This window comes from Semicossyphus pulcher, unplaced genomic scaffold (assembly GCF_022749685.1).
Source record: "Semicossyphus pulcher isolate SPU_LCO1_2020_fin unplaced genomic scaffold, fSemPul1.0.p SCAF_17, whole genome shotgun sequence".
Classification (NCBI taxonomy): domain Eukaryota; kingdom Metazoa; phylum Chordata; class Actinopteri; order Labriformes; family Labridae; genus Semicossyphus; species Semicossyphus pulcher.
In genome coordinates, this window is record NW_027211681.1 from 17146866 (window position 1) to 17283909 (window position 137044).

At 41.9% G+C, this 137044-nt stretch overlaps 2 protein-coding genes across 2 annotated transcripts; one reads left to right on the plus strand and one right to left on the minus strand.

The window, feature by feature from the left end:
* Positions 1 to 244: 244 nt before the first annotated feature.
* LOC138594881 (ankyrin repeat, bromo and BTB domain-containing protein DDB_G0293800) lies at positions 245 to 22526 on the minus strand. Its single transcript, XM_069666154.1, has 10 exons — positions 22370 to 22526; positions 20812 to 21015; positions 20548 to 20667; positions 19704 to 19748; positions 19530 to 19609; positions 18986 to 19082; positions 18820 to 18906; positions 13375 to 13605; positions 12095 to 12192; positions 245 to 1638 (listed from the first exon to the last, which is right to left on the minus strand). The coding sequence occupies exons 1-9, from the start codon at positions 22401 to 22403 to the stop codon at positions 12140 to 12142; spliced, it is 951 nt and encodes a 316-aa protein (XP_069522255.1). The 5' UTR covers positions 22404 to 22526; the 3' UTR covers positions 245 to 1638; positions 12095 to 12139.
* A 42175-nt stretch (positions 22527 to 64701) lies between these two features.
* On the plus strand, positions 64702 to 97478 carry hhip (hedgehog interacting protein). Its single transcript, XM_069665824.1, has 13 exons — positions 64702 to 64971; positions 68628 to 68820; positions 73866 to 74010; positions 75414 to 75615; positions 81856 to 82007; positions 83311 to 83484; positions 83606 to 83749; positions 83996 to 84114; positions 85330 to 85453; positions 86195 to 86340; positions 87573 to 87654; positions 94578 to 94726; positions 94970 to 97478. Exons 1-13 carry the CDS (start codon positions 64702 to 64704, stop codon positions 95164 to 95166), a joined length of 2097 nt encoding a protein of 698 aa, XP_069521925.1. The 3' UTR covers positions 95167 to 97478.
* The last annotated feature ends 39566 nt before the right edge of the window (positions 97479 to 137044 follow it).

Consider the following 137044-nt stretch of genomic DNA (forward strand, 5'->3'; position numbering starts at 1 on the left):
TTGCAGCACTTTTATTTCATTCGCAGCACGTTTCCGCCATTGCATTTGTTCTGGACTTGCATGTGATTTTAAATTGTCATTGTTTCTGAATTTGCAGCTTCTTTCTTATAAAGGAAACCGCTTGGGCCGCTGCAGCGCGACTGCCGTTTTCGGCCACCGTACAAAGACCTTGTTGACACTCTTATCATTAACATTGTTGGGTATTTATTTAGGTCTGAGGCACAAAATGATCAGGAATCAGATGTGTGGGACAAAGTTAGAATCCTTTTCTTTAATACATTCAACATTAACATCGTCATCATCAAAGAAATGTCACAGCTTAACAGAAACTTTAATACTGTTCACTGGGAATGGCAACGAAAGCAAAATGCAGCATCAAAAAACATAACATGCAAACTAAACAGATACAAGAACACTGATCAATCAGTTTGACAATCCTATAACATCTTATTTATATATTATTCTTATTCTTTTCATACTTTACAAATGTGTGCCAAAATAACTGACAAAAACCTTTTCTTAAAGAGTTTGTAAAGAGCTGTTCAGGAAACCAGGTCGTAAGCATACGAGGATATCTTAAGTTGGTGAAATTGGCAATGAATATATAATGCCAATGCTTGTAATTATATTTACACTGCATTTATTTATTTACATTATATATTAAGATAATTATATCTTAAAAATCTTTGGTACCTTTGTGTTCGCTACAAATTAAATAAGTGGTAATCAATATGTAGTATTTGTCAACAATCGTAATTTCTCCTATGAAGACATAACGGACATTATACAACTGTTCCGACCAAGTAATCTGATTGGATAAGAGTCATTCCATAAGTGCTGATATAGAGTACAACATCACTGGGACTTTTCACTCAGTGTATCACCCCGCCTCAGCTGGGTGTTTTGAATACTGTAAATTAACATTTCAGCAGACCGTGTATGTCTACATTGATCAAGCTGGTACCTCTGAATCACAGCAGACTCTTATTTCACTGGCTGATGATACATTAAAACAAACAGATAAATGTACATGATAAAAGACATCCGATCTGTGGTAACCTGTAGACACAGAGCGCAGGAGAATGTTTGGGTTGCTTGGCAACAAAAGTCCAGTTTCAGTTAAGTTGTGGAACTGAACTAGTTGAGTTGGTGGAGCAAATAATCTGTTGTTGATTATTACTGTTTACTACTATTTGCTGCTTGTGCAACTGTTGTTTAAAAGCAATATCACACTCAAGGTCGTGTTGTTCTACTGAATATCAGCACGGCTGTGATTCGGTCGCAGGTAATCACAAATATTACAAATGTATTTTACTATATTGTCATCTACTTTTGCGTGGACACAGGCAGAGGGATAGTTGTCGACAAATACATGAATAAACACCAATCATACAAATAATTTAATAATAAAATGTTGACAAGGTTCATATAAATGCTTAATAAGGAGGGATTAAATAGAGTGTTTAGTCCGTACCAGTAATGTTACAATTTAGTCATTAGATCCATTAAAATGTTGCTGTAGAGCAAAAAGATTAAGATATCAGTGAAATACCTAAAAAGCTGAGCTCAGCTGACGTTTACCAGTTTGAAGTGTACTTTCCGGCTGCGGTCACTTGGGTTTACGAGCGTGTCTTCATTCTGAAAGAGAGAGAAAAAAAAGGGACACAGAACAATGAAAACAATGTTTCCCGTCCCACAGTCACGTGTCCTGCAATCACCTGCTTTTTCCACACGTAACTTCTGCTTTGGCCAAGTTTATGTGGCCTTTGCCATGACCCTTTGACCTCTGTGCAGAAACATCTGTTTGAGGGAAAGGATAACTGACATAATCCTGCTCCACATCTATTGATGTGATTTATGCTTAACCATTAAACGGCTGGAAAGAACAGCGTTGTCCCTGAGGGGGATGTGACAGCCGGAGAAAGAGGGTTGCCTTTGGATTTTTGCAAATATTTGTCTAAATACATAATCAACTACTCCTTTAATTACCTTTTTACTCTTTGCAGCCATCATTTGAAGACAACTGCCAAACTTCAAACAAGTTTAGGTGACAGTCATTCAAACCCAATCAGATATTTTGTAGTGGTGGTAAGAGGTACTTGTTCGCACAAACCACACAAGCTCCAGTTTGTTAAGAGTTCAGAGTTAATCTGAACTGCATCCAATATAAAGGAGTTTGGTTTTAGATCAGTAACGTGAGTGCCAATGCTCAGGTTGCGGGTAAGTCTTCACATTGATTTAAGTCCACACAGCTCTGCCGAGTTGAGCCACAGGGACAGATAGGGATCTGTGGAGACCAGTAAGCCACTATAGTGAAACCTGGCTGCTGAAAGATTGGGCATTCCAGGGGGGATTTAGTAGTGAGCAAGAAAATGCCCAACTGAATCCCAAGCAAGGATGTTCATCCTTTTCAGTCACCCACAAACAGAAAACACACAAATACCATTCGGGTAAAACAATGACACTTTGTGGAGACTATATCTGAGGTTAAGTAGGTTCTTTTGTTCTTTCTTCTACTTTGTTTGGCATCTGAAACAAAAGAACGAGTTTCTAACAGCCATTTGTGGAAAAACACAAATGTAAGTTAGAGAGCAAAACCATAATTTTACTTGTGACACTCGTGATGGTGCAACAGGACACAAACACTAAACACAACTTGTATGTATCCTGTGAAGTGATGAATGTTTTTATTGGGGCTATTCACACAACAAGGGGCGTGCACGAAAACAGAAGTGGGAACAACTGGAGCGATAAAATGCATCAGGCCTGATGGATTGATCACTGCGAGGTTAAGTATTTCTGAACTACAATGCAGAACTAAGTTGTTAACTGAGGATGCAAATTTATGGCTCAGCTATAGAATTATATTTCAAAATCATAGAAATTGTGAAGTAATGCAGAATTCTTTTCAAAGAATAGTTGCCAATGAGACGCCGGTTTAGCTCAGCAAGTAAAGCGGCACTTCCCTCAACGCATGCTGCCCAGTGTCTAACTTCAATCAGCAGCCTATTGCATGTCATCCCAACTCTCTCTTACCACATTTACCACTCTATCCACTGTCCAATAAAAGTCAAAGACCACAAAAAAAGTCTTCATAAAAAAAAAAAGAAAAAGGAAAAAAAGTTAGGCAACAAGTGTAGACAGTAGACGGCTTAGAAATGTAGTTTAAAAAAGCAGCAATATATCCATTTTGTGTCTGTTGCTTTCATTTCAGAACTGTTAAATAAATTCAGTTTCAGGTTTAAACTAGTTATAACTTTGGTCAGTTTTAAACTTAGGTTAGGGTCAAGGCCCAGTCACAACAGTGTTTGAAATTACACTTTGCTGGGAAAATCAACTGATTAAAGCTGTCAGTGGATTCCTGGAGGACACCAAGGAAAATGTGTATTTATTTTTAACATTAAGTTCATCTGCTCTGCTGCACCACTGACCTTTGACATATCGACATGATTGACCATTGAGTGAACGGTTCAACATGGAGGATGTTATCATAGCCTTTAAGCTCTATCACACAATTTACTTTAATCTAAACCACCCTTGGACTGATGGATACTTTTAAACAACTGTGTGAACTTATGTAACGTTTGCATGCTTGCTAGCTCAGAGCATTTTTACCCTCCTCAGTAATTCTTTACAGAACACAATTTGTAAAGAGGAAATAGAAAGAAGCTAGAAGAGCTGATGTAAATGGCTTGTGTTAGCATGTTTCTGGCTGCCTAGCATGTTAGCAGCTAGCTTGCCAGCTACAGCAGTTTACCATTTAGCCCTGTGAGTGTTCTGTGCCAACTGCTACCTTGTACTTATTAATGTCAGGCGGTGTAGTGGACAGTTTGACATGCAGATTTCATAAGCTCTCCGCTGTTTCCACTTGAATATTTCAACATCAAATATGTTCACACATCAGCTCCCGTCACATGAAAGGAAACTAAAGGTTTAACATTTTCAGGAACTTTCATTCAGCATCATCGGAGATTCCTGAGCTCATTTCAAACTGTGTGTGAACGATGAGAGACAAAGATGTAATAAAGCCACGGTGTGACTCTGACAGCCTGACACCGCCTGAGGAATGTGGAGCTGATGCCGGAGGCGATACCGGCAGGTGAACGAACATCCGTCTGTCAGCAGGCCTCCTGATCACAGCCGCTCTGCCAACTGCACAAAGCCAGGGCAGGAATGTTTGAACCGGGCAGGAGAGGACAACAGGAGGCCCGAAAACTCTGGACCTCATGGGGTTCGCAGTCTGGCGGAGTCATTGACAGAGCAGGCTGTGATCTGGACACTTGGACATTTAAGTTGTATCTTCCTGCTGTGCAGATGTTTTATAGAGCAAACAGACCTTTGTAGCTAAGCTAGCGGCGTGGCTGCAGGGATATCACTGGTGGTCCGTCGTTCCAGTGGTTGTACCACCACTTTAGTTTAAAATTAAATATCTTGACAACTACAGGATGGATTGCCATAAGATTTGGCACAGATAGTCAAAGTCCCTGGAGGGTAAATTCTACTGACTTTGGTGGTTCTTCAGCAAAACCAGCAGTCAAAGTTATCACTTATTCTGCGAAAAGGCTTTACATATATGGTTGTTATGAGATGAATCCAACCTTTAATTCATGCAATACTTCGGTTTGTGACAATATAACGACAAACTAATGGCATTATTCTCAACTGTACTTAGTTTTATGTGCTAACTAGTAATTGTTAGCATGCTAACATGCTTTTTAACATACAGCATGTTAATATTCTTGTTATGAGCATGCTAGCTTTAAGCATTTAGCACTAAGTGTTGATGTGCCACCCGTTTACATTTTATTTATTAACTCTTTTGTTTGTATTTTTTTGTTTAAAATTTTAAAAGATCGTTTTGGCTGTTGTGCCTTTATTTGATAGGACAGTGGAGTTGGAAATGTGGGTGGAGAGAGTGTGAACGACATGCAGCAAAGGGCCGAGTGTCAGATTTAAGCCCAGGCCAGCTGAATCGAGGACTGAGCTTCTGTACATACGGCGTGCAATTTAACCACTGGGCTAAACCGGCAGCTTGTTGTTTGCATAACATTAATCTCAATATAATCAATTCTTACAAGGCTTGTACCAATGATAGAGAGTAAGAGTATGACATTAGTTCAACGTAAGCTGAACAGATGTTTTCTCTTTTCAGAAGCTGAGTTGCAAAAAAGAACAAAGCAATAGTAACAGGCTCAGGAAATGCAACACAATCAAAATGTCAAGGGTGTGATTGTTCACAACTTACTCACTTTAAATACGCATCACATGACTTGAGAACTAACTCTATTTATGTATTCTCCACAAATTAGTCTTCACCGCTCTCCCGCTCCTCTGTTGAGCGCCGAGCAGCGTGGTGCAAAGAAGTGAAACATGCACGACTAAATTAAGCTCTCTAAATGTTTTGCGGGCCACCTGCCACAGAATGAACTGAACTACAAAGGAAGAATCTAGAAAATGTGACACTCTTGTTGTAAAGTGTCTATGGTGTAAATAGTGAAGGTCAAGGCCCTGCATATTTTGACGTCTCTTAAAATAAGAGGATGTAGGTCGGAGAATCAGGGAATCAAAGAGCTAGAATGAAGAAGAAGAAAGAACTCGACCTAAATGTGAAATGAATGCCAACTAATAAAGATTTTTTTCATCGTTTCCTTCATGTTTCTCACAAATATTGTTTTCATTTTTTCAGGTTCTGTCATGTGCAGTCTTTGTTGAAATGTATCCTGGTTCGGGCTTCACATCACAGCAGCCGCTGCTCATTCAATTCTGCAGAGACTTGCTCCGTGACAGGCAAAGAATGCGCGCAGGTTGACTCTGACATTGAGGCCACATTATTCTCCTGCAGTCACTGTGTACCCTTTAATTAGGATTGTCTGACCCATGACCCCTGGAAAGGACTTCGACCCAGAAGCCTCTGAGTGTTCATGCATTCAGACACAAAGGTTGAGTTCTGGATTGGTTTGAGTTTAAAGACAAGTTAACCTCATTCATCAAACACACCATGTCCTCATTAGGGCCTCAGTTTCAAAACAAACTCACTCAAACTGTTAGGGAAACAATAAGTACATCTCCTCGCTCTATTAGGTTCGGTGCACAGTTTCTAATATGTTGACAGAGTGTGAAGAAGAATGACATCCTCACAAGTCAAAGGTCAAACACCGCTGACAGATTTATTTAGTCCAATAACAGTTCCCTGTATGCCTGGAATGACAATTAAACATTTTTACGTAAACTTCGGAGCTTTCACAAGAGAAAGTTCAACATGACCTTTGCCACAGGATGCACAAGTTGCACAACCAACGAACTGCCACAGACTTCCAGTGGTTCAACTATAAATACAACCTTTTTTTAAAAGCCCCTTAAAACTTGCAAATATTTAGGCAATTAGCCACTGCATTACCATAGTTATGATTAAGTAAGCATCAATGAAAGTAAAAGGTCAGAAATAACAATAGGCCAAGACAATTTGCTGAACTACTTCCTGTAAAACTGCAACTTTTGCCGGCTGCCTGTCTTTATGCTAAGCTCAATCCTGGAACCCATCGTCTAATGACGATATATGCTTCTGGGAATGATGGCCAACTTTTCTGTATTTCCGGTGAAGCCAGCGGTTAGCGGTGAACGACTTCCAGCCAAGACTTCTGTTTCTGTGCGCTGCATAGTTAACAGTCCAATTAGCATCTAAAGAAGTGACCGTGTGTTTGGATCAAATGCGAGCGAAATTCGTCCCTCTAGATATGTCTGGAAAACATGTCTGGTGAGTCTCAGTTTCACTGTAAATAGTAAGTTACACAGAGGCGGCACTCTGGCTTACTTCAGCGGTATGAACCAGAAAAAGAAAGACGTGAGACGAAAGACGTCATGATGGAGATTTGATAAAAGGAAAGATTAAGCTTTGTCAGGTCTGTCCTCAAGAGGAGAAGAAAACTACTTTTAAAATGCTCGTTTGTTGAACGGAGGTTGGATCGATCATTTCTGATGCATTCGAGGAAGTCGGGAAATCTGAATGCTGATCAGCTTTCGTGACACAGCGTCAAGCAGGTTGGGGTCTCTCAAATGGGAATTTTTTTATAGGACAGCTGAAGATAGACAGGAAATGTTAGGAGGAGATAGTGGGTGACGACATGCACCAAATGATCGGCAGACCGGGAGTCGAATCCGCGATCAGTGCGACGAGGACTGTAGCCTCTGTATATGGAGCATATGCTCTACCAACTGAGCTAAACCAGCACCCCAAGTGGAACATTTTGGATCTAGAGTAGATTGCTTGCATTCAGACATCTGTTTATAAAGATTAATAAATCATTGTCAGAGGACTTTTCCTGCATTTGGTCAGTATTACTCAGACTACAAACATACTACGAACGGAAACCAGAACAATTCTCAAACCAGTCCAGTCCATCGTGTACAGATTTGTCTTTATGTAGAATCTGTAAATAGAGATTATGCTAAGCTAAGCTAAGTGGCTGCTGACTTTAGATACATATTTTCCATACAGATATGAGAGTGGTATTGATTGTCTAATCTAAATCTAAGCAAAATGTGCATAATAATATTTCCCAACATGTTGATACTTTATTATGAGTTTCGACTTCAGCTATGACAGAAAATGTTTTAGCAGAAGATAGCACATGGAAATTTTAATCTGAAAATGTACATTTTTCTTGTTTTGAAGCCTGTAATAATTTGTTTAAACTTACAGTTCACATTTAAGATGGACAGCCTCTTTTAATGTTGACCTCTTTCATAGAACATGCATGATGAACTTCCTACAACTCCGTTCATACCAAGGAATCCTTAACAAGAGCTCTGCTGTTAGTGTTACTAAAATATACTTATGCTTGTTAGATTGATTGACTAAGGTGGACATTTGGATAGAATGAAAAAGCCTTTAACCGACCTGAACACAGATTTCCCCTTGTTACTATATTTAGACATTCAAGTGAATCATAACTAAAGCACCTAGTTACAAAAAGCCTGAAAAATGAGTCCAGCCTGATAGATCAGCTTCCAAAGCTTTGTAGGCTGACAGTGATAAATATAACCAAGTGCATCTTTTTATGAATGAATGCTGGTGTGTGTTTGCCAGGACGAAGGTGCGTCTGAGTATCGTCTCTGTTTATCCCAAAACACAGACAAGAATGAACTAAACATGTACATGCTGATGCTTTTATTTCTTATTTACTTCTTACTTTGAACATTCCTTTTGGATAAAACGTAGAAGGTCTTATTTTCTCTTTAAACTTACTTATGGGACCTATTCCTTTCCCTTCAATGACACTATCTCTTTACTTTAGACTGCAAGTACATGTCTTGCACACCTACATATCTTCGCTGTGTTTGTACTCTACCTTATATGTAAGAAAAGGATTTGGAAACAGTTCTATAAATCCAACGCAGCAGCAGTGTCCCCCTCAATGCTGGAGCCTGCTGTTAAATAATGACAGAATACAAAGGCCACAAAACTTCACATGTATAAAGTTATGACACAGTCGTCAGCCTCAAAGCTGTATGAACAGCACAAACCCCAGTCGCAGCCCTTTAATGACACAAGCCTAAAAGCCGTCTTCAAGACTTAGCAATTGCAAGTTTTCGATGTGTTAGCCAAAACTTGATGTTTTGTGGTAGGAAGTGAGAAGAGGAAGGGGCAGAACCCGCCTCCACCAGCTGTTTTTCTCTCCGTAGTGTGAGGGGAGTGTCAGTCAGTCTGCGTTTTCCGACAGTCCCTCCCTCCTGTAAAGCCGCCCAGGTGTAATGGGCGCCCCGCTGATCTGAACCACATCAAACCACGCGAGCAGGAAGCTTCCCGTCACTGTTATTACTGGGATAAAAATCCTGCATGACGCATTGTGTTTACACCTGTCGTAGCGGCCCACCAAATAATGACTTTTGCTGTTAGTGTGAAGCAGAAAAGGAGACAAATAGCTATAAAAGAAGTCATATTTTAGTTATTTTATCCTGAACATTAATTATAAGCTCTTAATTATGAACATGGAGCCTCCAGAAAGAAGAACAAATACGATCTCCAGCGTCAGATCCTTGACCCTCCTCATCTCCATGACCTGTCTCTGAACCAGCCGAGCACCCACCCGCCAAAAACCAGCCTCTGCTAATAAAACAAGCTACGTCTCGCTAACCACTGGCCTTGTTTGTCTCACACAGTTACCTCTCAGTCTGTCACTCTCTTTCTCTCTCCTCCTCCTCGCTGTGAAATACTCATCCCAGGCAGCACAGACAGTTTCCTCCAACATCAGCCATCAAACATGAAAGCCCGGCTCTGACTGGAAAATAACACAGTGACGTCCCGGGTCTAATTATGCTGGTTTAGTTTACGACTTGTCAGCTCATATCCATTATCCTCCACAGCAGAATGGCGAGTGGCCTTTCAACTGCAGTTTCCAGCTTGCTCATCACCTCACAGACCAGGTGGGAAAGAGTGAAGAGTTCACTTTTTCCTCTTTTCAAATTGTGAGCTAAAACATTTCTCGCATTCTAGAGTTGTAATTCTCTACTCCGATAACATTACAACAATATACTATGGAGGGTTGTTGGCTCATCTGTTTGTCATCTGTAAATCTTTGAACACGGAGGATTCACGTTTTCTTCCAGTGTTTTTGTGCAAGGAACAAGACACTGTATCAATAGCAAGTTTGACAGCTCACTGGCCGCTTTTGCACGGCTATTATGTTACATGCTCTCAGGTAAAAGTGTTATTAGAGACCACAAAGGTCAGCAAGTATTTGCTTTGCATACACTTGGATTGTGTTTGTGTCTTTTTGTCTTCATACAGTCTGTATAACTGTAAATCTTTTTGGTTGAATCTTTCCAAATCTTAGTTTAATAGCAACATTTTTTTTAAGGTGCTGGTTTAGTTCAGAGGGTAGAGCAGGCGCACCTTCCTTGATGCAGCGGCCTCAGGTTCAACTCCTGCCCTCGGCCCTTTGCTGCATGTCATCCCCCACCCTCTTCTCCTCATATTTCCTGTCTCTTCTCAGCTGTCCTATAAAATAAAGGCAAAAAAAAAAATCTGGTTTTGACCACATCTCTTCCCACTGCACAATTCTCAAAGTGGGCAGAGGGCTGAGAGGGGGCAGAGGGCGGGGCAGGTGTGTCCTGCAGCTCAGTGACGTCCCCTCACCTGGCCAGAGAAAAATGGAGAGCGACATAGAGGCACATATGCCACAGAGGGCTCTTCTGAGGTGGAGGACGTCTCCCCTCCAGAGTCCCCTAAGAGCACTTTAGTGTGGTGGAGGACCGTGGTGGTCCCGAGCACTATCAGTTCGAGCCGTTGGCTCCAGCCCCACTAATGCCTGAAGCCGGAACTTTCGGAGCCGAGGCAATGCAAGTGCATTCGCCAACTGCGTGTGCAGCCTGTTAAAGTTATTTCTGATTCTAAAGAGAGAATGAGGACAGTCCCTGAGTGGTAACGTAATGTTAGCTAGAAGGCTAATGTACAATGTGCTAGCAAAAATAGTGTAAACTCGAGTGAGTGGTGTGTCTCAATGAGGATATATTTGTGTTCATGTAACAAGGACATATGTTGTTGTTGTAACAAGAACATATGTTGTTGTTGCTCTCTTTGCCTGTCTCTATCCTGTCATATTTCCCTTCAGGGCTTCCGTACAATTGTAGGAGTAACTTGAGGCAAGCTTGTCTCCTAAAAATAATGTTCATGTAGTGTTGTTTTCCCTAACTGTGTTGTTTTGAGAAATGTTGGTGGATGACGTTTGCAGTATATGCAAAGGAGGCGGTCACGGTTGTACAAACTGTGTTGACTTCCTGCTGTGTGTGGTTAAGTTTAGACAACAAAAACACTTGTGTCATGGTTACAGAAAGGTTGTGGTTTTGGTCAAACGTTAACAAGGAAACGCACGACCTTTACTTTAAGTCTTCAGTTAATAGTGCTGATTATAGAAGTGTACAGACAAGAGGTCTGCATCAGCATTATAAAAAGAGAAGACATCTAGGGGCGATTCAATGCAGAGCTATAAATTGTAAGTTATTAGATAGTAGACCTTTTTCACAGAGGATATTTGATAACACGGTGGTAAAAGGAAAACATGTAGACATAAAACTAGAACTGAGTGCATCGGCTGAAACAGAGATACTTCTGAAGCTGGTGTTTTTGTGAGATGATCCGTGAACGTTTTAACCACAGAGCATCTGACGGTCAGCTCCTCAGATGTGAGCTTATCAACAGCTGTTAAGAGCAGTGTGAATTCCTCGGGCCTCAGGAGTGTTTCTGAGCAGATAGGAAGAGAGAGAGAGGCAGTGCAGGTGCAGATCAGGACCTTTACATCCTGGAGCACATGATGATTAGACTGAGAGGGCCCGTGTCAGTGCTCGTGTGAAGAGAATCTCATCCATCAGCGGGAGAGATGGGGCGGGAGCAAGAAGGAGGAAGGAGGAATGAAGGGCTTAAGTTAGCAGAAGTAGAGCGGCTTTAGTAGGAAAGTTGTGGTTTTACATAAATTAAGTAATGGCAACTGATGATTCAGCGTATACGATCATTTTTGACCTCTTTTTCATGATTGTTTGAAACCAAATCTGAACTTAACGTCCACTTATCAGCTTTTGTCTCTTGGTCTTCATCAGTGGATTGAATTTGGTCTCGGTCTGACCTTAAGTCGTAGTTATTTGTTTTAGAAATAGCTCGTGTGTGGACCTTGAAAAAATGCTATATTGCAGGCAGACGACGAAATATTTTTATATTAAAGAGAATAAACCAGAAAAGCATTCAAAACAGTCTGAAAGAATGACGACTGTATGTTGTTATACTGACGTTTTCACCCAGCACAGAGGCTCAGTCTTGGAAGCAGATACTAATGTGTATTTATAAACTACTGGATGACAGACTGTCAATCTCATTTACAAATTTGGGGACAAGCACATTTTATAATTTTAGACTTAACGGTTATGACTCCTCCTATTTTTAAAATCATAATTCAGGACAGGAAGCTGTAACGCAGCACTCCCAGCGGTCGCACCAGTTATGTTGACACGCAGTTCAGGGCGGGGGCTTTCCCTTTTACCAACACCTGAGCTGGCTGAGCAGCGAAGCAGCTGCAGCAACAGCGTCTGTTCTCTGCGCTCTTACCGAGTTCCTGAAGATCATCACAGAGGCAGAGAGCGGGAACACGTCTCACACCGGGCAATCAAGAGGGATGTCCCAGAAGATTTTGCTCGGCATCAAATCTGTTTAGAAATTAAAGAGAGGGAGACGTTTTTCTTTTAGTGTGAGTTACACAAATGGGACAATTCATCGTTAGAATAAAAGTTAATCATTTTATTTAAAGTGTTTATATGTAATATACATTTTCTATGATGTGTCTCTGCAGAAAAAAAAACGAATTACTGTTGACTGATATATTTTCATACGACTTTTTAAACTCTTAAACACTGAAATCAGTACCATCCATCCATCCTCTATAACACTTATCCTGTTCAGGGTCGCAGGGGGGCTGGACCCTACCCCACCTGACATTGGGCGAGAGGTACACCTGGACTGATCGGCTGTCAATCACAGGGCTGAACCTTTCACACTCACACCCACACCTACGGGCAATCTTCACCAATGAATGTAACAAGCATGTCTTTGGACTGTGGGAGGAAGAACCCGTAGGGAACCCACGCATGCACAAGGAGAACATGCAAACTCCACACAAGAAGGCCCACTACGTCAGAACAGGGATTCAAATTAGGGACCTTCTAGCTCTGAGGCGACAGCGCTAACCACTGCATCTTTATATCTCTTCTTTTTTTCCGAATAAAATGACTTATTTATCTCTCTAATTGTTCCTGCTGTGAGGTGACCCCATCCCATACTTGTACGACTCCAAAGTAAGAGATGTAGGGAAGATACAGTCCTCTTTCCTGTCAATAATGCATGATAAAGTTTATCTAGAGCCAGTGTGACACCTAAGCAGTCACACTTAGCCAAGTGGTAATCTTTACAAATAATCTTTTCTGTGTTACGATCTCTCTACTGCCAACTCTGCTAGCAGGGAGTTTTACACATAAAGGACTGATTTTAAAGACACCCACTTGATTTGAATCCTCGTGTTAGCTTCAGCTGATCTTTCAACTTATTTTTCGCATATTTATTTATCTATATTTTTCAGAATCAGAATACTTTATTAATCCCCGGGGCAAATTTCAAGTGCACCACGGAGGATAAACACAATATACATGGAAAATTACACAGTGAATGACTGCATAGTTCTCTTTTCGTCACCAATTAGCGGAAAATGTGTTGAAATGAAACATGTTGCATTAACTGAGACCTGAGATAAAACACTGACTCACTATCCTGCCAAAGTGAACTCTACGTGACTGTGAGGTTACCGTCATCGGCAGTGGACCACTTGAGATACCAACCTGTCTTCTGACTGAGGTCAGCGTTGTTGCTGTTGTTCTCGTTCGTCTCCTTCAGCGATTCCACCGAGGTCTTGTTGGAGTCGACGCCTTCGTCATCAGTTTTCTCGTCCACGCTCGGCTCCACAGGTGCGGGAGGGCTCGGCTCGGCGGCGTCCTCTTTGGGTTTGTCCTCAGAGGTGTCTGGAGGTGGTGCGGGAAATGCAGACTCAGCGGCAGATTTATCAGCCTCAGCTGTGAAGGGAAAAAAGCAAACTAAGTGATTTTTAGTGGATTTTAAGAACAATAAAACTGTTCTTCTTCTAAATCCAGTACTTGAATATTAAGTGACAAAAACACCAACACAGGTTGAGTCATTGGAATGAAGTGGAAAAAGACAACATTTATGTCATGCCATATAAATAGGAAGTAAAGTGTTGCAATAAATTCAATATGAAATGTTACTGAGACATTTCTTCATCATTTTAACTTCTATGACATAGCAGATTTCTGTTTGCAGCACCCACATAATAACAGTATTTCCACTCATATAGCCTGAAGTGGTTTTGCCCTCTCTAACAGTCAGGGGGGGATTTCTCTCAGGGCATTTCAGGGGGCCACCATGTTGGTAATGAGGCGGCTGATTACTGACCAGCTCCTAATGAGCCACAGCCATGCAGCTGTTGGAGGCTGTGGGAAAGTAGGGCGGCCCCATCATTATCTGACCCGGGGTTAGGTGGAGGGAAAGCGGAGATGAAGGGGAGAGGACGGTGACCGTTGTTTTGCACATTATTCTGCCATGAGTAAGAGGGCTCCTCAGGCATTATCCCAGTCCTCAGAGAATCATCGTGTCTGTCAGGTTTATGGTGGATGACTACACTCTTTATCACAGGTGGACTCTTGACCTGACCCTCAGTATACTGACAGTGGATATGCAGAATACAGTTGGTATTTGTTCTTGTTTGTCATCATTTCTTTTCCTTCCAGCTGTTAGATGATCGATAGAAGTCTGTTGTATGTGGTAGATAACAGAGCTAGGTGTCAGTTTACTAAGCTTAAAGGGCCAGTTTGTCGATTTTCAACCTCAGTCCTATCATACTATTATGGCGAGCTAATGCCATTATGGTAGGAAAAAAATGCAATTTGGCTCTGTGCCTTTGGAGGACGCTATCCGCTTCTCCAATGGGCCCTGGAAAACCTCCGCCAGACTACGTAAAATGTGTCATCTAGTGGAGGCCAGGGAGCTCGCTAAAGTATCACGATCCACCGGTATATTCTCATCGTATTTCAGATTCTGTACTGCTCTACCTGAAGCGATCAATGTCCTTGACTGAAAAACGGAAGTATTTCACTCCAGCGTCTCTCGCTGGGCCGTTCCTTTCAGAGGGAGGGGCGCAATGCATGCTGGGTGATGTAGGAATGTAGAATGGGCGAAACCACGAGCTGTTTGTACAACTTTCTCCAATTTCAAATATTATTGCTTCTATCGATTACAGAGAACACCAGCTTTGACTGACAGTGACTTTTTCCAGGGGCAAATTGAGACTCTAGAAGCACGCTAGAAATTAGCGTATGCCTCTCTAAAGCTTATAAAATCCACCTCTTAAGAACACTTATTAATGCTTTGGGAGCAAAGGCTAGGTGCTGTGACTATCTAGAGTCTTGTTTTCATCATGAATAGCAACCCCACATATTAACCAACAAATTGATTACCTTGAAATGTGGCACAAATATCAATAATGGCTGGAAGATGTATGCTTATAGTTTTGATGTTCCCCTGACTTTTTTATTCGGCACCATCATCCTGTTCAAATTTCTATTTGTCCACTACTTTAAATGTGACCTCGTACCTGCAAAACTAATGACATTTCCATCAGCCTTGCCTGTTGTTGGTGTTTGCTAACAGGCTTATCCAAGATGGTTAACAAGGCTAACTTTGCACTTAACGTCAGGGTCTTAGCGCTGTCATTCTGAGCATGTTAGCATGCTGATATTAGCATTTAGATCAAAGCGCTACAGATCAAGGTATCAGTATGTTTCAAATGCAAAACTTGTTACATGGTTGAAGAGCATGCGATATCGCCTACTACCACACCTTTCAGACATAGAAATAGGAGACTTTGTCTGAAACTGCCATCCAACAATCACTCCATCATCACACAGTGATTGGCCAAGTAATTAATGCTCTACTGATGGCTGCCGTATTAGAAGATTTACCCCTTCTCTTCTTGCCCCTCTCAGTGACAGCAGGTTAGCAGCCCTGTCTTTGACTGTGTTTTGTGGAACAGCTTTAATTTGCCATAGAAAGCGGTCAGATGTTATGTTGGACAAAACATTTGTTTTAAGCACTCTTTGACATTAAGACAAATAAGAAAAAAAAGTGAGCTGTAGAGTTATTCATAGGTAGGTTACTTCTATTTACAGTCTTAATGCTAAGCTAGGCTAATTACCTGTGCACTAAAGCTTGATACAGACCAAGCACAACCAAAGACCTCCGACACAAGCGATTACACAGATTTTTTTCAAATTAGAGCACTTTCCTGGGCTGTGTGGGCGTGTACAGAGTTTAATCGACATCTCCCTCTCTCTCCTGTTTTCTTTTCTACACCAGTTGGTGTGACAGTGCAGATGTTAACCTGCCCCTTAGGGTGGTATCAAATCCTCACATCTAACCCTCGAGAACAAGGGTTCAAGAATATTTTCCGCTGCTTAAAAAGGGAAAGAAAGAAGAAGTTATCGTGCTTAACCAACAGGAAATGACAAATCAGACTGCTGTTGAAATATTTCTACCTGCAATGAAGCGATTAATCCTGGTTGTGCTTGCTCATGGTGGATTCATGTTGGGTATCTGTAAGTCGTACAACACAGAGTACGGTCTAGACCTGCTCTTTTTGTAAAGTCACTTTAGATAACTGTGGTTATAATTTGGCGTTAAATAAAAGTTGACTAATAAGACTAATTTTCTCGTTACGTTAAATTGGTTGCCCAGTGTTGCTACTTCAGTCATCATTTTGTACTTTTGTTTCCAGTAACATGTCTTTTCACGCTTATCTCATTCTGTGGTTTAAAGATGCTTTTCATCACTGAAGGAAACACACCATGAAGATTCAAGCAGCTTCTACGTCACATGCTTAAATAACTTCTCAAAAATACATCACACTATAGTCAAACTAAAACTACACCTACACAAAGAAAACTTTCACCAAAGGAGGAGGGGTGTGTCAGTCAGTGTTTCCATGAGTCCAGAAATGCAGAAGATTAGCTTTAGCGTGAATTGTTGCAAAAGAGATTTTGGAATTAGTAAAATGATGATTTGTCTTTGATTTTAAATGCATGTGGTACAGGTTGTAGGGTTGGTGACTCACTAATTAATCACCTTATGTACGCAGATGATTTGGTCATTTTCAGCCCGTATAGTGCTGGTCTCCAACAGCTTCTGAGAAAATGCACACAGTATGGTGCTGATTTTGATATAAAATACAACGCTAAAAAGAGTAAGATCATGATTGTCAGAAGTAGAGAAGACAGAAAGTCAACCTTCCCTGACTTTTATCTGTCTGGCACTGCACTCCGTGTGTGCAGTGAGATTACATGTTTGGGCCATATTATCGCAAATGACCTGTCTGATGACAAGGATATCTATAGGCAGCGTCGAAAGCTGTATGCTCAAGCGAACATGCTGTGTCGTAAGTTTAGCATGTGCTCTGTATCTGTGAAGATCTCACTCTTTAGAGCGTATTGTACATCTCTGTATACTGCCTACTTGTGGTGTCGTTATCAACAAAGCAGCATTTAAAAACTCACAGTGGCTTATAATGACGGCATGAGGCTGCTGCTGAGAGCTTCAAGAAGCTCCAGTGCAAGCCATATGTTTGTCAGTGTCAGGGTACCTACCTGCTCTGCTGTTTTACGTAACCTGATGTATAGATTTATGTGTAGGGCATCTGAGTCAGAAAACGACTTAATCGCTGTTCTGGCTAACCCTGTACGCAGTTCTGTCAGATTTTCTTCCAGACTGTGGAACCATTGGCGAACTTGTCTGTATGTTAGACATTGAACATTGTGGAAGGCTTTGTATTTTATTTTTTTTCTCTTTTTGTGTGTGTGTCTGTTTTTTGTGTGTTGTGATATGGATCCCCCTGGGTCTGAAATAAAGAAATAAATAATAAATAAATATAATTTGACGTGCTTTCTTCAGGATTCACTCCACTAATTGATACATTCGAGATAAAAGAAGTCAGTTTAAGCATGTGAACAAACGCTTATCATCCGTCCTCCTCGTGTCAAGGTGATTAAACGCAGCTGTATAAAACCCCACTGTTTGATCAGGACTCGGGCAGCTCACCTGCTCTGATTGCTTAAAAGTTCCCACCTTTCCCATAAGAGGAAGAGAACCATTTGAGAGATTTTCAAAGCGGACATCAGCACTGTCCATTTAGACAAAGTGTGGCCCTGAGCCGAAAGGCAAGTCCAGGCATGAGCTGCTGCTTTTACCTTTCTCATTCAGCCTGGGAAGACTTCTTAGAGTAAGACAGGAAGACTTCATTCATTCTCAGACAAATGAAAATGTCAAACCATAAGAATGTAATAGAAAAGGAACGATCAATGAGCATTTTTATCATTTACATACTATGGAAACCAAATGGTTGGTTAAACATTTAGCATAAAATCTTTGAGGAAGTCCTTTAGAATTAACATTTTTTTCCCAATGTCTCAACTTTCCTGAAAAGTTTGACTAATTTTTTAAAACTCCCTGTATATAATGACAAAGGGTTTGGTGTTTTTTGTGTGTGTGTGTGGCAAAGTAACAACATGCTCCACAAGGACTGTGAGGCGTCGGCTGCAGTTAAGCCGAATAACCATGTCATTGTTAACTTGACTTCCATTTCCATCAAGTGGTGGACGTGAGTACTGCAGGCCACGTATCCACATCATCTCCTCTCAAAGTAAGGAGGTGTTGTGTGTCATCTGTGCGCAAACTTTACATCACAGGCATTACAAAGTTTTCTGTGGAACTTCTTAACTAGTCTGACCTCATTTGCACAAGTTATATTTCAGGCCCTGCGTGAGTCAGACTGCTTCCTTCCTTCCTATAAAAGTCACACCAACGGATACAACCAAGTGATAGCCATGTTGTGGTTTTGTATTTGACAACTTTAACTTGGAAAAATGAAAAGTGTTTCTGTTATATTCACGCCTGTAGAGGAGCAAAACTCACTTCCTTTTTCCGGTTTTAATACTCAAGCATTCACACTATCTCACAGCATCTCAGTTTTAAGGTAGAGTGTCAAGAGCTTTCACAAACTGTACTTCCTTTATTCAGCTTAACTGATCTTAAAAAAGAGGAAGGAAAACAGCACCATTAGCCCACAGAACATTTTTAAATTCACAACTCAGTCCCGTCATTCAGTTTCATTGACACACAAAAAACCCCACTTAAACGCTGATCAGTCCCACGTTTGTTCTTACCTTTCTGCTCCTTCTCTGCTTCAGGTTTTGCGTCCGGCTCCTGGGGCTGTTGTGTGGTAGTTTCTGTACTTTCAAAGGTCTGCAGGCCTGAAAAGGAAACATGGATGATCTTCTCATCTTCACTCCAACACTGTTGTTATAATCACTGTGGCGGTGTTGGACTGACCGTTCTGAGGTACGGCATCAATGGGCAACTCAGGGTCCACAGTGCTGAGAGGGATGTTGGCATCATCCTGCCTGGATGTGAGGTCAACAGAGTAGCGCTGTGGGATGAGGGGGAATTAGAACACAAATAGAAACATGCTACACTGGAAACAAGGAGGAAATGGCTCACCTGGCTCTGTCAAAAGGTGCAAAAATTTAGTCTACCAACACCTTTGAAGCTCAATAGTTACATCCTTTTGTTTAATCCATTAGAAAGGAAAGTGAAAAAATATAGTTGTGGTTTTGGCAGTATGGTCCAGTTAGCAAATAGTCCAGAATACACCCTTAAAAATATAACTTGTCATTCAGTTTATGTCTGGATTAAACAACTATGGCTCAATAAACTTTGGGCTTGCTGTTTCCCTCCGTCTCCACCCTTTTTGCTAAGCTAAGCTAACTGGCTAGCTGTAGCTTCATATTTCGAGAACAATCTAAAAGATGTTAAAAAAAAAAAGTCAAACTATACACACTGATTAGTTGTGAGAGTAAAAGGCTACTCCACTTACCCTTCCTTTCTTTCGCGCCAAAAAGCAACCAAGACCCAACAGAAGAGCTACGATGATGATCACTATGAGGATGATGATGCCTGAAGGAGGTAATACAGAACATTTTTTACTACACTACTATAGTTTACACATGAAAAACACATTGTAGTTTCATATTCTTCAAATGTAACTCACCGATATTGTCACCCCCAGCCTGCAGTGGGGTATTGGTTGGTTTGCCTGAAAGAAATACAACAGAAGTTTTCAAGCTAGCTCAACCTGCTAATGTCCCGTTTTGTTTTTAAACCGTCAGAAGTGAATGCCGCTTCAAGGATACAATTCATTATCAATTACTGGATTAAAGGTGCATTATAACATTTTTTTGGGCCACTTATGGGCAATAACACAACAAGCTGGAAACACAACACTGATCACACTACTAAACGAATAGATGGCTAGCGTGTTAGCAAACAATGACCCAGTCTATTTACACTTTTAGCAATGTCTGATGAATGAAACACCTTTTTTAAATGTTTTTTATTACTTTGGTCTCTTGTTGCTCCTTGAGGAAATACTTGTCTCCTTAGCTCCTGTGTGAACCCTATGTTTACTAGCTAGTCGCTAATTTAGTCTGTAAGCTCCTTGATATTATGTAGTGTACAGTGGGAGCATAAACGCTTTGTTTTTAATGTAAAAAGAGTGTGAGCTGTGAGACTAAATTTATATTAAGTCATATATATATGAATTAATATGACTTCAAAAATAAGTGAAAATCCAAAGAAAAAGAGACAAATTGGACGCTCAGATGAAGGCAAACAGTCTAAAAAGGAAAGCGACCATCGGCGAGGAAAATCAAGAGTTACAAGTGTAACAAAGGGAGCCAACCTGAGATTGGAACTTTAACTTTTACTGTAATTGTATATTAATTATAGAGTTTATCTCCACAGTATCAAAGGGTGGTGTGATAAAACAGTTACAACCTGAAGACAAACACTCATACGTAGAATTTGGTGTATCAGAATCAGCAGACTATACTCACCTTTGTCATTGGAGTTGCCTTTTGCTTTGGTGACGGCTGTTTTGGGCCGATCAGGATAACCAGGATTGGGTGTGGGCATTGCAGGCGTTGATGCTTTCCCATCTTCAGACTTTCCATCACCTGAATCAGGGACATGCAAACAATGATACAGACAGGAACAATCATAAAAAGAAGAGAGAGACGTAATAAGGTACGGAGTTTAAGGGTGGGAAATTTTCGGGGAAGAGTTAGTGCTTAAATCAATAAATAGATAAAAGTTCCAACCCTGATTCGTTGTCGCTGAAGGTGCCATGGTGTTGTTGCTGGTGGTGATGTTCATGGTACTGGTGGACATATTGCCGGTGCTGGTCATACTTGTGGCAGTGCTGGCTTTTGTTTCAGGATTGCTATTATTGCCTCCATTTAAAGTTGTGCTAATTGTACTCTTTGTTGATGTTTCTTGTGCAGTGACAAAAGCCACAACCAAACCTGTAGGAAAGAATAGAGATGTAGAAAATTATATTACTGATGAACACATAGATGATATCATTCCGGGTGTTTATCAGGCTCAGATTCAACTAACTTTACGTGTTACTTGTTCTGTTTTGTGAAATTTTTCTGTCTGTGTATAAAAAGTAGGGCTGTCAATGAATATTCCAAATTGGAATATGTAACTGAATGTAATAAAAAACAACAAAAAACATCTCCATGTGGTGTTCTTCATGTGCTGCAAGACATATCAGAGACAACATCAGCAGTCATCTCCATGGCTGGGCCTGTCGGCTTTTAAACTGCAGTGTACCGAGGACAGGCTGAACAACACGTTTTCAGATTGGCAGGTTTGAGACGTCACAAACCTAAGGAGCCAATCCTGTCAATGGACGGGGAGACGCTATGCATATCATTATGTGTAACCTATGGCAACCACTTCGGCGACGCGCGAGCCAGCTGTAACCGCCATCATAGTGTTAGCAAACTCACTACTGACTACTAACGTTAACGTTACTACTGCTAATTACAACATTTCAAGCTAGCTAAGTTTCAACAAGTTGCCTCTAAACGATGGCAGAGACGTGTTTTGCTGGAGGGGGCGGTTGGAAATTTGCACAGTGGGCGGGGCTTGCAGTTTTTTTTTGTGCAATTTTTAATGAGGGAGGAGGAGATGCCTTTGGAGGATTTTTACAAGGTGATTAAACATATTTTGCAGAAAAAATACATCAGACACAATTTATTATTTCAAGCAGAGCAATTTATATGTCTTAAAACATGACTGGAGCTGGGTTTTAATTTATTACGCAAGGTGTAGGAAGCCTATGTTGATCTTTTAAAAGGTTTCTGTTTAAATAAATACATCATCAAAAAATTAAATAAGTTTGTCTCTCGTGTTGGTGTATCCTCTTACGCAAAAATAGACATTCGAACAGTTAGGAACAACAGAAGAAATAATCAAACATAATTTTTGGCCAATTTATCACAGCACCAATAAAAAGAATTAAAAAAAGGAGGAGGTGGAGTCATTTCTTTGCCAATTTTAATCAACCACGAACTTTATCGCCAAACTACACAACTGACAACAGCTCTTAAACTGTAAACCATAAAGGGAACCAGCTACGTAATACTGTGTGACAAGGTGTGGCCCTGTTTGCCTAAGCATGCTTTCCTCATACACTTTGAATTCAGGAATTTGATTGATATTTGATTAAATTCATCCATGATATTGCATTTTATAGCATTTAGAGTTAATTTACCTGGCAGACCTTTTGAGGTAGAAAAAAAGACTTTTATTTAGACAATAAAAACAGTTGCCTTTTAATAACAGACATAAACATTTAAAGAGGCTTACCCAGCATGAAGAAGGAAGGACCGATCAACGCCATTGTGTGTGTGTGTTTGATGGCAGCAGCAGGTGGGAAAAGTCCGTAAATACAGTTTGTGTGATCAAAGCTGTCGGGCCTCAAGGTGATGCGTTCATATGCTGCTTTACCGCCTGAATGCTTCAGACGGTTGCATGCCTCTAAAGGAACCAAAAAAAGAGGATCAACGCCTCTGACCACAGCAGGATGCATCAAAGAACAGTGTTGCTCAAACGGGGAGAGTAAGAGGAAATCGACTGCTGGTAAGTTGCCTCAGATTCTCCTTTCGCTACAGAACACAGAGGTAATATGAAGTAATGTGCACACTGTTACTTACCAAAGTCTTCTATTATGGTGCGCTTTAAATGTAAAGTTAATTTATTTTAACAATGTTGCATATATTGCTCATATTAAGCATTTACATTAGTATTAAAGGGATTTATTTGTCCATTTATGTTGTCAATCTACTTCCTATGAAGTCATAATTTTAAATTATATAGTCTTTTTGCTAAAGGACTGTTGCAAAATAGGTTTTCTAATGTTGTCACTTCTGTTTTCTGGACACTAGATGTCGCTGTGGATAAGGGGAAAGACGCCAGATTTGGATAAGACACTTGAAAGTAACACCAACTTAAAGTTTACCTAAATACTGTGTTTGTCCTGATATGTATCCTGAATGTAAAGAGTTACAAAACTTCACAAAACAAATGAATCCTTTATTTAATTGTGTTCGGTTTTTTTTAATTTTACGGATGAAAAACAATCACGTTAAGCAGAAGATGACATTATGGGATGTTTTGTGGTGTGGTGGCCGACGTAAAAAGCTATGTTGAAAGCAATTAAAGATGCAACTTGCACTTTCTTAGCCAATCAGAAGAGAATTAGTTTGGCAACTTTGATAGCTGATTATTAATTTGATCTAACTTTCACTTTTTTGAACTGTTTGCGACTGTTAATAAAACAAGACTTTGTAACTTATTTGGCATTTTATCATGCGATAACCAGCAGCTAAATCCAGAAAAGTAGCTGAAATGCTGCTTTTTGAATTGTTAATAAAGGTGTGTGTGGTTGTACAAGTGTGTAAGCATTACATGTCTTAGTGTGGGTGGAGTTGCTGTAAGGACGTATATGTGCTCAGCCTTGTAGCTTCATTTATTACTGTTTATTTCCCCATGCCAGCGGTAATCAGCAGCAGGATTAGTGTTAACTGCCACCCAGTCTCTGGCAGGCTCCACGTGGGCCACTGCAGGCCCCCTCCTGCAGACCGGCCGGACTGGGTCTCTATCCCGGGGACCCGCTCGCAGTGACGAGGGAACTTGGGAGTCCGTTGATGTTGCAGAAAGACCCCCGCCTGGCTTCCTCTCTGGGCCACCTATTGCCACATCACAGAGACCCAGGCAGCAGCACCAGGCCTGGCCCGGTGGATGAGCTAATCACAGAGAGGAGAGGAGAGGAGAGGAGAGGAGAGTGTGTTTCTGTGTGTGTGTTTGAGGGAGACACAGAGAGGGGAGAGAGCCGGACCACCCACCCGGAGGATTCAGAGGCACAGGATTCACAGCCCATTCTGTTGACCTGCCACACCGCCCCGGCTCTGGGCAAGGCCCTCCCCAATTGTTCCGCCTGCTAACACGAGGAGGGGGGTGAGACGAGGGGGGATGGGGGGGGTGTACGAGCAGTAAACAGTGGGCCGAGCTTCTCTCCTTCAGCGCACAAAGGGGCTGAATTGTGTCGGGGACTGGAGCACTTTTTAGAGTGGCCCTGCCATGGGGCCTGAATGAAACATCTGTGGAGGCTGAGCCCGAGGGAGAAAATGCTATTTTGCTGTTCAACCACACTGACAACCTGTTTTCTCTTTCTTTACCCCCCCCTCAACCCCACACACCACCACCTCCTCCACCACCTCCCCTCACTGTTATTCCTCCCTTGGCCTTGTAAAACTATTCATACTGTATACTCACATTTGCCAAGCAAGTAACAGAGAGGCAACAGTAAAAGAGAGGGAGAGAGAGATGACTTGAGAGTTTGAATGAGGATACAGAAAAATGGAAACTGGATTTTTACATATTTTTTTGAAAACACTACAATTAAATGGATATAAAACAATAGTTTGTACACTGTTTATTAATAATAATGACACCCACGAGTCAGTTTCTACTTTCTAGACTTAGTTTTATCCTATGTAAAATGTTGAGTCCCAAAGAGCTACATACAAAAATGTAATTAAGGCCTAGCCTCCTTCGTTTCCAAGAAAAATCCCGTCCACACAAGCACGGTTATAAAAAAAATCCCCGTCCAAACGAAAAACACAACAGAAATACTTGTCATGAGAATGCCACACCAACAGGTGGCGATATAACCCGGTCATGGAAAGAAGAAGAATCGCAGCCGTTCAAAAGTCTGAAAAAATCTATCCCGACGTCTCTGTTCCACAAAGTAGTAGACGAGTAACTGTACATATATATGTAAACATGTAAAATATCCTGTTAAGCATCACTGTTTTTGTCACGTCCGTCATTTTGCAAGGAATGTTGCCTCATTTGTGACAGCTCTCAAAGGAGATAATGGTGGGAGCCAAAAAAGCAGTTTACCCCGGCTACACGTCTCCGCGGAAACAGAGTTTCTAAAAGTCTTTACCCTGGCCGGAAAATCTGTTTTCAGTGACCTAAAACGGCGTTTGTGTGTGGACGAACGGCCAAAACACAAAAAGCTACGTTTTGTAAAATACCCTTGTACGTGTGGACATGGCCTAAGTGTCAAGGTAAAGTATTGCATAAAGGCACTGAAAAGCATGAAAGTAAGCTGGAAAATATGATAAAGGCTGTGGTTTATAACATCTTGGGCGGTATGTTTCTAGTTTTGTCCATTATTTCTGTTCGTCATGAAAACCTTAAACTCATTAAGTGACCATGACAGCCACCCTAAAATAACACCTGACGGAGCAAATAAAACAAATGGACTGCACTTACATAGCGCTTTTCTAGTCTTTCAACCACTCTCAGCGGTAATTGCGGGAGCACACTTCCCAGATATCCAGACAGTGTTGGCTCCGGTTGTAACTCTTGATTTTCCTCGCTGAGGGTCACTTTCCTTTTTAAACCTGAGCGTCCAATTTGTTTCTTTTTCTCTGGATTTACACTTATTTTTGAAGTTGTATCTGTAGTCAGCGATCTTTTCTTTGATTGTTCAGCCATAGTAGATTACTGTTTACTGGCAACACTTGCAGAGACCGGAAAAGCAGCCGCTTAGCTCCGCCTACCCTCTGTGGCAGACCAGCCACTGGGTGATGGAAAACGCGTCACTAACTGGGAACCGCTTGGGATTTTCTTTCGCGAAAGTTGCACCAGACAGCCAGTCTGTAATACCGCAAATGCAAAGGCTTTCATCCATAGGCTCAATCACCATTGTTTTACCTCATGGTAACCTCTGTGGCTAAGTAGTAGAGTCGGTCGTCTCTCAATCGGAAGGTTGATGGTTCGATCCCTGACTGCTACAGTCCACATGTCAAGGTGGCCTTGGGCAAGACACTGAACCCCAAGTACAGTCAATTGTCCATTTACTAACACAAGTATCTGAATTGGGTGCACACAAGTATGGCAGGTATGCAAGGTCAAAGTTGTACCAGGAAGTCGGTCTTCAAAATAAATGGATGTTTGCAACAAACAGTTTGGATACAGTTAATACAATAACATGCGTATGGATCATCCTCCATTGAGAATAAGTTCTTCCTTCCACCAACATCACCTCCAACACCCCCCAGGAAAGAAGGAACCCCCACACTTTTAACTCCTCTTTTCCCCCACAGCCTTGCACCACCACATGCAGCTCAAAGAGAGAGACCACTGAAACATCTCAGTTTAATTGAAGGGGAAACAAAGATCCCTGCTTACTTCCTGGTCACCCATTTTCTTTAATCAATTTCCTCCCTTTGGTCCTATATCATCTGTAATTACTTTCCCTTCCCCGCCCCTCCTGGAGCAAAGGTCCACATACACACATATAAGGACACACACGCACTTATTGCTAACCCCCTGCTGCAAGTAGGCAATACCTTCGGCATCAATACTCGTTGCCCCCCTTTGGCTCCTCAAGGCTGAACAATGGAGAAGGCCCACTGGCTCCAGAACCCCACCAAGCAACCCCTGACCCTGCCCACACACACACACACACACACACACACACACACACACACACACACAGGTTCATGTGGTATGTACTCTTATATTCATGCCGTAGACATTGTCACACACACAGCTCACACGAGTCTGCAGTGAATTGGGGGGAAGGAGAAGAGAAGGGGAGGCAAAGGCGAAGGGGTAAGGGGGGGAGTAAGGCCACTTTAAATACCAGCTCAGCTTGTAATCACTGGAGTTTGAACTCAGAAGACTTCTTATGCTAAGAGGTCAAGAAGCCAGAACACTCATTCGCTCCTTTCTTTCTCCCCCGCTGCCCTCTGTCACTCACTCCTCTCAATGGGTCTCCTCTGATCCATAAGCTGGTTACATACAGTGAAACCAACGCCGATACCCCAAGGAAAAACTTCCACTGAAACAATGAGTGCGTTGTCTTCCCGGCATTTTCAATAAGAGCGCATTAGTGAGACAAATCATCGTGGCACAAGCTCCACTTCCTCCTGCGTTCACGTAACAAAAAGTGGATATTCTGCCAAATTTTCAGGAAGGTTTATTTGCAAATTGTTCTCAAGGAAATTCGTAAAATTTAACCTTCCTGCCGAAGGGAATCTGAGGACAATGCGTCTAATGTTTACGCCGCTGCTTACCTCAGGACGTTTGTGTACATCTGGTATAGGCGGGATAAAAAATGCTCATCAAATTATACACCTTTATTGGACTTCACATTACCCAAATATGACCACCCAGGGAATGCAGCCCGTACCACCCAAGCACTATTGAGTGGATTTATCACTCAGCTGACGCCAGGCAAAACATCAGAAACTCCTGTATGAATCGGAATTAGGCATCGGAAAAGGAGAGGAAAGGTGTTTCCTGCAGGGAACACATGTAATGTTAAATTGAGGGAGGAGATGGTAAAATTAGCTTCCCAGTTAGGCAACAGTGCAGCATGATACAAATAAGTAAACAGCGGTGTCAGCCAGAGGATACAGAGACTGCTGCAAGGAATGATAATTTTACAACTACTTAGTCTTTTGATTAGTCATTGAGTTAATCTGGCAATCCAAAGCAACAGAACCATGAGTTTCATGCCGAGACTGTAGGAAAAAAAGTGGATTTGCCTGTAGCGTTTATAAGCCTCCAGGTTCAGCATTTTGGCCGTCACCATCTTGGTTTTTAGCAGCCAGAAGAGACCACATTTGGAAATAAGGATCGATCTGCTACGCCTCTATCCTGGTTCTGATGTCTCTGTAATAGCAAGGTGTCAAAGGTAAAGATGCCCTAAAGCACACCCTGCTATCATCTCACTAGCCTAGTTCAAGGCGGGATTTTTACGCCTCTGTTACCTTTTTCCTAAGTAAAACGCACAGAGGCGGAACGGTGGGGTGATTCGCCCCTGAGCCGGCATCGGAGGTAGTAACAGAGGCCAAACAGCGTCAGTGTAAACGGCGGAGCCGGCAGGGCCGAACAGTGCTGTGTGTGTGAATGGCACGCACTGTTTGTTTACACCTCGAGCACGTTTTGTTTTTGCAACGCCAGAACACTAAACACACACTTGGGCTGCTTTACGCTGGCGTTGCTCGGTTCAATGTAAAATGGCAAAGGTGTGGGGCGCTGGTTTGGCTTAGTCGGTTGGTTGGATGTACAGAGGCTACAGTCCTCGTCGCACTGATCGCAGGTTCGACTGCCGGTCTGCTGATCATTTGGTGCATGTCATCCCCCGCTCTCTCCTCCCAACATTTCCTGTCTATCTTCAGCTGTCCTAAAGGCAAAAAGCCCCCCCAAAAAACAAACAAAAAAAACAATTAAAATAAAATAAAATTGGCAAAGGTGGCGTGACGGTGGACCTTCGTTATAGCGCAGCAGCAGAACCGCAATGTAAAAAGGGCTGATGACTCTAAATGGGAGCATCATTTACAAGTTAAACATCATGCTGTATTGTGGAAGATGAAATTAAGACAATAAGCTCATGAGGAAAATGTTTAGCGAGCTAATAAATCAGCTGAGAAGTAGAGACACTCTCTCATCTGCTTTCATACAGTCAGACTCTTTTTTGGTGCCCCCTGCTGGCCATTAGACAGAAAGCAGGTTCTGTCACCAAGAGGTCACTGAAAGCAAGTCTTTGACAGGTGCCAAAATTGTCCATGAGAACACACTGTACATATTATACATAAGGAGCCTGCATTGTTTTACAGAAAGCTAAAGTTTGTCCCACTGCAGTCCTAACGTTTTTATAATATTTTATAGACCAAACCATGAATCAATTTATCATAACAAAAATGTACATTCATCAATAATGAAAATAATCCTTCCTTGTTACCCTAAAGAAGTCGATGAGGAGAAAAAACAGTGACTAAAGTCTCTTTTCCGTCAGTGTAACCAACCAGCTGTATTTTAATTCAAGCACGTTGGCAAGACTCCAGCTCTTTCAGCATCCCATCATCTGTGCTGTGCCACCTAGGCAGCAGATAGAACCAACTGGTATCTATCTTCACACACACACTCACACACACACACACTTGACAGAGCATTGATGTGGGTCTTCTTGTGTGGGATTAAAGAAAGAAGACAGCAGAAAGGAAAAAGGAAGGACAAGACGGATTTTGGCCCCTGAAGATTTTGGAGTATTTTCAAAAAGTCTAATGTGCAAATGATAACGCTTCATCCAAACCGTGTGTGTGGTCAGGTGTTGACGCACACTCAAGCATGCTCACACACACGCAGTCGCGCCCACACACATACAGACAGACACACACATCGACTCAGTGATTGGAGGCTTTGGTCTTCATCAGGTCAATCAGTGGAACCGTGAGACCTGCAGGCTGTACGGCTGGATGTCCTTCCTCTTCCAGACTTCAATGTGGCCTGTTCCAGTAAGTCCTGAGCAAATACAGACCATCAGCAAGCAAGTGTGTGTGTGTGTGTGTGTGTGTGTGTGTCTGCGAGAAAAAGAGCAGTAGTAGAAGGAGCTGAGACGAGCTCTGTGTGGGGTCGAAATGAAAATTAGAGGCCTCAATGTCATTTACTGAAACATACATTAAGGACCAGGTCATTAGCCCAGCCATCAGCTCTGAGGCCATATTCACATTGTTTTAATTTCACCACTTCTTGGTTAATGAGAAACTGAAAGAAACAATTTAAAGCAAAAATTTGAAGGGATATCAGACAATTTTACAAAGTAAAACAACACATTTGATAGCTAATTGACAGCTAATGTTAGCTTTAAACCACTCCCTAGGCCGGGTGTTTAGCTAGCTAACATTACGTTAGCTAGGAATTTGTGCCTTCCTTACTTTATTGTTTAAAGAGGGGGTATGATGCTGTTTTACATTTTAAGACATATATATAATGTTACAATGTTGGATGTCCAGACTAAACGTGGGTGTTTCAAATCTGTAGTTAAAAGTATGTTGGAGTAATCCCCAGGCTTCTCGGCTCAGTTTGCAGGCTGCTGTGAACCCCAGGTTTCACACAGTTTTTTCTACACGCTGCACTTTGTGACGTCACAAAGTGCAGCCTCAGCAGGCTTCGGAGAGCTGGCCAATCAGGAGAAAGTGGGCTTGTAGGGGCAGGGTTTCTTAGAGGGACAGAGCTGACTGAGTCGTTTCAGGCAGAGGCTGTATGAGGGCCTGCTCAGAGCACCAGTGTGAGAAAAACTTTTTACTGTAAATGATGCTAAGCTACTCCACAGGTATCACAGAGTGACATATGAAGCTTCAAATTAGCATAATACCCCCCCTTTAACACTACCAAGCACTAATATTAGCTTCCGGTCACTTTATAGCTTACAGTAAAATAAGCTAGTCAGTGGCTAAATGCAAATGTTTGCTTAAGATAAGATAATACTTTATTGATCCCCATGACCATTGCTAGCAGGATATCAAGTAAGGTGCTCAAAGTTGAAATATGGCCCAATTTCCCTTTATGATTTTCACTGCTCAAAGTCTTTTCAGCTGCTGATAAATCAAGAGGTGGTAAAATGATACACCCGCCAGATTCCTTGGCTGAGTTTAAATGCGGAACAAAGCAACGTTATAACAACATTTGACCTTCCATCCCTGAGCGGAAATCATTAGAAACATTATAGAGAGAACCAACATTAATCCACCAGGAGCAAGCAACAGTAGCAAGAAAACAACTTCCTTTCAACAGGCAGAAACCACGACTCATTGGTGACCAGCCATCTGCTGCAACAGGATAGGCAGTGAGAGTAGTCAGTGACATCACGTATAGGAAGTGTGGCACGCTTGATGAGTAGTATGGACTATACTTTGTGAGTTCATTTAGGAGTAAAATACGTGTGTTGTTGCAATCACATTGGGGGCCCACCTGCGGCTCTGCGTGAGCATACGTGCTCGTGTGTATCATGTGTATCTGCTTGCTTCCTACTCACAAGGCAAAGCCCACCGCAGGCGAAGCCCACCACAGAAGGTGCACAGATGTGCCGCAGGCTACAAGCAGAGGTAGGTCTTACATTCAGAAGTGATAGTTCTCATCTGGCATATAGCAGAAATAGTGAAATCTGACATCATCTCCATTGTAACACACAACCAGAGAAGGAGGACAGATTGGAATATTCATGATCTTTCTTCTTTTAATGAGGTTATGTATGCGCACTGATAAGTAAAGTGTGTAATCACGAGGTTCCACTTCACTGGTGGTTAGTGTGACAGCTGGTGATTGATTTTGTTTGTGTTGGATATTTATGGAAAATACATGTTTAGCCTGAATTCAGAACAGTATGAAGAGTACCAGCTCCTTCCTCAACATAAAGGTTAACACATTTTTTCCTCCACACGTAAATATCAAGAGCTTTGTGTCTGCGCCACATGCTAACAAGAATAACCATTCAAGTACAGTTACTGTATTTATGGGTTCACATCATAAGACTGTATAAAAAGATGGACGACATGACAGCTCCCTAAAAGTGAAGCCAAAACATCTCTATCGCCCCCTGCTGACTGGCTGCTGTATAGATCATAAAGCCTGCCTCCTCCATGTTAACAGATGGGACATGAGTCAAACTATAAAATCAAAATACACGGCAAATAAATGTTTCTCAGACATGGTTTCTGCCATTATAGTTAGTTCTTATCATGCTGATTTACGTCCAAGTGTTCATTTTTCTGACAAGTTTAGTTTTAATTAGTTTTTTGATGCTGTAAAAAGGATGATTGACAGCTCTGTTGACAAATACGACTCCTGCAGCCGATCTGTTCCAGATAAGCAGAGTAGAGGAGGAACGGCGAGAGGAGACATAACTAAAACAATCACTACAGTCGTCATATCTGTGAACGTCTGCTTCAGACCAACACAAGACGCTGTTCTGCTGTTAAATACGCCGACGTGCAGGATCCCTGCTGTTTTTTTCCCCCCTGGTAAGTTAAGTGTGTGTTTTGGTTGAAGTGGCTATGCCGGCTGATCTCTGAGCAGCTCTGGCTCCAAATGACATCACCGGCGCAAGATGGCAGCGCCTGTCACTGGGGGCTATTCTGGCATGAAGTCTACAGCCATGCAAGCAACTCTGCGAGCCTCAACTTAGGCAAACTGGATCTTTGAGCTAACGTTGGCATGCTTGGAATGTTTACCATGTGATCTATCATAGTTAAGAGTGCTAGCAAGCTAACGTTTGTTGATTAGCACTAAACACAAAGTGAAGTTGAGTCCGATATTTGGTCATTTACCAAAGTGTTGGACAAGTATAACAATTTTTCCTGGGTGCATGAATGCCTGGCAGTTAATTCAAGAGTTCTTTCATAAATGTCAGATGATCATCAAAGTCTTTGTGTTCTAACAGATTTTTTGGGAATATTTTTCTTGAAAGTACATCTTTGGGAGAAGATTTTTCCATGTTAGGGATAATCTCACAAATCTCATAACCTGATACCTGGACAAATAAAGCAAAACTAACTTCATTGGCAACATTACTGTTATTTTATTCCACCAGCTAACACCTCTGAGCAAATTCAAACCAAATGGTTTTCAGTCGTTATGATGCAGAAAACGATATCCCTGCCAAATGCCAAAGTCGGAATCTGCCCTTTTTCCCCAGGAAAACCACAAATGTTACAGATTAAAGCTATACACACCGAGCCTGCCAATACCAACTAGCTTCATCTGCCGTTTAAAGCCTTCTAATCCATCATTAACAGGAAGTCAGGACTGCCGCTGCCACAAGCTTTTCTCTGCGTGCGTGCGACCACGAAATCTGCTCCGACTTGCTGCCACCAGGTTCGATACTTGCACTGGAACACATGCATACGCATATACTGGAAATTGTCTCATTTCCTGTCAACAGCATGCCCCTTTCTCCACCTCGTAAAACTTGTTTATCTCATTTTAACTCACTACAATAAAAATCATTTTTATAGAAAGTCTCTGTTTGTTTATTCATGGCAACAAGTGCCACGCCGAGGGCAGGATGTCGGTCTTACTGTAAATCACGGACCCAGTTTTCCTAGTGCAATGACACACGGCACAACCAGTAATGACCATGGGGAGGGTCGTGTTGGAAACGAGGGTGAAGTGGGAGCAGAGCAGGGGTGTCCAGCAATGCGTCACCGATCCCCCGAGCGCTTTCATCTCCTCTGATAAGTGCCATACCTAATCAGGTTAAAGCAGCGCATGCCACGGAAGGAGAGGAAATTCCGGCCAAAACGGTAACGTATCTGTTCCGCTCTCATGCGTCGCATTCCTCCAGCTAATTAGGAGTAAATATCTGACCCCGGAGAGAAAATGTCCACATTAGTCCAACCAGTCAGCCGGTGTGGTCCATCTGCACTCTCTCTTTCGCCCCCCCTTTTCCTCTCCCCTCTCACCCTAATTTGGCACACAGATGACAAAAAACATAGGGGAGTTCTCAGTAGGTTTCTTTCTTTCTTCTGCGGCTCCCCTCCTTTTTCTTCTCCGGCATTAGGCCCCATCATTACTGACAGGCTATCAGTTGTTCTCATACCAGATTATCTACTGCCAATGACCTCCGGGTCACGGCACCGTGCTCTCTGCCACTTTCTCTCTTTGCTTTGCTTTTGTCTCGCCACAGATACACTTCAATGAGTTCTGAGGCTTTGCTGACTCCAAATCAAAGATACCATTGATGGTTGTAACAAGTTGAGTTTTTTGGTTAGAGCAGAAGCTTGGCAGTGCAGTTCTGTGCTCCTGAAATCACTTCTTAGTTAAGTGAGAAAATAAGTTTATCACTGACGAGAAAAACGCTTTTAGTTTTTCATCTCTGAAATTTTAAGGTTTTTCTGGGGGGGTGCTTTTTGTCTTTATTATACAGGACAGCTGAAGAGGGACAGGAAATGTGGGGAGGAGAGAGTGGGGGATGACATGCAAATGATCGGTGGACCGGGAGTTGAGCCTGCCATCAGTGCGTCGAGGACTGTAGCCTCTAAACATGAGGCGCCTGCTCTACCAACTGAGCTAAACCAGCGCCCCATCATCTCTGAAATGTATCTCTGCTGTTAAAATGAGGTCAAGATCTGAAGTTGTGAGCAGGAACTAAATAGTGTTGTATTAAGGTATATCTGTTCCCTTAGTCCGATGTGATAACTCACACGTAAAATGTGGGCTTGGTCGATTGAGAAACAATACCAAGGTCCTGTTGTGGCCTCAATCGTTGCAGTACATTAATTTAAAAGACACGCTCCATCGCGGGGAGTCATGCATTTGTTGTGCAAATAGCATTCAAGAATTTATCTGTAAGTCAGTGAATTTAGACTTGGTGTTGGAGTGGTCTACAGAGTTTTCCCTATGATGCTAATCTAAGAGGTAGCCGTGACCCAACGCTAGTATTCCAGGTCAAATGAACATATGAACTTGTTTAATTGATTGGCTCAACACAGGCAAAAACTTCAGATAATACTTCTCATTGAGTTTCTTGGCTGCCGTTGGCATGTGGTGTGAAACAAAGTGCGCCAAACACCAGCGTTTTCAGTTGACTTAGCCTTTCATGCTTTAGATAAAAATAGGAAACGAGCAAGGATGAAATCCAGTGAAGCCTGAAGTTCATTCATATCTGACAAAAAACAGATATTTCTTGTCAGATTTTTTGTACTTCCTTGATTTGATTTTAATCTGCAGGAAAAGAAAAAACATGTTGCAACACATATTCCTGGCGTCCATTCTCAAAGGAACTATAACTTATCCAAAAATGATTTTCATGTCATTGTCAGCTTCATGTCACTATCAATTTCTGCAAGAGTTTCCACACCACCGTCCGACAGTTAAATCAAAACAGTCCTTGGTAATTTGGCTGCTTCCATGCGCAGTCCAGTGTATTTATAACTGCGCAAACAGACCTACTTTATGTCTCATCAGCTGACGTACGCAGCATGCCACACACATAGCAGCAGGAAGCAGCCCAGTGTAATACACTTGAAGCTGTTTACTTTACATACAGAGAGAGGAAGGTGCTCGAGAGGCACATCATGGTGCTGACCCATGATCCTGACCTGTGTGCAAGTGGATGTCAAGCCGCAGTCCACATGTTCCAAACTGGACTGCGTTCAAGAGCAACATCAGAGGTGGTTTGGCAAGAAACGTCAAGATTGTGACTGCACTACATATTCTCACCACCTCTTTTATGTCATGCTGCATTTGCATGTCATAAAGCATACAGTTGAGCTCTATAGCACTGAAAAATATTGTGTGGAACATAAGACGAAAGCCATTTAAGAGTGACAAATGTTTCCCAGGCCAGTGACAGATCTCTACACACACAGAAGCTGTCATGATCCGTGATGTAGATACGGCGTAAAGCACCAAAAAAGGCTGCATCAACTTCAGTGTGTTAAACAAGGCATTACTCAAGAAGGAGGGGAGGACTGAGCGGTTATGATATTACTGGGTTATGTAGCTGCAGCGGCATGAACACTGGAGCGTAGTAACCCACATAAAGTGCTCTTAAAACACCACTTTAGATTATAAAGCATCTGAAGACCACATTTGTGTGTAACAGCTAGCATTTACACCCGGGTGGCTCACAGCGTTGTTTTTTTCTGCTCATATTTACTCTGGGGAAGGTAATTAGCGAGCTGATCAGAAACCATATTTATTCCCCTGTGGTCAACCACAGCGCTCTTTCCACTTTAAAGTGTTTGCTGAGCAAAAACAACAACATCTAAATGCTTCCAGATATTAAGAAAGGAACTATTTTCAGCCTGCTTGAGTTTTTTTTATAATCTACTCCTTCTTTTAAATGACTGGAAATTATGGCTGACTGAAACAAAGTAATTCATATGTACACATGTGTTACAGTATATTTATGGACTACAATATGGACAGATACCATCTCTGTGGTGTTCCACTCTGTTCATTTTCTGTGCTCCTCTTAATTACAACCAATTATGGCCATAGCTGGTCATTAAGTGAAACATTACTCAGTGTAGCAAGACTTGTTGGGAAGTAATTATTCACATCTCCACTTAATGAAAAATAACATAGTTTATTAAAACACATGTCGATCTGAAGTTCCAACAGCCCTCTTCCAGTGAATTTCTACACTCCTTCAATAACTTCAACAACAAGAGTTTCTCGATTATGTATGCAGCAGTTGTGGTTTAGCTGAGATTGCGTTTCTGGTCACCTGACAAATGTAAGTATTTGTACGTTTTCAATACTCTCTCTCTTTTTGCTCCCTTTTTGGTCTCTACCAACTCCTGAGGCATATCTTTCTCTTTAGCTGCTTAATACTTCGTTATGTTAAAGTCTGCTGTTTGGTGCTGGGCACAGTCAGTTTTTAGAGCCTTAAGGCCTGTGTCCACTGATGGCGTTTTTTGAGCTGGCAGCGCCCATCTCAATTACAGAGCACTTCTAACCAACGCTTATTGTTGCTAGGTTACAAAAGTTGTCTGGCGGAACTTCCGCTTTCTCTGGTCGGGAACGTTAAGTCTGTTTAAAATTGCTCTGTATGCTTAATAATTGCTTTTATTTAAGGAAATTTTACAAATAAAACGTCAAAACAATGGAAAGGAATCGTGTCCTGACATTAGCAGCAGCTCTAGAGATGGAAATTGTACCCTTGAAAAAACGAATGGATTCACGTCTCCTCCGCCATTGCTGTTGACAAAGTTGATATCAGAAAACCCACCAATTCTTGATTTTGATTGGTTAGTGAGTGATAGGTGACATTGATGAGCGCGGCGGGGTTCAAAAAGTTGAACTAATTTCAACTAAGGGTGCTGTGAGCGCAGCGACAAAAAACAGGTGACGCTGAGGGCGTTTTTGCGATTAGCACACTGAGCGCTAAAAACGCTGAACTGCATTGGTTTTTGAAGGAAAATAGACGCTGCCAAAAAACGCTGTTAGTGTATACAGGCCCTTATTCGTCAGATTAAACCAGAACAGTAAACTTGTGGAGCAGACAGCTAAAGAATGAGCAGATACTTGCCTCCAAACTGCTTAAAGCTGAGGTGGGCAGCGAAATGGACATTTTTACTATGAAATTATTGTTTAAAGATTTTTATACAACAGTCAAATGGAGTTTGGGTTTACGTTTGTAAGGTATATTAATGTAAAATTGTCCTCTTAATGTTAAAAAGTGTTCCTTTATCAACTTAAAATGCACTCATGTCAAACTATAAGCAACAATTTCCCAATATATGGTAAAAATCAAAGCTTAATCCACATACTGAAGCCCAACATATATAAACATGCATACACACGGGTCAGCGCTCTGTGGTTTGAGCCTTGTTGTAGTCAGACAGCATGATGAAGTGTGTAGAGACTAGAAGAAAAAAGGAAAGTGCTTCCTGGGCAGTGATGTGTGACAGGAGATATCAGAGAACTGGCGCAGGGTCAACCGTCACTGACAGCCACCACACCTCTTGACATCCGCCCGAGACCCTGGGAGTTGCGCCAAGCAGACACGGGTCAATGGAGGCTGGAGATGTGAGGTTTTATCACCTACGTGTATGCGTGGTGTGTGATTGTAATTTTCTTTTTTTATGTGTCTCCCTGCTTGTATCCACACTATCTGATTCCTCGAGGAGCGAGCGCCGGCCACCCAGGTGGTCCTGTGCCGCGAGGAGAGGAGTGGGTGCGCTCATGCAGCGAGCAGGTAACCTAAACCTTCACACCCCCTGCCTGCAGCTGCCTGATCTCCTCGCCCAGGAACCAGGGCTTCTTTTACATGCTCTCCTATTTGTTCCCCACCCTGCAGGACATTAGCACTACAATGACCTTCACAGAGAAACTCGAGTCCATAAAAACATAATGGAGTAGGATGAATGAGGGAGGGTAGCTGGGCGAAAAAAGGATGCAAAATTATCAGGTTTAAGTTGTAAAATACTTGAAAAAGGGGTCTTCATAGTAGATAGTTTGACATTACAGGGGGGTTCTATTCAGCAGTGACTGTGGTTTGGGATGTGGGCTATGGGGATAGAGGAGGGGACAGCCATTGCATGTAATAATGGCCTGTCATTTTTCATCAACATTCCCCGCAATGCATGACCCAGACTGGAGCCAGAACACACACTTAGGGAGCTGACACACTGCACAGAAATACATCACTTGGGTCAGAGGGTCGACCAACGTCATGATTACTGGGACCAAGAGAGCCTGCATAAATGTGTGTGTGTGTAGTGGGGGGTATAGGCCTCAATATCATGGCTGGGAGTCCAAGACAGGGACTTCCTCTGTAGTTTGTCTGAAAAAGAAAGCAGAGCGAGGACGTAGGGCTCTCTCATTCATCTCCATTTCTTCATGTTCCACTTTTATTCGGAACCATCAGGATGTATTTCTAAGAGAAAGTCAAGCACACAAACCCTTGAGCTGAGGGCCCTCGGGGAGAGGATGGCTGCGCCGCAAAGACCCCCACACCCAAAACCCACTCATAGCCCCCTTCTCAAATTAGATCCCAGGTCTAATCAGAGACAGCTTGGCGTTGTGGGTGGAAACTAGCCACAAACCTCATCTTCAAACGTCTGTTGGTTGCAGTGAGAGGCCCCCCTGTTCTGTTGACTGGGCAGGATGGAGCACTGTACGAGGCGCTCTCAATTCTCTTGACCACACAATGGAAAATGGGAGAGAGACCACACAACAATGACTGATTTCCAACACAGCCGATGACCTAAACCCAGTGTCAAAGTGAGAACCTACTGGAATAATACCCTCGAAAAGAACAATATGAAACCTTATCCAATGTTACCTCCTTCTTTCTTTTGGACGGCAGGTTGGGATGTCAAACCCTATGGTCGGGGAAAACTTTGACAGAGGGAGAATGGATGGATGGATGGATGGATGGATGGATGGATAGCAAAGCATTGTTAGCTAGGAAATGGTTGAATGCTAACGTTCATTGTTGTGATTTAGCTGCCGGTCCCTTTTGAGTAATAAAGCAGTGTATTATAAAACATAATAACAGTATTTGAGCTTCCCACCCGGAGTGTGATGTCAGAGGAAAAAGGCTGTCTAGTAATATTGGTGAATATTATTATGTGCCAAAATAATGCGGAAACAAAACTTGCATACTGCACCCTGACATACCCATTAAAAACTGCAAAAATAGAAGCTGCTATTTATTCTGGGAAGATTCAGCATTTGTTGAGGACAGCATTAAATTAGACAGCAATCAGCCAACGATGACCCCTCCTAACCCACTGGGATAAAAAGCAGTAAAAGAAAGCAATAGTGGATTTCTGGCAGCCTCTTCTTTGGCAAGCCCTTGTGATTATCACTTTGTGTGGAAGCATTCATTTTGCCTTCAATTGTAAGACAGAAAAGAGTCAGTTCCCCTTATTACACTGGTAATGATAGATTGCTCTGGCTGAGCGCACATGTCCGGCCAGCCGGCCTGCTGCTTTGCTACTTACACCGCTGATGCCAGAGCAAATGGGTCCTTATTTAAGTCTTGTCAAGGGTAAAATTGGGGCCGCAGCTAGTCATTACAAAGTGGCACATAAAGTCTAATTTGGGTCATGCTGTGGTGGCTTAAAAGCAGTGTGAGTATGGTTTTAACTACTCCCTATGTGTCTTTTTGCAAATGAAACAAATGTGCTCATTTCCATCAGTGACAAATGGAAAGTTGTAGGAGCAAGCACTTTCCCGAAAGGATGTTTTTCTATTCTCCAACCAATAAACATTAAGAAACAGAGAACTCCCACCAGTCAGAGGATTCCTGGTGGATGTGGCTATTTTCTTGACAAATGAATTCTGTGAGCCAAAGCGTAATGTAGGCATGACACAAAAATTTAACCCAGTATTCTAAAAATCTGTTTTCAATCATCTAAAACACACTCGATATTTGGACATGGGATCAACTGTTACCATCCAAATTGTTTTTCATTAGTAAAGACCCCATGTGTAGCCAGTCTTTCCATCTCCAGAGTGAAGTTATTAATGTTGAATGCTCATTACAGCTGTTCAAAAACTGGGTAGCAACCAAATGACCAATTGTCTATAAAAACACGTCGATGTACTTTGGCCTCATTTGCTAAAGTCAAGTAAAAAGGAGCAAAATAACATTTGTCATAACTCATAGGACACCGAGGACCTGCTGAGAGAGGCCTTCAAACCCAAACACTGTGCGTATGAATGTTTGTGTGTATGTATGACACAAACCAAAACAGGCAGCTGTTCACACCAGGCCAGCGGAGAGAGGAGCAGGTCCAGCAACTGAGGCCCTCCCCGAAGTGCTCGTTTCATCTGTTGAGGAGGTCCAGAGATCAGAGGGACAGAGAGGGGTAGGCACGGAGGGGAAAGTCTCTTATGAGGCCGCTGTCAGGGGCCAAAAATAGCGGAAAAAGCCTCTCTCTCTCTGTGACTCATATGGAGTGTGGTAATTAGCAAGAGACGGTTCGCCACCACCGTGGCTGGAACCACACAGTGTTCGGTGGTGACAAGGCCCAAAACAAACGCTCCTTAAAAAAGGGGACAGGGTGGCAGAGGAGGGGAGGTAGAGCTGGAGGGCAGGAGCGTGAGGATAAGTCACACTTGGAACCGACTGGTATTACCAAATCCTTCCAAGGAGCAGTAGGAAGCGAGGAGGTGGGAGGAGGAAACCAGGGCGACAAGAGGTGAGACAGAGCAGAAGTAGAGACGAACACAAGCTGTTTCATTGCGTGGATCCCTCCCTGGATTATCCAGTTGAAGTCTGCCAACTCCCAGGGTCTCGGGCGGTTGAAATCTCTACTTTTCTCCCAACCTTTGCTACATTTACTCTCGATGGCAAGCACTATTGGAGGTCTGTTCAACAGCCTACCAGAAGCTACACCAGGAGAAATCCCCAGTAGACTATAATGTGCTCAACAGGCCCCTGGACATGAAATTACACTGCATGCACATCAATTAATTCATCTCCATTTTCTAAGCAAACAATACGCTCCATTCACATATCATCACAGACCCTGCTGAGCAAATAAATGCCTTCATCATCAGTGTATGTTTTGGGTCAATGTTTTCTTTGCATTTTGAGTCATATTGATTTATGTCTGGACCTGGTAGCGCAAGTGTGATAGAAAAAGAGTGAGATACAGCAGGAAAAGGGAAACACAGGCAGACAGGGACAAGGTATGTGTGTGCCTATGTGTACATCTGTGCGTTAGGCATAGACCTATGAGTTGCTACTAGACATAAGCCATTAAACCTTACATAGCTCGCCATATAAAAACCACATAATATGTTTTGTGGGAGGGATTGCTGGGGATCAAAGAGCAGAGCAGCAGATATGAGTTTGTGTTCCTGGCTAGTCGAGGAGGGGGGTTGTCATACCAGACATGGTGAGCACATACATTTCCTTGGGCCTTGGGCGTGTGCGGAGGTTCTGCTGGGTGGACTCATTACTCACTGTGAGCCCTGAGCCCGGGGTTGACGGAGAAGCCTGTGTCACACCCACTACGCACTGTCCGTTGTGTAATCCCTCCTGGGGTTCTGGAATGAGCTTGTAATGATGACCGGTTTGATACAGCTTCACCCTTTAACACACACCAAGAGATGCTTGGGAGGCATCCACGCAAACACAGACTAAAACCTGCTGTGCTGTAAGTGATACTACCCTGCAGGAGCTTCTGTCTTTAGCAGGACGCCCCTAGTTGAGGTTTCCATGCACAAATCTTTGAAGTATTTAAAACCGTGAAGTTTTGTGGGAAATTGAATTTATTCCAATGAAACACAATGGTTAGTGAATTTCCTCACAGGGGAAAAGTAAATTCAACTTTGGTGAACTTTGACTAGGAAATTTGAGCCATTGATCAACACTCCAGAAATAGAGGAAGTTTCGCAAGCTAGCAGGGCTTTTTGGCAGTATGATCATTTGATCATCTTTTTAGCCTCTTCATGCTCATTGTCTGCATTTCTGCTCTCATAAACCCGACCAGATTTCTACATTTGTCTACCTGCCATATGGTGCCAACGCTTTCCCATACCAGTTGTCAATTAGCAATGCTGTCGTATGCCTATTAACCTGCATTGCCTGTTCTCGTCGTCAAATGCCGATGCTTCGTCACAGCCCATGGCATCTCATTCAGACGCAAAAGGCATCCTTCTGGGTCAGCGTGACACGCTCCGGGCTTTCAAATAGCTGGAACGTTATCCCATCTGTGGCACTTCTTGACTTTCCGAGAAACTGCTTTTAGGGATGTAGTAGAAAGACCTATAAAGTCTACTTGGGGTGTCGGTGGAGGTCCCAGGAGATCGAAATTGAAGTCCGATGTGAAACTGAAAGGCTATGTTGAGTTATTGCCTAAACATATCCCATGATGTTTTTCCTTACCTTAACCATGTAAACCTAACTGAAGACAACTGTGCGAGTGAAGGGGCAGATGAAAGCTTTGGTATTTGATGAGGATGAGAAAGTGTTGAAACCACATTGCGACAAGACAAAGGTAGAAAACTTTGCATTGCCAAGACCAAGTCCCATCACCAGAAGACCAAATATCTTGGCTTGTTGTTGCAACGGATCTAATAGTAAGGTTGTTTTTAAATTGGATCCCAGACTCTCAGAAGGTTATTTGGTTCTTCCATTGCCTCTGCTACATCCCTCCACCAAGTTTCCTGACAATCTGCCTGATAGTTTTTCCGTCATATAACTGACAAACAATAATAAACATTTAAGCTTGTTGGTGGATGTAACAAACAAAAAACAACATTATTTGAAAAGACCTTGTCTACAGCAGATATTAGACCTGCAGTTGTTCATTATGGTAATAATGGCTCTGTTCTAATTAAATGTCTTGGTAAGCCAAGACAGGAGTGAGTATGCACAATACCAGAATCCTGACACTGAAGCAGAATGCGCCAGTTTAGCTCAGCGGTTAAATCTGCGACGATATACGGAGGCTATAGTCCTTGATGCGCCGGCCCCGGGTCCAACTCCCGCCTCGGCCCTTTGCCGCTTGTCATCCCCACTCTCTCTTCCCCCATTTCCGCCACTATCCACTGTCCTCTCTCTAAAATAAAAAGCATCATATAAAAAAAACAAAACAATGCCATTGGAAGAAGATTTCAGAACACCTGTTGCTAAGTTTTACGTCTAGCTAAAAGTCCCAGTACTGCTATATTTTATATCAGCACTCATGGAATGCCTCTTGTCCAATGAAATTGAGTGGTCTGACGTAACCGTTGCGTAAGGCCTATCAGCAGTCATCCTAAACTTCACCTGCAGCTCTATAAACTTCCATGAACGTTTTTTTACGGATTTATACAATCTTTTCGATATCATATCTTTAAAACATGCTGGATAATGTATCCATTTTTTTTATTTTGAAAGCAACCAGACCTGTTTCAGAACGGGGAGTGGTATAGCTCCATGACCTGTTCACACTCGGGCAGCATAATGAGGCTCACCCCTGTGATTTTGTCTCTTTATCAAGAATGTTCACAAATCCCTGTGAATGACATCATCTTGTTCTTGGGAGTTGTAGCCAAACAGACAGAGAGGAGCAGCACTGAGCGTAGCATCCAGATCCAAGCCCTCAGCAGTCACTCTCTTGAGCCAGCAGACCTGGACACCAGCAGAGAAAAATATGCCAAATACCCCCCCCACCCCTCTATTATTTCTGCCCCTCTCCTTGTTCTTGAAAGCTCGGTTACATCATCCTCAGTGTCCACATTTCAATAATGCCTCTGAAATCTCCCATCGGCTACAAGTCTCAGGGGGGGCTGGGATGGAGAAAGAAAATAGCAGAATGCGTGATGAAGAATAACAACACGCATACGCTGAGCATTTGGAGTTTAAAACATTTGGAACATGCCAATCGGATGTAGCTTTCTGTCTGTCCTCTTCTTCCATCGTAATCCCTCCAAGTAGATGTGTAGTGGTAAGCGTTTGTATTGACTCAGGCCGGTCAGCCGAGCTCTCTTTTCATAACCCCCCTCCCCATCTCCCCACCATTCAGCCAGTGGGGGGGCTCTGAGCTCCATGCAGGCCCAGCCATAGCAGACATTTTTGTGGTGAAATCATTAAACCCACGTGCAGCTCTCTCTCTGTGGTCACTGGGGGTCGTGCTCCTCTGCCTTTAGCTGAATAAATCATAAAGTTTGCCGGGGGACCACACAAGAAGCCAGCCCAGCGCAGCCAGCCCATCCAGCCTATGTATGCAGCCAGTGCAAAACACATGCACAAGCACAGCCCCGAACCTTGTTATTTTTCAGAAAAACACCAGCAGTGAGACAGAGACAGAGGAAGCGAGACAGAGGGAGGCGAGGAGGCACAAAAAACAAGAGAGAGAGAGAACATTGCATAGTATATAATGTCGTAGAGATAATAAAACCTATAAAATTAACAGGGGATTTACATGTCTGCTTCTTCTTAAGCAGAAAAGAAACAGTTAGAGGAAACAGACAGAAAGGAAAGGATTGAAACAGAGTACAGTGAGGGAAACACTGAAGAATCTGAAAACGATGTCAACAACATTTGTTAGTAACATCAGTTTGGACAGAACTGAAAAACACAACATTTTTGTGAGCAGGCTCAGGAGCATCATAAAGGAGAGAAACCCTCTCTCCCTCTCTGTTTCTCTCTGGATGACCTCCCCAGACTGATCCTTCAGACCAGACCTGACTACGAGAGGAGGAAGCACTGTCCTGTCTGAGGATCACATACTGTCTGGGGAACACTTAAACAGTGCCGGCTGAGAATGTGTGTACATATTTTGTTTGTGTGTGTGTGTGTGTGTGTGTGTGTGCGAATGCGTGTGTGTGTGTGTGTGTGTGTGTGTGCATGTGTCTGGGTTGAAGGCTGAGATGCAAGATGCACCAATTAATATAATAAATTACTGAAACAGATCAGTACTAAAACTGTCAGAGTGATTTTAAAGGAGGAAAGGCTTCTGTTTGTGAACACTTCAGAGTCACATGTTAATTTGTACACCAGAAGGACAGGGCTGGATGTCTTTGCTCCAGTTGTGGAAGAAGCATTCATATCTATTACTTTCAATGTTTTTATATCAACAATGGATCAAGTTACTGTGTTTAATGTTTAATGTTTAATGTGTGGGGTTGCTCTGACTGCCAGATAGTTACTACCTCACTCAATACTTCCCATCAGCAGTTTTCAGTTCATTGTTTTGGTTGTTTGGTGGAAAACTTTACTGTTTGGTTAAGTCTCACCAATTTCAGCTTTGCAGCAGGTGCTGTTTTCAGCAAAAAAGTGTGGATAGCCAAAGGTTAGCGACTGAACATGTTGGAGCATTTAGCTGCTTAAGAGCAAAATATTTCCCCTAGAAGTTGGTGGACATCAAAACAGAGCCAACAGGAGAATGAATTACGATATATGATACGATGCAATACGATACGATGCAATACGATGCGATACGATGCGATACGATGCGATACGATACGATGCGATACAATGTGATATGATGTGATACAATACGATGTGATACGATACGATACAATGCAATATGATGCGATACGGTGCAATGGGGTGCGATACGATGCGATACGATGCGATACGGTGCGATATGGTGCGATACAATGCAACACGTTGTGATACAATGCAATACGTTGCGATATGATGTGATACGATAAGATACGATGCGATGTGATATAACGCCATACGATGCGATAGGATGCGATAGGATGCGATACGATGTGATACGATACGAAGCAATATGATACGATGCGATGCGATGCGATACCATGGGATATGAAGCGATATGATGTGATGCGATGCAATGTGATACAGTATGATGCTAAGATATATGATACACTTCATTTAATTGTCCCCTTAAAAAAAAAAGTTTTGGACTCTGCAAACATTTAGCTGTCTCAACAGAAATACTTGGCTTAAATTTGTCGTAGTTGTCGTAGTAAAACATGACCTCAAATAAACTCAAATATTGCACTGTCTGCTGTATGTCTAAATAGGCATGTCTGCTAACTTGTTAAGTGTATCAGTTTTAGTAAAGTGATAATTATCAATTCTGTTCACAACTTGTTGCGCAACCTCAAGTGGCCCAAGTTAGTTACTGCAGGTTTAAGTAAAAAAGTATATTTATAAAACAATTAAATGTTAATGGAAAGTAAAAGTACACAAAAAGTGTAAAAAAAAAAAAATTCAAAGCTCTCATTCACCAGCAGAAGGCTCCTTGAAAGCATTATATATTTCGAGGCTTTTTATGATGCATGACATGTAAGCAGCTTTATTATGTTGAAGCTGTTCATTTGAGAGTAAACTGGAACAAATTCATGAAATTTAGGTTCTTTAAACAATGCATGCAATAATAGCGAATTTTATATGATAGCCATAGGTTTTGTACATCATTTACAAATCAGTCATGTAAGGTTGACTCTTTTACAATGCAAACTAGTTAATCTAACAGGTAACTAAAAACGAAAGCAGCAGAGCGAAACATACAAATGATTTTCTATACTACCAGCGTAACCTCGACACCAAACCACTGTGATCCAACTCTGTTTTTTATGCATTGCTGCCCTGCTCTGTTGTCCGCTCTTTCTTCACCTCCATCAAGCCTCTGTCACCTGACTAAAAGGTGGGGGTCGTCACGCGTGTCACGGTGAGAAATGTAAGTGGCAGAGCAGCCTTGAGAAAGAGGAGAGGGCGAGGGTGGAGGTTGAAACTCTACCCTAACCGTTAACGGAGGCCATAGCACCTCTCGACCCCGGGCCACACATTTCTGAGTGAACTTTGGCCCTGTGACCACACCAGTGGTGCTGGGTACCTCCTGGAGTCATACACACACACACACACACACACACACACACACACACACACACACAGAGTATATCCACAGACACCCTCTGGCTTGCAGGCACGCAGCCATTACCTGGAGATTGTATCAGTGTCAGTTTGTGGGGGGATTCTTGCTCCCTGGGGTAAAGCACAGAGGGCAGGCGCCTGATCTCTCTGTGAAATGTTAATGTGGAACAAAACAGGCTGAACTCTGAGTGTAGCAATATGTGGAGCCCTGCTCATTGGTTTAGAAACTCTATCCCCTTTAGCATCAATTGGCATGTGACCAAGCCCCAAACAAATCAGACGGCTTTGAGTGCTTTGCAGAGCTTTTTAAGCACACATTGATGGATCACTGAGGCATGCTTTACAGTATATCTACAGTGCTCTGCCTTCATTAAACCGAGACAAAAATCTTCCATTCAAGCTAGCGTTCATTAGCGCTGGTATTTTAATTTTGAAGACAGCAAATTGGCCAAGGAATGCAGCCTGTTCTTATCAGAGTCTAGAAGCCAGGGATCTGGAAATGCCTCGCTTTGTTGAGTGTTTAGTTTATCTGTCCCGTAATTGCACATTGTAAAACTGTCTTTCTGGGCTTCTTGCTATCCCCAGTGGCCAATGTAACCATCTGGCCCTCGCAAAGATCTGAGCAGGAAGTTATGTGAGACGTAAGAGGATAGGAACTCTGATAACGGATATTTAGCCTCACATAAAGTCGACCCGAATCTTCAGCAATGCTATCATTTTCTGAGGTAGCTGTCGCCGCGTGTTTGGCAACCGTACCAAAGTCGACGATCTCGACGGTGCATTCCTGCAGCAAGACGCTCAACGAAATTTTAATAAGCTTTTTACGTCTGCTTTGGTGTACAGGTGGAGCGCACGCAGACCACTGTGTTACTCGACCTAGCATAGATGGTTCATTGAATCAGAAATTCTGGCATCTCTTTACATAAGTGCAGGTGGATGGACAGCACACAGCCAAGTCTTTGTGCACACTTGCATTGCAAATTCACGAGGAGCACCTGCTGTATTCATGAACAAATATGTCTCTTTTTAGGGGATTGGGGGGGAAAAATCATTATTTCACCTCTGTATTGCTGATATCCTGTCATTTCAGGGCTTGTAATGTTATCGGGACACGTGTTCCACGTCGATCTTCATCATCCTTAAACAATAAATTACTCTGTTAGCACACAGAAGCAGGTGGTCCGCTTGTATAGTATGAGACTGCGTGTGATTACACCTAGCATCCCTGCCTACCCAGAAAGCTGGAGACAGACGCGGTGATATTAAGACAAGGAGGTCCGAGGAGAGTCACCCCTCTCAGGGCACCCCCTCTGCACAGATCCCTCTTTATGCTCCTGTTTATTATGGTCCCAAGTAATCCATGCCTCGTGCACTACACCAGAGCTGCCATATGTCAACATCTTGCTGGTGGTTTGCAGGGTTCCAAACAACAGATAGGGTGCACTGAACCTACCATGTAAACTTTATAAAACACATTCAGCAGAACTATAATTATTTACAAAACCAGAGCATGGGAATATTTTCAGTAGGGGAGGGGGGATCTTTTTTTTTTTTTTTTTTTTGGCGCAACACAAGTTTGTTGCCCAGGGCCTTTGTGATAAAACTTTAATAAGAATTATATTTTACAAGCTCCTTGTAAGGCTTTCAAGCAACTGGGCTATAGCCTGAAATCAAACGTCCTAGTTAGTGAGGAAGGAGAGAATGCTGTATTGTACACAAGTGTTTAATTTGCCTTTCCCAGAACGGCACAGGTTTGTGTGTGTGTGTGTGTGTGTGTCAACATTTCACCTTCAGTGTTTAGTGCCTTAACGGTCTAATTGAGTGTTCTGCAAAATTTAATCCACCTTTCCGTAGAGCAGGCGTGGCAAAATAAAAAAAAAACAAAAAAAAAACACGGGTGGGTAAGGGGGTTGTTGGTGAGGAATGAGGGGGGTTATTTTTGTGAGCACCCCTACAATGCTCCACCTGTGCCTCAGCCATACCCCAGAGGACCACCCACTTAGGGAGAGAGAGGGCAGTCGAGAATCCCTATAACCTCTTTGGGTGGGCAATAAGGCCTCGCGCTGAAGTAGAGTGTTTGAGACAACTGAAAGACTCAGGAGGAACGACTCTCAGCGAATACTATCACACCACCAGCGAAGAATAGCGAGTGCTGGTGTGAATTAAAGAGGTGCTACATCAGGGCAGCCTCTGAGTGTGTGCATATGTGTGTGTGCGTATGTGTGTGAAGTTGATTAAGAATAACAAAATGAAAAACTGAAAACCTTTAGCAGTTTTGGTAAATACATCACGGATTAAAAAACATGGATTTAATTCCATCCTTAAACTCACAGGATCAGAAAAATCAGCACACCAGACACAATGCTATAAATATCAAACTTTCCTCCCTGTCATCGGCACTTTCAAGGTGAATTTCATGCAGATAATCATAAACATTATTAACTGTCAGTTATCGTACCGGCATGAAACAGCTAACAGCAGATGAGTAGCAGGCCTCCACAGAAGACACACTGAGGTCTCAAAGGTCAAAGACACACTTCACTATTACTGACATAATGCTGAGCAGGTTTGGTGCAGAGGGAATCCTCATGCTAATATGAAACACCAGGGACAAAGATACATTAAGTCCAGGCCTTTGTAGATAGAACAAAAACTAAATATTATGCATCTATTGTAACTATAACTGCTACTAGGGCTACTAACAAGTGTTTTTCCACCAATAACATGGACGTTTTTAATCATGCTGGTATCAGAGGGTTACTCGGTATCAGCATCATATCTAGGTATAAGAGCTGTCACCCAAAAATATAGTACGAACAAATTAAAGTGACGGGAGTTAGCCCCGAAACTAGCTACAGGCTAGAACAATAAGTCTCCCCTGTGCTTTCTGACTACGGTCGGGACGAAGAAGCAGGAAAGGTTAACAATGGCTTTGCTCGTTAGCTGGTTTCCGTTGGTTTGTAGCAGTCAGTGTTATCTGCATCATCACAATTCGAACCATTAATAGTTCACCAGGTTCGAATGATATAGCGAATTTTCATTGAGAAGTGACAGCCCAACTATTGGAACTAATATCAGTATTGAGGGAAGATATGGTATTGTAAAATCCCTTAAGTGTTTGGGTCAAGTGTAGTAGGCAACAAAGGCCAGATATGGCACAGAAAGTTAAAGAGGGTCTGGCCTGACATGAGAGACTTAAACATTCTTATCAGTGAGGGTAAGGCTCGAGGTCAGTGTTTATCGCCCTAAATGAGCCTGTAGATTGAAGACGTTATCTTTCTTTGTTTGTTTGATGGTAGAAAAGTAATCAAAAAAAGCCATCAAAATCCATTGTCTGTTTTGTGCAAATCTTAGTAATTGCGTTACAAATTTGAGAGACTGGGAAAACAAGACTAACAAAATAAAGAGAACACAGAAGAAAAATACACATCAATCTTTTATGAATAACACATGCTGCATCAATCAATGCTTGGGAACCAGAGATCGGGCTTGAATAATATACAGCAGTGTGTAAATTACAACATCTTTTCCTTGTAGGTAATTCTGGCTGAAAATAAGTGTAAATTATATATAATGGCGAGGTGTGAGGATGAGAGTCTGGTCGTGTTTGCTTGTATCTATCTTTGCTTATATGTATGTGAGTGATTGATGGCTAAGGAAAGAGGTGAAGGCCTCCTCCCCGGTGGTCTGGCCGGGCTCTTAGCCACTGTGCAATGATGACTGCTGCTGCTATCCCTGACCCACATCACCCACATCATTGACACTAAACCGACCGCCAATCTTGCGCTGGCCCGTTGCCTTTGGCTCCGTCTGTACTGGGGCTGTTTGGATTATGACCCTGCTTCATAATGAAGACGGTACAAGAACGAAGAGGAACACTGTATCCACAAACTACAAGATAAAGTTTGTTTGTGTATCACAATCGTCAGACCGGCTGATACTTTCTTCTTCTTTTTTTTTTATAAACGTGGTGCACGCTGCTGCACAGGCCAGCCCTGCGGTGCACGTGTTAAGTGGCAAACACAGGGAGGATAAAACAGCTCAGGAACACTATCCCATGTTCAAATAAACAGAGGTGTGTGGGGTCTGAAGGACAAACACACATTCATTAGGTGTCTCGGTGCCTCCAGACCCGTAGTGTTTGCGCAGTGATGCAAACACTCGCACATGTACACACAAACACATTCACAGTCCCTAACTCTCTCTCTTTTTTATCTCTCTTTTTCTCAGACGCACACACTCGCACTGAGTCCAACCCCCCAATTAGACAATCAAACAGCTCCACTGACCCTTAGCTTCTCTGGGATTTGGAGTTTACACCCCGACATGGGCCGCCCATTCCTGTTTACCCGAGAAACCTGACTGATGGATTGTATTGTTTGGCCTTTCGCAGCTATAATTGGCTCCGTTGTATAGGTTAAAGCTTGGGATATATTCTGCAGACCCCAAACATGCCACGCATGGCCTCTGGGTCAATAACACTCATATCAGTCCAGGGCCCCCTAAATGGTAAAAGGGTCAGGAGTGAACATCACTGGCTCGCTAACGACATCGGCCGGTGGGGATGACTTCACCATCTCACCCCCCCTCTGTGTCCAAGCTCCCAAATCAGGGACTCGGACAAGTATGCCTTCTTACCCCCCCGGCAGCCAGTAAATATTTAGCCAGGACTCCACACTTTGACTCACAGCCAGTCCAAACAACCTGCTAAACAATTATCATTGGCATTATCTGTATACTGCACGGCCTTCTTTAAATATCCATGTGTCAATACAGTATTTGGCTTTAAAATGCTGTGATATTTTGTTGACTTGAAATGTCAAATTGTACGGGCCGTGTACGGAGTATCATTCTGACACCTTAGAAAATGAAAATATACATTTCAGGCTTTATACTCAGATTGAATGCATTGATTATCCATCTCACATGTGGATGACCAGGCCACAGGGACGGTGTAAGTAAACCCAGGATTTGATTTTACATGCAACCCACCACAGCTGCAGCTGTTCGTTTAAGTATTTTAACATAATTTAGCAAAAAGTGCAGCATCAAATCACTGACTAATTTACATCGCAGTTGCACACTAGCTTTAGAATAGAAGTGATGTTTGGGAATCCATTCCCAGTCTACAGAGGGAGATCCTTCAGACTATATGTTATGATGGAAAATAATTTAAGATCAAGAGTCATAAATGACTAAGCCACTGGTTGCTAAGCATCCAACAAAGACAGGTACACACGACACCTCTCTGTTTGGCCACTGGTGACGTTGTCACGCGTTGGGTATGCAAACATTTGCTAAAATATGGCTTCCCCTCCTCTGCTGGTTGCTAATGAGGCTGCAGGCGCAGTGATTTAAGGATGTGCAGCATTTTGCGGTTGATCTTGGGAGACCACACCATTTCCAATAAATGTGATGGTTTTCAGAAGTTTTTATGCCCTCAAGTTTGTGTTACACTCTCAAGTTACATTTATGTTTTCACTGGAGGCCTACAGCAGTGATGAAACAACACGGGGCTTACAGTAACTGAGCTCTAGTCCAACAATGACAGAAGTTTGTATACTGTGACTGTGGATACCCATACTGCCAAATGCTGTTATTGTCACCAGATTTTGCTGTCCTGCCAACCAAAGTTAGCTTGATAGATCTACCAAGTACACAAAGTGTTTGTCAGGCCTTTTCCGAGACAAGTACTGCAAACACATTTGATGTAGAAACGTTCTTGGGGAGCCCTGCCCTTCCTGTTGTTGATTTTTTGGTACAATATACAGATACTGACGCAAGTAAAAAGGTCAAACTGGAAAACAAATAGGGCTTAGTTCTGAGAGATGGTTTAGACATTTTTGACACAAAACTGAAGTATGATTCATAAATGGAGTCGCTGGCTAAGAAGTTTCCTGAAATTTACAATGGTTGGGCGCCTACTTTCCGCCACAACACGCTCAAACGTGATTCCCAAAAGCTTAGAATCTTAGCATCTTTCATTTATAGTCGCTGGTTTTAATCCACAAAGTCATCAGAATAACCATACATACACAGCATTGTTCTCATTTCCACTGATGAAGCTATTAAGCACAAATTTATTGCAGATTCAAGTGTCGTAACACGAACAAAATGCTAAACAACAGACGTCAACAGACAACCCAAAGGCATCTTCTCCCTTGAATACCTGCCAGATTCAGTTAATCCAACAACAAAGTAAAGCCACAACACTTGAACAACACAATCTAAAACATAAAGCCAGCACATGGGTGTTTGAACATCACTGATGGGATCCAACCGCAACAGCACTGTCCAGTTGACCACACAAATATTTAAAGTACGCAGTGATACTTGGCAGTCTCCCTCTCCTTGAAACAGCATGCAAGCCGCAGGTTGTGAAAGACTGGTTCGGGGGGAGAAAAATCGCCTTTCCCAAGGAAGGACAAGTGTTGAAATGCATCTGAACATTGCACTCTGTGCACAAATGATTTATGATCAATCTATCCTCTAATTTGCTTGCTGGTTTATCTCACCAGCATTGTCAAGTTTGGTCAATTCTCCCTTGGATATCAGAATTCACAGAGCTCTTTTGGTGGGCTGAGCGCACCACAAGAACATAAAGGCTCAGTTCATTTAGCATCTTAATAAAAAACATGCCGTATGGCTTCTATGTCTTGGCCTGTAAAATCATAACAACCTTACTAATCAAAGACATTGTGTCGAAGGAATACTGATTCCAGTTGTGGCCTAATGTTGGCAAGACGCCCCATTTCCTTTATATTCCACTGCCAAAGGCTGAAACGAAAGGCAGCCTTTTAGAGCAAATTAGCACAAACCGTACATCTTTGAGCATCGACGTCAAACACCTGCTCATACAAGCCACTATTCCACTAACAGCATGGCTGTTCACAATTATGTACAGTGCTTGTACCAGATGGGACAAAACAGACCACAAAATTTGAATCTTGGTTCAATGAGATTACACAAAAGCACATTTTTCTCACTTACCCCTTGTTTTATCTGGCCACACAGAAGGTTTGGGTTTTCAATTTCTATGATTCACCACCACCACAATACATCAATACAAAGGAGGTGAGGGAATTTTATTTCTGGTGTTCACAAATGAAAACAAGACTAAGAGTCGACCACCATGCTTATAATTCAGAGTTAGTAACACAGACTTTATAAAAGATGTGGCCCTAGCCAACTTGACGTCACACATTGGTTTGTGGACTTCCACTGAGAAGCCTTGACTTCAGGGTTTTGGAGCTGGAAGTGTCTGTACGAACAAAAGCATACAAAAGTAGACAACAACAACCAGAAACAATGACAATCCAAATCATAGCCAACAACAAAGGTATCTGTGGATTTACAAAATACATCAGCTGTGAGCAAAACAACTATAGCACTGACTTAGATAAGCAGATAAATGTTACGTTATAACAGAAAGTGCAACTCACAACTCCAGCTGGCTAGCAGCTGCCTGCTAGCTTTAGCTAACGTTAGCCCGAGCTACACAGCACATGACAGAGGAAGCTTTTATTTCACAATGCTAACTTGCAGTATTTTATCAGCTTGTTCAGACAGTCCTCTTCTTCACCGTCCTCCTTATCCTCCTCATTAACCTCCCTCTGGACAACAAAGTCTCCTAAAAGTTAGCCTCCTCATTGCTGGAATTCGGATTCTGTGCTAAATAAGCTAATAAGCTGAATAGCAGAAACTAATTATATTTCACACAAATGATTCGACGCTTGTAGTTGTAGTCCGAGTTCAACAAATTTAGCTGAGTTGATGTTAAGCTGACAGCTAGTGGCAGCCACGCCCTTAATTAAGCATAACTTTACCTTTAATATAAATAATGGAAAAATATGGCCCAATTCCATTGGTTAAGGATCTGTATATTAGCTATAGAGACCAAAACCTCTAATGGAGGTTTAACCATGTTTATCACTGCTAAGAAGGTTTGCCATATGAATCTCTATGGGGAGCGACTCACTTATGGAGCGAGCCTCAAGTGGCCATTCTATGGAACTGCAGCTTTGGGTGCTTCTGTGTTGGCTTCATTTCAGCCACGCTTTGTTACCAGCAGCTGAAGCTGTACATAGGTACAGTGATGCTTTTAGGATGCATACTTACAGTGGCTAACATAGGCAAACACTGCAATGACAAAAAGATTTTCATGAGGAGAAACGGGCTGCAAATTCAGAAACGATGCGAATTCAACACGTACAAAAGTCCCAAAATATATACAACTTCATAGACTACTTTCTGCTGAGGACATAGTGCCTCTGAAAACTCTTGTCATTGTGTTCTGCCCATTATTCTGAGTAAAAGCTCACTGATGCAACAAGTTTTAAAATTAGAGTACAGTGTTCTTCTGCTTATAGACTTCTTAAATAAAAGACGCCACCTTGCAGACGAACCGTTGCTTCTCTGACAAGGAGAGGATGGATAAGCCGCAGGGAGAAACATTTTATCAGAGTCTTTGTACATCTTAAGTCATGTAAGTATACTTAAAGTCCTTGGTGGTCCAATACCGCTATCAGCATCTGGTATGTAGCACAGCGAGGACTCTCCCCAAGAAGTTCTGTTCTGTGTCGCCGCAATTAGCTGAAGATAAACTTGAGTTTGAACTGTGCTGATTTATCCTTTGTTTTGTAAATTATTTACAAAATGCTCTTTCCCACAAGAAAGTACAAACATGACGACCGTGTTTATGGTCATTGACTTTCATTAATTTGTTGTCTGGCAATGAGGGGAGTAAGAAGATAATGAGGCAGTGTTTATGTTCTTTGAATGTTTAATGGTAATAGCCGTGCAACTGTTTGCATGTTTTGTACCCTAATGTGGACGGGTTCAGGCACATGTATGGAGGATATCTGATGACATTACAATATTAGAGCCTGCTTCTCTGTCAATGTGATGGAGTGTTGGAGCACTGGGAGGGGGACATACAGTGGCAGACGGGGCAGTGACCCCATCCGTCTGAGATAAACCCTGCTGAGAGAGGTCTGAGGCCGGGGATGAAAGTGCTCCATCACACTCAGTGCGTTTACATGCACTTCAGTAACCGCAATATTGTCAGACTTCTGCGGGAAATAGATTTTTCAAACTGGTGTAAATTAGAAACCTGGTTTTCTCAATCAGGTAAAGAGATTAGTAAATCCTGGTTAAAACAGCAAGTTTCCCTCTTTAGAAATGTGATATCTTGGCTTTGCAAACACATTAGTATTGTATAGTAGCGTTGTAAGGGAATGTGATTGGGGGAGCTATTGGGGGCAGGATTACTTGTAGCAGGTGCGAATGATTACTACTACTTAACAGCATTATACCACTCCTGCTAGCTTGCAGCTGACTGCTGTAGCTAACGTTAGCTTGAGGCACAAAGTAGTTTACAGCTTGTTCAGACATCTTCATCTTCCCACCTGTCCCCAATGTTTGGAATCCCAGTGTCTCCACCAAGTTAGCAATTAGCATCCTCATTGCGCAAACTAGGAGTCTGTTATTGTCCCAACCAACACCATCCACTCTCCCTTGTTTCTTATCAAATACAGTAAGACGTTCACATCAGCTGATTATAATTAGCTATTATAATTTGACACTTACAGCAACTATTAGGCTGGAGATATACTTGCTTTTTAACCTTGCGTTCACATACGCAACCGTCTGTGTAATTGTTCACATACTTGTCTTTGCACTACGCGTGTTACTGGAGGATACCTCTAGAGGGCCGACCAGACAGCTCAGGCTGTACGCAACAACCATATGTGCGAGATGTAAACAACAGACATGGCGACACTCAAGGAGGTTACCATTATGTTAATTCTGAGATCACAGCCGGTGTATTCGGTGGACAGAACACACCATCAGCACTGCACCCTCTCTGTTCCTCCAACACGTTCTTCACGTTGACTTCTAAACTGGAACTTAAATGTCTCCAGCTATTCTGACAGGCATGTTTGTCGCTGTGCAGTGGCAATGACGAATCGTACAGATGTGGATATTGCGGACTTTATCAGCTTGTCTCCAGAACTTTCTGCCACTGTTGCCCCTGCTGCTGAGCTGACCCTGTCACATCCCCTCTGCCTCTACACTGCCCCTACCGTTCATGTGCATACTGCATCTCACGTTCGCGTACGTTAATTTTTGAGGATGTGCACGACACTCCAAACAGACGCAGGGAAGGCAGCCATCATGTGCATGCAAATGCGTAGTTAAACGCAGATATATCTCCGGCCTTAAGAGGAATGTTTGGTAATGTTTTCCAACACATTCAGACTTCAGGCAAAGATACAAACCCACAAATCAGATTGCAAAACAAGCAGTAAAGGTCAACCGTCATCATCTCTCACGTCACTGGAATGTTATTACGTAAATTGAAAATATGGTTATATTAACTTAAATATATATTAAACATATAAATAAAGCCAAATCAATGACTTTATATTTATATATGATGGTTTTTACTCCATTAATATGTAATTTCTAATCCAGAATTCATCTTCAGCCACAGTAGTTGAGCGCTGTGGGAGACGGCTGCCTCTCCAGTAGCTCTTCTGTTATCTAATTTTGTACTTTTTATATATATATATATATATATATGTTATCTAATTTTGTACTTTTTGTACTTTTTATATATATATATATATATCGATAGAGATATATATTTTGATCTTTATTTTTTACCCTCTGTGTGCTGATTCTTTCCTATTGTATTGTACTGTATAAGCTGCTGGAGACTGAATTTCCCAGAGGGAGTCATCCCAAAGGGATCAATAAAGTTGAGTCTAAGTCTAAGTCTAAGTCTAAGTCTTAAAGTGAAATTAACACTATCTGCATTAAGTATAAATAAAAACAAACTCTAAAACACTGTCAATCCATGTAGATTAAAAGAAAAGAAAAATGTCATTCAGCTGCAGGGTCACATATGACTAAGTGAAAACATTAAATGTCCACCTGTCTTCCTTCATAAATACGGCAGACATTAGGGTAGAAACCTGATTACTGCATAGCAAATACATTAACCAGGTTATTGCAGTTCCCATAAGACCCACTCTTCCTAATTTAAAGTGATTTACCCCTGTAACCTGTTTTTCTGTGTAACTTAAAAACATATTGACTGACTCAAACCTGCCATCGCTGGGGCCAACACGGAGACCACCTTCTGACACAGCGCACACTCTGCTGCTAATGAAAACCTTAAGGCCACGAGGAGGCAAAACACATCTGACTAACATGCAGTTGTGCATGACCAATTCTGAGACTTTGTAGCTGTTAGGTGATACATAAAGAGTAATAGCAGGGGCAAGGTGGAAATGCACCTGGACATAAATAATGAAGCATTATGATGTCACACTGAGTTAAGAGCAGCGGCGAATCTGACACATTACAATTTTCAAGCTGTTGCATCAAAGCTACCACCGAATACCTTCCATGGCTAGTAAGAACCAAAATCACAAAGGAGAGCAGAGTTTGAATTACATTTCTAGTGGCAATATGAAAATGTATACTGTAATAACTGAGCAGTGTTTTCTAGCAGACGTACCTTGGAGTAACTGAAAGGGATCAGAACAAAAACATCCTGACAGCAGAGGCTGGCACATTATAAAAAATGACTCATGCGCTGTAACCAGACCCCAGACAAAGGGAAGTTTTCACTTCAGCTTTTTGATATAAAAGAAAGAGGGCCAGATGAGGAAATATTACTCTGAAATGAGACCTCAAAACAATTCCCTGGGACAATAAAAGTCAGTGGATTCCCAAACAGTGACCTTTGTGTGGGGTGGGGGATGAAAGGAAAAAATCTCAAATCTGATTCCTCACCACACCTAACTGCTTTCTTGGAAGCGCCTGCTCCATTCACCTCTTTCCCTTTTGTTGTAAAACGATCCCAACGCAAAGAGCCTGTGTAAACCAGGATTTCACAATTGACCACAAGCCCTGGGAAAACCATATAATGTCAGCTTTTGAGAGAACTCTGTGCAGCACTACACTATCATACCAATCAGCCCTCCAAGCTCACGCTGAGGACCACCTTGAGAGCTACTTTTCCAAATAATGGAAGGAAAATACTTTCCATTTGCTTAATCTAAATAAGGGTGGAATTGATTAATCTGCCTGATGTGTCTGCTAGCCGTTTTGTTTGACTGATAAAAGGTCAATATACAATACATGGCTGTAAAGCTACACTGCAGGCAAGTCTCCTCGAACGAGGTGTTCAAGTTTGGAGTGAGATTTGATGCTTTCCATGTCCTCTGAGCATGCAAGAATTTGGGGCATAAACTTACTGTCATATTTCTTAATGAAGGCAGACATTGCTTAAAAAGGGAGACACAGCTGAGAGTTGAAACAGTGTCAAAATAATATCCAAGTCTTCAACAGAGAACTGCATTTAATGTAATAGAATTGGATATCACCTGTGTCCTTGGTGGGCCCTCATTTATCAAATGTTTGAAACATGCATTACAAAAATAGCCTTGCAGGTGCACACACACAACACACACACACACTCCTCTGCCTGGCTTATTCAGATGCCATGAGATGAGAGGAGCACTCAATAGCTCGGGCCTACCTGATGGAGAGCCTGAGAGGCCAAGCAGGAACAGATGGGCTGAGGACGGCGGGGTACTGGGAAAGAGGGAGCAAAGGGAGGGAAAGAAGGGAGAGAGCATCGACAGTCAGGGACCACCATCATTGCTGCCCACACCAGACTACACTTACCACCACTCGCCCGCCCGCCTGCATCCCATCCCACCAAATTCATTTGCAGCGCGGTGATTCTACACCGTAATGAATCTGCAATTTGCACACATATGCATGGTACTACTTTACTTTGGGATCTTTTAACCCCTGATGGAAACATTTACAAACAAGTGGCCACAGAGAGTCATCAATGTGCACATTAACCTCTAACATGCCTTGGGGGGGGATTGCGCTATTCTCTATTATAGGGTTCAGAGAGGACCAAAGAAATAGTCCCTTTCAAAGCAGGCTACGGTGGCAGTTAGCCAAATGGGCTAACAGGCCCGAGCTATGGTCACTCCGATCTATTGCTTCCTTTTGCTTTAAGATAAAACATGAGAGGTAGAATGAACACCTCTAATCTCTCTGAGTTGGTATCTGAAGGGTTCTTCTTCTACACATCTGGAAAGGCATCTATCTGAAGCATGTCTGATCAGTTCTCCACTAGCAGCAATGCAAGTCAGTGCTTCTGTATTCATCTCTCTGGGGGTACATCATTGTGTTTTTGTGTATTTCATGCATCAGGCATTTAGTACAACGTAAACAGTGATAGGACACTACGTCTCCACAACATGCGCAACCCTGTATGTGTCTCGTGCCACCGCGCCAGGGAGCCCTGGGTGGCTTCAGTTACTCATGCCATGTGTATACTTAAGCCAAACAAGGCCTAAGGACACTCCGGGGTGGTACAACGGGAAGGAGGGGCGAGGAAGCTAAAGGCAAAGTAGTGTGGTCCCTTGGTTGAAGCCAGTGATTTAGTGGCTGTTGATACCGGGCAGACAGCCCAGGCTCAGTCACTGACTCACTGTAGATGACGCTGCATAAGTCACTACACTTAAAATGTCCTCATGTGTTTAGAAATGTTCAAGTGGAAATCAGGCGCGCTCAAACAGCTGGAAAGCGCTACTGGATCTGATTTTCATGTTTCTCTCTTGCTTTTCCCTGAAGCTTTCATAAACAGATGGCAGAGGCTCATTAAGCTGTTGTCAGGACTATTAATGACATTGTGAACACTTTCCGAAGCTCTGTATGCCTTAGGGCTTGCGATTGCCAAAGCTTGGCCATTAAAGAAGGTGTGAGAGTAACACAATGCTGCTGTGTGCTGCAAGGTGAGGGATGGAAGCCACGAAAGAAAAGTACACACATGGTTCAATGGCTCTAAGCAGTGGGCTGACATTAATGATATCATTGTAGTGGTATATTGTAATGCGACTTCAGAAGACTTTGGATGCTTAGACCCTGAAATACTAAATTGCATGTACTGTATGCATTGTATGTACCCCAATTCTATGGTAGAGGGAATAAACTACAGCTATACTGTCTGCTAAGTACTTGCCACTAGTTGTGCTTTCAGAATATACCTGGAGACAGACAATTCTATGCAAGCCTACAGCCAAGCTTGCAGCTTTACGATGCGGCACAGGGAACTAGTGATTTTAGCCGAACGCTAACATGCTTACAATGACAAGGCTAACATGCTGCTATAAATCAGATGTACTTAAAGAGTTTCTATCACAAAGATAACGCATTACAAGCTACATCAATGATAGGAAATGGTACAGACTTCCTGTCTCCTGAATGGTGGATTTTCGTTTCCCTTCCAAAAGCAATAGTTTTAAATGTTGTGCAGTTTCACATGTAAGACTCTGGTTGGAAAGAGACGTCAGAACAAATAAGATATAACTTGCCAGATCTTGCAGGAGTGTGTTGCTGAGATATAAGTCTTGAACATAGTGAACTCTCACCTGATTTGTCTGTCCGAAAAAGCAATTTCAGTGTCAAAATGTTTTGAAGATATTTGGCTTGTTAAAAATGTGTCTTATTTTTAATTTGGTGACTATTAAGCAAAGGAATTTATTGCACTCACTTCTCCCATTTGAGCGAGTAGACTCAGGACCTGTCCCTAATCTCCTGAAGGGTTGTTCAGACATAGTTTAGAGTGTAATCATGCTAACATTTGATTATTAGAACAAAAATATCACCTGAGGGTAATGCTAGTATCGTTACTTTTGCAGGCTATTTATTCATCATTAACCAGAGGATTGGAAAAACTAAATGATTAACGTGACTAAAATGGAAATCAATAAATGTAATCCTCAAATTTCTTTGTAATCCTTCCAATACTTAAAGGGAAATTTCCACGTCACAAGTCACAAATGTGAACCTCATGGTGGTGCTAGAGGAAAGGTTTGGAGACCACCAAAGTCATTGGTATTCATCCTTAAAGGACCATGAATGCCTGTACCAAATTTCATGGCAATCAATCAAATTATCTTTGAGACATTACAGTCTTCAGAAGTGGATCGACAAACAGACAGACCAACACATGTCGCATAAAAAGGTTGGATTGAAGCTTCAAACATGTTTTAAAATGATAGAAATATGACATGAGAACTGATTTAAACTTCTACAGTTACTTGGAAAAGACATTTGTTCTGTCTCCTTTTCTTGCACCACCAAAGAAGAACTCTGCAGGACCCACAGCTAAGTGTCTACCGCCTCTAACAACATTCGGAGACAACTTAAGGTGGACTTATGAACTGTGAGGTGTGAGGTAGTGGTTTACGCCTGCTTGGAATGGAAACATTGAAAAAAAAAAAAAGCACAAATGGAGTGCTGTCATCGGTCCTGTCGTGCATTCTCATGATTACGACGGTGAGTTATGAAGAAAACAATGCAGAAAGGCAATGCAGAAGAATGGACAGAGAGAACAGAGTGAACTTTCAACATCACCTCAGTTTGGGGAAACAGTGGAGACGGCAATGAGAGCTTGCAGAGCTCCAGACTCATGTTGTTGATCCTTATGTGGTCACACGCAAACCTAACCATCATCCTCTGGGATATCCTCTCCGAGGGTTAGACGGTGAGTGCATGAGAATTCCCCAACTGACCCTGCAGAAATATAAGAAATAATAAAGCGATGCACATGGTGGTTTTTTTTTTAGGTAATCAGCACGCTAATATCTTATTTATATGAATATTTTGTTACAAGCATGAGCCAAATTAAAGCAAAGCAGGCTTTAGAATTCATCTCCACACCTAAAACAATGATGCAATAAATGTTCATTTTTAAAAGTTTTAAAGAATGTAGAGAGAAAGTATTGAAAGGGAAGACCCTTTATATGGCTTTTTTTCTTGTATCTTCATGTGTAGGCTTGTGTGTGTGTCTGCTTCGAGCCTCTGTCAGCTTAGAACTGCAGTCTGTCGAGCTGTGATTCTCTCTAATGGTGTATCTCTCCCAGCAGATGTACTCCTCTCTGCTCCACAGCTGCATCCCACATGTTTTCACGCTGTTGGACGAGGCAGTTATATTCTTTTTCTCCGCATGGAGCTCTAGAGTTGCTGTTGGTGGTGGTAGAAGTGGTAGTGGCAGATTCCTCCTCTGCATATGGTCTCGTTCCTTCCCTCCTTTACATCCAGAGTACCGCAGTAGCAGTTTGGCTATACTTGGTCCTGAAATGTCCCCAGTTGGGTAACGTAAAGAATGTAAGAGGGTGGGGGGTCAGATCTGGCAGGGTCTGCCATGGCTTCATAGCACACAGTCATTTCCATAATTGCCCACAATCAAACCAACCCCTCCTGGATTCCTCCCGCTCCAGATTCCTGTAGATAAGCTGAGCTGGGGCTCTGGTGAGTGCCGAGACCCCCCGAGTAAGAACAGGTGCCGCCAATGTAACTGATTTCAGATTCTCTGTGTATCCAAAAAAAAGGGGGTGGGGGTGGGGGGGTGTTGTTTCACCAGTAATTGCCCTGGTTGGACGTTCCCTTTTGGACTGCTATCGTGCCACTTTTCTGAAGAGGGGAATGAAAGAGGAATTGTCCCACATTTGGTTTGTTAGTATCAGGAGCCAAATTAAAATGCCTTACAGTATGTACAACTCTAGGTCAACAAATTGCCGGGCAGCAGGTCAGAGTGATTGATTCACATTGCGGTTGATTTTCCACTGCCTAACACATGTGATTCTTCATTCTGCGGCTACCAGAATAAACCTTTTTGACCATATTTAACAAACAAAGTCAAACACCCGTGACACAGTTTGTGATGTAACAATATATTCTCCATTTTCGTAATGTCAGTGTCTTGCAGAAACCTCCATGCCTCTTACATAAACTAAAAAAACTAAGTTTTATGCTGATGATGAATTAACTCAAACATATGGATAGCAATGAAAGATTCAGATTCCCAAATTAAGTCCTAGTACTACCATGAAAAAAATTCAAGTACAAGTACTTTTTTGTATGTTTACAAAAAAATGTAAATATATTAAAAATGTGTCATATTTCATTTTTGAAAAAATGCTTTGTATGTAAAATCTGCAGAGAAACTGAAAGGCTGTCAGAAATGTTCGGGTGGAAAAAGTACACTTTTTTCCTCAGAAATGAAGAAAAAGCATAAAAAGTAGCATAAAATACAATAAAAAAGACATTTTCAGAACATCTAAGATAAAACCAAAGGATGAGGTTTATATATGCACGGAGGTTATTTGTCTGCAGGAGCAAAAACAAAGAAAGAAGCTGTCTTTTATATTGTCAGAGAAATTATTCTCCAAATATAAGTAGTTATAGTTTGTTGACATCATATATTAAAGGCGGAAGTAGACTCGAGTAACAATTTTCTTTACTTTCACGGTCGATGGAGTCCAACACTGAGTCTCCCACAGCCTCCACGCTCCGTCCCCCACTCTACCAGGTAACTGTTTACCTCGACGTGGACGCGACTCTGGCCACATGCGCGCACCCGCGAAGTCATACGTCACCGTGCTCGCTCCTCTTCTCGCGCGCTGGTTAAAAAGAAGGAGGAAAGAGCACGGGAAAACATGTGAGCGGTCTGAGGACTTTAGTGAGAGACAACTTTTATGTCTTATATGTTTTTTTGACCCCGTGCGTGCACAAACCGCCGTGCTGTGCTTAAAAGGAATTACAACTGAAGGGACGTCACGGCTCTTTTGCAGTTCACGGTGTTTTTGGGTTTTGACTTTGTATTCATCAGGATAAATTTTGTTATTGTTTTGCTAATTTTATTTTATTTTATCTTTTTTATTATTTGTCAGTTGTACTTTATAAGCAGTAGCTACAATAATTTATTTTTAAACACCTTTCTTTATGGCAGTGAATCAAATTTAGGACACCTGCTCTGACAGAAAAGCATACTTGTGATATTCTTGTAGTAATTGGCTTCTACTGCTTGGAGATATATATCCCACATAAAAACATATATAGCATTGCAGGTGAACCCAACTTTTCTGAGAAGGGGGGTCTTGGGTTATTTTCTAGTGTATTTTTAGTTAATTTGATGATTTTTTAAACTATGAAGCATTTGCAATTTGTTCTCGTCCTGGCCATCGCGGTCAACTTGTGGGAATGTGGAGACGCAAAATTCGGCGAGAGGGGAGAAATTAGCCCCAGGAGGAGAAGATGTTACGACGGAAGCTTGCCCAAGCGGCTGAAGAAAAGGGAGCGAAAAGTGTTGCTTGACGGCAGCAGCAGCGGAGAAGTTTGCCACAGGTTGTATCCCCGTGTGTCCTGCTGTCCCACCAGGAGAGCCGCCTATCAGATCCTACACCGCAGGGATGCCAGGGTAGGTTAATGTCCATCCACCACGTTGCATTTTCTTCAAATTTCTAACACTTAAACGCCTCAGGAGGTGCATTTACAACCCTCGTGTATTGTCATTCTGCCTCTTACTACCGAAAGCTGGCTTTGGGGATGGTCAGCCTGGGGCGATGTTGCCTCTACATGTTTAGATTCATTCTTATTTTAACTGTCCTTGGGGCATACATTGTGACTGTGGTACTTAATGGTAGGTGAACTTACCATAACCATACCTTTGTGTTTTTTAATAGCCTATATTTCCTAAAGATTTGCCTTGAATAATCCCGTTTTGGAGATAGTATATCTCAGGACTGATATTTTATCATGGTTGATGTTCATAATCTCTTAATTTAGCGATATAATATCTTCTCAAAGCAATTTATATCTCTCTATCCTTTCTCTAAGGGTTTATCTCCGTATTTTTTTTTGCTTACCTGGTCTTAAAATTAGTGAATGTCCACGTTTGGTGGACATATTTCCATTTTGTTAGCTCTACACAATCTGGCGCAACTCTTAATTCAACTGTTCCATGCGCTTCGGCGTTACCATGGTAATCACTCGCCGATTTACGTTACTTCTCGTCACAGTCGGCTACAACAGTCAGGAGAAAGAACTAGCTTAAATGTTTACCCGAAAAGGTAGGAGCTCGGTTCCTTTTTTTTTAAATCAAAAGTTGACGTTTTTAATGGCAGACTGGAGCTATTATCGTACAGTTTTCTCGTAGTCTGTTTATGTGACACTCGTTGCCAGCGTTTTTTTGCGTTAACGAACATGAAGTGTGTTTGCCTAACGTATTTACGTTAACCGAAAAGTTGCACAAAATGTACCGAGCTTGCGCTTTTAAACTCGTATACTTTAAACCCTTTCACTGTCCTTCAGTCGACATACGTGATTTATTAGCTTGTCAAGTGTCGTTTAAGCTTAGTTTTTGAACGTCTGCTCAGTTTCCATGGAGGGGAAAGCAGAAAGAAGTCGACTGTATGCGCCAAGCTTGTAGCGGATTCCGTTGGATCCTCACCGGGCCATTCTCATGTAAACCACTATTCGAATCATTCAGTGACTGGGTGGTATCTCACTTTGTGTTGCGACAAAAAGCCATATTGCATCATTTAATTTGCTCAAGTCATGCAAATAAGAGGGGGGAAACTGAATAGGAAGAACTCGACTTCTCCTCCTCCCCACTACACTGCCCACACACGGAGCCCTTTCTGATTATGGCAAAAGAATAACAACAACACCATTGTGTTTGTTGGTTTCACTAATGGGAGAAGCTGGAGAACATCATTCTCCCCCAGTCATCAGCCCTGTCCAAGTGTTAATGCCTTTGAGAGGGTGTGCGTCCTTCACTATATCCCTCTGCCAACCAACTTACACCTATTCCCTGAGGACAAGTGTTTTGTTAAAGCTTAGTGTTGCCTACATCAGTGCTCTCTCAGTCTCTCTCACCATATGAGGTTTGCAGAGTGACACAGGTTTTTTTTTGATTTGTATAAATATTGGCATTGTATATTGATCTGTTTGTTCCGGCAATTTAATTGGCAAAAGCTGTTATGCAGATGCTATCTTAGAAAGACGTAATCCTGTAACAGCTGTTCTCCCACATGAAGCTATGCATTGCAGCTTGGTGTGATGCCAACTTTAGAAAATGTAATGTACACATCTGAAATAGCCTGGGAACAAGTTAAGGACACATTTATTTTCTTACACTTTCATAGCTCCTTGTTTGTTTCGTTATATCTCCATCCCTGACCTGCTTTACTGTGTCCTCAGCAAAAGTGCAACAGCTGAGCCTCATTGCCAGTTTCTCCCTGCTTTTGAGGAACGTACTCACTCACTGAGATTCAGCAATGGACAACAAACAAAGGTCTACTTGTTCTGGTTTGGATGATGGCAACATTGGAGCCCATCCCAGCAACATATGGACACAGGGCATGGCTGAGAGCACACAAATGCCACTCTCCATGGACCTTGTGCCAGCCCATGGCACACAGAATCAATGGGCAATTTAGAGCAGGAGGGCAGGCATGCCCACAACACTACATGGCATGAGTGTAGAGGGCATTTAGACAGAGGAACACACCACAAATACAGGGTCATAGCCAGCCTGGAGCTCCCTTTTTGAGCAATACATAAAATATATAGCAAAAGTGGGATTTAGATTGAAGTTTAACTGAACCTCAAATAGGATATTTTCCCAGTACAATTCGCTTATTACGCTGCCTTATGTATTGAGAAATTTACTGTCTATGTTAGTTTATTTTTCAGGTAGCCCCTCAAGGTTTTGCCAGAGGCTCTTCCACCTGTTGGCTGAACAACGTCTAAAAAGAAAATCTTTTCCTTGTTTGCAGATTCTTCTGCAGTCAGAGCAAAGTGTAAGGCATCCATATGTTGGCCCGGGGTCCGCTGCCCTAATTGACTTCGACAGACTGCTAATTTGTTGATACCAGAGTGGGAATGATGTGCCTGTCTATCTCTAAATTGGTGTTTACACATGGACCTCACACAGAGCAAAGCACTACCAGCCTGCCTGGCTGCCCAAGCAGCGCTGCTCGTGACCTAAAACAGATTACATTGTGTTTTATTACAGCTAATTTGTTATGTAAATAATCCAGCTAATTTCTTTCGGATTAACTCTTTGTGTACTTTTGCGTAATGATCCCAAGTCAGGCTTCGGGGCTCTTATTTAGCTTCATTCATTACATGCTCTGAGATCCGTCAGACATGAAAATTGTAATTTGACATTAACTGTTTATGAACGTGGGTAAGTAGGCAGTGAATGAGATGATTTCTGTGTTTATTTCTGCGAACATACAGGGTGTTCCAACCTCAATGTTTAACAAATTAGTATCAAATGTTATAGCCAACTCTATACACAGAGATTGTTGTTAGGGTAAGCTAGACATGTCAAAACAGCTTTAAAATGTACAATTATAGTGCTTTTGTTATAATTCAGTTTTTGTATATAAAATTGTGTAAACTAAAATAAGAAAGGAGCCTATGCCGCCATTACCAGTAAAAAAATTAGTTTTGCTGTGTGCATTCTGTGAATGTTAATGCAATTGTGCTTCAGATGATGCAGACTTTCACACTATGCACATGACTCTGTCTCCCTCCTCATTCTTCCTTCTACAGATGATGCTTAGCAAAACAAGAAAGTTGCTGTGTGAACAAACTGTTCAGCACAATACCAACCCTGACGATAACTATCCCTCTCACCACATGCCAGATCTGCAGATCATGTAGAAAATAAACAGATTCCAGGATGACATTGACGTTTAACATATGATGCGGCGTTTGGAATGATGGGTTTATGACATCTAGTGTTGCTTCATATTTTGTTGCCAGAGTACTTTGCAAGTGCCATATGGGAGAAAGGTTTTGTTAACGTACAGTTGTTATCTGAATGTGTTTCTTTATTCCTGTTAAATCGATGTTACAGACTTTCTCTTGGGTTACTGGGATAGTGGTTTTAAAAAGGAAAGACTGGTGAGGGCAGGAAAGTGCTTTTGCATCTCTCACTTCATCGTGTAGTATTTATGTTTGATCACAAAAAGTCCAACTAATCCTGATGCTTGCTTGCTTTGTGTAAAGTAACAACCCACCATTTTAATCGTTGGTCCTTTTTTTGCGTGTGGTCTCCAGATTTTCTCCACCAACAACACCGAATGTGGACGTCTCCTGGAGGAGATCAAGTGTGCCCACTGCTCTCCCAATGCCCAGGTGTTGTTCCACTCCTCGGACATGGATAAGATGCCACACAGGGAGCCAGACCTGCCCCGACTCTGCCAGGACTTCTGTCGCGAGTTCTACTACACCTGCAGGGGGCACATACCAGGTAATTACACAGATAATAATGACCATGAATGTGACTTGAATTATAGCCCCTTTGTGGTTACCTGGTGACAGGCAAGCAAACATATACACATGAATAGAGTCAGTGACAGTAGGCATTTGTGGTCCTTGCTGTATCAGTCTCTCATATGCAACTCACATTTGATTGTAATGAATTAAAATTCACAACAGACTTCATTTTTCATTGAGACTCAGACTGCACATGTAGAACTGGCAGATTTTTGGACTTATGCAAGAAGTGGTGCGTCAGTAGTCTGGTCTGTGAATATTTATTTATCCAGCTCTTACCTCATCTGACCTCACCTCCGTTTGTTGCTGAGCTTGTCTCACCCATTTGCTTGTTGGCTGCTTCCTTGCTTTACTGTTGCACTTTAATGCATTAGTAAAATTACTCGACACAAATTGCCTATACTGACAGAGCAGCAGTTGGCTGAGTAGTCAGCAGACTGATCTTGCACATTTGGTTTAGCAAATAGCAGAGCAATATTTGTGCTTTTTATGACACAGTATTGAGTGTAGCTGTGTTTATGGAACCAGGTGTTGAAAGTTTTGTTCTCTTGTCTCTGTTAGGTTTATCTGGAACTTGCAGGTTTATTTTAATTAGCATACATTTGCAAAAATTTGAACTTTTTTCTGAAGACCTTGAGTTCAGTAACAACACACAGATTTGAGGCATTTCCTGACCGTTAGACTGGAAAATGTTTGATTTGCACAGGTGGGTGTGAAAACAAATTTCTCACATGCACTAACAATAACTTGCCTAGCCTAACCAGTGCACCAAAAAGCTGGACTGGAGCAAAATGAACTATTGAACTATTTTATGACCTGGGTGCTGCGCACCAGACTCAGCTCCTGGAATTGATTCTGTATTTGGGACGCATAAGCAGCCTAGCTGTGGTCCAGACGCGACTGCTCGGCACCTTGCCTTCCTGTGACAGAAACTGTCACTAAAAAAACCTCATGTTCTGCCAGGCTGTTCCATTTTAGTAGCAAGTTTACATGAATCAAAGCACAGTTGAATGGTAACTTAACTGGTCCGTGGCCTCCCTGACCATGATCTCTACTATAACATGACACGAGTCCACAGAACAGGGAAAACACATATTGATGCAACAGTTTTCTTTCTGAATACGGTACTGCTTAAAGATAGGAACCCTTCGGCACACTGAAAGCATTTGGTCTCAAGAAGAATTTCCTTTGAAGGGATGCAAGATCACAGGTACCTGTGCCTTCAGAGTGCATACCGAACATGATCAAACGCTTTTTGACTGTCTTCTCTCCTCCAGCCAAGTCTTCTTCCAATCTCTGTCGCCACAAACTGATTAGATCTGCCAAGATTTGCAAACAGAGAACCGTTTCAAACACACTTGTCTGCAACCCACCCACATGGTATGCTGCAGCTCAAATTAAATATCAAACATGTACATTCCATCTGAGTCCATCCTCATCTGCATCTAATGGCCAGCTGCCATATCTTTTACAATATATGAACTACAATTTAGCTCGGCAAATGCATAGGAGTATAGAAACGGGAAAGAAGAAGACTTGAGTGGAGTTACATTACTTGCTCATGAGCTGACAGACATATGGACTCAGATAGTCGAACCAAAAAAGCTCGAGTAAGGAATCCAGGGAAGAATCCCCCCTCCCTATGTTCACCGTCACGCTCCCCCCCCCACTCAAACCCCCCCCTCAGCCCTCCACAGATCAGCATATGTGGTGACGAATGACACATTTATTTTTCTACAAAGGTTGTGTGTATGTAAAACTGCTGAAGTGCATCAAGATGTCAAGTACTTTGGGTGGGCCACCCAGGTTGTCTTGGAAGATAACCAGATGGAAGTATAACTTTAGAGCTGAGGAGACGGGAATATGGACAGAGTTCTGTCTCTCGCTTTCTCTCTTTCTCTCCCTTTCTCTTTACCCTCTTCGTCGCTCTTTCTTTCTCTACTGTCTTTTTTACGTTCTCTACCTACTCTTTTACATGGTTTATACTCTTTTCCAATTTTTTCTATAAGTGAAAATAGTGCAATGAAGGTGGAACACGTTGTTAAAGCTGGTGGATAACTATATATTATTTATAAAGATTAAAATACACATCCTACAACAAGGAAATAGGCTTATTAGATGGCAGATAGATTGCAGAAAGAAATCTCTCCTAAAAAGCTATAACAATTGTGTGCAATTTTTTTTCCCAATTTTATCGCAAATATTTTTTAAATTGTGATAAAAAAAAATATGACCATTCTCTTACTTTTCTGAATAGGAAATAGCTGGCTAAAGAAAAATGAAACAGTAGCTTTACAGCATCCATAACTGTCGTCCTGCTTCCATGAAAACTTCCTACCGGCCTTTGATTAGGTCTTGTACTTAGCCCCCATTTTTCCATAAAGACATTTACTGCCTCGACTCTCACTCCGGCTTGCAGGCCTCCCACCTTCCCTGTACTCCTCTTATACCTTCCTCCCCTCTTCACTCACCCCCCTATCCCTCACTCGAGGTCCCCAACCAGCATGGTTAAGATAACTGCAGACACAAGTGGGTGGGTGGTATGGCCAGAGCTGTGTGTGTGTGTTTCTGTGTGTGTTTGATCTTCATGTTGTGTTTAGATGTTTGAGGGGATATCCTATCACCTCCAGTATTTGGTGCGGTCAGCACTTGCGGTCGGTGTGTGGCAGGAGAGGGAGATGAAAGGAGGGACAGGGAGAGCCCTGTTTGTGTTTTTATCACTGGTGTATTTGCTCTCCTCTGTCCTCTGAGGGATTGACTAAAGGAAACAATATTTGCAAGATTGTTTTTAGGTCGCAAAGGGCTTCTGAGACCCTCTGCACACTTTGTTTTTTGCCGGGAATAATGTTGTGACTGCACAGGCTGGAAGCGTAGCTGTGTGTGACTGCCATGTTTATGCAGATCACTGGTTGCTCTGGGGCTGAAACATTTTAGGTAAACCAGCAGGCCAAAGGGAAATAAGGAATGATGTGATGGCAGTTTTACCCTGAATTCACATGCTACACCAGCTATACACCATACAACATCCACTTTCCTTAGATGGTAGAAGAGAGAGAGAGGTCCCAGGATGGCTGATGGTTCAGTATAGAGAAGGGAAGCCAAAATTGGTGAAGACTTTTTAGTATTAGTTAGGCTAAATCATAGCAGCAGCTTTCCGTGGACAGAAAACACCAAAGGTCATGATTCTAATCTGTCAAACTTTGGGAAAACACAGGGTCAAGAGTTACTGTTTTTGATCAACCTGGTGTCTTTGTCGAGCTGGGTTGGCGGGATCCAAGTTCTATCAGAAAAGCAGCCTTTTAATTCAGTAATATTTAAATGATAATCTGCCTTTACAGGCACATAAAGCTTAACATCATCAGCATAGCAATGGAAATGAATTCCACGACACCGTAGAAGACAAGAGATGAAATAAAAGGAGATAAAAGCAGAGGGCCAAACAGACATCCCTGAGGAACTTTTAACATTAGGGCATAAAGGTGTAGAATTATTATATGAAACACACTGTGTTATGTCAGATAAGTAAAACTTGATCCATTAACCAGGTCTGAGAAGCCCCAAAAAAATTTCCAGTTGATTTTTACAGTGATCTATGTCAATAGTGACGCGACGATCTAGTAATAGAAACAACAAAGTGGAATGTAAAACCCATAATAAAGCAGATGACCATTCATTATTAAACTGCCATTTCAATAGAGTAACTGCTCAGAAGTTGCTGAGACACAACTCAGTAAGCATTTGGAAACATAACGTATTTGTTTGGCAGGGCTACCAAAGAATATCTCTCACCCTGTAAACATTTTTGTTTATTCAAAATTACATGCCATATTGAACAGGTTGATTATTTCATCTCACATGCCGTGTCCATGTGCTGCTCAGTAATGCAAAACAGTCGCACCTGTTTGAGGGAAAGTGGGTTGAGTCATTAAAGAACATTTTAAGAAACCTTAGAATTGCGATTATATTAATTTTTTACTCCAATGCAGCTGTTTTGCAAAAGGAAAACATTGATCCACTTTTTTCTAGTAACTGTGCTGAAGTAACTTTTTGCCATACTGATATTGGCAGGCAATAGTAAGAGCTGTGCCATGGTGTACCCCTCAACTTTTTTACTTTCTGTGTTCCCTTCAAATCAGAGTTTTTCATTCTGTGTCATTGAGTGTTTGTTGTTAAGGAGTTTTTTCTTTGTGGATAGTTTGTTTAGGTTTGCATCGGGATGTGTTACGGCTGTGTGAGCCGAGCATCAACGTCAGCTAAAGCAAGTTTCTTCTCTGCATGAGTCATTTATCAAAAGCGAAGAAGATGGTCTAACGTTGAATATTTATCCAAGACATTGTGTGTTGAAACTGCTAGTTGAACTTCATTGTGGAGTGAAGGTATCTCTGGTTTTTTTCACTCAATTATACTTAAGAGGTGTCTGAACAACTTTAAATGACCCATGAGCCAGCTAATATGATATTTTTAGTTCCAAAGAGAGAAGATTACAGCTGTTATGACACCTGATCTTGCATCAGGCGTATTTCAAATTCTTTATCATCACAGACTACTAGAAACCAGACCCACGGTCCTTTAAACAAAAATTAATTGGGACTAGCTTACAAGCATTTCATCATGGTAGTTTAAAGTTAAAATGCAATCTGTTTGCTCTCTGGAGGAGGAATTATTCGCTGCAGAGTTCCTTCTTATCGGTGATCCATTTGGTTTGGCCCAGTTTCTCTTCACTTGTTCATTTCAGCCCAGTGCAGCAAGAATTTGGTTTGGCTCATTAATAGTAACTCCAACCCTTCCTAACACTTGCACATCATATCCTCCTCTTTTTCCGTTTCCCTCTACTGGTGCATTGCCACACATATAGACATCCACATAGACTACAGACATGTGCACAAAGAAACATAAAAACAATGTTAGGAGAATGTTACTTGGATTTGCTCAGTTTGCCTACATGTGCCATTTGGCTATGCAGTATCTATAGCAAGTTTAAGACCCTCTGTCTGTGTATGTATCTGTTGTGTTTCCCAGAACTGTTTCAAGCCGATGTGGATGAGTTCTGCCAGTACTATGGGAGGAGGGATGCCAGTCCATGCTTTCCAGATTTTCAACGAAAGCAACCACAAGGGCAAGATTCCAACTACTTGGGAGATGAAAAAATAGAAGATATCAGCAGGTTTGTATTCTGACTTTAACCATGATTTATTCCATTTGAGGATTGAGTTACAGTACGGAAGATGTTTATGATATTATTTAAATGAGCTTTGGCTGGTTCTTAAATTTGTTTCAGCCCAGAGAACTTTTCTTTAAGGCTTTCAGGATTGGGGACATTAAGCTTTGAATTTATTGTTTCAACAGAAACAGGCGAAACCTCCCATATTCTGGGTTCACTGGTCCATTTTGACATGGTCCACACTCTCAGGCAGAAATGCTATGCCATCTCCTCTCTAATCCTAAAGTTTGTCCAGACTGCATTCGCTCAGCTTTGCTCACATAATGAAAATGCTTATCCTGCGTCATTCTGGTTGCCTCCCTCACTGCAAAGGTCTGTACATCACACAGGGCTTTGCCCTTTTGTCCATGGGGGGATGCCTTTCATCTCTGTTTTTCCTGAGGCAAGAAGGCCAAGCAGCATGTGCACCTGAATAGCAGCAACCAACAGTGGGCCAAATAACTTCAAAAGTTAGAGAGTCTGAGGCTTATTTGTCGCTTCTGTACGCTATCCGAAGAGGTACACTCTATTGGCTCAGTCTCTATAGTTCAGTACAGTCGGGTATCTGCACAGTGGAGGTGAATATAGGACGATAGTTTGTTGGTGAGGGATTATGCATGCAACTGATCCTGGTACAAAGATGTTTTTGAGCTAAGATGGAGAGACAGAGAGGACTGATGAAAACGTATAGTTCAGTGAAGAAACAGAGTTTGTGTTCAACGTATCCTTAGGATTTATAATTTGCTAAACTGATAATCATAATCAGAAATGATTGAATGTTTATATCATATTTTGTCACTCAGAGACTGTAAAGGGAAATCACTTGTGTACCTGCTGCCCTCAGATGGCTGTAGAGGGACATAAGCAACAGAAAGCCTTTATACAGAACAGAATTTGTTAGTCTAATAAGATGCATCAACCTACCATTGATGTGCTTTCAAATGTCTCTGCTGATTAAGAATGTATAATGAAAAATGTGGTGAAAACTAAAGCAGTCAAAATAAAATAGATAAAGGGTGCACTGGACATATAGTAGATGGCACCAAAGTCTTTACACCCAAATAACAACTGTAACTGAGCTAAGTAAAAGTAATCAAAAGCAAAGGTGAGAAAAAACTCAATGAGCTTTAGCAAAATGGAACATCTGACTTCCTACTTCAAAACAAAGGCATGGGAATGAAGGAGCACACCTGCTAGGTTTGTCAGTTGTCTGATAGGTGATAGCTGTAAATGGATGTTGTTCAATATGTTATGCTTCCTTCCAAATTCTACATCTTCAACTTCCATCATGCCCCTAACAGCTGGATTATTCACTACCACCCTCATCCCCTGACCTTTTTTTTTTTTTAATCTCTGTTGTTACCCAGGAAACACAAACACAACTGCTACTGTGTCCAGGAGGTGTTGAGTGGTCTGAGGCAGCCGGTGGCCGTGGTGCACTGTGGGGACGGATCCCAGCGGCTCTTTGTCCTGGAGAGGGAGGGCATTGTCAGGATACTTAACCATGACCTGGAGCTAATCAAGGAGCCTTTCCTGGACCTCCACAAGCTGGTGCAGAGTGGCCTGAAGGTAGGAACGAGCCTGCCGTCACAGTGTTAACAGTGTCGGAGGAATTTCGGTAATATGGATGTAATTTGCGCACGGATGTAAACAGGAAAAAGACAAGGAACAGAACTTGGCTGATGGAGTATGAAATATTGTTTGCTGCTTCGCCTGAGTAAGGAAGTAATGTGGTAGAGCCTTAACACAGTTCTTTACAACACAACTGTTTGCACCTATGTAAACGTGTGAGGATAATCTCCAGCCAAGACAAATCCCATGAAAATGGTGCCTGCACACTATTAGTATTCAATTATATAATTACACCAAACAAGCAGCCATTCATCAAATGTGATCGTGGCTAATCATTTAGCTATTATCTGCTAATTAACTGTACATACAGCACACATTGTGCTCACTGCTAATTTTGTGCTCTCTCAAGATGGGTTAATGGCTTTCAGAATCTCTCCCATATTGTTCCTATAAGGGTTCTAATATCCCCCCAAGTGACTTACTCAGTGCTTTACATAGTGACTAACTCAATACCACACATGTTGACTGGAATGAAGGTAAACAACTGCCTTTCACATTTACATTTTAACCTTGTCTACACTCAACAAAGAAGTAACAGAGACATGATAGGATACAGGGGTGTCAAGGGGCAAGTAAACATGTGTTCTACTTCTGTTTGGCTTACCGCCCTGTCTGAGGAAATTAAAGGAGAATTAAATCACGCCATGAAATATTTTCTTTTAAATGTCTTCTGAGCCAAATGCAGATTTTTTGAATTTGTTATGTCATAGAGGAAGAGTTTTTTCAACCAATTTTGTGATCTTAAAACATTACAAAGGTATTATTGCAAGACTGAGACATGGATTTTTTGTTATTCGACATACTGTAGCTTTTGGAATTCTCTGTGGATGACCCAATTGCAAAAACACTTATCTTTGGGGAAATGTCTTCATATTTGTTTCTCATCTGTAATCCTTATTGCATCTGAGATTTTGAAACTGACAATTGTTGAGAAATTGTTTAGATCGCACGAGATGGGATAGCTGAGATTTTTAAGGGACACACTCCCAGACAGGAAGTTTATCCATCACGCATGCCACTGCTCCTCCACTGACAAGACCCTTTGCTTACAAGGAGTCAAACGGAGCAAAGCATTTAAATATGCAACTGCCCCCTGCATCCAGCAGCTCTCACTGCTCTGCTGTGCGCCCTTATCATTATGACAATTAGACGTGGCTCGATCCCCCGCAGGCCCCAGGAGTCCTATTCTGTGATGTTGGCTGCCAGAACGGGCTTCCAGCCACACTGAGTGAACAGAATCAGGGGAGGGCTAAGGTGTTTACTGGTAGCATCAACAGGATGGAGGTGCCTTTATACAGAGAGAGGAACCCAGGCCCCCAGGAGAGAGGGCAGATAACGGGTTTATCATCAGCTCCATGCACATGCTTTGATTGTAATGTTCTGTGTTTCCTTCTGCTCCTCTATCCCCCCCCCCTTCCTCGGATCCCCCCGGTGCCAATTAAGCTGAACTGCACAGAAACAATGCTGTGCTGTGGTGGTGTGGGTTCCTAGCTACGCTGTGGGTGTTCTTCTCCTGAAATTCAATCTCTATACTCCAGTCCCCCCCTCCCCACCACCACCACCACCACCACTCACCACACACACACATTCAAACACACTCTATCCATGTCATCATCACAGTGGTCGCTCCACAATTGGCTGACATTCACACACCTCTAACATGATGGTGAATGTGGACAAACCTCCTGATTGGTCTGAGCCTTGCTACAGGATGTGGTTCAGAATTGGTGCATGTTGTTGATTTAGACCGTTTTTACTGACCAACACTCGAGTTTTGAGAACAGATACTTAAGACGTAAAAATAATGGAGGGGATTTTGTTATTTAAGCTTGGAAGCACTTATGTTTATATTAAGTACAGTGCAAAAGAAGAGATGTTGTATAACTTCAAGAGATAGAATAAAACATTGTGGTAAACAATGTTCTACATTCACTTCAGTAGGGCTGCCCCCTGAAAGTCGACAAGTTGAATCTCTGTCCCTCAGTCGATTTGAAATTCTTCAAGTGAAGCCTTCATTTTTATGTTTTGTTTTTTCTCCGTGACATGCGCTGTTGGTTGACTGAAGAGAGATCACAGATCTGTGTGTGTTTTTCATGCTCTGTACCTGGCTCAGATCTGTCGCGTACTATTACCGTGACTATAAAGTATAAAGTACGTCTCACCATGCTGTGAATGACACGAGCAGCACTTGTAACCTGCGATCAGTTCATCATAGTTTATAATAACGCAGCGCGGGGAGGACACAGATGTTTAATAACATGGATCTGTGTTAATCACGCTGATCTTTCTGTCTGTCTGTCACTGTTAACAGAGACTGCTGTGTAGTTCATATACCACCCCCCCGCCCCCAAAACACTGCTATATGTAAAAGAAGAAAAAAAAATCAACACATAGTCGACTCTTCGTATTGAACGGCCAAGTACAGCCCTACACTTGAGTATAATACTAATCCTGTCTGAGCCTGTGTAAAAAGCCAATTAAGGTAATTTGAGTTACTCAAATGTTTCACAAATCTTGTAAGTTTGAAGACACAATAGCACCATGTACATTTTATTTAGCATTGTAACATAAGCACAGGTGTGGTCTTTTTGAAAGCAGTTATTCCAGCACACAGGAGTTACATAAATATAGATCTCACGGAACCAGCTGGAAATTTCCACTCAAGGCAACCCGTTATCTTCTATCTACAGTACACGTAAATCTTCGCTTCATTCTGTGGTGTCTGGCGGTATTTGTCAACTCTGATGCAGTTTCGGTGGTAGCATCTTGCACTATACAACTTCAGGAAAAAAAAAAACAAGAGAGCAACATGTGTGATAAAAGATAAAGACATCTGCGAGCAGCAGCCCAGAGCCGACAGTCCAATGACATGAATTAGCCTGTATAACGGGTGAGGGGGGCTGCAATAAAATATTTCACTGCCAAGACAAATAAGTCACAGCAAGTTATTCTTTCTGTCCCTGCTCCGCTGACAGCTGCTCTGCATTCTCAGCGGCCGTCAGATGCTCAGGGTTGCTCTCATACAGACTAAAATAAGTGGCCTCATCTTCACTCTTTACTCTAACAAAAACAAAGGCCGGGTCAAAGTCATACTGATCTCTCAATTATGCTCAAACAGTGGGATGCCTGCAGGAGACAGATGAAATGTTGAGAGACGTATAGCTATGGCGAAAACTTGTCTTTTCTATGAGCTTCCCAGATGATGGATTATATCTTATTCTTGGTTGGTGGGAAGATTGATGCATCAGGGTATTACTGTGTGCTTGCCAAAGCATTTATGTATGAACAGGTGGAGGATAAGATTCTCATAGCAGAGGAGGAAAGCAGAGAATACTGCGCAGGAGGTGTGCGTTAATCTTGGGAGGAGTGAGCGTAGATGCTGCAGGTAGTGTTCGAGTGAAGGGCGTAGACATTGTTTTGCACCAATCAGCTCATGTGGAATGTCTCTCGGTGGAGGAATGCCCCACGAGCCAGCGAGAAAGGATCAAAAGGTTCGGGGTAACAATGCATGAGCCAACACGTGCGTCACCACGACTCAAAGACAGCTGCCCCTGCAGAATTTGAAATCATACCCATGTATGCGTCGCTCTCTCCGCCGCTCTGACAAGACCAGCAGAGCATTCCATGTAACGCACAGTGAGATGTGAGATAACAACCGCTCCTCGTCCCTGCACCTCACTTTCCCAGCTTTCTGTGGAATGACGCCAACACTTTGACAGTGCCAAAGCCAAGAGCCCCAGATGACAGAATTGGAGGGAATAGAGGAATGCAGAGGCAGGTGTTTGTGAAAAATGAAGAGATAATACCTCATGAGAGATTCAATCAGAACCCCCTGCCTGGATGGGGAAGAATGATGGCGGTCATAAAAAACACAAAGATGTTTCAGGGAAAAATGGAGGAAATGTGTTTTAAGTGGACACATGCAGTAATTTGTAGAGGTTTGTAAATGGAAGTAATTTAATTCAGCACATCTGTTGTTTAAGCATTTTTTAAGGTAACGCAAAACCTTCATCTAACTAGAGCTTTTAAACCAACAATGTCGAACCGAAAATTCATGTTGCAGCTGACGATCTGTGAAATATGCAGTTTGTACTCTCTAAATTCTCTAAATGAGCTCGTTTGTGCAGTGTATTGGTTTTGGCAAGACTATCTTCCCCACTGCAGCTCTGGCAGCACTTTCAAAATGATCAATGCTCTGCAGCCACAGGTTGGCACTCTGTCTTCTTTTAATCAAGGTGTCTCCTTGGATTGGCTCTGCAGTGTTTGTTTCTTATGGCTCCGGTGCCAGCGCTGCTGTTAGCCTGCTGCTGAAGGAGCTAGTCACTTTCAAGGGGACTTACATATCAGCCTGTTTACCCACTGTGTATCTTGATGGTCCCCCTTTAGGCTCTTGATCTAGCCCTCTTTCAAATTGGGGTCTTTGACCCACTCCTTATGATGACTGTATTTTGGTAATGTGGATCACTGCATCTCCAAATCCAACATGTGGATCCAGCGTTTCAAGGTGAAGGTTGAGAATTTCTCTTCCCAAGATGAAACTTTTTGACATTCTTTGGCAGCGTGCAGTGTTGTCTGCCCTGACTAACATCCAGCTGTACAGTGTGCTGCATCCACTCCCACATAACTGCTCTTTTATTTGACTACAACGATCTGACATTTAGTAGTATTTAGATTTGTGGAAGAACCCCTGTGCCTTTTAGGTTGGACATTTATTCGTCAACTTTCACAACATTTCACTTTATATTCAGAATGATGAACCCCTGTGGCTTGTCATGTGGCTCTGTGTTGTTGTTCAGTGGTACTTCAAGTACATTCCTTTGTAAAGAGTAATCTCTTCTGCATTTGCTTGTGGCCCATGTCACTGCGGTGTTTGACTGGGCCAAGTCGAACGCAGTCCTAACAGAACTACAAGATCCAGTACACCAAATTAAGATGCGTGTTCCTTGGCTTGTGACATAGACTACACTTATCCAGAGCCTGGTATTATGTCAAAACCAAGATCATTTTTGTCTGTTTTTTTTTTCTAATTTTAGAAGTAATAAAGCACCGTAAAGAGAAGAAAACTGGGTTAATAGTAGACCTGATGGTTGTATTTTTTGCCAGAAGAAAGATAACATCTCCACAGGATGCTCACTTTAGCTTTTTTTTTGTTTTCTCAGAGTGAAAGAAAAAAAGAATCAAGCTGTTTTGGAGGGATATAATCACACAAGGACCACTTTATAAACATTCTTCACACCTAAGCCTAGCATTCTGTTCATTCTTTTGTCAAGAAGAAATAGTGAGGCAGCGTACTACATAAAAAAGGGCCGACCTGGCTTGCCTTGCCTGGGGAATGAAATGCTGTAGCTGATTATTACAGCTAACTATGATGGGAGGACCACCAGGGTAGTGACAACTGATGTAGCTGCCTCCGGGGTGAGACAAAGGTTTACATATTACACAAGCAATTTGGATGTTTTCTAAACATGTTGCCAAGACAGTGGGAGTTGGCAGCTCTCTGCCCCCCCACCCCCAGACCCCAGCCCCCACCAAGCCTCGAGTTTTGCATGGATTTTGTGTAAACCGGGAAAGAGCGAGGGGATGGGGAGCAAAAAGCACGGACTGAAGCACTCTGCACTTTTGTGCTCTCTATGAACTGTGAGTGAGCTAATAAATTCTTTTAGCCACTCAGCGTAGCATTCACGGATATCCCCCAAAGATTACACACACAAATCACTGCACAATGGAGGCCACCGGGAGGGCCTGGGCGTCACAGGGGCCCCCCGACCCTGTGGACAAGCGCACATAACCAGGCTGCAGAGAAGACCGGGCAAAGGCAGGGGGTTGTAGAGGAGGTGCAGCTCTACCCAGAGTCAAATGCTTTATAATAGTTGGTAATGGCATATTCAAGTAGGTTGGTGAAGGTGTGAAGTGAAACAGGCGAGGGTAGAAAAAGAGAGAATGGGAGAATAGCAGGGGTGTGAAAGGGAATGTGATGGATAAATAAAAAAAAGGGATTAGAGAGGTTGACGAATTAAAGGAGGTGGGGGGTGGGTGGGTGTTTAGGGGTTGCATGTAGTGGTCTTGGTGATGATGAAGATGACTGAGGGGGGTGATTCCAGCCCCACACAGCCGAGCAGAAGCCAAGGAGGGACATAATTAACTCCTGGATCTTTTGTGTTTCTCATCTGACTGCAGGGTGGAGATGAAAGGGGCCTGCTAAGCCTGGCATTCCACCCCAATTACAAGAAGAATGGCAAGCTCTACGTCTCCTACACCACCAACCAAGAGCGCTGGGCCATCGGACCACACGACCACATTCTCCGTGTGGTTGAATACACCGTTTCGAGGTAATGGGAGAAGTGTGTGCCAAATGTACCTTCCTTAAAAGAAGCCAAACCTCAGCTGCCTCCCAGATTGACAATCTACAAATGATTAAAATGACTTATCTATTAAATATAAAGGAATGATATAGCTGAACATGCAGTTTCCCACAACAAAGCCCACTTATATTGTCATAAAGATGTCAATGCATCCTTACTAGAAGAGTTTACAAGTGATGTAAGACAGTTGGTGAAAATTCCCACAATCCAATGCCACTGTTTATTGCTTAATTGAAACAATGCAGCATGTGAAAAATGTAAACTTTCAAATGAAATAAGAGGAATAAGAAAAAGTGAAACCTACAAAAAGTCCTGATAACAAAATCTGAACTGAACGGAACTGAATATAATATTGGCCGTTCCTCTCCAACAGTTTTAAACTAGTAAAACTAAAGTTTCAAGGACACATTTTTCTAAAGATGAACAAAAAAAAAGCAGTTTTTTTCTCCTCTGGGGATTCAGAATGTAGTTCAAACATCCCACCAAACTTAAATTTCAATGCACACTGTTTTGCTGAATATGTACTGGGCGTTCATTTGCGACACTCTTAATCACACCTATGATTAAGGAAATGATCTCCTCTCACGAACCTATTTAAGTGTTACATTTTCATAATCGCAGTTGTAAGTTAGACTTAATGCTCTAATCTTAATTATAGTCTTGGTGACTGCAACGTTTAGTCCTTAAATTAAGGGTCCAATAGAGAAATGACAGTTTAAGTATTTGATGGTAGTCTAAGAGAGCCCTTTGTCTTTGGCAAGCGGCTTTTATGAAAAGTTGCAAGACTACCCAAAATAACACATTAGCTGATACCATGAAGCCAAATCCTCACTTTGCACTTGAAATTGTGTAACATTTTGAAGCCTGTTCCATCTCCTCCCACTGTCGTTGCCTCATTGAGACAATGTATTTGAATTAGACTAAATGTCTCCAGACAACAAACTATTTCAAGTTATTTAACCTTGAATGATGTTTGGTATGTCGTGTCAGCATTTCTTATCCATAGCTGTGTATCATTTCACTCACCAAAACATTTATTAGTTTAAGTTGAGACAGTTGCTTTCACCTTAATCAAGGGCCAACTGCGAGGTATTCAAAGCTGCTTACCAAGACATTACACAGTGTATACTTAGAAGAGATGGTATAGAAAAATGTAAGTAGACATTTTGCAAAAACTACTGATCATTATACGCCACTTTGCAGTGGAGCAACCATCATTTTTGCACTCAGTTACACAAACCTGTTAACGATGTGTGATGCTTTTCCTCAGGAAAAACCCGAACCAGGTGGACACCCGGACGGTCCGGGTGCTGATGGAAGTGGCAGAGCTGCACAGGAAGCACCTGGGCGGTCAACTGTTGTTCAGCCCTGATGGTCTGCTGCACATCATTCTGGGAGATGGCATGATCACGCTGGATGATATGGAGGAGATGGATGGACTCAGGTGAGATCAGAGGCCTAAGACCTGCAGTATGAATGACTATGTGCTCGTATGTGCCCCATGATTTTATCCTTTCCTAGCTCCCACCATCGTGAAGGTGTATTTTGTTTGTGTTTGAATGCAGTGATTTCACAGGGTCCGTCCTGAGGGTGGATGTGGACACAGACTCCTGCACATCACCTTATTCCATACCACGGAACAACCCTTATTTCAACAGCACTAACCAGCCACCTGAAATCTTTGCTCATGGATTACATGACCCAGGCAGGTGAGTGAAACAGTAAAACATGAGAAGCATTAGCAACGTCACACTAAAGAACCTAACAGCTATCCCTGACGAGAGATCCACTCCTCAAACTTGGGCTACAAAGAAGAATTAAAACTTTTCATCATTTTCATGAAAGAGATTAAAAATGTAGACTGCTCTTATGCCAACAAGACACCTTGTAGTTTTTTAGTGTTAGGACATCACCTCTGTTTCTTCTGTATTCATTCCTGATATTTTGTTCTGTAGGTGCGCAGTGGATCGGCTTCAGACAGACAATGGGAGTCTGCTGATCCTCTGTACCGATGCCAGTGGCAAAAACACATCAGCAGGAAGAATACTGGAAATAACAACAGGGAAGGACTATGGTGAGTTAAAATTTCCATGAGGTTATCCAAAAATGTTCAAAATATTTACCTAATTTTCACTTTTTCTAAGATTGGAAGGAGTTCATTATTTTGCAATGTTAACATAGCTATCGCTAAAAGCAAACTTTGCCTGAGTCTTGTTTGATGGCATTACATCAGGAGAAAGAAATGAAAATACATTAACCTCTTGGATAACCTTTCATATTTATTCTTCTGAAAATGACATCTGGTTTTACAAATGTCTTTCATTTTCTAAGAACATGATGTTTTGGCAACAAGTTCATAAAACACATCGGGTCGAGTGCAGAGACAGTGCAGGTTGAATGTAAAAAAATAAAAAAAGATTCCCCCGTGTCGAGAGCACATTTTCCAAGGGTATGCGAGATTGTGTCCACAAGAAAGATTTAAAACTGTCAACAACAATAAGTGTCTGGATGACGGTTTGGTGTTGTTGGAAACACAGCTGAGAGGGGCCTTGTTCTTCTCACATTGGGAAAATAATCAGTAACAGCAGCGCCTTTACAATGCTTCTTCTCTTCACACAAAAAACAAATGACTTCTTTTTGTTCCAAATGACACGGGCAGGCCACAACGAGTGTTCATTTGGAAACCTAAATTAATCCTTTATCTCTCACTCTCATTCAGCATGCCTGCTCTGGTCACACAGACTACCTCTAGTCTGGCAACATGCCTTATGAAGCCAGTTCTCCAAACTCTAAAGGGAATGCACTTAGAAACTCAGCAGACTAGGTCATGGATCATACATTTCTAACGACAGCAAACCTCCATTCATATTTCCCTTTGCCAAGAAAACTGTAATCCCAAAAATATGCCATATTGCCCCATAGTCACACTTAGGAATAAAAGATGAGATCATTCTCTTACAGTTTTGATAAAGAAATAATTAGCTAAGCCCAAGTTGGCTGCCAAGGAAGAAGTCCAATATAATGAAATCCACTTCAAATCAACATTCACTCTTTGCTCTTGTTTCTTGTTGAAACAAGTTTTGCAACAAAATTAGACAAAATAATTTTGATTCCAACACAAACAAAACATCACTTATCATTACAGGCATATAATTTAATTATTTCTAGAGTTAATCAGTAGATTGTAGATTGTAACCATAAATATTGTCATTTATATTCCTCTATGATATCACTGTGTCTGCTTTGTCTGGAGATTCATGAAGACCTTTGTCTCCTTGCCGCTCCCTAGAAAATGAGCCTTCTGTCTATGACCTGCAGTCCACTGGAGGTGCACCACCTGTGGGGGGCTTCATCTACAGGGGCTGCCAGTCTAGAAGACTTTATGGCAGTTATGTGTTTGGAGATAAAAATGGGTGAGTGTGAAAAAGAACAAACTGTTGAAACCACTCTGGTTGCTAAGTTGCCTAAAGTTGTGAAATGATGACAGTTAACTTTCTTTAAAGACATTGAAGTAAACTTGATGTACGGAAAATCAGTAACGCCCTATATAGATCAACATGAGGCTTCTTTTCTTCTCACTCTTAAAATCAATCTCTTTCATTGGCATGTGCCAAAGAAAGCGCAAAGTTCCATCCACATAGGGGAAAATAAGTTTTACGTTACTGTCACCACTACGGCTAAGTGTAAATGGAGATTAGACATCCTGCCCTGTGCTGTTCACACTTTTCTTTGGTTTGTAATCCATCCTACTTTGCTGATGTCAAACTTTGACGCTTGAGTAAACAAAGGAAGTAAATAGCGAGGGGGGGGGGGGTTACACTATCAGGAGTTGGCACTGTGTTTAAGACAATGTGTGGTCACTTAATTCTGAGTCTCAGTACAATTTGAGGGCATATTGTTGTGGCTATGTGAAGGCTCCGGCATGATGTTTGTTATGAAACTACAAGGCAGCGTCTTAAATAACACCATGTGAGACATAGGCTGGAAAAGGAGGATGGGTCAATGAACCACGTTACAAGAAGTACAAGTTATCCCTCTCCTTTCACATTTCAACTGTGCTTTGCCTAATACTGCTGGAGATGAAATGCAATCTATTTTTCACTTGTCCTGCCAAAAAAATGTGATGTATGATTTGTGTGTTTTGTTTGTGTCAGTAACCTGAGAATCCTACATAAGTCCACATTGTCAACATCAACAAGTGAAGAACAATGGCAGGAGAAAGCTCTGTGTCTGGGCTCGGCTGGCTCCTGTGGCTCCATGCTTGTGGGACACATCCTGGGTTTTGGAGAGGATGAACTAGGTTAGTAGGGCAATGATAAGAACACTTTTATTCCAGTTCTCCATCTCGTTCTCAGACGTTCTGTCTTGCTCTTTTTCTCTTCTCTCTCTCATTCTTTTTAGTTCTTCCTCCCAATTTCTGCATGAGTGAAAGCTCTGTATTCACATACTTTGTGAAACTCTTTGGGGTTTCACAACATGAACCCTGTCTAGATGGCTTGTTGACTTCAAATGGTGGATGTCAAAACTATGGAAAAAATGATGCCTTAGAGTCACTATCATATTTAGATCATGGTTTGGAATTTTCCACTTGGTTATTCCAAAGATGTTTGTTGTGTTTTTGCACTTACACATTGTGATGCATTAAAGCACAATTGAAAATCTGGGAAAATTGCAACACCAACGCCAGCAAGGAGTAAAACTCAAAACTACAGGGAAACTAATACCCCTTCTACTCTTTGGGCCATTCCCAACAGGATATTAAATAGTGCGCACTTCCTTCCAAATTAACTGTCATTTCCATAAGATAGCAGCTATACTCCAAAGGCCCACTTACAGGCTGTGTTAGGCCACCTACAACGTTATGTTTTGCATGGGTAGAGGGATGTGTTACTGTTTACCTGGGGGTCTGCAGTATAAAGATAAGGCAGGGTGAGCTGAGGTGAGCCGACTAATATGATACAGAACATTTTTACCAGTTGGACCCCCACCAAAGGCTCACAGAATTATTAGCTGTCAGCTCTGGTGTTTCTGATTAAAATGAAGACATGATGTGGATCATTCACACCGCCATCAGAAATGTTTGATCACACTTCTTGCCAGGTCTTGGAGTTATTATTTGACAAGGTATTTTAAGGATTCCTGCAATTGATCAGGATTTGCAAGTGTTGCAAGAATCATGAGGGGGGGTGGGCTTGTGTCCCAAAGTGGGGGCCCCACAGACACATGTTTACAATTTGTCCCCTTATGGAATTTTCTTGCAGGCTTGTTCCTCATTAAATTATCCGCCTGGTTCCCAGTCATGAGTATCCACTTGTGCCGTTTAAACTCTTTCATACAGTCCTTTGGTAAAAGCAGCAACGCTGAAGCTTCATCTTCTCATGGCCTCTCTTTTCATGCTCTTGTCTCCTTTTGTCTTCTCTTCTCATTTTGGAACAGGTATTGCTTGGGCTGCATGGATAACAGGAAGTTTAAGTGTAAAGTATGTAAATAAATCTGATGACCCATTTCATATGACTGTTTCTCTTTTTGCAGGGGAGGTCTACATTCTGGCAAGCAGTAAAAGCATGGCCCAGTCACACAGTGGGAAACTCTTCAAGCTGGTAGACCCTAAAAGGTACAATCACAAAGTGCACTTTCTTTCCTGGGGGGTGATTTTATCCTAATATGGAAAGGGGCTTAGCAAGACATTCATGTGTTTGTAGACTGTGATGGAATACAACAGTGTCTTGTTTCAATGATCTCACAGTACTTGTTCCTGCCATCTCATAAGACTCTCTTTTTGTTTTATTGTTAACGTGAAAAAAACGATATAAACCCCACTTTTAGAATATCATACAGGCACTATGTGGATTTCCTACACAAACACTGAATGCATCAATGTGGCCAGAACTTCAACAAAACACATCACCACCTGCTGTGGCCAAAACCAATGCTTTAGAAGTAACTGGAGAATAAGCACGGCATTCAAAAATGTTAGTGTAAAGTATTGCTAACAGCAGCATAGACTTGCTCGCTGCGTTCACCTCAGGCTCAGGCCTGCTGGCTTTTCTCTTTTCACCTTTTGACAGCAGAGTTTATTCTGCTGACAGTAAATAAAAATCAGAGGCACCTGTTACCTGGAGCTGTCAAGCACAGACAGGTATTTTATTTCAGCACATGTACAAACAAATACACATGTTCATGCATTTTACATAGAGCGCTCTTTATTTGTGATTAAGTGGATGGAACACTGCAACGCTCCAGCACACACACACACTTTTACTTGAGTGATTCAATCCAGTGTATTTCCGTGCAGTCTGATGCTTCATTAGTTGATGTTTAAAAACTGGAATGTGTTGGGAACATGCAAGTGAGCGCAACTTCATAATTCAAAAGTGTGTGCGTGTCGCTCTGTCATAATCCTTACCATATGCATCGCAGTATTAGGAATCATGCAGATAATGATGGATATATAAACTGTTGTGCAAAGCCAAGTAAACGTTAAAAACATTTGTCACTCAGGACGAGGAAATATGCATGCGGGGCAAGAATTTATCCCACAATATACAGGAGGAATGTATAAGCATTTGTTTCTGATATATTACCCTGGCACTAAGGAAATCACCACAAACATCAGCAGCAGACTTTATAATTAAAACCATTTGCATATCAAGTTTCCAGATGAAGGTTACCTATGTTCTTATCAGTACTTTTGCAGGACGTTGTGGGAGTGGCATCCTGCAGGGTTAGGCCCATCTGCTCAGGTTACTAAGAGGGTTGTGTCCAACTTTGTACGCACTGAATGCACAAGAAAAATCCCAAACAGAATAGTATTTCTTTAGGCAACGTCAGATTTGATTAAGAGAGCAAGTTAAGTAAGAGAAGCAGACTCGGAGAGAGAGAATTTGCATGCCTCAGAGTCACAATAGAAACATATCCGCAGCTGATTATTCCTAGGTGACGACAGTGCCACCCAGGCATTAGCGCAATTAATTACACCACAGATGTTTCAAAGGCCCTGGTGGCTTGCTCTGTATTTATGTTTTCTGGCAACGCCTTTGGACGCTTTTCTCCCAAAGAACAATTCTTTCCACCATCAAGTGGACTTGTTTAGTCTGTGCAGACCCTGTGGTGTTTGGAGTCTTGACTCCTAATACACTCTGGCTTGGTTATTATGATCTTGTTACAGGGAGGATGGAGAGGGGGTGATGGGGGGAGTAAATGGGGTAGCTAACGTGTCTGACCTCAGCGCCTTATCAAGTCTGGTGGTCCTCCCCTTTTTTTTCTTTTCCATACTGCAAGGACATCTGGACCCTCGAGCCCTCACATAAAGAGGTTTGTCTAGAGTATGGGGGTTTTTGTGGTCCAGTAGTAGTGTTCTGATCATCTGTGTGTTTGGGAACATAGGGGGGGAAAGAGGAACTGTTAGGGAGAGTGGTAAAGGCTTACAGGGAAACATCAGCCATAAAATCCCTCAGCAGTGTTTGTGTAAACATGTCCTGGCCAGATGACTTCATTTCTAGGTATTTGTTTGTCAGTTGGAGTACCCCTCCAATAATAAATAGGCCACCATGCATTTTGAAACATGCTGGATGTGTGTGCTGTGAGTGAGACAAAGAAGCAAGACTGGGCTTGTTTGTGGTATAGCTGTGGGATAGAAATATTTCCAATGGTATCGTCTGTATATGCTGACTGTTAGATGCATTTGTTAGATCTGAATCAAGCTGACCAAGCTCATACGCTCTTTACCATACGTCCGTAAGAATGAACATCCACGCACATTTGGATTTTATCTAAGGCAGGACGAGGCATTTGTACAGCACCTTTCAACAACAAACGTATTCAAAGTACTTTAAATAAGTCAAGAGATGTAAAAGAAACGCAGGACAAAAAAAGTGTGATTCATATGAGATATATTTAAAAAATGTAATCTCTGTTTTAAACAACATACAATTGTAAAGTTTTCTATCTTTGTTTCAAAGCTGCAGCTCTCAAACTGAGTGAAACATCAGTTGGATTTTAGCTTACTCTGCACACTGTGGGCAGGTATTCATGGGCATGTTTGGCTACTTCTCATTCCCACTGAGTCTGCTTTTGATAACATAATTATTTATACAGTGAGAGCATTATATTTATGCCAGGAACAAATACTGCTGGAAAGGCCCCTTTCTATTCGAAGAAAAGAAACGTACTAACAAACAAAGATATTATGACACAGCACAAGACGGGGATTTGTTTCAGCCCCTCTGTGTATATACTATACGCTATGGGAGTCATATAGTAAAGTTACGTGTTTATTATATCATAATTCAAAAGGCACATGTTGCCCTCCATGCATGCGGTTGGACAGAATCAGCCTTACGCTTACAGTTGCTCGTTGGCAATAGCTTAATTGTAACATATAGAGCCAGACCTCCTGCTGATTTCTGGTGTTAAATGCAATTTGCCTCTTTGTTTGTTTCAGCCCCTCTCCACAGAGAAGGCAGTATTATGGAAGACTTTTCACACGTCCAGGTTTTGTCAGCTGCAGGCTGGACTGATTGAATTACAGTGCGCAGAGACCTTAAAAAGACACAGTGAACTTCGAATAGGGTCCTGGGACCTCCTTTATGAACTGCATTAGCCATGGAAGTCACAAATCACCGCATGTACAAGGGAAGGAGACTGCGGGTGCTCGTTTGGGTATATATTTATCTGTATGTGTGCCTCTCTGTGTTTTGTGTGTACAGATACAAACTGTGTGGGTGGTGGGTACACGCGAACATGCACATCTGTGAGCTTGTGTGAGCGTGTGTTAAGCTAGCTCCCAGCATGCCGCAGGAAAAAAAAAAAAGCCTTTTCTTTATTTTCCTATCCCTCCTAAATCTTCCTACATCTCTGCTGTGGTCCTCCCCTTGACAAAGCTGCTTGCCAGTCGCACTGAATAGCCCTGGCTCCTACAATACACAGTAAATTTCTTGCACAATTAAAACAAGGACTGAAGCTACAAAAGAAGCCCCCAAACAATGGAGTCGGATGACAAAACAGCAAAAGAGACCACACTGGGCCGTTTGATTAAGCCATTGTCCGGGCTCACAATGTACACCACTCCACTGCCCTTTTCTCACATATACCTCATGTCAATCAAACAGACCCTGCGAGCCAACAAGCCAAACACACACACACAAAAAACACACACACACACTGACAAACATGATAAACAGACCAGGAGCCAGTGTGCTCTGATAACGCAGACCTGAATGGATGTCAGTGTTAAGATATGTTATTATTCAGCTTCCCCTAAAGCAGGGACGGAAGTGAGGCACAAACTGACATCTTAACCTGCATTAATCCTCCGCGTTCTCTCCCTAATCCCTGCAGCAGCTCGTACGCCTTTCTCGCTCTCCACTCATTCTGATTAAGACATCATCTTGTGATTTTTGGGCGTCATCATCACTTCTCTCTCATTCGGCCCATGTAACTACCTCATGTGTGAGCAGCGTCGCCCTTATCCCACTCCCTCGCTCTCACACATACACCACCCCTCCCAAAGTTGATAAATTCCCACAGTGGCTGTTGACCCAGCTGCCTTTGTCAAGTGGCGCTACCAGCAGGTGCTGTTTTCACAGCCACCCTGGCAGTCGTACAGACTGTTTAGTAGCGCTGCTGACCCCTGCCTGCTATTAACAGTGTTAGCTACAGACCCCCCCACCCCACAATCCTCCAGGGACTCTTACTCTTTCTCTCTCTCCCTCTCTTTCTGTTTGCTTCCCTCCTTCGCTCTTTTTTAACTACATGCAGCCTGCAACAACAAAAGCCAGTGTGGATGGAGTCTGGAGTTGGGTGCTGATGGGAGCATGGGAATCAACCCCCCCGCCCTCCATCCTCCAAATTTAAAGCAACTTTATCAAACACACACACACACACACACACAGTCACAGTATTGTCACCGCACACGGCCATCAGTCACCGTGTCTGTCATAGCATTTGCAACACATTTAAAAAAATATATTACATAAAAACATTACCTACATGTAGGTGATACAGTAAGAAACATCCCTTATTTTCCTGGTCCTTGTATTTGTGGCTTTTACTGCTTATTGACCATTTGCACTCAAGCCATGATTGATGAGGCCTGCTCTCTCAAGGACTAAGCATTACACTCACACACTGACCTCACTAGTCGTGCTGTTCAGCTCTCATACAAGCAGCCGTCCACAGGAGTCCAGTTACCGTGCCTTTGTGTGGAAGCGTGTGAGTGTGTGTCCTTCAGGGTCCAGAAAAAAAAGTGTTTTGTCTTACTAGCCTTTCACCTCAGTACAACAGAACTGTTAACACATCTATAGAACACATCTATATTTCTCCCTCTCTCTCTGTTACGACACACACAGAAAAATGCATGTGTGTGGGCCCGTGAGCAACAGCCACTAACAGACGCTTCACATTTGAACTTGATTACGCGCTCGTTGTATTATTTCCAGACTTGTAGAGCGTGATATGAAATAATTCTGTTTCAGCCCATTTGCTGATGTGCGTGTCTGGATGTTTGTCTTAATATGGAACGATCACAATATGTTTCTTGGGTGTTCAGACTTGACGCATATGGTGCGGAGATGTTTGTGTGTGTGTCTGCATTTTTCCAAATCATGTTTATATCTGCGTGTTAACCCCTACGTGTTGTTTTGTTCGTCAACTAGGTGGAATTTGAGGAAAGCATGAGTCAAAACAATAAAAGCACAACACTTTTTTTTCAAATTTACAGTTACAATACATCTTGGAGAGTTGATTCACAAATGCTTTGCTAAATTTGACATTCACAGAAAAGCTGCCAATGCATTAGTGAATTACAATTAGATAAGAGACTAGCTAATAGCTTCACGGTATACAAACGGCTGCAGCTATCACAATAAATCCAAATTCGAATATACTTACAGAACTTCCACAATCATAGTGTTACTGTGTACCGGAGTTAAAAAGACCTGGTTTAGTGGTTGTTGTTTTCGCCTATTCCTCGCTTTTTTTGTTCGTCTGTTGGCAAGATATTTTTGAAAAAGTCATGAATGGATTTTGCACGAAAGCGGTGTGGAAACTGTGGTGATCCGGCCAATTTGAACTGATGTGTGTTGGTGGGTGTGACTTCTCACTGAAAGGCTCAAACTTCTAAACAGACTGTGTGTGTAGTTGTTACTTTTTGGAAGTAACACAAACCTGCCGGTTTCTCCACTTGGCACAGCCGCTGAGCAGAAAACAAATACTGAGCTGATTAGCTGCACACCTTTGCACCACACTTTGCTTTCCTTTAATAAATCAGCACAGCCCTGTTTATATCGAGAATTATTTCCAGTACAGTCACTATTATTAACAGGACATATCTGCTGGCTTACATAAGAACTGCCAGAGATGGAGTTTACAGCATTTCAGTGAAGACGATTGATTCTTGAGGGGTTATTTAAAAACACAATTGAGTCAAAAGTGTCATTATGTAAACTCAACATTTTACCTAATTTAAAATAAGGGCTTGACTTAACCCTGCAACCTTTCCTTTTTTTGTGTTTTTTAGACAAAAGTGGTGATCTACAGTGTTCAGATCCTAATCTCTGAAAGGAGTTAAAGTGAGAATCTCGAAGATTTTCATTTAAATAAATGTCTGTTGAGTCACTATCTATCGGCGAATGAGGTAACACAATGGTGATTGAGCCTACTGATGAAAGCCTTTGCATTTGCAGTATTACAGACTAGATGTCTGGTCGGACTTTGGCGGAAAAAATCACAAGCGGCCCAGTGCTTTTTCGGTCTCTGCAAGTGTTGCGAGTAAACAGTAATCTACTTTGGCTGAACAAACAAAGAAAAGATCGATGACTAAAGATACAACTTCAACAATAAGTGAAAATCCCAAAAAACAAGAAACAAATTCGAGGCTCAGATGAAGGCAAACAGTCTAAAAAGGAAAACGACCGTCAGCGAGGAAAATCAGGAGTTACAACCGGAACAGACTGTTGACGTCACACATGCGACACTGTGTGGATATCTGGAAGTGTGCGCCCGCAATTACCGTTAATCGCCAAAGAGAACGAAACTGAGATCTTCGAGATCACCACTTTAAGCTTTACTGATTTAAGTTAGTATACAAAAGGATTCTGTTGTTATATTCCCAGTAGAGCTTGAACTACGTCAATTTAAATGAAAGTATTAGATTAGGTCAATGTTGAAAGTTAAAATAAGGAAGTCAGGGAGGGGTTGTTACATAATTGATTTGCGCACTTAAACAGTGTTGACTCATAACAGCTAGCTAGCTTGTAGGTGCTGGCCTGGGTGCCATGGGGAGGGATGTTAACATTTGACAAAGCGATCCTTCGGATGCAAAATTTGTATAAACACCGGAGTGAAGGATGAGGATGATCAAAGTCTTTGTCTGTTTTCGAGGAGATGACAAACTCTTAAATATTAAGAATACGAACAAAACAACTCTTCTGTCATGACATTACATCAAGCCTATTCCTACTTCCTGTGTTTTGTAAGCATGACATCTGATGCTCGTGTGCCCCACATATTGACTTATCCTCCTAACAACTGTTGCAGGCCTCATGCCCCTAAGGAGTGCCAGCGTCAGGTGGAGCCTCCAGAGCTGCTGATGACAGCTTGTTCCAGACACTGTAAGAACGGACACTGCACTCCTACTGGCAAGTGCTGCTGCAGCCCCGGCTGGGAGGGACCCCTCTGCCGAGTTGGTGAGTGACTTTTGTAGAATTCATCTGCTGCTTTCAGCGAAGTGTCATCTGAGCAAACATCCTTTCCAGATGTTAAAATGAGGTTAAGAAATGCACACTAGGCCAGCTGCTTATTTTCCTATAAATCTCTAAGAACCTATTTGATGTTTTGTGGCTTTAATTTGAAAGAAACAGAACTTGTTTTTCTTTGCATGTCTTTCAACTTCACCTGACCACTCTTCTCTCCTCTCTCTGTGGTCGTAGCCAAATGTGAACCAATCTGCCGCAACGGAGGAGTGTGTATGGAGCCTAACAAGTGCCTGTGTAAGAGCGGCTACTCTGGGACCCAGTGTGAGAATAGTGAGCGAGGAATGCCCAACGACCAGGAGAAAGACGGCATACTGGACCACATCGTTGACATGACCTCGTACCTCCTGGACCTGACCAGCTATATCGTATAGGGGTGCGCAGAGGGGAGCTGCTCCCCACTGTTGTCCTCAAGTTGACACAAATCTACCTACTACCACCAGCAGACTCTTACGAGGTGTCCTTAATATGGCTTCTTAATCTCCCTCACACCCACACAGGCATGTACACAAACACACATACACACACACACACACAAACACACACACACACACACACACACAGATACACACAGGATCCCTGTCAGACTGCTTTTTATCCTCAACACCAAACTCTTCCTCTTCCGCCTATAAGCTACTTGCTCTTGAGCACCAGGCCTGGCATCCAAGCCGTGTTCACTTTCAGAGAGACCTGCAGACACCAGCGACATGATTGACAAGCAAGCGACGTGACTGACAAGCCTCGGCCAAGTTATGGAAGCTCCACCACGACACTTCCTCTGTCGTTCAGAAAACGCTCGCACACGGGTGACTCAACAGGAACTCAGATGAAACAAGACCATTTTAACCCAAGACTTTGGATCTTTTCAGGGGCTTTCTGTTGCCTTACTTAAGACACCACACACACACACAAAAGAAATGGAGTTTGAGGAGTTTGTTCAGGGGTTCTTGATTGTTCGTGAGGAATGACGTTGCAAAGAGTGGTGTGGCTGAAGGTCCAATTTGTGCTTATGGTCCATTCAAAACCCAGCGAGATAAAAAGTCTACATACACAGACTTTGAAGGAAAACTCTGCACCTCTGCCTCGGTTTTTAATAACTAAGAAATCAGTGAGAGTCGTGGGTCACATAGAGCCCAAAGTGCTTTGTGCTATACTATTCTAAAGGCACTAACACAAGAGAGATGTTGTCTCACTTATGATGTTGTATTTAGTTTGTGGGCACATTGTCATAAGACACTATAACAGTATACTGTATGTATACTCAGCTTTGCAACACTCACTTGTTATCAATGTACAGAATGGATCTACAACACAGGACTGTTACCGACACAGAAACGACTGCGTTTGTTAAAGCCAGTTTCAATCTGAATGGAGTTATTGGCTCCCATGCACTGTATACATGTTTTTTTGTTTCATTCACTTTATTATTCAAAATGAATTTGTCATTAAAAGCGCAATGAAAGTAGTTTTACATCCACACATGCACACCATCACTCTATCACAGGTATGGTTTTACAAACTCTGAAACTGAACCTGGACTCAAAACTACAAAGGGAAGAGATAGCGCGGTGATGTATATTTCCTATAGAGCTTACCTAAGTACTACTTAGCATTGCAAAAAAAAAATTATAGCATTACTATTGTTATCATAGAGGAGGGTTTATTTTTTTAAGCGTAATAATATATGGGAGGATTGGTGTTTATAGAAAGCAGTTTTACACTAAGCTTGTCAGTTCATGTCATTTTCTTGTACTTATACATATGCAGCTTTTTCCTCTGTTCAGAAAGACACATTAAGTGTGTTAGAAGTAATGCATGTCTGTGCCTGCATTTAGTAATTCCGAGCAGTCCATCTAATTCTTTTGAGGATGCGTGGTTTCATTACCACTGTCAGAACTGTGTCTGTGTTGTGCGATGATCAAAGATCCCGTCTGGCCACCAAGTTGCTGTGGAAGCAGCAGTGCGCAGTCAAAGGAGGATCTTATCTACAAACAGGAGATTAAAGATTAACCTTAAGGAGCTGTCTAATGGAAATCAGTCTGAACATTACACTTTAATAAGCATCTGACTCCTACACTGTCAGAAAACAGTTAAAACACAGACTGTCTGGAGCTACATTAATATGTTGTCTTTTCATTCACCAGACTGAAGTTCATACAGACGCAGCACATACACGACACATTTGATCCTTTGCCATTTAAATTCCATAAAATGATTCTTGATAGATGCATCTTTGAGTTTAAAAGTCCTGAAGGCAAACATTTGTTTATGCTCTCTCCCCAACTCTTATTTTGAAAATCAAGTTTCCAACTATCTTGGTTAATTGAAGTTAAGTGTCCGTGAAGATGTAGCTCTTCTTCATTTCCCGCCTTGCTTGTGTTTGCTGAAAGAAATCAACTCTACCTGGTCAAAATGGAATTCATGCTGTAAAATGGAAAATTATAATTTTTTTAGCACTTAATGTGAAAGTTGCATTGTAGCTGCTGAGTCGGCGTGGTGTGAATAGAATAACCATTTTCATTATTTAAGTAGTTACACAAATAAAATAATTATTTAAGTTCTCTATGTTGTTTTTACCATTGTACTGTATGCGACAATTTTTTTATTCCTGTATTGTAAATAAAACTAGGGATAACTTTGTTTCTCTACAGAAATATCAATATGTCTATTAAAATTTATAGCATGTCTGAAACACTGGTCTGTACTTTGTTTTTGGTAGGCACTAATATATCATGAAGTTTAAGATGTTCTGATCATTTTACTCAATTTAAAGACAGTTTAATATTTGCTGAAGCTGTGAAACAGACAAATCTTTGAGCCCATGTTTTATTTGCTCCGGCAAGTGTCTGGTACCCCTCACGCTCATATAGATATCCATCTAACCACACTCAGTTCAGGCTAATCACAACTATTTATATAAAATGGGACGATTTTAGCACTAACATCCAAGATGGCTACCAATTAAGTGGAATGTGTAAGGTTGTGTTGGCTACCTTTAAATGTCATATCCTTAATGTAATCGCAAACTAAAAGCCTTCTGGATTAGATGATAGAATTAGAGGCTAGGAACTAGCTACCTAGCCTAGCATCCTCCTACATCAAATGTTTTGTTGCTATGACTCGTAGCCTCCAAAAGCATTTTGGGCTTATCCTGTTAATTGCGTTAGCCTAGCGATGCCAGGCTAACACAATGAGATCGTATATGTTGCTGTTGGCTAATGTTGTCCCTCTCTATGGAACACAATTTAAACAGGATCAGTCTTTTGATTATTACTACGACTTCCTTTTTTTTTTTTTCAAAATAAAGGTCCAATAAGGTTCACTGGAAGAGGGGAATTTCAACTCCTGTAGTTGTTAAAGTTGTGATATCTTTCCTTTGAATATGATGCTTAAGACAGGAGACAGCTTATTTTAGCATGAAGACAATATTCTGGAACTAGGTGACAACAATTTTATGAAAATCCAAAGACTTCTGAGGCTCAATTGTTGTGATATTTTATCTTTTTATTGTTTCAGATGCCCAAATTAAATTCTATTTCGTAGAATTCAGTCTGGGACATAAAATAAAAGTGCAATATACAAGTGTTTTCCTGTTAGTGGACCACTGTTGGTCTCTCTCCCCCTTTTTTTACAGTCTGATAAATGACAGACCTTAGCAATCTTAGGTAGTCTAACTGCAGATTTTACTATAGACATAATATGTCAGTCTGAGAGGTGAACTTAATGTATCAGTACCCTGGTAAATGGCCCCATACTGGGAATTGTCTCAATTCTGGTAACCCAGCTGCAGCAGTTCCACTGAAGGCTTGACCTCCAGCCAGGTAAAAAGAGCAAAGAGAAGGATGTTAAGAAAATGTTTAAGTTAAACTAGGGCCAACGTGGCTACAGGCCCAGGCTTTTCCCTTTTTACTCCTGCTTAAATGGAAAAGCTGCCTGCAGAGTTGACAGCGAGGAGCGAGCCGAGATGGCTGCTCTGTCGTCATGCAGCGTCATGGCATCGCTCAAAGTCAGGCCTGAAAAATTCCTCATTTGAAGTGGAAATTCTGCACTGGGTTTTTCGGAAGTACACAAACACGTTCATGCATGGAGTCACACACGCAAGAGCAACTGCTGATGGCAATATTAATTTCCTTCTCCAAATACCAATGAGGCTTTGTGTTGTATAATGATAGTGAGTGGAGACCACCCACCTCACTCTGGTCTCGCTCGCACATACACACATGCGCGCACACTGCCATATTTAGAGTAATGCAATACTAAGTTGTCTATGCACTGCTCAGATCCAATCAAAATTGCATAAAGTGGAACTGTCCAATAGTGCTGCGAGGTCCAACGTATATTTGAGTTTATACACTATCTGTGGCATGAATCATTACTTTTCATTTGGAATAGTTTTCTTTTTCCTTCCCAAAGGGCCCTTGTCTGGCTATCTTTCCCAAACAGTGTAACCCGGTACTTAGAATAAACACGAGGAGTCTGTATACCAAATATTTGTAGGACTGAGATGGCTGGAAGTGCATGCTATAATATTGTATACATGAGTGAAAGAGTCAGCACAAGCAATACTTATAGGGTAACGGGAGGAGACAGAAAACAGGAAAAAACAATCAAGCATTATTTTTGTCCATATCCTAAAGACAGTGAACAGTTACTTATTCTGTATTTACATGTTTATATTCTGCAGTATATGTCCCGTGGGGTTATTACTGCCATGTTCCATAGAAATCAAGCACAAAAGAGTGAGCTGGGATGAGGGTAGGTGCAAAATAATTCAATCTGCAACCATTCAGTTGTATGCAGCTAATTAATCACCTGCAAGGTATTAAACGGGGTTTTTGAGACAGCTTATTGTCCTGCATATACAGGTATAAGTCTGGTCTGCCAATACATGAGATATGGATAATACGTGGTAGGTGTAAAGGTAGATTGTAAGAACATCCGTCCATCCATCCATAAATCCATCTTACGCTTACTTGGGGCCAGGTTGCGGTGGCAGCAGGCTAAGCAAGGTGACCCAAGCATCCCTATCCCCAGCAAGGTTCTCCACTTCCTCCTGGGGTATTCCGAGGCGTTCCTAGGCCAGATGAGATATATAATCCCTGCAGCGAGCTCTGGGTCAGCCCCGGGGTCTCCTCCAAGCTGGACGTGCCTGGAAAACCTCCAAAGGGAAGCGCCCAGGAGGCATCCTTATCAGATGCCCAAACCACCACAACTGGCTCCTTTCGATGCGGCTCTATTCCGAGCTCCCTCTCAATGTCCGAGCTCCTTATCCTATCTCTAAGGCTGAGCCCAGACACCCTTTGGAGGAAACTCATGTCGGCCACTTGTATCCGCGATCTCATTCTTTCCCGATCATAGGTGAGGGTTGGAACGTAGATCGATTGGTAAATCGGAAACTTTGCCTTCAGGCTCAGCTCCCTAATCCCCATGATGGTCCGATACAACGCCCGCATTACTGCCGATGCTGCACCGATCCGCCTGTCAATCTCACGATCCATTTTACCCTCAACTCTTGAACAAGACCCACTCCTTCGCTTGAGGCACAATTAGCCCTTTATAAAAACCCTTTTTTATGGATGTCCCACCCAGGTGCAGCACAGGAGAGGACTGTAAGCTCACCAGCGTCGTATAAAAATAAGCATTAAGTGAATGTTTGGTTGCACTTGTGACACTGAGGTTTATATGTACAAACTACAGAGTGCGTGTGGAGGTAAAACATGAAAGAGCTCCAGTACAGGTACAGTATGTTACTTAGTGGAAAAACCATATAACCCACCCATACATGGAAACTTGAAAAGTCTGGAGTCGGTGTGAAATATGTGTCTGATGATGTAATAGCTTAAAAGCCTTAATAAATATAATGATGTAAATACTTTAGATTTGAAGAGGCCAGTGTAACAATCCTTTTAAATGTAGCCTGTTTTCCAAATATCACCGCTCCTTTATAAAACCCAGATTATTACCCATTAATCTAACTGATGACTCCAACGATGCCACCCATGTCCACCCATGACACTCTTCTGGAAACATCTCCCAATATTCTCCGCGATTGTGACATCCCTTCAAGTCTTGTTTGACTCTCCCTGAGACATGAATAAGTGTTTCCACTGTGATCTAACGGCACATTACAGCTCCACCACCAAAACGGTAGAAATCACTTGATGTTCAGCGTGTTGTACATTTGGCTCAGTTAGATGTCATGTGTTAACACATGAAGTCATGATGTCTTGTCAGGGAGGGATCCTAGCTGGGGAGCAGCGTTGATTAATGTTGTACTTCAACATCTGTGTTTGTCCATACTGGCACCAGTCTCTTGTGATTCTGAACATAAATTGTGGCCTCTCCAGGATCCAACATATTGATTTATGTGAGAATATTGAATCTGGACTGTGTAAACATTTGTGGTGGTTGTTTCAGTGAGTCTGTTTGAACATTTTCTGCATCTGTGTGCATGTCAATCGCTCGGTTGTATATCTGGTTTTGTCACACCCGTAATTGCGTAGTGTATTCTGTGACCTCATGTGTTTACACGGGCTGACTCAGAGAGTACTACCGCTGCAACGCACGACCAAGCTGCTGAAATCTCATATTCCCCGGCCCCGGATCGCTTACTAATGAAGACACACTTCCCGACCAGCCTGCTGTTGCTGCTTCTGCTGCCTTTTCTTTCTGCCTCACTTAACTCTCGGCTTATCACATAACAAAACAAACCTCGCTCGCCGACCACCTTGGAGGAGTTTTGGGTGGTTTTGTGAGGCTGTTGATTTTCGTCAGTTTTTGTTGTAAACTGAGAGATTCTTTTTTTCTCCACGCTTCACACCTCCTCTATCTCATATTTCACACTTCCTCAATCCCTCTCAGTACCTCCGTTATTTACTCGAATTTCCCATCCTGAAGAACTTCCTCTTTCCCTCCCGTATTCATCTTTACAATCCTCTCCGTTCATCTCCTCGTGCACTCTTCATTCCATCACTCCCCCTCTCACCTCTCTCGCTCTCTCTGCTCCTGGATTCAGAGCTTGTTTACTCTCCCGGACCACAGCACTGACTCGCATCCATGAAATGATGCAATTAAGGTTCCCACTGGGGCTCAATCTGTCATGTTAACACATGCTAAACCCCCACAGAGGGCTGAGAGCAGCACTGAGTGCTGGGCGACAGGTAAGACTGACGGGGGTGAGGGGCGGCGGTTATAAAATGAGGGGAGTGTGACGTCTTGTACTGCAGAGGAAGCAAAATGCAAGCATGATAAATTAAACTAGAAGACAGAAAACACAAAGTTGAGTGAATAGGTGTGTGAGTGTTTAGTATGTCAGTGTATGAATGCCCAGGTCATTCCAAAAATGTGTTCTCGTTTATTTATGACTTGTAGTTTGTTCTTGTATGTGCATTTCATTTTTCGACCGGAAAAACTTAGTTAGGTTCAATGAGCTCATTTAAAATATAGTAAAGTAATAATCTCGAAGATTTTCATGTAAATAAATGTCTGTTAAGTCACTATCTATCGCCGAATGAGGTAACACAATGGTGATTGAGCCTATGGCCCACAGATGAAAGCTTTTACATTTGCAGTATAACAGACTGGGAGTCTGAAAAATCACAAGCGGCGCCCAGTTACAACAGATACAACTTCAAAAATAAGAAAAAATCCAAAGAAAAAGAAACAAACTCGACGCTCAGATGAAGGCAAACAGTCTGAAAGGGAAAGCGACCGTCAGCGAGGAAAATCAAGAGTTACAACCGGAGCCAACCGTGGACGTCACACATGCAACACTGTCTGGATATCTGGGAAGTGTGCTCCTGCAATTACCGTTTATCACCATAGGTGCCGTCAAAGAGAACGAAACTGTTTGAGATTACAACTTCAAGTAGTCTTTGTCGATGATATTTTACGTGGGTAGACACACAATGAGCAGTACAGTAATCAGTCACTCCATAATTGGGTTGTTTTGGGATTGTTGCTACCTTAAATGCCTGATGTTATGGCAGCATTTTTTAAAAAGTTGCAATGCAAGTTGTGATATTTTGAGGTATTTTTTTCAAATGAAATTGCTAGAGCATATTAATATTGAAAAAACAAATGTTGCAGCTGTGATGAGTGTTCGTAGTAAACTCACCAAAAAGGCTCTGGATTACAAAGGTTCTTACAAAACATGCTTTATCTGTAGATTAGAAAATCACCTGGGAGGTATTCTTCAAAGCACCTAAATCTTTTTTTTTTTTTTAAGATTAATTTTTTGGCCTTTGGCTTTTATTTATAGGACAGCTGAAGATAGACAGGAAAAAGTAGAGAGTGGGGGATGACATGCACCAAATGATCAGCAGACCGGGAGTCGAACCTGCGATCAGTGCGACGAGGACTGTAGCCTCTGTACATCGGGCGCCTGCTCTTAATTTTAATGTTTAGTTAGTCTGTGTTCAAAAGGAGAAAAAGTTAAGCATGCAGTCCAAAGACATAAGGGATACAATAAACAATACCCTCCTCCTCCGACCTAAGGGGATTAATATTTCGAATAAAGTGACAATGAATCTGGTAAAGAACATGACGAAAATAGTGGTCAAATATGAAAGTTGCAGTGATGGGAGAAAGACTGAAAAAAGAAGTATTAGTTCAATCACTCCTCAGGGAGTCTGCCCCCCAAATTAGAGAATGAACCACTGACTGAAAGTATTCCTTTTCATTTGTGGTGTCTCCCCTGATTGAGTGGGAAAAATTCAACAAAAGATGAGGCCAAAAATTCTCAAGTATGAGCGAAATGTGCAACGTAATGTCCTTACAGTGCACGTGTTACTTTGCACATATCTTTTATTTCTATGCATGTGTGTGATGAATCTGCATGTGGCTGTCAAAGACAACATATCGCTCTTTGTCTGCTTCCCCTCTCTGTGATCCTCAGCCTCAGTAGGTAAACAACTGATGTCGGTTGGAATGGACCACCTAGGTATAAGTTTCCATGTGGGGGTATCCCCTAAAAGCAAAGCAAGGAAATTTTCCGAAACACATTAAAAAGAGTTATGCAAATGGTTTACGGCAGCGCTCGTGTGGCTGTATTGTTATATTAATCTGTATACACTGTGGCTCATCTTGGCAGGACCCTTTGTTTGTCTTCGCTCTTAATCTGCAGGGCTCATCTCGAGCTTACATCATCCAGAGTCAACAGAGGGACATCCGCCGCAGCCTTACTGCTAACACTAGAGCTAACACCGGGGTCAAATAGTGTGTGTGTGTGTGTGTGTGTTTGTCTCTGTCAACCAAGGAGACCAAGCAAAGCCAAAAAAGGTCAGCAAGCTGATTTAAAGTGTCCATTATGTTCACAGTCCCCTGATCACTGCAGCAGATTTTGTGTCCCTCATTTACAATTAAAATGAGAACAAAAATTCTAGCGCGAACCATTTTCTGATGACCGAGTCCTCCTGCAAACTTGCTCTTAAAACACTGACTTTCCTGAGGAATAAAAAGTAAAGCACAATTGGTTTTCTGTGCTTGCAAAGATGTGGTTTCCTCTGACTGAAGTGCAGCCATACCTTGCATCAGCCCACTGTTCATGTGTCTGTGTGTCCAGGCCAGTGAACTCTGCCAGATGCCTGCCGCCTCGTTATCTGTACAGGCACGGCCCATTCTGCTGCGCCGTATGGGCCAAACAGTTTATCACACACCACTAGCAAAGAGGTTGGGGTCTTGCACAAGTGAGAGCACACAGATACACACACACACACACACCCGTCGGAGTAGCAGAACACACATGCATGGAGAGAAATGCACACCTCTGCATGCACACCTTCTGGGTCCACCATAAATCCTTCAGCATTAAATATTTGATATTACAAAACCTGTTGATTTTTTTTTTTAAAGATGGTTTGAAATATTTGAATAAACACGTATTCACATTCTTGCTGACAGTTAGATGAGAAGATCAATATCACTCTCACACCTTAAATTTAAAGGTGGGGTATTATGCTGATTTCAAGCTTCATATTTGTCTCTGTGATATCTGTGGAGTAGCTTAGCATAATTTACAGTTAAAAAAAACTCAAATCATCTTTCTCACACTGGTGCTCTGCCTGAAACCCCTCAGTCAGCTCTGTCTCTTTAAGAAACCCCGCCCCTACAAGCCTGAAGAAAAATTCCGAGGCAGACTGAGCTGCTAGGTGGGCGCGTCCTTGAACTGTGTCAGGGGCAGGAAGGTCTGCTGTGTCTTGGGCAGATGCCCAAATATAGAGTTCCTTCACTTAGTGACATCACAAAGTGATGCATCTGGAGAAGTCTGTCTGGAAGCAAGTGTTCACAGCAGCCTGCAGACTGAGAGTTTTTTAGTAGGGGAATACTCCAACATACTTTTACCTGAAACTTCACTCACGTTTAGTATGGGCACCCAACATTGTAACAATATACGTCTTAAAATGTGAAACAGCATTATAGCCCCTCTTTCAGTACAGAGCTGGAACCAGGAGACAATTAGCCTAGCTTAGCACCTGGAATTAAAAGAAGAGGGAACTTGCTCTGACTAAAATTCAAAAATATGCTAACAAACACCTGTTTATTACAAACAAAAAGAATATCTTTCATCCTGTAATACTGTTTAGCGTCTTAGTTCCTGAATGTCAATTTAACGGTGTTGACCATACACTGGAAAGTCACTAAACCTTGTTGTTCAATAAAAAGTAGTTCCATAATTAATTTTTCAATACATTTTTTGACATTTCTGTATTTAAGAATAGACTACATATAGAGATGGAAGTAGCCTCCAGATTTTAAAAAGTTAAGCCAAACCCGAAGTGCCTTAAACCTGCATTCCTTCTCATGGCCAGCAGGGGGAGACTGCATTGGTTGCATGAAAGGTTCAGAGTAAAGAAGAAAATCAGTCTACTTCTCTCTTGATTTTAACTTAACTAATATTTCTCTCATTAGTGTATTCATACAGAATGTTAATTTTGTAAAATGTGGTCCAATTCATAGTAATATTGACACTAAAGCTGGGTGTGCTTTACTGTGTGGCTAGCTTGTGATTGGGTTGTCACAACCAACCACTGCCACCTGAAAAATGCTGGTTCAGCATTCAGTCCTACTAAAAGACTTTTTTTATGCGAGTGGTTTTTTTTCCTAGCTAAATGTAGCCTCCAAATTAATATCACAATTAGCATGACTTATGTATGCACCTTAGTGAACAAGCTAGCGCCAGCGTTAGCAAATAAATTAGCATTTTTAATCCAGCTCCACCCTTTGTCTAAAGAGGGCCACTGTTGGCTCCAAATAACCAAGGTGGAGATAGCTATAATGCTAACTTGAGGCTTCAAAACAGCAGCCCTCAAACAAACTGGTTGCATCACGGTGCTCACTTATTCCTCTGTTGATTACAAAAACAAAACCTATTGTGTTAATAAGATAGCTTCAGCAGCTCTGATAATATCCAGTAACAGCTAGAAGCATGGCTCCATAATGCTGCAAATGTTGGTCTGACAACAATGGTTTAGATTTAACAACAATTAAATGGATCACTTTGGAATTTTGTACAGACTTTGTGGTTTCCAGGCAATGAATTGTAATAAACTCTGTTTATCTCTTAACTTGTCCTACTGTGGTTTATAACTAGTAACCCGGAAAACCACCATGCACTTTCATGTTGTGCTTATGAGCAAGTACTACAATCCAAATGTGCTTAACCGAGGTGGTGAACATAACTCAGAGCCCTGCTTTGCCTAAGTAGCTTGAGCGTCACACAGCTGGTATCAATGCGGCCTTTTGACTGAGTCATTGTAGCTGTTTTCCTCTACGTTCAGTCTTTGTGCTAAGATGAGCAAACATGAAAACCTGCCTATTAATAAACTCTCTACAAAGTCATAGCCATCAGGGCAGCTTTGCACCTAGTATGGCAGCCTCTGTAATTGGTGTTAAAATGTGTGTTTAGTCCTCTAACCTTTTACCATCTACAAGAAAACACATATTTGCAGTTCTCAAAATGTTGAACTATTCCTTTAATCTTTCAAGCTTAATCAGGAAAAGCTTTTTAATGATCAGATTGAAAAAAAATCTTAATTTGTGGAATGAATCAACATTTGCTGTAAAACCAAAAAGGCAAAGCAAAGCTTGTAAACAACAAAAAAAAAAAAGATTGTTTATGGCTCCAGTATCGCAACAACTTGCAACACTACATGGCCTCACAGTCAAACCCACACACAATCGCACAAATGCTCCCCCATAACTCCGACTCCAGCGTCAGAGTGCACTCTACAAAATGAATCACAAATAAATCAAGTCAGTGTTATTCCAGAAATGGAGGATTACAGAGTAAACATGCCCTTCTCCTCAGTGAAATATTGATCTGAATAAGAAATATTGTTCACTCCTTCTCAGAAAATATTGCCCATTCATTCTTCAGTGCCACATAAGGTTAAAACACGCATGGTGTAAAATTTTCTTTGGCAATGCTTTGGTGTCTTTTCATGGTTAAGTGTTCTTCTCTGATACTTTACTGCCATTGCCAAAGCCTTAATCCTTGTTTTGGTACGGAGACCGCCTGTGTTGGTGGTGTACTGTGTGCATCCTAATCTCTCCAAAGCTCTGTGTCGAATGGCTGCACTGCCTCTCTGTACACTGTGTACTCCCAGTTTAGCTATAGCCTAACAAGCATGGCAAAGTGGTGAAAGCAAGAGGTTGTTACACAAACAGACCAGGAAGGAAAAAAGGGAGGAAGGATCATAAACAAAAATACATGCCTTTTTGAGTCATGTGTTGACAGTCATGACTGATGTAAACAAACCTGTCAGGGCATCAGAAAACATGCATTACCAACACATTGTTGTGAGTCTACCTCATACAAGACGTGTCAATCAATGTAGTGGTAATAGCAGGCTTCACTCAAGTGTTTTGAACCTTGATGGCGAAGATACGCTTGTGTTTTTATTGCCAATTTTCAATCTGCAATTGTCTATTTAGACTTCTATAATCATGAGGTCATAACATTTTCAGAAAAAAGTTAAAAATGGTCTCCTTCAATTTCAGCTCAAGGTGACACCTTCGATTTACTTGTTTTTTCAGACCAACAGTCCAAACTCAAATCACTCATTTTATAAAGACATAAATCAGAGAAAACATTTGTGATGTATGAGTCAGCAAATAACGCAAAAGAAAGAATTAATGCTGGTTTTGGTCTTGTCTGGGGACATGAAATCTGTCACCTTATTATGGCGTATTGGGGCCATAGATAAAAAATTCATTTGGGGCCAGAGATGATATTTTGGAAAAAAAAAATCTGAATTTTCCAAGCAAAGTTTTAGATTTCAAATTCCGAATTCAGAGTTTTAAGTCACAAAATTTTAAGGAAAAGAACTTTCAAAAACTGTTTTATTTTGTGAAGGACCAATATCACTTACAGGAGAAACTGCACACACAATCACAACCATCCAGTAGCTGTTTTACAACAAGAAAAACACGTACACAACAAGAGCTTCACATAATACAGCCTACAAACTCGACTCAAACTTAGGGTCATGTGCTGTTGGAGCTGCAGAAAGGAGTGCTGGACAGCGGAGTAAAAGGAAACTTCAGGCAGACAACCGTGACACTTGTGGTGCAGAAGTTCAGGCAGACTGCCAGGGGGCAGGGCAGATGCTAGGCTGGCGATTTCAGGTTGACGGCCCTCAGACAGGGCGGAGGCAGACCAGGAGACTTCAGGCGAAGGGGCAAGTTGACCAGACGGGTGGAGCCAGGTCACTAAGGCAGGACCGCTCTGCTTGGCGGCAACAGGGGGAATGGCTGCTTTGATAACTGGAGTGGCAACTGATGATTTGGCAAAAGTCAAGGCAGGGTGCAGGAATGCTGAATAGAAGGATAAACATTGAAGCTGAGCAGGAACGGGAGTCTCTTGCCTTAGCTTAGCGGGAACAGTAATCATTTGCAGCATCTCTGGGAGTCTTTTGCTAGAGCTCAGCAGGATCAGTAGTTTTTAGCTGAAGCCCAGTAGAAACAAGGATCTTTTTCTTTAAGGCCAAGGGGTTCTCAGGAAGGGCATCGTAAGAACCAAGGTTCAGAGACGTCAGGCAGTGCTTTGGAAGGACGGGCATCAGAGAGTTCAGGCCGTGTGTCGGCAGGGATGGCCAATGGGGAACAAGAAAAGCAATGGATGGCCCCGATAGGAAAACAGGAACTGACATTGGCCAGGTTGCAGATAGGGAATCAGGAACTGTTCTCCGGGTCGGCAACTGGGAAGAAAAACAGGTAATAGCCGGACAGCCAACTGGGAACCAGGAACAGGTGTTGGCTGGAGCACCAACAGGGAACCCAGGAGAGCTTGTGGTAGCTCTGTGGCACTGGACAGCTGTGTCTCTGTGGCGCTGGGCAGCAAGGTCTCCTGGCAATGGGCAGCAGAGTCTCTGGGGCACTGGACAAGGATTGCGGGACGACTGGAAATAAGGCCGGCAGCTGGTAGACTTAGTGCTACCTGACAGGGTAGCTGGCTGAAAGCTCACAAATGTAATATTAGCAGGCTGATATGAAGACTGGAGACTGTCTGAAAGCTAGAAGACTGAGGTGCAGAGGTGCTGAGGAAGTCTTTGGTCCACTTAAGGAATGAGTCCCTCAGCCAAGGCTTCTAGCACATTTACCTGAGTACCATTGCCAGGGCTGCCTCTCTGACTTCAAAAGAAGAAGCCTTCCTCGAGACATCTTTCATACAAATTCATGCCTAAATAAGATCGTAAAGTTCTTTAAAGTCTGCTGTGTCCATGATTTTGTCAGATGATGGTGGAGCTAGTGTAAATCACAAGTTTATTGCAACAAAAAAAAAAAGGTTAGAACAAAAAGTCTTACAGTCAATCATGAAGTTAGAAAGGGGAGTGTATAAATCAAATTCCAAAACAACACATGGTCCATAAAACACGAGGGTACAACACTGGAAAGGGTGAAACACCAAACACAAGTTATGAAGAAAAACTGCTACAGAAACTGGAAGACAAAGGTGAGGCTAATCAGGCACAGGTGAAAACATTTGGGGCGTGTAGATTCACAGATGTTTAAGCACATCAGAGAAGGACAAATCACAAGTATAATCAGAGAGGGGAGTGAGACTTCTGCCTCATCTTCCCCCTCAAATCTGTTACATTGTCCTGCTGCCACATCAATGCCTGCTGTATGCATCAAGCCCTTGCAGGTGTCCCACGAGCTGACCTTATCCCCGACCTTTAGTCTTTAACCCCACACACCTGGGCGGCTCTTTTGCAAACCCTCTCTGAACTCCGACCCCAGACTGTCAATCATCCGATGGGTCACCTGGTAAATGCATTCACCCAAAAACTAAAGTAGCTGTGTTTTGATCAAGCTCGTCACCAAGGAACTCATACAACCCAAATCAGTACATGTTACCCCCCTGCGTTGACACATTCTGTCAGCCATGCAAGTTCTTTTTAGGAGAATACACCAAAGCCCAAATGTTACTGATTATTCTTTTAAAACAATATATAACGTATCAGATAATATTGATTACCATTTTTCTTTTAGGGTCTTGAGGAGCAGGTTAAATAGTGTTGTTAGCTTGTTGAATACACAAGCATTGGCCAAAATCTGCTCTACATACATACATTCATACTTTAATTTGTGTATCACAACCAGATGTGCTATGGCACTTTTACATGTGCACTTGAAACTATTTATAAGAAGGCATACATACAGAAATGTAGTTATAATGCATTCCATTACAGATACAGTGTACTGCACATTTCTTACTGAGAGTCAATTAGCAGAAAACTTGCCGGACTTCAGCAACCCATCAAATCGGGGAGGTGGTTTAACATCTTGGCTTTAAAAGGCCCGGCAATGTAAAAAAGGGCAATACAATTTTTTCCAGTTTTTAGTTTTGCATTTCCCTTTGTCTTTTGGGTTGTTAAGAGGCTTGGTGTTTAGTATCTAGCAGTTGGTTTGATTAAAAAATATCACTGGTCAGAAAGGAATCAAATATGTTAACTAAGAATATAAGCTCTTGGTGTTTTCAAGAGGAACACTCCAGTAGAACAACTCAAAGTGTTGTGAGACTTCTTCCAAAGACTTTCTATCTCTGAGAGCTCAGGCTTTGCAAGAGCTTATAAAAGTCTTTTGTTGTATTTAAGACGTTTGCTGTCCATCGTTCTAGTTTTTCTATAATGATGCTGAAATGTAGAATGAGATTGGTTTTGAAAAGAGAACAGGTGATATCTGATTTCACTGTATCATCTGGTTACCGCTCATTTCGAACATTCTGTACACGTTCCAAAAAAAGTCATACAAATTTGTTGAAATCATGTTGAATTTAAAGTAGGTGTCTTTTCAGTATAGTTTCTTATGAATGGTTGATTTAAAGTTTTATATTGTATAATCAATATCCACACATGTTCATCTTCATTGGCTTGAAATTAGTGCCAGTGACTCCAACATAAAAGACATTAAACTGAATATATTTAAACAGGGTAAGAACACATTCATTTGAAGCAGACCTATAACTATTCAGACCAATTTAAGATATTATTATTATATTATATTATGAAGTTTTATTTTTACTTTCCCAATGCACTGGTGGTATCGCTGTAGGCAATCACAGAAAAAGATTTATTTAGGAAAAATTTGAATTGCCACCGAGTTCAAGCCCACGGCAGTAGTACAAATGAAAAAGTACAATTTAATAAGAGCAAAAGGGCAGCCTGTTCTGCTCGTGTGCTTGCCCAACAACATTTTTCCAGGAATCTTATTTTTTTTTCATTCAATCCAACCTCATCATTTTTGATGGATACGTTATATTTTTTGAGCAGGTGGGGGTGGGGAAGAGGCTTTAGGCGAATTATGTGCTCTCTTTGTGGGGCATCCCTTTTCAAGTCGAGGAATCAAAGACCACCAGTGTGTTACACCTCTAATGTGGTCAGAAGAGAGGGAACATCTGAAAGAACACACTTGAAATCTTGATCCGATCCCACCGAGTCCATGCTGGCAGATGGAGGCGGGACACAGCACAGCTCTATGATCAACCCCTGCACTTGCCACACACTGCGCTAGCACCGACAACGTTCATCATTCTGTTTTACTGTTGACACACACTTTCTTTTTTTCCCCCCATTTCCCTCGCTCCTTTTCCTCTTTGGCAGGCAGGATTAAGTTTAATTGTATCGTTTATGACAGATACAGAGTGAGGTTTGGCACTAATTCAAGGCAGACCGTGCATAGCCATTTTATGGTTTCTTTCCACCTCAGCTGCTGATGTGTGGTGGTGACACATTTGACAAAAACCATCCAAGATGAAGGGTTCTGGGTGGGGCTTGTGTGTGTGCGAACACAATGAGAGACAAGGTTGAAAATGAACAGAGACAAAACTTTTACTCGCACCAATTTTCAATTTTCGGCCGGCCTCAACCGCACCTTCTTTCCTGCCACCAAGCAGCTCAACAATTCTGTTTAATCTAAAAACAGTTAGATTTGCTGTGCTGAGCTCTGCTACGCTATGGTCTACTCCGCAGTGGTGACACCCTGAGGCCCCGTACCCACAGTAATCTCATAATTAGCCAAATGGGATTGGGGGAACCTGCCAAATATGTTGCATTTGTTGTTTTGGGGTCAGACAAATTGAGGTGACAATTAGGAACAGACAAGTCTGGTTTGCTGTAAACTGACTAAACAAGCAGTATAATGTGGGCCTTGGTGGGGATGGGTATAATCAGTTTGATCTGGCCCCTGAGTGAAGCTGTAGGGAGGTTAACAATGACATCAACTTATAAAAGACTTTTTTAACAGCTGATGTTCATTCACCAGACAGATGTAGCGTTAAGGCAAGATTCATGTGTGGTTGTGTGTGTGCACGCTTGTGATTTTGCATAGTGAGCGGACCACCAGGCATCCAGACATGAACTCCGCCTTTGAGCTTAATACAACTGATTGCACTCTGATCAGTGCTGGTAATAGTTAAGGCTTCAAAGGCTCTACCTCTGAGGCTGCCAGCAGTTATTTCCGACCCCGACATCTCAGTCCCAGCTTTCAGAAAACATTAAGTCCTCATCTGTGTCTTTCTTTTACTTTTATCAATATATTTTAGTCATTGTTATTGTTTTACTTTTCTTCTCCAAGTTCTAGTGCAGTAAGGAATGAGCATCCTTGAAATTATGTCAGCTTTGTAGCTCATTATTGACCTTGGATACAACATTTGAACAGATCCTTTCAAAGTATAGATATATTGAATACGTACACAAACATATTAGAGATAGACCGATATGGTTTTTTCAGGGTCGATTCCGATACCGATTATTAGTAGTCAAGGAGGCCGATAACCGATATTTGGAGCCGATATTCATTTGCAGTAAAAGTGAAAATATTGGCGTCAAAATTTTGAATAATACAAACTCCAACACTTAACTTTGTTTAAATGCCTTTAAGCATATGTTTATTAAACAAACAAACAAAAAGCGCAGGGAGTTCCCAGGGTCAGCAGCATCTCTTATAAAGTTAACTGAAAATTTAAATAAATAAATAAATAACTTCCTGAAGTTTTATTAAGTAAATAAAACAAAGTGAAATGAACTTTTTCTCCTCTCCGCCGTGTGTGTGAGCACTCTGCACTCTTATCGGCCGTCGGATTAAAAAAATATATATATATATATATATTTTTTTTTTTCAATTTTTTAAAAAGGCCGATGCCAATATGCGTCAAAATGCCGAATATCGGCGCCGATAATCGGCCGATCCCTAAAACATATCACACTACAGTTTTGGATAGAGAACATGGCGCTCATGGCGTTAATAACACACCTTAAATAGTCCCAAAGTCTGACAATAAGGAGAAGGAGGAGACACATCGTTATTTTTGAGGGCTTTCTGCTTTACACCAACGAACCTTTGATTGACGTGCTTAACCAACGCTACTTTATGTCCGCCCCGTACAAAGAATGCAAAAAGAGGAGGTGCTCTAGGAACTACCCGGTGGCTTAAAGTTATAATCTTACATATTTTCAGTTAAATAAATATCTGTTATGTGTCTGTCTTTAGCCCAACCATAGACTGTATAAAAAGTTGGACGACAGGACAGCTCCAGAAAAGTGAAGCCAAGACACTTCGAGCGCCCCCTGCTGACTGGCTGCAGTATAGATCATAAAGCCCGCCTCCTCCATGTTAACAGATGGGACATGAGTCAAACTATAAAATCAAAATACACGTCCAATAAATGTTTTTCAAACATGGTTTCGGTCATTATAGTTAGTTCTTATCATGCTGATTTACGTCCAAGTGTTCATTTTTCTGACAAGTTTATTTTTAATTAGTTTTTTGATGCTGTAAAAAGGATGATTGACAGCTCTGTTGACAAATCCGGCTCCTGATTAGCTGAGCAGAGGAGGAACGCAAGAGGAGACGTAACTAAAACAATCACTACAGTCATTGAAGTTTCCATATCTGTGAATGTTAACCTCGGACCAACACGAGAAGCTGTTCTGCTGTTAACACGCTGGCGTGCGGGAACCTTGCTGTTTTTTTAAGTTAAGTGTGTGCTTTGGTTAGCAGAAGTGGCTACAGCAGCTCCATCTGCTGATCTCTACTGCACAGCTCTGGCTCCAAATCACGTCACCATCACAAGATGGCACCGCTATCACGGGGGCTATTTTGGCATCAATTCTGTACAGTGAGAGCAGATGGAGACGCGTCGTCATTGAGCCCAATGCAACGGTGTTGATCCTACTGTCCAGAGTTTAATAAATCTGCTCACCAGCTGCTCTTACACTCACTTAAAACATGTTTTGTCCATTATGTTTAATTCTTACAAAAATCTGACTTTAAAAACTCCAGGTTTAGTTTTTATGGGGAATTAATTTCTGGAACAATATAAACCACAGGGACTGCCTGAATAGTTCCAGCACGTAACTGAAATAAAACCAAATCATCGTGTAATTTACAGGTGCTGACACAGTACAGAGGTGGAATTTTCAAAGCTCTGGATAGAGCCAGGTTAACTGTTTCACATTCAATGTCCAGCTAATGAAGACCATGTGATATGATAGAAAAAAAACTTGGAAACAGCAGTTGACAAATTAATCTGCACTGGAGTTCCAAGGACAAAAATGTACTCACTTTCTGACATAAACAGAAAGTCGTGAAAGTACCTTAGCATCCGAAGATACAGACTTACGTGACACGGTCCAGAAACAAAGTGACAAACATTTGAGTGGACATGGAGCGGATGTTGTTTTGCCAACTTAAACATATTTTGTCAGTTGTTTGCGCTCTTGTTCTTCCATTCCGCCCCTGTCATTGTCTCTCTTTGTTTGCACACAGGTGAGCTGTCACTCCTGTAACTCTCAGCACCCTACAATTACACCATGTGACCCCCCCCCTCCACTCCTCAAACAGTCACACACTTAAATGCCCTTTCGCACACCTCTAGAATAGCCTTTTAAACACACACACACACACACACACACACACATCAAGAAACAAGTGTCTCTTCTGACAGAGAGGAGGTTTCAGACGACAAGAGGAGGCTAATATGAACTTACTGAAGAGCCACAGTGGAAACCTCAGTGGAAGAAAATGACTGAAATTAGCCGAAGGGTCTTTGTGGTGATGGTGCATGTTGTTGCGCTCTCTGTGGCTCATCATCAGGACAGGTAAGACTAACTTTGTGAAGATGTATTTGCAGAAGTTAACCAAAATCTGTGCGACTTCATAAAAAAAAGGAAGGTGTGTTGCTCGTACTCCTACAGACTGTTGGTGGGCTCTTCCAGTACAGTGCGGAGCATGTGAAGTGAACCTTCTTGGCCTGTGTCTAATCATTTAATCATTTAATAGCCTTGTATTTCTGTGTGGGTGTGAGGAGATTTAACAGGGGGATCGAGCTTTATCAGAGGTTCTGTTCTGCCATATACTTTATTGCACTTTTGTTTATGACAGCAGATTTTAATGAGGGGAAAAATTTGAATTCAAGGGTTTTCCGGTAAACACATGGTAATGAGTAAGGTGTTTCATAAGTAGTTGCAGTGTACAGCTGCAGTAAATCGTGTGCGCGAAGATCAAGTAACAAGCTGCAATATGGATATGGTCTGAAAATATGTATTTGAGGTTGTAAAAGAAAATAAATTCTGAAATGTGACAATGATGCAGAAAGTTAGCAGAGGGAGTATTTGGTATAGTTGAAATGCTGGAAACATCTAAATCTAAACACAAGTCCCCGCTAAAACTAGAAGCCTAAATACAAATCCAAGTTATATAATGTTAGTGCTTAAAGAAGTTTGACTCTTTAAATAACATTTAAATTGTCAATTTGACTGGAGGGGAAAGTCAAAAGCCAAAATATTTCAAAATGCATGAAAGATTTAAAAATCAGACAGATGTCCTGGATGAGCTGAACCTATAAAAGTTTAAGAATATTGTTCATTTTCTGCTTTCAGTTTTGTGCTAAAAACTAGGCACAGTGTAAGCTGTATATAAAATCACCTATATACTACATGCCCTAAAATTCGGTGTATAAGATGCACTTTCTTTTTTCATCTAAAAAGTAGGCTGCATCCTATAAGTCGGTGTAACCAACATACTGGTATACAAAAGAAAAAAAGAGAAGTATTCTAATGTGTTACAGTATTTAACCCAGACAATGGCGCTACAATCTAGTTTAAACTTCGTCACGGACATGCGCCATCTCGATCACCAGTGCGGTCGCCACTCTCACAACAATCAAGGTTCCAGTAGGCTGAGCTCAGCTATCGCACTGGTAGCTAGCAGGATTGCAAACTCGACATGGCGAAAACAGATGGCAGGCTGTAATTTATGTTTTGAGTGTGTTACAAATGAAAATAAATTGAAATATTGTCCACTTGTATGCACGTTTTTATTAATAAATAGCGATAGAAAACCTTTTTGGGATACACAAAACAGCGTCTTATATTCCGTTTTTTACGGTACATTTTTTCTGAGTGACTTTTGCCAACATCTGCTGACGTAGACGGCATGTAATCAGTTTATAATGCCCTCAAAATGTACCCATTGCATTCTCTTTTTATCCAACTATCCTACAATTAAATGCACCACATCAACTATAGAACAATTACTATTGTTTTGGTTTAGATGTATTACAAGAACCTGTGATAACACAAAATGACGAGGATTGATAGGTATTTGAAATCTTTACGGTGATGAATAACAGAACCAGAGATTTGTGTATACTAGATTAGTAACTGCATTTTCTACTTGGGACTGTCTTCTCTTTCACAATTGCTTGTAGTAAGAATTTTGTGAGCATGCTGTCTTCAATCATTTTATGCATTTAGCTCCCTGCATAGCTCCACAAATAGTAAGGACAAGAACAGCTTATTTGCTCCTCAAATACTTGAGTGTATCACCTTGTCTTGAGGCATCAGTCTGTGTGGGCTCTGTGCTGAAATTGAAGCCCTGAAGGCTTGATGATGCTTAATGGTCTGTTAACCTTTTGTCCCGGCCTCTGCAGGTCAGTGGAGGATGCGCTGAAGCACTCTAGGGGTCGAGCACTGCCAGGGCTCTGCAGCTATGGTCAGACAACTTCCTGTTGTTTGGGATGGAGGAATGTTAACGGCATTTGTCAGCGTAAGTCATTCTGCAGTGTAGTGACAGCACGACTACAGTGACACATTACCCACAGTTCATAGGTTATCAGTTCAGCAACCCTGCAAAACAGCCAATACTAGGAAGTGAGGGAGTTTTGTTTCTTAGACTTTTGGTTCTTTTCTCAGAATTTTGTCTCATATATTACTGTTCACTTCATCTGTGCTAACATGTCAATATTAGAGCCTAAGTGGTTAAAAATGTATTTAATCATACTGTACTTTTTTACTACATTTCAGGACATAGTGTTATAATTCTGATATTGTTCAAAAGTTTGTGATATTATCATGATTTGGTTTATACTGTGTCTACCGTCCTCCACAGCGGTGTGCAAGAAGTCGTGTGTAAACGGCAAATGTGTGGGACCAGGCAAGTGTTTATGCTCCAAGGGGTATAAAGGAGCGCAGTGTGATGAAGGTAGAGTAGAATTCCCAAACTCATCGTCTGTCTCATGTTTCTAATTTCTTAACCATTACCCATGTTCTCCTGCATCATTTACCGTAACGATTTCTATCTGCTGCTTGAATTATGTTTCATATTGACTCCAGATGTGAACGAGTGCGGGTTCCCGGACAGACCGTGTACCCAGCGCTGCATGAATACACACGGTAGCTATCGCTGTTACTGTGAACCTGGATACACTCTCAATGCAGATGGATGCACCTGCACCAGTGAGTTATCTCCTTTAAATGTATTATATAAAAGTTATAGTCCACTATCTTCCACCTGTTAACTGACTAGGGATGGGCATTTCCTGTAATTTAAGTAATCTAAATGCATTTACTGACCAACCTTAACAGGCCCTTCAATTAGCGTTGTCAAACGTCACAGCGGTAGCGGACTGTATGGACTTCTGTTGTGTGTTGCTTCACACGTAACTCGCATGTTTTCCACTCTCGTAGCTGTTGTCCGGCGTGATGGTGGCTCGTACTCCGGCTCAACAAACGGCATCAGCTCACCGAAGCCTTCTCCTTCCACAAAACATATCTCCAGTCACAATGTTCGTTATTAGCAGGCTAATGTTCTCTACTCTGGTATCATCACAACAATGTGTGCTAACAGGGCTAGCAAAAGACGTGACGCAAGACTGCCTGTTTTCTGTCTCTGCTGGCTTCTCCTTGTGCTTTAAGCGCATGTGGAGAAGCATCGAACTAGTTCAACACCACATATCTTGCACAGCACGTTATCGTCGTCTTTTTTGTCAAAGTACTTCCAGACATCACTTTCCCTGGTCACGGCTGACATGGTGCAGGTAACTGAGTTAAACTACTTTAGCCGAAAACAACGCATGACACAATGCGCGAGTAGTGTAACGTCACTCGAATAACGACGTCAACGAGTACTCAAATATTCGACCCCATCCCTCAAACTGACGGACGATATTTCTGATACTGGATCATTTCTTCAGAAAAAGCTGTGATGTTTGTACCATAACAGACGGTTAAGCTCTCTGAGAACTTGATACTCCATTTCCACATCTTTTTAGGTTAAATATTTATGATAGAAACTCCCAGTTCATACTATAGTGATATGGATTGGATTGATACTGGATTGTTCGACATCTACTATTTTTTTCTTATAGCTCCATTACAAGTCATAGTTTTACAGAGACTGTATGCTGTTTGTGAGTGTTTGGTGTGTGTGTGTGTGTGTGTGTGTGTGTGTGTGTCTGTACTTGAATATCTATCTTTGTGAGGACTGCAGAGTCAGGACATTTTTGGAAAGTGAGGACATTTTGTCCGGTCTTAGTTATTCAGTGGGATGTTTGGGTTAAATAAGAAGCTAATGAATCATTTTAGAGAAAGAGGCCGTCACAAGCACAGAACTTGTGTGTGTGTGTGTGTGTGTGTGTGTGTGTGTGTGTGTGTGTGTTCTCTCAGCGGTGATCCAGTGGCCTATTTCTCTGACCGATCGTCAGCCAGTGTTTCCCTGTGTGTCTTCCAGGAGAGGCCGCATGTTTCGCCCTGCGCTGCCAGTTCGGTTGCCAGATGGAGAGAGGGGGAGAGGTGCGCTGTCTGTGTCCTCCCGGCCTCCACCTGGCCGCTGACAACAAGACCTGTGAAGGTAATGCTTCCTCAGAGACACCCAATGCTTTATTATTATGGAGAATCACTGCAGAAAGGGTCGATTTAATGCGTTTCCTGGTACATCTAAACGTGATATAAAGTATGAACTGCTATTTTGGAAGACAAGTTGGATACGCAATGTTTGCTACACCACTCTCCTGATTGCCTTGGTAGCTACTTGTCAATCACAAGGTAGCCTTGCCCTTAATCCTACCCTGCTCTGCAGCTTGTCATGGTACCTCAATCACGCCACGCCAAATCTTTACTTTTGCCTTCATTTGTAGAGCAGGTGATGCACAAAGCTTTGCTTTGCACAGTCAACTACCTTCCAGTGGCCCCTCCCCACTGGGCCTGTCCATCCAATGGGGAGAGCCTTTAATTATCTGATGTGAAGAAAAACATACCCTGGACTCTCTCCTCAGTGTCCGACTGCTTTACGACTGAAGTCCCCCTTGATAACTCTGCAGCAGACGCCTCCTGTCCTGTAATGAAGCGAGTCTTCAACAGCCTCTCTCACGGCTGTTAAGTCATTTTCACACAGTGGGAGAGCCTTTGGTGGGAACGATTCAACGTCCAAGAGAAATGAAAGCTTTTGCCTCACCAATGCAAAACTATGATTTACGTAGTGTTGCAATTTTGGACAGGACTCTCAAAAAAGGAAAAAACATCATCTTAAGAGACTAAAATAAAAATAGATATAGCTACGAAATATTCCTGCAACTATGGTCACTCACATATGATTTGAAAAAAAAGTAAATAATCATTAATTTGAGCGTCATTCTTTGAAGATGTAGCCGAGAAGACGCCATGAAGGACTGCACACCTGAAGTGAAAGATTTGTGTGTTTGGGTCATTCTTTGTTTTTGAGTAACAGACCACCTTTCAAAGCTTCACTTTAAAGATGTGGTTACAAGGTAAAGGTACTAATTTGTGCCACTTTTTTAAAAGGTAATTATTGTTTTGAAACACGAAACATCTAAGCACCCTGTCCTTTAGGGCTTAGGTTTGTGTGTGTATGCCTTTGTGTTTGTTACAAAAAGGTCACGGTGGGCTGAAGTGTGTGGACAAAAAGGCCAAAAATGTGAACCATAGTATAACTAAATCATCTAAATGAGTTGCTGGAGTTTGACACGTGTTTGTGTTGCAGATGTAGATGAGTGCCAGCAGGACGCTCACGTGTGTCCACCACGGCAGGACTGCAAGAACACTTTCGGCAGCTTTGTGTGCGTGTGCAAAGACGGTTTGGTGATTGGGACACTCCGGGGCTCGCTGCAGTGTCGAGGTTTGGTCTCCATTTTTTATTTAAAAAGTAACTTAAATTAAGCATGTTAATTAGAGATAGACCGATATGGTTTTTTCAGGGCCGATACCGATACCGATTATTAGTAGTCAAGGAGGCCGATAACCGATATTTGAAGCCGATATTCATTTGCAGTAAAAGTGAAAATATTGGCGTCAAAATTTTGAATAATACAAACTCCAACACTTAAATTTGTTTAAATGCCTTTAAGCATATGCATCAGAGCCAAAATAACCCAGTTTTAAATTGATCTCTTATCGGCCGTCGGATAAAAAAAAAAAAAAATTAAAATTTTTTTTTAAAAATAAATTAAAAAAAAAAAAAAAAAGGCAGATGCCGATATGCGTCAAAATGCCGAATATCGGTGCCGATAATCGGTCTATCTCTAATGTTAATATGCAGTAGTTCTTTTTTGTTGTTTAGCTGATGGTCACCTGTTTCTCATCAAATGGCATTAATTTTTGGTACGTGGATGTGCATGAATGAGCTTAAATGTTTAGGTTTGTTTTAGGTTTTCATTAACCTGCGTGTGCGCAGGCCAACAAGGGCAAACGCACTGCAACAGCCCAAAAGATCATTAGGAGGAACGGGCTGCAAATTCATAAATGCAAATAAAATAAAAAAAACGAGAACAAATGTCAAACACAACAATGGAAACGTTCTGCAAACAAAAAATGTGCTGCAGAAAGCCAAAACAAATGCATTAGCAGCAAACGTGTTGCAGAAAAACTCTGCTTGTTAAATCATTAAAGAGAAGTGCGTTAGACCTGAACGGTGCGCTAAAAGGAATGGATTTTTTATGAAACATCTGTTATGTAGTTGCGTTTGTTGTGAACTATTGTATATGGTTTATGAATTTGGAGTTCGTTTCTACAAATGAAAATCTTTCTGGTGCGTTTTTGTGACATTGTATTTGTGACATAATTTGGCAGTGAATAGGAAACATGGGGCGAGAGTGAAGGAGATGTTGTGCAACAGAAGTCCCCCAGAATTAAACCAAAGATGTTAAACCGCTGTGTTGTGCGTCTCAGTCCACCAGGCCACAGGGACACACACATGTATGACATTTTTTAAAGCCACATTCAGATCTGTTCCATGTCCAATCCTGTAAATGACTAAATGGCTCACAGCGCAGCTCCACATGTTCTCCTCATCTGTGTTAATTGGCAGAGAGCGGGATCATGTGAAGATGTGCTTTGGCAGCAGAGGATCCAGAGACCATGTTTATTTGATGAGCACTCATAGCTCACCCACTCAGCTGTGGGCTCACCCACGAGCTGTTTTTGTTTTCATCCATGTGATGAGCATTGCAAATATATCTCTCGGGCAGGTTTCAAACACAGACTCCTCAAAACCCTTTGCTCTCTCTCTCGCACCGAGCTACGAGGCAGCCTCTCTCTGATAAAAAGTGATTTAATATGTCGTCATTTCTAAACACTTCAAATCTCCTGCTCCTCAGATAAGGATGAATGTTTAACCGGGTCTCACCGGTGCAGCCGTCACGCTCAGTGTGTCAACACAGATGGTTCCTACACCTGTCAGTGTTTGGAGGACTACTTCGGCAACGGACGCACCTGCTGGCCCAAGAGAGCCCCACAGTCCAAGGCTGTCATGTACTTCAACTACAAACTCTCCAGAAGGACCAAGCCCATACCTCCTGCGTCCTAGAGCTGCTTCTTCGGAGACACGTGACTCAAACGTACAGACACAGCATTACAGGGTTACCTACGATGTGTTCAGGTTCAATATGTTTTTTAACACTCTCACGGCATGCTGTAATGTGAAATACTTGGACGTGGACACCTTTTCTGTTTTAAAGCTGTTATTTCTCTTCCGAGCCAGCAAGGCACAAACCTGGAGTACCCCCCCCACCAGCACCATTAGCTGCCTGTTTGATGTCTGTTGAAGGAACCCTTCATTTAACAAACACCCAGCAGCAGGACCACACTCTGTACTTTGCCCGTGTGCTCCAGCCTAAACGGACTGTGATGACAGGAGAGTTTTCCTTTGCGCTGGCATCACCGGTGTCACAGAGACGCCACGCCTGTTATTGCACGTGGAGCATCTTTCACAAAGCTGCTCATGCTTATGAATCAGTCGTTATTTATTACAAATGCCAAAAAGCGTACGTTTTCTTAATGAAAAAAAGATTTTTTTTGTGAGACTTCATTTAAATTAGTTAATAAAAGGCTGACCTCTGGTGGAAAGATAAGGGAAAATATCAAACCCCAGTGTTGTGAAGGGATATTTATGCTGATTTGTAAGTCTGTAAAGAGTCATTTTGATTCTATTTTTCAAAATAAAAGCCGATCAAACCATATAACGTGTAATGTAGTCAATCTAGATGCTTTGAAACATGGTTAAAACACAGACTGATGTTTTTATCTCCTGCCCTCTTCCTCTGTAATGCCACAGGGAATGTTTTCAGACCTACTAAGTCACACGCAGGGCAGACTACCACACAGCAAGAGAGCACAGACAGGTCAGACCAACCAAATACCAAGAATCTTTGTCTGTCAGCAGCTGTCTGGAAACCTCTTCCTGCGTTCAGAGGGCGCAAGAGTGGAAATTGAAGTTCGTTTTTTGATGTTTTCCTCAGGTCAATTTTAGGTTTCCTTCCGAACGATTAAGCCGGTGACCCTGGGAGACGGGGAATTGCAATACTTGAGGATAATAACTGTAATGATGGGAGATGGTGGTAGGGGGCACTATGTGTGGTGGTGTCAGGGCCTCAGTTGTAGGTCTAGGGGCTTTGGGGTGCTGAGAGAGTCGGTCTTTGCAGTGAGAACAAGCAGCTGCTGCCTGCTGAAGGGCCCTGCCACTGACCCTATTCATCCCAACAGCAGGTGTCACATCAAGTCCCCGCCTCACCCTCACGCACACACATTCACACATGTGCTGCACACACACTCGCACATACACCCATGTGCAGAATCGCAGAGCCTCGTGCACGTTTACACACACACACACACATACACAGAGACAGATGAGTGTGTGTGTGTGAGTGAGGGGGGACCTGGAACTACTTACAGAGAACAAAGAAGGAAATCAGGAAAAAATGCAGCCTCTTCGAATAAATCTCACCACAATGCCGAGAAAAATCCCCAACCTCACCCCCAGAAACGCAAGAAAAACCTTGTTTCTCTCTTTCAAAGCAGTCAAAAGTGTCTTACAAAAGCAGAAATAGAAAACATTTTAGATAAAAGGATCCAGGCCCCCTCTCTGAAAAGGACCTCACACCAAGTTGTGTGTAATTCCTACCAGAAACTGGTTTATTTACCAAAAAATAATAAGATTTAATGCCAAGGCACTTAGGCCACAAATAAAGGACAACAAGTGGTGTGTGCACTGAAGGGGGCTCGGGAGAAAAAAGGAGCATGACGCCGGGGTGGAAATTTTCCCTTTTCTTGTGCTTGTTATTTTCTGGTTCTCTGTTTACACGACACACAAGATTTCAGGAACAGTGGCGGTGGAGCTGTGTGCAGAAAGGCCCGAGCAAAAATAAAAGAAAACAATAAACATGTCAGAGGAATTTGGACATCTGCAGTGACACGAGCTCTCACACTGAGGCCATGGCAATTTCACGAATCAAAGCGCTGCTGCCTCGGCTTTCCTTATATAAAGCAAAATCAACATTTATCCTGAGAAAGTGAGCAATGATGCTGACAAGTGCATAGAGCCAATGACAATACAATAGCGGAGATGCTAGGAACAACCGTGCCACCCACGTTGCTGAAAGCCCGTGCTTTCAAACACCACCACTGAACTGTAAAACCACTAAAACCCCTGTGTTGCCCGTACTGTCCTTTTCACTTTAGCTTGAAATAAGCCAGTTTCTTTCTCCCTGTGCTCCATCAGAGGAGGCTTTTCCACGGCTAATTCTGGTATTATGTTCCTATTGGAGCCACATCTCCTCTGACACACAGTCACATTACGGAGGAACAGTGTTTCCATGAATGAATTAAAATTATAAATGCTGACCAATCCCACTCTGGGGGGAACGAGCCAAAGCTTGAACCCTCGGCGTAAAATTATAAATCTTGTTATGGAGCCATTTTCTCTTGCTTGCCTTTTCCTACAAAATCTGCAGCAGAGTGGAGAGAGTGTGACAGCTCACTGCCTGCAGCAATCTTCCCAGGTTTCTTTTATACACTATTGAAATTGACTAAAATGAGCTGAACTAAATAAAGCCGAGCTCATTGGTTCCGTTGCCAAATCATCTCCCGTATTCGTGAATCTGTGCCAAAACGGAGAAACAGAAATGAACTCGAATCATTTGTTTCAGTTCAGGAATGAAAATAGAAGCAGCTTAACTAAACCCACTATTCCCAATTCTGCCACGGTGATAATTAAAGCTTCCTGTTATCTTTAAGGCAGCGCTGTCCTCTCAGTCACTTTTAAATCACATTATGTGGAGTAAATACATGTGAGTCACTCTCTTCTGTGTGACCCGGCGCTTCCTTGTAATTCTCATTCATACTTACACACTCCTGATGAACGTACTATGTGGTGGGTACCGCGTGTGTGAAGGAAAACATGATGTGGAAACATCCGGAAAGACCTGAAATGTCTAATAAAGTTTACTCCCAGGCAAGCCTCACACACACGCACACACACTCTCCTGAGCTGTTGTGTATCAGTGACCTTAATTCATGTTTCAAATCCGCATGATGACTTTGAACTCTACTTGAACAGTGAAAAAAACTTTTCCTCTCCTTTCTTCTGTCTGCTCCTATTTTCTCCACAAGCTACGTATAACAACTGTAACAGCCCACATCATAACATGAAAGCGGAGACTTGACCTGACCGGAATTCACTGTGCCTAAATCATTCTTAATATGAGAGCCGGGCGGCCTTGTTCAGGGGATTATCCTCGATAGAACAGGAAAGATTTCCTGCTAATCTATACTGGAATGCCCACTCCGGAGAAGGTGAAGGGAAGTGGCTGGGACCAAAGGTTTCTCTTGGAAGGCAGCACACTCGATTATTCTTCTGTGCTGCAATTAGGCCCCAGCCACAGAGAAGGCAATATATTTATCTTCTTTTACATGTGTGTCTTTCATTGTTGTTTTTCAGCAAATCGCAAACAAATCCTTACTGTTAAACATTTTCAAGCTCTAGCTTATCAACCGTGGGGTTTTATTGATCATGTATATAATTGCAAACACAATATCCTTAGATTCCTTAAATGCAGTTTAAAGAAAATGTGATGCCTACTGATGGCCCACTGATGAAAGCCTTTGCATTTGCAGTATTACAGACTGGCTGTCAGATACAACTTCAAAAATAAGTGAAAATCCAAAGAAAAAGAAACAAATTTGACACTCAGATCGTCATGTGCTCCCGCAATTACCGTTTAGCTAATGCTAATAGTAGACCTGTTGACTTCAACTGTTACAATTACGATTACTACAGCCTTTATTATTACTCTGCTTCTCTCGCTAATTTATTTTATGCTAATCTTCACACTAGTGCACCACTATTATTGGCATTGTAACCATAAGTATGTGTTAACTGTTGTTGTTGATGTAACAAGAACATATGTTTTTGATGTAACAAGAACATATGTTGTTGTTGCTCTCTTTGCCTGTCTCTATCCTGCATCTCCTTCTATCCCATTTTCGGCCCATCCAGTCAAGGCAGATGGCTGTTCAACATGAGTCTGGTTCTGCTCGAGGTTTCTGCCTGTTAAAAGGAAGTTTTTCCTTGCCAACGTGCCGAATATTGCTAAGTGCTACTCATGGTGATTCATGTTGGGCCTCTCTTTAAATAACATAACAAAGAGTCGGTCTAGACCTGCTCTTTTTGTAAAGTGTCTTGAGATAACTCTGGTTATGATTTGGCGCTATACAAATAAAATTTGATTTGATTTGAATTGATTTTGATTTGATTTATGGCCATAGGTGCTGCCAAAGAGAATGAAACTGAGATCTGCAAGATTACCACTAAGCGCAACATCAGGACCAGTTTTGGTTCATCGACATATGAGGTTGCTCATTTTGTTTGCTAAGGCATCACTGCCCACTGACTACATCATGTGAAACAAGCTGCTTGAAGTGATGAAACTAACAGGAATATCACCCAACTATGCAATTCCCTTCACCATGACAGAGCATTTTAGGCAACAGGTCCTCTGATTTCATTGGCAAATTGAGTTAAGCGTCTGTAACAACTTGAACATTTTCTTATCTGACACCAATATCAGAGGGATGAAAGCATTTGGCTGTGCCTTTAAGAACTATCACGGGGCGCTGGTTTTGCTCAGTGGTTAAATTGCACTACCTATATGAGGCTATGGTTCTTGATGTGGTGGGCCCATGTTCGACTCCCACCTTTGGTCTGTCTTTATGAGGCTGATGACAACGTGTTTGAAAGCAGGTGCAAGCTGCGGACGTAGGTGAGGACAGCGGATGAGCAGCGGAGGAGCAGCCCCGCCTACTCCCCGAACAAAGTATCCAGAGCCATATAGACAGAGATTCGCGTCAGTGGAGGTCCAATATGCCTACCCTACACTTACCCTAACCCCCACCAAGTTTTGGCCAGATTTACCATTCGGTGTTTGTTGAGACCAAACACCAGACTAACCGTATAACACCCTAATATTGTTGGTAATACGTGAAGTGTTGGCTCTGCTGCCCCCTAGAGGTCAAAACAATCTGTTCTTGCAGCTTTAAATCGGAGGCGGGAAAGGACAAATTGGTTGATATTGCTCACCACAAAAGATGATCAGTAACTTAATACAAACATGCCGCAGAGGGCAACATTAAAGTTGCATATCTGAGAGAGGGCATGTGTCTGAATTCATGTTTATATTTACAGTATGTCTATGTGTAAGGAAAGTTCTGGCGAGAAGAGGGATGGACACAGTTTTAATTAGTGCTGTACTGGAGGCTTGAACAGTGGAATCGTTGTGGAAAACTTCCCGACAGCTGCAGTGGCTGTTTGCTGGCTATTTAACACAGCTCTCACTCCAACCAAGCACCCTTCCAGCTATCCCGGTTTCTCTCTCTCTTTCTCCTCCTCCTCTAGTGCTAGTTCAGGTGTCTGGGGCAGCTACGGAAGCACTGGGTGGCACCCACCCAGACTGGCCGAGCTGGCAGTGTCCACTCTGTTGAGGAATGTATGAGAGGGTTTCTGGCAGGATCGCTGCTTGGCAGGTTGTCCCGCTGGGGAATCACTCAGTGCGAGCAGACGGGAGCCAATTCCCTGTCAGTGGCCGGTGAGCTCACAAGGGCCGTCGTCGGGGAACATAGACGTAGACACAGAGACGGACTGTAGTCATGCTGTGTAATACCTTCCCATTCACTCTGCCGAGCCGCCACCCCACCCTGCCTACGGGGACACACTCTAAATTTTCAGAGTGGAACTGAGAAATGAAAACAGTTTGTTCCGCTTAAAACTTCAATGGGTTTAAATTGTTTTATGACTCTAGTTCTCAAATTGCCGGTTCACTTCTTGATTTATTGACCAACTTAGCTGTTCTGACAGTGCAGAAAAGCAGCACAGTACAAGATGTTGTCTACACAAATGTATCTTAAAGCTCTCTGTCTTTGCAAAGGAACAGTGTGTTGCTTAAGGAGCTTCCTCGTTCCCCCGCTCCGCTTCTTAACCCAGGCCAAACCGAACCTCAACTTCCACTTAAACTAAACTTGAGGAGGAACCGACAACCCCAAAACCTCACCTCAAACTGACCGCACTGCAACCGCTGCTGGCATCGTCCATCCCATCGCTGAGATGTTATGAACCATTGGTGGAGATATTGTTTTACTTTAGGCTTCACTCTGTCTGTTTTGGCAGCATAGAAATCAGCACTGGCCTCAGTGAATTACTGGCAAAACATTTTAGTTTTAAAAAGGTTCTTGGAAAAAAAAAAAAAAGTAGTCTCTTTTGACAGAAAAGTTTAAATAATTTGACATGAAATGTTTCTTGAAGTCTGAGTTAGAGTCTGATTTTCCATCCAAATGTGCCGGTGTTTAGCGAGTCAGGTGCTGCCAGGAGGCTTTCAAAAGCTCCTTTCACACGACCTCATAGGAGATGGAAACTGTAAGCAGTGCAACACTGACATCTTATGGAGAACCACAAGCTGTGCAACCAAAGCAGAGTGGTCAGAAATCTATTGTAGCAAAATGCAAGTTTGTAATTTTAAAGATATATAAATAAATAAAACTCTTTAAGTAACCAAATACTTTTTAGATTCAGGGGGTGAAAAAAAATGTTTCTGAGTGCTTTATGCCAGTAAGTGTCCAAAACATGAGCAGGAAGACTTGAAAACAATCATTTTGGTAGTGATGTTGAAAACAACAGCGAAATAAGGTCAGAAAACAGGAACCCAACTCTGGAAATATCTTGTATAAGAATAGTTACTAACTACACTGATACTGTGATTGGAGCCCTGTTACATGCTCATGCCTACCTCAATCCTACACGATAATACAACTTTACTTTATTTACAAAGCACCTTACAAAACAAAATTATTAAGTGTTTCATTAGACAAATTAAAAAGGTAGAACTCTTAGAAAGATAAATAATAATAATAATAATAATAATAATAATACATTTTATTTATATAGCGCTTTAAAAGGTAAAAGGCCTTGGGGTGTGGGTGAGAAGACGGGTGGCAGAGTTTTGAATGTATTGTAGTTTATTGAGGATTTTGGAGGAGGTGCCGTAGAGGATGCTGTTACAGTAGTCCAGTCGTGAGGTGATGAATGCGTGAATGAGTGTTTCAGCTGTTGAGAACGAGAGGGAGGGGCGAAGACGGGCAATGTTTCTGAGATGGAAAAAGGCAGTTTTTGAGATGTGGTTGATGTGACGTTGAAATGAGAGGGATTGATTGAAGATGACACCAAGGTTACGGACGTGTGTGGAAGCGGGAACAGTGAAGCCATCGATGCAGAGGGAGAAAAAATAAAAATAAATAACTAATAAAACTATAAAAATAATAATTAGTAATCGATAAAATGTTAAAAGAGCCAACCAATTAATAAAATTTGATTTTAAGAGGAAATTAACTGAGAATAAAAATCCCCACTGTTTTCACCCCATGGAGCATTTTCTAGTGAGAGTCCCCCTTGGCCCTCAACCTAAAATAAACAATTATGCTTGATACAACCTTTTTTTTATATGAAAAATACATAAATATTCAAGGATATTTTTATCTTTTAAGATAAACTGCATAGCTATACGAGGATTATTTGTATCTCTTACTGTAATCTCATAAAGTAAGTTATTAATATGACAGTTTTAAACACATTTTCAGCAGTGGAAATATGATGTGCCATTGCATGAAGCAACTTGGTAGGTGTCAAACTGAGACGTTTGCAGCCTGCAGGCAAAATCTTGCACTAACCACTTTCAACCACTAGGTGGTGCTCAGAATCTACTATGGGATTAGCTGCCTTTGTACTTCGGTGCAGTCCTGTCTGTTCATAGATTCTTACATTTCTTTATACAAATCTGTAACAACTGATTGTATTAAAAAGATTTCCAAATACAAGTTTTATGATGATAACTTTTCCATTATGATCCAAGGTTTTGTATACTGTAATTAAGTCTATGGTTTATGTAGCCTTATCATATATAGCCATCATGATTTGGTGACACAATCATGAACCCTTTAATGATGTTTTACTATTATGCACAAAACCTATTTTGTTTATGACAATGACATACATAGCACCAAAAGTTTTCCCCTAGTATTATAAGAATATCAGGAATATGAAGCCTTTCAACTGGCTGGAGCTTCACTTAGCCTAAACTTTCTGACATTTTAAATGCTTCCTAAAGACCTTTTCAAAATATTTAGGTGACGTGTACTGAGTAATGTATGGTAAATATAAAAAGGGTTCTAGATAGGTGGTCAAGTTTTTATTCTTATTTCAACAATTTACTGTATAATGCATAATGTCTATGTTGGGGACATGCTGAAAAGTGTAGCCTAAATGCTACAATGAGTCCCCCCTATAGGTCGAGTCTTTAAACTGAAGATGTAGGGGGCTGGGGAGAGAAGCTCAAAGTAACACATGACACCACGCACTTTTACTCAGGATTGAATTAAATGGGAGTTGATATGGAGGCTTATCTAATAAAATGTGGCAGTTAAGTGAGCTTGTCCTGTAAAAATCATCCCCATAAAACATATAAGCTCGCCTTCTGCCCCTGTTAAACACACAAACACATCTGTACGGGTCACATGACAGCTGTAACCGCAGGGATCAATTATAGATTGATGACATCATCTCAATGTCTGGGTATGGTTTCTTTCCTCAAGTGCATTTGAGGGGGGGGATTCCCAGGTCGACAATGTCCTTCTTTTACTACTTTATGACTGCTGGTGTCCTGGTTCCTATGAAGCATTGGCTCAGAAATGGCCTTAAAATCATACATTTTTGGCAAGTGATTTGCTGCTAGATTTGGAATGCTGCAGCATTTATTTCGTATTGATACCAGAAACCTCTTTTCTGCAATTACTAGTACATAGTTCAAGCATTGCACATATGTGTTGTGTTGAATTTTGCCTCATATCTTAATGCAAATAAATTCAAAAATGTCTGGCAATCAAGAACCAATGCATGCTTAATGAGACTGTACTTAGCCTGTATCCTGTATTGAAATCACAGGGACATAAACCAAAACACAATAAAACTATCATGTACTGTATATCAAAGACCAGCCAAAGGACCTGTAAAAAAAACCAACAGCCAGCTAAATAATACTATAATTAAGATTGCCAGGAAAATGTGAATTATTAAGCAGGCAACTGATGGAGAACTGCCAGGCAAAAGAGACGAGGACACTGACAACAGTATGCAACAGCAATATAAAACATATCCGTCACAATAAACAATCAAAAAGCCAGAGGAGAAAAAAGATGAAACAGTCTTTCTACCTGTTTGAAGTTAATACGGCGTCTACCCAGAATCCAACTCTTACAGGGCCTCCGCCTCAATTCCAACGTCATAATAGATGTTCTTCAGCGTACTTGACTAGGAGGATCTCCATGACAACTGAGATTGAAGGCCACTACTGGGCTCCGGTGTAGCCAGCCAGCAGTTAGCGATAAATGACTTCCGGTCAAGACGTCTTTTTCAGTGCGTTGCCATAGATGTTTACAGTTCGGCTAGCAACTTGAGAAATTAGAATGGAGTACGTCGACGTCTAAACGCAGTAGCTGTGACTGCATTTCCCTTCCGGTGCTCACCTATGGAGCTATCATGGACATGAAGCTAGCTGTTGGCTTCTGTCGTTAAGGTAATGCTAGCAGCACTTTAGCAGACAGTGATCGTGTTGCTTTCGGCAAAAGCTTTACTGTTAAAGACAGTTCGCTATCTATACAAACGCCTGAGAAGTTAATAGAGAATATATGTATATTGTTTTTGTTTTCTCATTTCTAGGCAATTTATTTGCTTCCCAACAGTCAATAGTCAAAATCAATCTTAAGCGCCAGAAACGTTTTCATGGTATAACCTTTGACCAGTGATATTACCACCAATCACCGCCCTTCAAATGAAATTGCGTCATTACGTTAGTAAGCGGACGCAGCCAAAGAGTGCAACTCAAGTTAAAAGAATCCGAAGACGGCATCTGCCGTTGTACAGTTTTATTTTCAGGAAAGAAAACAGAGTAAAAAAAAAAAATGTATGCACAGTGCCTGCAGAATTACGGCTCCTGCCGCTACTGGACTAGACAAAATTCGTATTACAAAATAGACAAATAAGCAAACAACTGCAATTGTAAATTAAAATAAAATTAAAAAAGCCTTTAGAATCTTTACTTGCAATAAACAAAAGAAAAAAAGAATTCATTAATTTTGCTTAATGTAGCGATAGAAAAATATTTTTAGCCAATTTTAGCAACCCCTGAAGACAAAAGCAGGTTTAAAAAATAATTATTCCAAAATAGGTTCTCGCTGATTGTTTTTGCTTTTGTAGGTCACATAGAGTTATTAATGTGAGACTGTTTCATGACCAGTAAAAACTGCCCATTGTAGGTTTAAGTTAATTTTGCCATAAAGATTCAAAGGATACATAATCCAGGAGATACACGTAATATTGCACGTGTAATACATCCAAAATCACCATCCAGAAACCTTTAACAATTTTTCAGTTCCACAGAGATAATTCAGTAATGTGCCCCTCTGTGTCACACCTGATACAAACATCTAAAATATTTGCATCAATATATTTAACAGAGATACAGAATCTAGTTAACCATTTACAGTTGTACTCTTTATTCTGTGACACTTGACCTGAAATGTCCCTGTGGTTTATCCACAAGCGCAATCATTTTTGCAGCAAACAATCAGTCATCAGCTTTGTTTGAGGATCGGTCTATTTTTGCCCTGCAGATCTGTCTTTGGAGGCCAAACCAGGAAAAGGTGATGTCATGATGGCTATCACTTACAATGCTGCGGCCAGCCCCAGATGTACAGACCCCCCCTTCTCTCCAGAGGTATGACCTCAGCCCGGGTGAACAGAGGGAACATCTGCTTGATGATCTGGTGAGCAGGATGCAGGTTTGATCTGACGCAAGACATTACAGTGGAGAGAGGTTTCTGGTGGGATCTAGGGGAAAATATCTGTAATTATTCCTCATCTACTGTAGCTATGATCAGTGACTTTAATTAGGACAGAAACAAGATGATTTTGGTGTAATTTTCATGCACTGTAATTAATTAAGAAATTTAAGAGACTATTTTCCCAATGTTAAATTTGTTCCAGTCAACATAAATAAATACCACTAGGTCCAGCAAAATATGTATGTTTGCATGAGTACTTTAAACTGTGACCCTAATATTATCTATAACTCAGCATATCGGCTAACTCCATTGATGTTCAATCACGGGTGTGTATGTACATTTTGAATTATGATAAAAAAATATTTGAACTCACCTATTGTGATTGTGATCTACCTGACCCATTTTATGTGACTCCTTGGTATAAAATAGAGGAATATTTGCAGCTTAAACTTTTAAGTTTTACTTTAAAAGTATATGCATGTAAACAACTTTAAATCTTTAGATACATCTTCGGAAATGAAGTTGTTAACATGATGATATTATGAGCAGTAGGCATTGGTATATGTTGAATTCAATGACTGTATATAGATGGACGACGCGTCTCCATCTGCTCTCATTGTACGAAAGTGATGCCAAAATACCCCCGTGATAGCCGCTGCCATCGTGCAATGCGGGTGGAGCCACCATAGCCACTTCTGCTAACCAAAACACACACCTACCTTAACGAAAAAACAACAAGGATCCTGCACACCGCCGTATTTAATAGCATAACAACTTCCTTTTGTCGGTCTGAGGTTAACAATGACAGATGTGGAAACTTCATTGACTGTAGTGATTGTTTTAGTTACGTTTTCTCTCGACGATCCTCCTCTGCTCTGCTAATCCGGAACAGATCGGAACAGAACACATCCTTTATACAGCATCAAATAACTAATTAAAAATAAACTTGTCAACTAAACACTTGGACATAAATCAACATGATAATAACTAGCTATAATGACAGAAACCATGTTTGAGAAAAATATATTTGACATGTCTTTTGATTTTATAGTTTGACTCATGTCCCATCTGTTAACATGGAGGAGGCAGGCTTTATGACCTATACTGCAGCCAGTCAGCAGGGGGCGATAGAGATGTTTTGGCTTCACTTTTAGGGAGCTGTCATGTCGTCCATCTTTTTATACAGCCTGTGGTTGAATTGTTGATATGATTTTTGACATCTCTATCTGCACCTAATGATGTTTTAAATCAATAGCTTTGGGAAATGTACTAATTTTGTGTTAATGCTGAGAGTTAAATGATATACCACTCTTAATGTGAAAGCTAAATATGAGCCATTATAATCGCTCTGAAACAAAGTCTGTTTTATCTCTTTTCACTTGTCTTTTATAAAATCTGACAACTCAACCAACAGGTACCAGCAAGTCTTTGCTCTGCATCTGAACTCAAAGGGATCTTCAAAGGTATAACATGTCAAACACAAAATCATTAATCAAAGGGAAACACCCAAGACTGGACACCTCACTAGGTACATAGTAGAATAATATCCCCCTGAGCAATTTAGAGTCTCAAAACTCACTTGATTTGCATCCCTTTGCCAAATGAAAGGACATTCAAACAAACATGGGTAATAACATCAAGTGTAACATGTATTATTTGTACAAGAAGAAACGTCCTTGTTGTAGTAATGCTTCAGAGGGTGCACCTGTATAGGGAGGGACAGCTGGCTTAGATACAGGTGCATTGCCATGTGTCCACCCTGAACAAGCGTCGGCAGTTGGTTGAAGTTCATCGTGTCACCACCCCCTTGTGCAAAATGTACCATGACTGCTTTGACTGACAGCTGTGCTATCTAGGGTTAACTGTCCCACCTAACAAGTGACTGTGACAGCTGCTTTTAGACGATTCCCCTCCCCAAGACTGGACCACTTCTACTCAATAAAACCAGTGCAGACCACCCTCCCTACTGATCCCGGAGAATCTCTTTGCAGGGGGTGAACAGAATTGTATGTGTGTGCATGTTTGAGGGTGGGGGGTTGCAGACACGGTCCTCAAGGGAGTGTCATTTTACACAGTGGGTTTAGATTAGAAATAGAGCATTGTCTAGTGAGAGGACGAGTCATCAAACCTCTAAAAGACCTGTGAGAACAATCAATCAAGTGTTTGAGGAACAGGGAACAAAACAGATAAGGTGTATCACAACTTATCAATGACCCTGACTGCAAGTAAAAGGAAATATCTTGATAGTAAAATGGCAAACAGGCAAGCGATACGGACGTAAGGTTGTGTCAGAATCTGATTGGTGCATCCTCTGTCTCCGTGCAACGTCGGTAGAGTAGGTAAACCGAGATCCCCTGGAGACAGCATTCAAATATTACCACCCCAGACATTATTTCTAGAAGGACTTGCAAAAAGCCGCGCCAAATGAGCCACCCGTTTGAAATGCGAGCCGGCCTGATGCACTGCTGCCATGCCTCGCATTGCTGCAAAAAAAAAAAAGAAGAAAATTGATGGAGACCTGCCAAGAGCCCTCGCAAGGCAAAATGAATTGCATGTGTGAAAGGAGTGTCATCTAAACACGTGTGTCAGTCATCGTTAAGCGTTTCAACCCGTGCTAATTCATGGAAGTCTGCGGAGTTAATGTTGTAATCAATCCGAACCCGCGAGTCCACTCTTCCTCCGTCTGGTTAGAGACAGGCAGCGCTCCAAAGTTTCTAAATGGCTCTTCATGAACCCTGACCTAATAGAGCCTACTACTAAGTGCTTCAAATGTTAATGTCCTGTCTACACATTTTACAGGCTACATGTTGGCCTAGTTGTTTGTGCACTCTTTAAGGTTAGGAGAGCAGATAACTATTTGACTATAACAAATGCTGCAGCTCTTCTTTTAGATAAACAATCCACTCTTCCTGCCTTCTAGTATGATTATGAATGATTGATGCCGGATCCATTGTAACTGTGTACAAAAATAATCTGGGATGCCTTATCTTGTATCCAGATGTCATAGCCCTCTGATGCAAATGTTTTTTGCATCAGGAAAATGATTAAAGGCAAATGGTTGGACATACGGGTAAGCAGCTGATGCACAAATCTGTTGTCTTACACCATCTTGATAGCTATGTTGAATTAATAATAATGCAGTCCAGAGGGTAAAAGCACTCACTGTTCCTGACCGTTTGGTGTTGCTTTTTTCTATCGGACAACAGCAGAAAACATAAAGTCATTCTGCATCATCAACATGCACCAACGTGGGGATGGATGCACAGCACATAAGACGTCTTGGCTCCTTTAGAATACAGTGGTAAACATGAAACAACACCATCAGAATTAAGAGGCAACAAAGTTTATTTATTCTTTGTCCAGGACAAAGGAATCAAACTACAGATGACCAGTGCATTTAATGACCATTGCAATGACCGTTAATGTTCTATTGCCAGATTTGAACCCCATGAACATTGCCAGGAGCAGATGCACATCTCACATAGCAGCACCACTCTGTATATGAGATGTGCACAGCTTCATGTCTTCCAGTTTCAGCCGGATCACACTGCACCTTTTCGCCACTCAGTTTTTTTCATATTATATATCGCTTTCTGTATCTCTTTCCGCTACAATCCAGGTGAGCCGGAGTGGGCTTATTGAGTTACATGTCCTACAATCTAGCGTGTTTAACAGCAGAGAGATGTGATGGAGCTGACCCCCCTTGTTCCTCTTCTCCATCAGTGGTTGGTGTCCTGCTGTGTGATGGCTCAACAATGGGGACTGTCATCTAATTGCACGATCCACATTCAGATCTTACCGC

What these genes read in the sequence shown, in the direction of transcription:
- LOC138594881 (XM_069666154.1), bottom strand. Translation starts at nt 22,403, where the DNA reads ATGGCGTTGATCGGTCCTTCCTTCTTCATGCTGG. An exon ending in TTCAGCGACAACGAATCAGG is followed by an intron (nt 20,668 to 20,811) that starts GTTGGAACTTTT and finishes TCCCTGATTCAG; the next exon opens with GTGATGGAAAGTCTGAAGAT. An exon ending in TGATGCCGTACCTCAGAACG is followed by an intron (nt 18,907 to 18,985) that starts GTCAGTCCAACA and finishes TTTCCTTTTCAG; the next exon opens with GCCTGCAGACCTTTGAAAGT.
- hhip (XM_069665824.1), top strand. Translation starts at nt 64,702, where the DNA reads ATGAAGCATTTGCAATTTGTTCTCGTCCTGGCCATCGCGGTCAACTTG. An exon ending in AAAATAGAAGATATCAGCAG is followed by an intron (nt 74,011 to 75,413) that starts GTTTGTATTCTG and finishes GTTGTTACCCAG; the next exon opens with GAAACACAAACACAACTGCT. An exon ending in GGGACCCCTCTGCCGAGTTG is followed by an intron (nt 94,727 to 94,969) that starts GTGAGTGACTTT and finishes CTGTGGTCGTAG; the next exon opens with CCAAATGTGAACCAATCTGC.